Here is a 144,179-nt window from a genome sequence, read left to right as displayed (position 1 = left end):
TAATAGCTGGACTCGGATAAGATCTGGTCTGTAACTGCCGCCATTCGACAGATTGATTTTTGCTTAATTTTGGACAAGTGCCGACATTGCGACACTAGAGCCACCCTGGAGCATATCCTATGGGAATGTCCGGCTGTAAAACAGGATAACGGTGATGCAGCCTCAAACAGCGACAGCCTCCGCGCACGCTGGCAGTCTGCGTTGCTCAGCTCGGACCTGCAGCACCAACTCTGGGCCGTCCAGCGAGCCGAGGAAGCCGCCAAGGGTCAATAATCGTTGGCCGAAACCTAGGCGGGGTCCAGGCCCACCCCACCAAATCGCAGGGCACTGAATAAAGTTATTTGGATGAATGAAATGTTCGTGTTGGAATCAGGGTGATGCCGACTACTTCTCGCTTAGACATGCAATAAATATCGAAGATAGGCCGGCTCAAACAAGCAAGCAAACAAGAGTAACAAAGTGAAAATAAATGTTGGAAGGTGCTAGCGCTTAGCTCGCAGACATGTGACATATTGGTCCCACTCATCAGGGCAACGTGACTGCGCTGTAGTGGTGAATTATAAAAACTGCGATTAAACTTTTTCGTGACTATATTTTATGGAGCTCTTCGGGCCATTTTTACAGTGAAGCTGTATATGGCTAGCCTCCGGCGGTGGTCGATGTCCGTCCGTCTACGCGTCACAACGAGACGAAAAAATGTTCATCTCCAGTTTCTCGCGAATGCTCTCTAGCTAATACAGGTATCTTGGTATAATACATCTATATATCTTGGCATCAGGTATAATACTGGCATCTTGGAAAAATTATACTGAAATTGGCCCCTAATACGACTCTATCAATACGCCGAGTTTCGTTTACTTGTAATAATTCATTGGTTCACTGTGAAGTTGTAAACGTTAGAGAATTCCCGTCTGCTGTCAATACATGGCCGTCAACGGAGAGAATATGGCTACAGAAAACAGCTATAACTCTTGTTTTATCGTAACCATCTGGGAACAAATTATATGACAATTAGCCGCTCAGACGACTCTATCATTACATTGAGTTTCTTCTACTTTGTTAATTACGTAGTTCACATTGAAGTTGTAAATAGTGAGGAATTGCCGTCTGTCATGCGGCGGTGTACTTGCACACGTCACTACTTCATAAAAGAATAAGAATAAATCAGTCTACAGTCAAAAGATGTATTCCTTATCTGTATCCTTCAATAATAATAATAATAATAATAATAATAATAATAATAATAATAATAATAATAATAATAATAATAATAATAATAATAATAATAATAATAATAATACCTTTAGGAACATAGATGCGTCGATTGAGGTAAAACACACCACAGCTTCGCTGTGCGTCCTTCTTCACAGAATTGAAGGGCTGATGAATTTTTTCTTTGTATAGCTGTCAACCCACAAGACGGAAGAGTTGCACTGATAGTATTCATCGTCTGCCTTTTATGCTAAGTTTAGTTATTCCTTTCCCCTTCCATCAAGCCGCCACAACGATAAATGGAGACTGGACTAAGGCACATGAAAAGGCCAATACATTTTTTTGCTTATATTTGTCCATCGAACGTACTTACTTTGACAGATATTTTTATGACGACGGCCTGCCTTTACGGTTTTGGTGAGTTTAGGCATCACACTTTGCCATGCCCACGCCTACCAATGTCAATACCTATTTATTAGTCAAATGCACACATCACAGCCTTAAACCGCGTTACCCAGATAACGTTAGCCAAGAGATTCAACTAAAAGGAAATAAAAAAAACACGGTGCAAGATATAATTATAAGACCTACGGCGTTCGATTGTGAGAGGTTTGGTGACCGAACACCGTAAGTTTTAATATCGCATCTTGCACCATATTTTTAAATATTTTTTTCTAATAAACAGCTCGGCTAAAGTTAGATGAGGCACCCTGTATATGAGAAATACATAGAATTTGAGGCTTTGTACCGAGACTCTGTGACATCAGCTTTCTACCGTGCTTTTTAGTGCAGTGCACCTCCTGAGCTCACCATAGCAATGTTAGCGCAGCGACTAAAGCTAACGATTGGTAAGAGCCAGATAAAGCGCTACATTGCTCTGGCAGCGCGTATAGGGATATACATAGTAAATAGTGAGGTACATTTATATACAAGCAAAATAAATGTTTACAAGGAAACTCCTAAGCCCCAAGCATTGTGCGCTATCCAGCTATCCAGAAGAGGCTGGCGAATGGCGGACGGCGCTAATGTTAATTCAAGAGGGAAAAATTTAGTTCCAGTTCATGGTACTAGCGATAATGAATAAGGTGATTGTAAAATTAATTGCACTAGGGTAACGATTGGAATGCACATAGAAAATACCCTTTTGTTCTGTTCGCAGCCATAGCTCTCTAGTGGTGGTTGTTTAGTCGCTTCTAGTAAAATAACATGCTGCGAAGAAAGAGACAAGGAAGTTAACGCACTCACTTGACCAGGACTTTAGCGATTATGTGCAGAGTGACGAGGGCGCCAGCCTGTCCTGGCAACTCGATGCAGAAATTAAATGTGAGACGAGAGTACTGGGGCTACATGGGTACCACTGCTAGTAACAGTAGTGCTGCTGACTAGGCTAGACGTAGGCATTTAAAGAAAGGAACTCTCAGAAAATTTTTATGTGTGAACACGCGCCACCGAGCCAGAGTGAAACGCTGACGAGAGAGAGAGAGAGAGAGAGAAAAGGAAGGCAGGGGTGTTAGCCAGCCAAGATTCCGGCTGGCTACCCTGCGCTGGCCGAAGGGAGTAGGAGAATAGACAGAAGGGAGAGAAAGAGAGAGATTGAGGTAGAGAGACGTCCACGAACAGCACTGCAGAGTCAAAGGCGCAAGCACAAGCCATACGTTCTCACAAAGCACAGAAGTGCCTTTAGTGCCTTCTGAGACGAGAGAAAAAAAAATGTATTCGATTTCAACGTTTGCTAACGTGAGTGCGACTATAGCATCATTCGATGAGTACGAAATGTTTAGCGCCCAGCCGCGCAATGCCACCGGGCGTCACAATTTCGAGTAGTCACGCATGGCAGGTGTTTTCGTGCGTGCGTGTATGTTTTATCGCTCGCGTTGCCGCCAGTTGCCTACTACTGCCCATGAAGCCCAAGGGATATCGTAGATATTTTGACTGCATAACAAGGCGAAATGTCCTTCAAAACTGTGTAAACAAATATTTTACGCTGATATGTGGGTGATCACTGATAGCAAAAAAAAAAAATGAAATCTGAGGTGCACTTTTGCATATGCAAGAATAACAAAATCGTGCAAGTTCGGAAGTCTACCTTAAGACTGAACGCGAAAGCTTATATAACCTGCTTTTCATGCCACGGACGTGAGCAAGACTTTTCACACGCCCCCATGCAGCAATGGTTTTTCAAAAGTATTCCACAGATCTGGCTTCAAATCTTAAGCAAACTTCAGGCAGCTTTTGCATAGTCCACCGGACTAAACAAACAAGCCTGCAAAAAAGCACACCCCTTATATCTCGCCTCACAATTAGCCCATGATTGACCAAGCGCCTTGACAGGGTCTGATTTTGTTTTCTATTGATTAACACATGCATACAAGATCGAGAGACTAAGAAGTTCCCGTACGAAAATAAGACAAAAAAAAAAACAAGAAGCTTGTGAGACTATTGAGTCCGACGAACGTCTGACTCCACAAACCATCCCGCAGCCTCTGTCGAAGTTCGAGGATGGCCACACATACACGGACAAAAATAACCCGAGGCCCCCGTTACAATCCCAAATTTCACGCCAACGATGTTGCGTAGGATACAAGGAGCATGCTTTCCGTCAAAAAAAGGGGCCGGAGCGACAGCGGTTCACGCGCTTGCACCCCGAGCTACTTCATCAACAGTGCCTTCGTTGGTAGATCCCTTTGATATACCCTCCGAGCACTTGCGCACCAGCTTCTTCAAGCTAGATAGGAACCTTTGCTTTTCTGCAGTCGCTATAGTAAATATGTTGGAACAAAGTGTACGGGAAGCTGAAAAACCAAAAAAAAAAATTGTCGGAAACATTGCTGTGAAGTCTCCTCTGCGGTCTCCATCGCCTTTTACACCGCAGTGCGGCTGCTCTACCGCATCGACGAACCGCATCAACCAAGGCGCTGCGGAGCGTCGGAAGAGAGGCTGAAGGCGCACGATCGTCCGTGAGGTTCCCCCTCAAGGAAGGATACCGAGTCGAACCCATTCGCTCTGAAACGCCAGGCGGAAAAAAAAAATACTTAAAAACGATAGACGCTGAGGCTAACGTGCGACTTGAAATCACCACACGAAACTTTGACTTGTTCTCGACAAGGTCACAGCTGTGCGATGCTTCGTGCCCCGCCCGCCGCCACTGTTGTGTGCCCGGCGTGGTGTCCTCCTTAAGGCGTCGGTGACGCTTTCATTATGGCCGACGCATGAGACGCTCCTTCCTTCGCGATTGCAGCTTCATTCTCTTTCTTTTCGGGCGCTGCCATTCGCTCTTTTTCTCATGCTCGTTAGTTTTTTCCTTCATCTTGTCGTCGTTTTCACTCGGCAAACGGAATTTCGAGACAAATCGACGGAAGACGCAGAAAGAAGACCGGCCGAGCACATCTTCGTCGAGCGGCACCTGAAATCCAGTGGAGCCTTCTTTCTTTATTTATTTATTTATTTATTTATTTATTTATTTATTTATTTATTTTATCTTTGAGCTCTTTCGCCGGGAGCAGTTCGCCAAGCAAAGCGAGGTCTCCAAGGTTCACAGGTGAAAACATTTATTACCTCCATCCTTCCCGCCATGGTACCGTCGGACTAATATATATTTCTTTCCCTTCTTTTCAGTCCTTGCGTCGTGTTCGCCGCGTACATTGGCGTTGAACCGCTATAGCCGCTGGCATCCGCATCGTCCTGGGAAAGACAAAGAGCTCGTTTGATGCCAATGGCGACTCACCGGACGCCACGGTTTGGCCTTTGTATGTTTTCAGCGCCACATACTTTCCCGACACGTGGCTAGCCACTCTGAAGGGAGCACTCGGTGGCTTGTGCTTACGTCAAAGTGAAAAATTGGACTCTATCGCAGTATAACATCAGCGACAGTCAGAATAACCTTCCCTAGATGCTTTCTCGATGGAACATTTAGCTGCTACACGCAGTGATGAACGCGTTTATACGGGGTGGTCATTTTTAACTTTTCCGGAATTTTTATGAATCGCCTGTTGCAGGTAACAGAATTGTAATCCTTGAGCTGGATTATTCAGAGAGGCGCACGTTACTTGCATAAGAAATCGAAACACATAATCACCTGATAAAAAAATGTGCCAAATGACTTCTTAATTAATTACTTTACGGTGCATATTTCAGGTTACAATTTGTAGCCGGAAAGATTCCAAGGCGTGTCCATTTGGAATGTATTTCCAGAATGGCACCAGTTTGGAGATATGCGCCATCAAACTTGCCGGGAAATGTCACTGTTCTTCCACTTACTTTTTTAACCAAATGCTTTGTTGACAAACGCTTTTAATAAAACATTCGAACACTTCGAGTGCTTTTGGCACCGGCAAAATCGAGTAAAATTGCTAAGTTTCATTTTTGGCACAAATTAAATATAAAAGGGAAGCCTGGCTGATCTGATAGGCGAAAAATATTTGAAACTTTGAAGGTTCAGCCGATCGCCTTCATGACGTACTCTTCATGACGCCACTTGAGGCGAGGTGTAATGCGACACCATTTGGGGGATTATGACAGTCGATTATCTCCAACCTCACATTCTAGCTCCCTGAACTTCATATTAAAGGGCAACTTTCTTTGCGATAGTTCCTGGAGCTTTTCTGACCATCTCTGCGGGATTACTTCTGCTTTCCTGCCGAAAAGCTCACACTTCAGGGGAAAAAATGAGTCTACGTGCTCGACGATGGGATCGAACCTCGTTCTCGCAGCAGAGAAGCCCGATGCTTCAGCTATCAGGCCACAATCTCACGTACAGTTCGGTAGTTCCAACGCCAACTATTGCTCTGTGAGACTATTGCCGCGTCTGTCACAGTGTGTAGACCGGGTGCACGAGAGCACACGCGCATGCTGCAATTACCTTTACGTAAGGCGCAGGAATGAAATGGGCAAATTGATAGCATTTGATTAACCGCTTCACGAAAGCTTCGCTTCGCATAGATTCCAAGATGTGCGTTGGATTCGCTGTAGAAAGTGACACAGTTTTGTTCCCTCGCGCGTGAGTGCACGACGTGGGACCAAGCAGACGAAACGGAAGTCGATCCCTCTTGCTGCGGTACGAAGTAAAACAAAAACACGCAGACATTCCCTTTGTTTATTTATTTATTTATTTATTTATTTATTTATTTATTTATTGTACCCTCAAGGCATACAAGCATTATAGAGGGGAGGGGTCAATCATTCAACATAAATACAGTTATTTGCACATACACAATTAAAAAATTTCAAAAATGGAAACGAATGTAATTTCTAATAACAACGAAAATTCACACTATCATGCAAGGCTTGTACAATAATTATGGCAAGAAAATACTATTGCTGCCGATTAAGACACTAAAAGATGAAGTTTCCAACCGACATAGAGAATGTTTAAAGAAAAGAATGTTGGAATGCGTTAAATTGCGCTGGAAAGAGCTTCACGAAAATGGTCACAGTTGGTAATGCTAATTAATGAGGCGGGAAGGTGGTTCCAGTCGAGGCTGGCTTTGGGCAGGAAAGAGTGCGAGTATGTTGCAGTGTTTTGGTGAGGTACATGGACTTTGTGGTGGTGATCAAGTCTAGATAAAAGATAATTAGGCGGTTTAATCAGTCGGGTCCTAAGAACATGATTATGATGATAGATCTGATGAAACAATGCAAGTCGAGATAGTTTCCGTCTATTTACAAGCGGGGGCAGGTTAAGTATCGATTTCATGTTAGTTACGCTGAAAGTTCGATGGTACTTACTTAGGATAAAACGTGCTGAGTGATTCTGCATTGCCTCTAAGATATTGGTAAGAGTTGCAAGGCCAGGGTCCCAGATTGACGAGGCATATTCGAGATTAGATCGGACATAAGTGATATATCACTGTCGCTTGAGTGATGAAGGTGCGAGAGAGGTTTCTTTTCAGGTAACCAAGCATGTGATTGGCCTTTGATGTTACGTGCTCAATGTGGTACTTACATGAAAGGTCATTAGTAATATGTACACCGAGGTATTTATAGGTAGTTACGGATTCTAGCGCCTTGTGAAGAAGGTAGTTCAGGCAAGGCATGTTATTACGCGATACTCTCATTGATTTACATTTAAGAATGTTAAGCTTCATTTTCCACATTTCACACCAAGCAGAAATATTATTTAGGTCACTTTGAAGGATTATTGTGTCAGTATAATTAGAAATGGTGCGGTAGATAACACAATCATCAGCAAAAAGACAGACAGAAGAAGCAATGCTAGTAGGTAAATCATTAATATAAATCAAAAATAGTAATGGGCCTAAAACTGAGCCCTGCGGCACTCCGGAGGAAACAGGTGCCTCTAGAGAATCGGTTCCATTCACCGTGACGAATTGAGTGCGGTTAGAAAGAAAGTCGCGTATCCAGTGTTGTACTAAAGGGTCAACGTTTAGGCTGGTTAGTTTCAGCATAAGGAGCTCATGGTTTACACTATCAAAGGCTTTCGCAAAATCCAAGTATATGCAATCAGTGATGAGGCCGGCGTCAAGGAATGCGTGAAGATCATTAGTAAATGTAAGTAGCTGTGTTTCACAAGAAAAATGCTCACGAAAACCATGCTTGGATGGATGAAAAAGGTTATTAGACTCCAAGAAGTCAACTAAGCGAGTAAAGATGACATGTTCTAATATTTTGCAGGGAACAGATGTTAGTGATATCGCACGATAATTACTTGGGTTGTGTGCGTCACCAGACTTATAGAAAGGCACGACCTTGGCTACTTTCCGATCCTTGGGCAAGCATCCATCGCTGAGCGATTTGGTGAAATTGTAATTCAGAATGATACAGCTGTACTCATTAGTGTTTTGCAAGAATTTAGCGTTGATGCCATCCCGGCCACATGAAGATGATCGTTTTAGTCTGTTAATAATAGCACGAATGCCGGCTCGGTCAAGCATGATGGGATCCATTGCTGTAAGATTTGTTCTCGGATACGAAGGAAGAGTGAATATTGGGTCCCAGAACAAGTTTGTAAAGGTGGCGTTAATGATTGAAGCGCAAAGATGCTTCGGAACTGGTTCACCATTGTTATTGAGTGATACGTCGTTGTTGTTGCTGCTTTTTGTTGTATTCCAAAAGCGTTTAGGGTTAGTTTTGAGTAAGGACGGAAGCGTTGAATGAAAAATTGTTAATTTCACCGTTTTCAATGCCTCTGAATATGCCGTAGAAGCGGCGTTGTATACAGCCCATCTCTCCGGGTTAGGCGATTTTTTCGCACTACGAAACAGCCTACTTTTTTTGTTCGATAACCAGTTGAGATATCTGTTATACCAGGGAGCGTTATTGTTGTCGTAAACAGCTCGTAAAGGAATAAATTTGTTAGTTAGATCAACTACTTTTGTTCTAAAAGAATTCCAATGTTCTTCGACGGACTGCTGATTGTAGGTTGAAAAAAATTGTCAAGGAAGGAGGAAAGTTCAATGTTAATAGCATTGTAATTGCCACCGTTGTAGTCCCTTATTTGTTTGAGCCGTTTTTGTGCACGTGTAGATGGAATAGACAATGTAAAATGAAGCACGTCATGGTCACTTAATCCAGGCACATGAGTAACGAGTGACGTCATATCAGGAGCAGATGTAAGTACGAGGTCGAGTAAGGACAAAGTAGTGGGTGTTACAGGCTTCGGTAGGTGAACAATCTGTGATAGGTGAAAAACAGTACATGTGTTAAGAAATGTGACCGCATCCACGCATGTTGGTTCTGAAAAGGGACACAACTGGGACCATCTGATCGTGGGAAAGTTAAATTCACCTAGAATAAAAAGTGGTACACCAGGGAAGCGCACAACAATCTGGTTCAAACAATCATGAAAATCTGCACAAAAAGTGTGACCCGAGGTAGGGGGACGGTAGCAAGCACCGAAGATCAGTTTTTTTTAATTAATAGTAATGCAACACCACACTATTTCTAGATTGCTACTAATAAAGACAGGATAAGATTAAATAATTTCACTAATGGCAATGAGAACGCCTCCACCCATTCTATCAGTGCGGTCACGACGATACACATTAAACTTTTTGTTACACTGAAATAACTTCGAACAGATATACGGCTAGAAAGCCAGGTTTCCGTTAGTACGACAAGATCAGCATTACAGTCATTAATTAACGCATTTAAGTTATCTTTTTGGGGGTAGAAACTACGTATATTAGCAAATAGTACGGACGCACCAACTGTCGAGTCACCTCCCCTGGGTACGTTAGGAGTAGAACTCTGTTCTTGAACCTTGTCTTCGACAGAGTTAGAGATGTAATATTTATTATCAATGAGAAGTTTGTTGTGGCGCAGTTTGTACTTCTGGTTAAGTGCCTTGCCGAATTCCAGTAGTTTTTTATGAGCCAATCGCGTCGCAGGTGAAAAGTCTTCACTTATACTAACATCGTCATCTTTGAGCAAGGTTGGTTTCGAAAGAACAATCTCCTTGGTTTTGGAAGCACAGAACTTGACAATTATTGGCCTAATTTTTTCCCGTGTAAAACGACCGATTCGGTGGACACGCGCTATTTGGTCTGCTGATCAGCACATCTCCAGTTTGTCAGAAGCAAACGCGACAATTTTTTCTTCTGACTGACTCAATGTCTCTGAAGCGTCATCGGCTATTCCAAAGAATAATAAATTATCACGTCGCGACCGATCTTCTGCGTCATCTAATCGCCAATGGGCCGCGAAGGAGTCATCTTGCACGCGCCTAAGTTCCCGGCACGTGGCAGTCATTTCTTGCTCCCAGTTTTCAAACACAGAAGTTTGCTCTTAGATTGCATCTAGGCGCTCCTTTATTTCCACAATTGCACCAGCAAACGGCTCCTGCGCTGTCTTAAGCTCAGCGATTGCCTGCGCCATGCTAGTTTGATTGGCTTCTAAGCGTATACATCGTTCATTAGTTTCTTTCACCATATGAAGTACCTCATCCATAGGAGGGCCTGGATTTTGTTCAACGTCACCACACATAGCTAAGAATCATGCACAAAAAGGTTCAAGCAAGGCTTCTGGGCATGGAAGCACAATTGCAAAAGGGTGATCTGACTTGTAACATTTTCTGGGCAGTACGGAAAAAGTGACCAACCTGCACAACAAACACGAAGAAACGCGAGTTCCGCATCTTCATTGTGCTTCCATGCCCACTGAAGGGGAAGGCCAGGACGCTGGCTTTTAATTGCTCCGCTGTGCAGTCTGACGATGTCACTGCAGCTGCCCTGTGAAGCCCAAGGAAGCAGTACGGAGCGCCACTGCCGGCTACAGTGGATCCGTTGATAGCCACAGGTGTCAGCTGCGCTCCACCGCTGCAATCTTGTGCCGCATGCGCAGATGTGATGCTGGCGCTGAAGAAGGGCGTAGCATTGAGAAAGAAATTCAACAAGAGGGGACACTCTTCAAAAACTGGCAACAGGAAACACGTCATGCTTAGTTTCAACTCCATCCGTTAGTTGACGCGAGCATCAGAAAGAAAGGATGTGAAATAAACTTCCAGACAACGTGAAAAAGTTTTGCGTGTAAATGAACTTATACTTCGCAACTTATTTTTGTTGCGTTGCCTAGCAACAAGCTAGCGGCACGCCAGACGCGCGTGCATACGTCATGCGCCAAACAAGCCGCAGGAGTGAGCGAGGCCGGTTGCGCATGTGAAGCTCGCGTGCTCGGCGACCCGTCCCTTTTGGATGTAGCCCGTTTTTTGGGCTTCAGGCGTTCTCTTGTGTTCCGTGTGCATTTCGACATGGCACCGCTGCACTACTGGATTACAGCAAGGTGAGGAATTTTGTTTGACAGTCTGCGACGCATTTCAAGCACATTTAGGCTTACTGCACAAAACTGAACCTATATAGTGACGCAGTTATCGAAAAACAGCTCCGCAGTCCAAGCCTAGTTAATATGAGTTAATTACTCGTACTGGGAGATGTTTGCGACGCTTTCTATGAGCCGAAGCATAATTATAACTCATTTCGGTAGTTTTTGGGGCACGCTCGCCGCACCTGGCTTTCTGACGAAAAGCACCTTGACCGTGTGACGCAGTTTCGCGTGTACTGAATCTTACCGGGACAAGTTTTGGCGCTTTCTCTGACCCCAGCCATTATGGTAACTAAGTTCACTACTTTTTGGGGTACTTTTCAAGCACAGTGGCCGCGCTCGGCGCGGTGGCGCAGTTAGCGAAAAGCAGCACGGCTGTGTGCTGCAGTTAGTTTCGCATGTACTGAATCTTACTGGTAGAAGTTCGTGACGAATTCTCTGACCGGAAAAAGTATTGTAATTTATTTGGTAGCATTTTGGGATATCTTGAGGCATGCTCGCCGCGCCTGAGGCTGTGAAGCTGTTAGCAAAAAAGCAAGCCGGGCATAGTTAGTTTTGCGTGTACTGAATTATAGTGGGAAAAGTTTGTGACGCATTTTATAGCCCTGCAACAACATATACCTTATTTCGGTACTCGCGCTTGTCGAAAACGCGACGAGTGATTGCCGAGAGTGATAACAAGGGGGAGTTGCATGCGCCGGCTGGACGCGTAAAAGATAACACGGAGGAGCTCAAGAACATGACGTTTATGTATTCTGAGCGACTGAAAACAGGCTTTGCACCCACGAATCTGTCTTGAGGGCGACTAGAAAGCATTCTGCGAGCCTGTAACATGGTCTGGCTGAGCCTGTGTTGTAGCCACCTCTGTGTACTTGGCGTACCATCGCGTCGACTGAGGCCAAGTTGTTTTGGAAACGCGCAGTCACCCGTGTATTTGTGCACTTAAAGTGCAGGAAATAATGCCCGGGAAGGGAGGGGTCATTATGCATATAGAAGTGAGGCGTGCAGACAGGACACAAGAGTAGAGAAGTGGACAACACGAACGCCGACTATCAACTGAAGGGAGCACTGAGGCGAAAAAAAAGAAAGCAGACACAAAATTTATCTGCGCATGCTCAGGAATGGTCTTCTTTTCCTTGATCTTCGAACAGAATCATGTTTGTTGGCAGTACTCCCCAAGATCTTCGAAGCCATTGCTAAACTTTCAATCCAAGCATTCTAAATTATTAAAAAACGGAATTGCCATGTCATGCCTTAAGTCTTCCCTCACCAGATCCTGCATGCACAAAATGAGCGCCAGTTCTAATGCGCAGGTCCGGCGCCTATTAGAAGCAGGTTATCCTAGTGTAGCGGTGGCCACTGTGGCTGAGCGCCTAAAGAAGTCGGTTTCGAGAGGGACGGACGTGATTACAGAAAGCTGTAATAGCAAAAAAAAAAGAGTAGTGGCTATTCCGTATATTCATTCAGTGTCGCACAGGCTTAAAAAAGTTGCTAGTAGATATGATGTTAATGTTACTTTCACTGCTCCCAATAAGCTGGGTAAGATATGCGCTGCCGTACAGAATAAAGAGGAGCGGGTAAAAGGCAAAAACGAGCAGATATTTGTCCAGTAAAGCACAATAAGAACAACAGTTTTACTGACTGTCGTATGGGTGTGGTTTATAAAATTTCCCTTAGCTGTGGCCAGTTCTACGTAGGGCAAATCATCGTAGGGTATCAATCAGAGGCTAATGGAACATAAAAGGTCGTTAACCGGTGGATCGCCTTCTAATCTTTCGCTACATTGCCGAGGTTGTAACTGCACGCCAGAGTTAGACGAATGCGCGATATTGAACAGGCATAAGAATGAAGATACGCGTCTTATGGTGGAGGCATGGTACATATATAATGGTGGAAGTGCGTGCGTGAGCCAGCCTTCGATTAGTTTACATAAGGAAGAGATTAAGTGCCTTAACAGTTATCTCTCACGTAGACCGGCACGTGTACCCGATTGACACGTGGTGTTACAAAAAACATTCCTGAGCATGCGCAGATGAGTTTTGTGTCGTCTCTTTTTTTTTTTTTTTCGCCTCAGTGCTCCCTTTAGTTGATAGTCGGCGTTCGTGTTGTCCACCTCTCTACTCTTGTGTCCTGTCTGCACGCCTCACTTCTATTTGCATAATGAATCCTTACCAACTAGCTCAGCTTTCTATCGTTCTAAGGGAGGGGTGCTTGAAAATCAGATGTTCTGTACAGATTTTATTGCATTGTTTGGGAGGAGTCATTGCTGCGAAATCTACGTAAAAGTGAATTTATCTGTAATGCCACTCATTCACCACTTACGCACGTTTCGCCTCTACACGCAATATTCCTGTTAGGTCGATATACCAAAATGATACATACTTGTAATTTACTTTTTCAGCTGATGGCATCCGGTGGAGCTTTGTACGGCAACGACTGCTGCTTACCTGGTGCCCCAACTTTGGATGAATGTAGAAGCCCTGAACGAGTATTTAAATAGAGCAAAATAAACATTTCATCATTTCAGAAGACGTCTTGCGTTTTCTTTATGAAATAGCACCTGACGGATTCCGCGGAGTCTTGTAAAGGTCGTTCGCAATCATTTTTACAAAATTATGAAACGATTCCACGCCAAGGCCACGCGGGGTTCAGCGGAAGCGAAAAAAAATAAATGCCGCGCCGAACAGCGGAGCCGGCGCGGCATGAACCAACTGGTGTTCAAAACGCGCGAGCCCAAAACAGAAACCGGAAGGAGTTAATACCATCTTCTTGGTGTGCTACAGTCAATTCGGCCGCTGGGCTCTATGGGAGTGTCCGCTCTTGTTGAAATTTCTTTCTCTATGGGCGTAGTATGCATCCCACTGCAGTCCAGGGACACGCCGATACACTGCACAACGAACAAGAAGAAACGGGAGTTCCGCATCTTCATTGTGCTTCCGTGCCCACTCATGTTGTTGGGACTCGGGGTATGGTCTAGGCCAGGGCTGTTCCAGGCACAGGCATGAGTACGCCTGGAATTAGCAGGGAAAGTAAGGGGATTATTCAAGGCAACGTCTATTATTTGTGCGATATGTTGCTTGAATAGACGAATTAAAGCTTAGAGAAATAATAAAACACACAAAACAAATGTCTGCATGGTTTTGTTCTAGCACCGCAGCAAGAAAGATGTACTTCCGTTTCATCTGCTTGTTCCCACATTGTGCAGTCGCGCGCAGTGACACAGGAACTATGTCATTTTGTACGTGCTCCAGCGCGGGATCATGCTCTGTGATCCACTTGCCTGCCTCAGTATTCGTGTAGCACTGACTTATACCGCTAGTCAGGTGTCCTCGTACACATCGCGCAAAATTGTGCGCTGCGCGAAACGAGACAAACAGAACAGCTCGCGCGCGACGCCGTCAGCGGAAGTGCGCCGCGCCGCAAAGAACCCAGGAGAAAAAAAAGAATTAAGGCGGGGCGCATGACGTATGCGTCAGGTGTCCTCGAGGTCCGGTACCGGAGAACGCAGGGAAGGAATTTCGCTTGCGGAGGCTAGACGGGGCCAGTGGAGAGAGCGTCTATGTTTGCGGCGAAGCTCGCCTCCTGAAATCATGGGTTCGCGGCACTGAAATATTTCTATCTCTGCTATTAATGAGCCGATTTCAAAAAAGTTTTGCAGCAGAACGCTCCCTAGAGGACACGTAACAACTTTCAGCGTGTAACCAAAATTTGGTATGGGGCTTGGTGAGAGCGCCTTTAAGTCTAGATTCGACTCTCGATCGACACGCCATTAGGGAATTAAATCAATACATCTACGTTATAATCGTCTACATGATAACCGTATTCACACGGTACAGACATACGAAGGTTTGTTCCTAGTAGCGTGCATACATTACGTGACGCACACGTGGCGCTATAGTGAGGCGTCCGTGCTGTCTTGGACACCTGCGTAGCGGTCCGCAAATTTTGCTCGGCCGCTGCAAGCCATCCAAGCCGAGGACATTGGCGGAGCCGGATTTAGCGGCGGTTCGTTTGCGTGCCTGACAGCTTGATGTGCCTTGCCACATTTCTTTGCATTCTCGTTTCCATCTACTTACGCGCGCTGCGTGTCGGCTGCGCGATAAACACCGCAGATCGACGCGCTGCATGCATCAGCTGATAAGCCGGCTGCCGGTACAAGATCGTCGCGTCAAACCTCCGTGTTGACAGAGTAAATGCTTGATTTTTGTGTTTTGTTGTCTTGATCGAATAGCGGGCTTAGTGATATCGCCCGTGCGGAAACGCTCGGACACTCCCGCTCTCAGGCGTGCGCCAGCTGAATTCGTCTGGCAACACTGACGCCGCTCCGACGTCCGTGCTATGCGAATGAAGGGGTCACTGAGCGACATCCGTCGCTGCGTGACGTTAGGCGGAGCTCAGAGTGGTTTTCTCCGTCGTGTGAATACCGCAATATATGCGGCCTCTCCGGAGAATTAATGCGATGCTCTGGCGCTGACATGCGCGAGATATTTGGCGCTCCTCTCTAACCTTTCTAATGTGGCACGGTGCTAGTGACGTGCCAGCAGTGCTGGGAAGTAACGAAGATACATGTATCTTAGTGTCCTAGATACTCTTTGAGTATTGTGTATCTGTATCATGATACGTCTGGCAAGACGCGTATCAGTATCTGTATTTCTGATACATGAAAGTCTGTATCGTGCATCTTAAGATACAAGATTACTACTATCGCAATATCACCGTGCGAAATTATAAACATTGGCTGAACTCCGCTTCTGAAGCTGGTACTTCTGCCACTAACCCACCTGAGCAAAACTAAAGGCAGCGACGTTATTTTATCTTTCCGCCAGAGCCCCCCTAGTGCGAGCAGGCGATAAGGTCTGCGCATCCCTATTGGTGGAGCAGAGTCACGTGGCAGCGGTCGCGCCGTCTCGACAAAAACAGGCGCGCGAACGCCTATGTGCAGATTTCTTGTTTTTAGTTCTGTCGGTGCCGTGACACTTGCTCGTAGCCATGGTACTGTGCTGCGTACGCCAATGCGTCTGGCGTATTTCGCCTAAATTTTGCGCTACACTGTAGTGCCGTAATCAAAATTTCTCTTTCGTGGTGCTTTGTTACAAAGTCTGAAGAATGCAAGAATGGGGTTGCCTTGTGTCTAGCGTACACGGTGTTTTGGAATCATAATAATCTACCTTGAGCAAGGAACAGAAAAATGATGAGATGCTAACAGACATTTCATTCAAATGAAACAAGGTTGATCGGGGTTAAGAAATTTTCAAGCAAACATTTTTGTGCATACCAGATTGCTGCTACATTATATAGGTCTATAATATAAAAAATTCGAATGTATCGGTGTATCTTAGGATACAAATGGAAAGTATCGTTTCGGATACAATAATTGCGGTAGTATCGTGTATCTGTGTCGCAAATACCTGTTGCCCGAGTATCTTGTATCGTATCGTGATATATTCAATGTAGATTTGCCCAACTCTGCCTGGCAGAGCCTTCGAACGTAGCATGAAGCTCACTTACGACACTTCTATAGAGGCAACTGCTTTGCCCTGAATCGGGCTATGTATGTGGGATATGTCCTGTGCTCTGGTCAGAAAAAAAAGATAGTTCGCAAGGAACTCCCAAGCCATCTCGGGGGTGGTTCCCCTCTATATCCTGCAACTTTCCTCTGCCAGCGCTTCCAAAGCCACCTCGCACACTGGCTTCCGTTACCTCCATTATCGCTCAGGCCCCGCAGCTAGCCTTGTCTTTTCTCTGCTACCTTAACACAGGGCTGGGAAAGATACCTTAGAATTGTATGTTAGATATATGCACAAGATACCCGCGAAATTTTTATTTCGAATACAGATACACCATAGACTTATAGAGGTATTGGCTATTGTATATTAGCGTGCCTCAATACATTCCTCCAAGTCTTATCACAACTGTATATTCGGGGCGACTAGGAGCTAGCACTGCCATTTGCTTGTAAGCTTATTGAATGATAATTATCAGACAGCGTTGTAGACAGCGCTTGCTCGAACGGCCGGGCTTCTCCGGCGGTAACTGACGCACCAGGAGACCGTAAATTAAGTTACACTTTCTTAGCAATGAAAACAATGTAACAGCAAGCTATGGGTGTGCGGAACCAAGGGCACCCAGTTGATGACATACAAATAACCGCCTTCTTAGATTAATGTGCGTGTTATAGAAGACCTGGAGGAAAAAAAAAACGCTCTACCACGGCTTTCGTCATAACGTGGGAGTTGTTCACAGACATTACACCCCGTCAAATGGACATCTCATAATATAATACGTTGCGGCACTGTTCCGTTCCCCTTACGGCAAAATAACCATCGTTGAACTTACAGAGAGAACCTCTAATTAGGGGGTCGAAAAACAAGGTGAAGCAAAAGACGCAGGATATATATATATATATATATGCATTTAGTTCGAAAATGACCAACAGATACTACGCGGCAATGCTCTTTAGGTGGAAATTTGACATTTCGTTCAGTTTTCCCGATCCACCAGCGCATGACACGTCACGATCTTCGTCACTACTAATCCAAGAGTCCAAAATTCGAAATTTGCGCGATGATGCAGCAATTTCCCCCCATCGAATTCCATACGTTACATTTCGGTACCATGAAAATATGGCCCGTCAGAAACTCAAGGAAGGACCAAGCAGCACATGCAAGACCAGCAATGAGGTAACATCGGGCAGAGAAAAAGCGTCGCCGCCCAACAGCAAAGAGATCCCACAGCAGATAGAATACATTCAGACAGCGCTTCCCTACATTTGCTACCTCACTGATTCATAAGAAGTGTATCAAGTTCGACAGGAGATCCCACACGGGAAATTAAAGGCCAGATATGTGTATCGAGGAGATGGGAGGAAAACAGGAAGAGCTGTAATACGAAGACCATACCGATGAGCTGAATAAAAGATTTCTTCAAGCAACTTTCACGTTTAGCGACGCGCTGTTGCTTCGTGGCGAGAGGCTGTTGGACGTATAAACGCTGAGTGATGTTCCGTTAATGTGGTCTCAAACTACTGCCCGAACTTTCCTACCGTACACGATAGGCTGGGGAAAGAGGCATAAAAAAATAGAATAAGAAATCACAGAAAGTGAACGCGCATGCATACAGACGACGGCGTTCGCCGCGCATTGATGAAGCGGTCGCACAGAATAGTTGTATCAGTGTAGCCAATCAAGTTCTTCAAAATACCCTACAAGGAGACCGAAAAAATCCCACATGGCTCTACCTTTGACCCTGTTAACCCTATGTGCTGACCTTCTGCTGAATTACTTTATTAATTTTAAATAAAGAGAAGGTTAATCATAAATAACCGGTTGTCAAAATAAATGGCTAATATCGTAAAATAATTGAAAGAAGCAACGTCTGCTAATTGATTAATTTCCTGCAACTTACGTCACATCTACGCTTACAAAACTCTCTTTTAAAAACTAAAAGTCATGCCCTTCAGGAATTTCGTTATATTTTTGTTCCACCAGCAAAAACACTAGAATCTGAAAAACCCGTCGTCTTCATGTTTCCCTTTTGTTCTGTTTGGCTATCCGTGGTACATGCCCATTCAGGGGAATATGCCTAAAATGGGCCCATACCCAGAGGCACATACCCGGTGTAGCAAATGGTTGTCTACTTGGCGAGAGAGAGAGAGAGAGAGAGAGATAACTTTATTTTTATGTTGGGTGGTGTGGCGGAAAGGCTCTCAGTCCAGAGCCTCGCTTGCGGCATTCTTCAGTGAAGCACTCATAAACGCCGCAAGGTACCGTTGGTCATCGGCGCTGGCTGCTTCTGTCAGCCACCCAGCATGGGGTTTAGGGGAAAGATTTGTAGGGGCAGGCAGGGTAGGTGGGGGTGGTCCACAGCACCAGAAGATATGGGACGTGTTTGGGTGTTCGCCACATTATCGGCAGGGTGGGGATATTCAGGTAAGAGGCCACGGAGGAGGTGCATTCGCGCTGGTGTAGAAAGTGTTTCAGTCTGGGCCTGACGAATCAGTACACCCTGTTCACGGGTGAGTACTTTGCTGAGCTTGGGGAACTTGCGCCTTGCCTCGTGATATGGCCGCAGAAGCAGGGCAGCCAACCTTTTCGTCTGAACTGGTCGCGGAATGCAGGGTGCCTGATTCAAAGTTTGGTTCAAAGCGGGTGTATGGTTCAAAGCGGCTTGTATTATCTAATTGGCTCACAAGAGGCGAGGAGCATGCTAAAGTGGAGAGGGATTCGATGGGGCCGAGCCATTGCACTGAATATCGGTAAGCGGATGAAGAGGGTGGTGCCGGCGTCTGCGATTGGTTCGCTTCCTCTTACTTAGCTTGCGGTGGCTAGTCGACAATCGCGGCGGCATGCAACGGAAGCTTAAGAATGACGCTAAAACGGATCCTCAGCAAAGAAGAGTTGGCAGAACGAGGTCGTAATCGTGCCGAAAGTTCTCGAAAACGTTACACGGCCACGCAGAAAGATTTATTACACGCAAATAAACCCATGCTCTCCGGCAGGGGCGAGTAGCCAGTGCCTGAGCGATCGGCGGCAGCCATCATTTATTCCTTTCGAAACGGGGCAGCCTGCGGCTATTTAGAGAAAAAATCACTTTTGTTCGGCATATTAATGCATCGTTAATTTGTACACGTCACGTTGACGTGGTGAGTTTTCGCGGTTTTCTGACGTTGCGTGACAGACTGGTGAAGGGGGGGAAGCCCTAAAACTTTTGACCAATAGTCGAGGTCTAACGGCGAAAAGGCGTCGAATCAGAAATAACTATTTTTCGTTTGTTGGGTGCAATCATGCATAATCAGTGTGTACACGTCATATCAGATGGAGAGATGGTTTTCGTGGCGTAGCGTGAGAGACAGGCGATGTGGGGGTGGCCCAAGGAAGTTTGTGATCAATCGCGGAGAGCTGATTGTAGAATTGTAATAGAAAAGTTTGGAATAGTTTTACGTTATAGCACCCCTGCCATTCGAGCGCGCCAAATACTGTGGAGGCCCATTAACATTATTTAATCAAATGAAATTTGATCCTCGTTATTAATGGGTAGGTACCTTATCCCATTAGGGTCAAGTGGAAATTCTTTCTTTATCGGTCTTTGCAGTACGCCCCCCCCCCCCCAAAAAAAAGTACCCTTCCCGAACAATGAAGAAAAAACATGATATATCGTTTATGGTTGTTTACAGATAAAGCAGCGAAATCCCCATGGAACAAATAAGCCCTTTTCCTGCAAGAACATTTTAACTGGCAACGTTACACTGTGTAAATTGAAAAAAAAGGTTTTAGCCCTTGGCGCAACTTGCATTTTCTTTACTCTCTTTAACACATTCATTCCAGGGCCTCCATTGTACAAGGCCCTGTACATGGGCTGCGGTGGAACAACGTCACACCAATCCTTGTACAAATTTTTCTTTTTGACTGTACATAAATATTCATCTGAAAAGCTCGTTAAGAGGAATTGTACATTTGCGTCAACTTCTCTAAAATAACCAAAAAATACCTCTTGAGAGTGTTTCGGCGGAAACAACAAAGTATGGCAGTGCGCGCCCGAGCCTTACTTGGCACACGGTGCCCAAAAAAGATCGCTGATGCCACCAAGGAACTAAAATCCGTTGACAATCGACCGCAAAAAAAAAAAAGAAAGAAGAGGTGTCCTAGGCCCAATCCCCCATTGCGAACTCCTCTAACAAATTCGTTCGGCTACACCTTTCCGATTGCGCAGCCTAGACGAAAACGGCGAAAATTCGATGTAGCTTCTGTACGTTAAGTCTTGCCCAATGTAACACTTGCATCACATACCAGAGCTTACCAATAAAGAACAGGTTGCACACGGTGGCTTTAGCGAAAATCTATGAGCCTGTTCCTTTTTATCTTTCCGCCTTCCCAAGCGTATCATGCGTCTGCGCGGTCCAATATGTCTCGTGGTCACGATAGCGTTCTAGAGGTGCTCCCAAGTGCTTCGCTGGGGTAGTCACCCAGGATACGTTTGCAAAATGGTCAGGCGTCGATTGCGATGCTCCATGCCAGAGCCTCAGTGACTTGGCTAAGTTCACTCTGCTGCCTGACACTTTGCAGAAATCCGCTACACATTCAAGAGCCTCAGATACACCTAGATACACCTTCCTGAGTAGTTAAAAAAACCGACACATCACCCGCATATGCCAGCCCCTTGACTTCCGCCACTTGCAACTGAAAGCCAGGAATTGTCTATTTTTTTCACGATGCTTAAGTACATTGTCTTTATGTAAATGCAAAACAAAAGAAGGCTGAGGGGACAGCCCTGGCATACCGAACGCTGCACGCTAATTGGGGCCCCCAGACTCTACAGGTTTTCCCGCTCAGTTTAATCCAAACGCTATTGAAAAAAATCCAGGTGCCAGCCAATTTAATCTGAGCGCCAGAATTTTTAATCCCAGTGCCAATAATTTAATTCAGGCGCCACCACATTTAATCCCAGCGCCATTCGAATTAATCCGCGTGCCAACTCATTTAATCCTTGCGCCAGCCCTTTTAATCCAAGTGCCACAGATTTTAATCCCAGTGCCAGTCAATTTAATCTCGTTGGAAATTGATTGAGAAACAAATAATTCTTGCAGAAGAGCTCGTAACAGGCGTCATGAATGCCGTCTATTCATTGATGTGATCACTATATTGGCGTCAGCACTATAGGAGCACAGTTTCGACGCTACCGGAGTTGTCATGGTTGCTTCAGAAACACTTCCGTGTGTTGTACCGCTCGCTCATTTCCTCCTTTTCGAGTCGCATTTCCGAATGACAAGAGACTCACATAAGTGAGGCAGAATCGTGACGGATATTACGCGACTTGGGTTGCGATCATGACATGCGATTTCCTTCCCTATCGTCTTGCATATCGATCGACATTGTTCGCAAGGGTGAAAACTTGCTCACCATTACTCAGGCACTTGGCATAATCACTAAGCGATTCAATATAGCTCACTAATCTTGTATTTTGCATGCACTCTTATGCTTCGGACATGCATATCAAAGGAAATGGTTCTGAGAATGTAACAGCTTATTCTTGAGTGACATGATTAGGTCACTATAGTGACCTACTCGACTTCACTGCCGTCGCACCTCTCTTAACCTTCCTACTAACATATCAAAGGAAATCGCTTTGAAAGCTTAAAAACCTGCTCCCTATCACTTACTCAAGTGACGTGATCACTAGTGACTCGCGTGACGTCACCACTCTTCTCGCGCATGCACTATCTTAAACTGTCGGCATGCATATCAAACGAAGTGGCTTACGAAGGGTAATAACCGGCTCACTATCACCCAGCCAATGAGGTGATCACTAGTGATTCCCATGACGTCATCATGGTTCTCACCCAACCATGCACTCTCCTAACCTGATGACACGCATATCAAACGAAATGGCTTTTGAAGAGCAACAACCTCCTCATTATCACAAAGTCAAATGAGGTGATGACTAGTGACTCACGTGACGACACCATGGTTCTCGCCCAACCGTGCACTCTCCTAACATTCCAACATGCATATCGAACGAAATGGCTTTTAAAGACTTACAAACTGCTCACTATCACAAAGTCGAATGAGGTGATCACTAGGGACTCATGTGACGTCACTACATTCGCACGCGAGCGTCAACTCCCCTTACCTGCCGGCACGTATATCAAAAGAAATGCTTTTCAATTGACAGGTAGCTGCTTACTATCATTCATTAACATGACGTGATCACTAGTGACTTACGATGTGCTGTTCCGATGAACTCGCTCAAGATATGTTGTTAGAGAAGAGGGGCACTGACACGCGCAAACCATGTTATGATGGTGACTCACATGACGTCACCATGAAGACTATTTAGCACGCACTCTTCATTAAAGGCTGCATTAATATAAAAATATTTTTAAAAGGCGAAATATGCAAATTGAGTCACACCTGAGCGAGTTCCTCAGATCAGCACATCGTAAGTCACTAGTGATCACGTCATGTTAATGAATGATAGTAAGCAGGTACCTGCCAATTGAAAAGCATTTCTTTTGATATACGTGCCGGCAGGTAAGGGGAGTTGACGCTCGCGTGCGAATGTAGTGACGTCACATGAGTCCCTAGTGATCACCTCATTCGACTTTGTGATAGTGAGCAGTTTATAAGTCATTAAAAGCCATTTCGTTCGATGTGCATGTCGGCATGTTAGGAGAGTGCCCGGTTGGGCGAGAACCATGGTGTCGTCACGTGAGTCACTAGTGATCACCTCATTCTACGTTGTGATAATGAGCGGGTTGTTTTTCTTTGAAAGCCGTTTCGTTTGATATGCATGTCGGTAGATTAGTAGAGTGCATGGTTGGGTGAGAGCCGTAATGACGTCATGAGAGTCACTAGTGATCACCTCATTGGCTGGGTGATAGTGAGCCGGTTATTACCCTTCGTAAGCCACTCCGTTTGATATGCATGCCAACAGTTTAAGATAGTGCATGCGCGAGAAGAGTGGTGACGTCACGCGAGTCACTAGTGATCACGTCACTTGAGTCAGTGATAGGGAGCAGGTTTTTAAGCTTTCAAAGCGATTTCCTTTGATATGTTAGTAGGAAGGTTAAGAGAGGTGCGACGGCAGTGAAGTCGAGTAGGTCACTATAGTGACCTAATCATGTCACTCAAGAATAAGCTGTTACATTCTCAGAACCATTTCCTTTGATATGCATGTCCGAAGCATAAGAGTGCATGCAAAATACAAGATTAGTCAGCTATATTGAATCGCTTAGTGATTATGCCAAGTGCCTGAGTATTGGTGAGCAAGTTCTTACCTTTGCGAACAATGTCGATCGATATGCAAGACGATAGGGAAGAAAATCGCCTGTCATGATCGCAACCCACGTCGCGTAATATCCGTCACGATTCTGCCTCACTTATGTGAGTCTCTTGTCATTCGGAAATGCGACTCGAAAAGGAGGAAATGAGCGAGTGGTACAACACACGGAAGTGTTTCTGAAGCAACCATGACAACTCCGGTAGCGTGGAAACCACGGAGGAAGGAAACTAAGGAGAGGCCCTGAAGACTCTTTGTGAAGCTAAAGTGAAGCCAGAAGTTGGCGTTGCTCATGGCGTTGCTCCGCCTATCGGGGCAGCTCTCCTCTCTTGTTTACATTTCTCGCAAAACCACACCGCGCTGTGCGCAAACGTGCTGCTCGGACCCGCGCGCTCCGCAGCAATACTAAGCAATCGTTAGCACGTTAGCATGATTCCGCGAAAAAGGGGCAAAGTTTCCCGCGGATATTCCTTCGTCCGTAGCCATTGCCGTGGCGCGGTACATTGCGTACAGCGTTGCATGCGCGTTCATTTCACGAATTTTAGTTCCTTTTGTCCCACTTGGCCACAGCAACATCCGGGAGAGCACGGTTCAGATAACGCAGCGAAACAAAACACGAAGACCAACGCAAACCTGCTTGCACGGCGCCTTTGCCACGGTACGAAACCTACCAAGCAACACGTGTGAGCGCACAGAACCAAAACAAAGCCGCCATTGTGGCCCGAAAGGCGTGGCCGCTATGGCAAAGAAATAAAAAATCCGGAAAAAAGAGGAGAACGTACTACGTCACTTCCACACTTTCCTCCTAGCGCGCGGAGGGGGTAGGGCCTCTCCTCAGTTTCCTTCCTCCATGGTGGAAAATGCGCTCCTATAGTGCTGACGCCAACATAGTGATCACATCAATGAATAGACGGCATTCATGACGCCTGTTACGAGCTCTTCTGCAAGAATTATTTGTTTCTCAATCAATTTCCAACAAGAATAAATTGACTGGCACTGGGATTAAAATGTGTGGCACTTGGATCAAAATGGCTGGCGCAAGGATTAAATGAGTTGGCACGCGGATTAATTCCAATGGCGCTGGGATTAAATGTGGGGGCGCCTGGATTAAATTATTGACACTGGGATTAAAAATGCTGGCGCTCAGATTAAATTGACTGGCACCTGGATTATTTTCAATGGCGTTTGGATTAAACTGAGCGGGAAAGCCTGTAGTTAACGATCAATCCCGTCGTGCAGTTCCAATGCGCCAGGGCCATGCCCTCCTGCATAACAAAACAAATATTAACATGGTCAAGTATGCAAAGCGAAATTTCATGCGTCAAACACTTTTTCAAGGTCTAGTTGCAAGATGTCAACGCGGATATTTCCAACAGCAATCCAACACGCATTTTGCTGTGTGAATATTAGCCTTAATAAAACGTCCGTCTATCCCACTCGTTTGATGCGGTCCAACGATTTCCTGGATTACCGACTGTAATCTTTATGCTAAAACTTTCATATAAATTTTAAAATCCACATTTGTGACTGCAATTGGCCGGTACGCTGTTACTTGTCGTAACTTCTCCGCTTCGTCAGTTTTCGGAATTAGGACAGTTTGTGATTTAGCGTAATACGAAGGGAATTCATTGTAAACCAACAGTGGTGTATGCTCTGACTTGTCCTATCTGCCGGGCACTCGTCCCCAAGCCATCTGTTGGCTTGGGAGGCCCTTTTTGTAACCTGTAAATCCACAAATAAAGAATTTATTATTATTATTATTATTATTATTATTATTATTATTATTATTATTATTATTATTATTATTATTATTATTATTATTATTATTATTATTATTATTATTATTATTGTTTGATAAGCTTCAATAAACACAACCGTCAACTCTGGCGCGATTCCGCGCTTAAAAGCTTTGCAAAGCGATGGCTATACGGTTCTGGGTGACTAAACGTGTGCCTAGTGCGTGCGTCATTCCACACGTCGCGTCGCAGCCATCTGGCTGAATAAGCTGTGCCCTAGTGCGTGCGTCATTGGGCACGTGACGGCGCGATTCCGCGCTTGAAAGCTTTGTAAAGCGATGGCTCTACGGTTCTGGGTGACTAAACGCGTACCTAGTGCGTGCGTCATTCCACACGTCACGCCGCAGCCATCTGGCTGACTAAGCTGTGCCCTAGTGCGTACGTCATTGGGCATGTGACGGCGCCATTCCGTGCTTAAAAGCTTTGTAAAGCGATGGCTTTTAGGTTCTGGGTGACTAAACATCTGCCTAGTGCGTGCGTCATTCCACATGTCACGTCGCAGCCATCTGGTTGACTAAGGTGTGCCCTAGTGCGTGCATCATTCCACACGGCACGTCGCAGCCGTCTGGTTGACTAAGCTGTGCCCTAGTGCGTACGTCATTCCACACGTCACGTCGCAGCCATTTAGCTGACTAAGCCGTGCCCTAGTGCGTGCGTCATTCCACACGTTACGTCGTAGCCATCTGGCTGACTAAGGTGTGCCCTAGTGCGTGCGTCCTTCCACACGTCACGTCGCAGCCATCTGGCTGACTAAGCTGTGCCCTAGTGCGTACGTCATTGGGCACGTGACGGCGCGATTCCGCGCTTAAAAGCTTTGTAAAGCAATGGCTCTACGGTTCTGGGTGACTAAACCTGTGCCTAGTGCGTGCGTCATTCCACACGTCACGTCGCAGCCATCTGGCTGACTAAGGTGTGCCCTAGTGCGTACGCCCTTCCGCACGTAACGTCGCAGCCATCTGGCTGACTAAGATGTGCCCTAGTGCATGCGTCATTGGGCACGTGACGGCGCCGCCTGTGGGGAGGACGTGGCGCCACAACATGAGTGTATAATAACACGAGTACGTTAATGGCGTTCCGAGGCCTACAAACGTCATAATGATATCGCATTTCCGCACGTGAGCAGTCGTGTCTCTGTCGAATTGTTTTGCTTTGTTTTGCTTTGATTTCTGTAGTCGGCGCATATACTATAGTGCTACTGTTCCACTCAGGGAAAGGCGCCCGGCGCCTTTCGCCTCTCTGGGGAATAATTCTTAGCCATTTCACCCCCCTCTCGCTTTCACTGCCCAGCAGCGCCCTCCTGAACGCTGCACCAGGGTTGGTACAGCGCTCAATTACTTTAGTGAATATTTTGCAGAATGCCAAAAGAAATCTTATAAAATACAAGAAGCAAGAACTTGACATACCTACCAAGGCGTTATAACTTTATCCTTATAGTAGCAGAGGGGACTTGCGTTTTTTCTTGACAACTAGTATACTTGTAATCATCGCTGCGTAGATTTTCTAGGTTCTGTGCAATTCCGTATAGAATTCTTCTCGTCCTTTTATTGCATCATCTGAATTGCCCCTTTCGTAGAATATTTTATCCTTTAGTGCACACATCTTGACGCGGCCGTTGCCAGTGGCCTAACCAGAAATTTCCTTTCCTTCGGGTGGGGTTCACGTTGCAGCTCGGCATCCTCCTTAAGAGGAAGCTTTAGCTCGGGTGCTCCTATCTAAATACATGTAGAAGGGGAATTAGTTTTTCTCGGCGAACACTGCACCGAGTTTGACGAGGTTTGTTGCATTTAAGAAACACTTGAATTCTTGTGCCTGCTGGTTTCGAATTTTTCATTTAGGTTGTAAATTTTTTATTTAAATTGGCCAAAATCCCAGATTTTCAGAAAACGACACTATCAAGTTTAAAACTCTGTAACTCAACAATGAAAAATGATATCACAATTCTGTGAATTTCAACTAATCGCACATATACAGCGGAAAAAATTGATATGGTACACATGAATCTAAAAAAAAATAATAGTATTACGGAAATACGGCTTTTGCAGAACCCTTGTACATAACGTAACCGATTCACGTAAGATACAAATTGACATACCAAATTTGTCCGCTTTGACTGTTATAATAGATGCCGTTGACAGAACCGCGATATCTGTTCGTGATGCAGAGCTATTAGATTGGAAACGTCTTGCGTCTATTTTTTTAGAACTTTGGAATGTTTCGAAATATTTAAAACAAAATTCAGGTCCTAAATCGAAATTCCGCTTCCAACAGACACTACAATTTAACTTTCTCTCTCAAATGCAACAAAATTCATTAAAAGCGATCCAGATGTTATCTCGGAAAAGCGTTTCAATGTTTTAAATGTATTTGAATAGGCCGCGTCGGAATAGGGCCCGAGCTAAACATTCCTCTTAAATAATTTGTCGAGGGATCAAATACATTAATAATAATTGCATTGCCACTGGCAAAGATGATGCAAACGAATTCTAGAACACTACGCACTGTCAAAACAAGTAGAATGTCATTTTTCATAAAAGAATATACTAGTTTGCGCCAAAATTGTGCCAAAAATAACTGATATCAATGCTTCCATTTTATTTGTCTATTTATTAAGTAAAGAAAATATCACACGAACTTTAGAACTATATCAATTCGAAACTAGCGAAGCAGTGCATGCCGCTGATATGAAAAATGTAAAGGCCATGAAATGAACAAGTTGAGGACAAATATGTCAGTGAAACTTTGTCATTCAAGGACCGTGTTTACATCCATGTAAGTATGCAACAGTGAAAAATCTCAATGATGGTGGCATTTATTCCAATGCATTACGTAACAGCAGCTGTCACCGCCGTGTATCGTGAGTAATTGCACCAAAATTATAGTCACAACAGAGAGCACGTGCGTATAAAAAGCAGGAGTTCTGCAAAATATACAAGGGCGAGCCAAATGAATGTGAGCCAATGCGAATATATGACAAACGGGGTACCTTATTTAGGAGTAGCCTACGTGAGCATTTAGACATTTGTCCCATTTACTTAGGGGGCGCTTGATTCCGGTCTCATCAAATTCCTTGGGTTGCTGCTTCAAAAAGTCTGCAACTGACTCTTTGACGTCATCGACCGACACGAATCTGGTTCCCTTGAGCTCTTTTTTTTTTTTTGGTTGCTCCAAAATGTGGAAGTCGCAAGGCGACAGGTCTGAGCTGTATGGTGATTGTTGCAGCGTTTCCCATTTGAACTTTGCCAGGTTCGTATTAAATAAATCAGCGATGTGGGGACGGGCACTGGCGTGGAACAAGATGAGTCCATTCGTCGATTTCCCACATCGTTTGTCCTTGATTGCAACACGCAGTCGTTCCGGTGTTCCACAGTATCGATGACCGGATTGGTTCACTTTCTCTTACTTAGCTTGCGGTGGCTCGTCGAAAATCGCAGGCGGCATGCAACGGAAGCTTAAGAATGACGCTAGAACTGATCCTCAGCAAAGAAGAGTTGGCAGAACGAGGTCGTAAACGTGGCGAAAGTTCTCGAAAACGTAACACTGCCACGCAGAAAGTTTTATTACACGCAAATAAACCCATGCTCTCCGGCAGGAGCGAGTAGCCAGTGCCTGAGCGATCGGCGGCAGCCATCTTTTATTCCTTTCGGAACGGCGCAGCCTGCGGCTATTTAGAGAAAAATTCACTTTTGTTCGGCATATTAATGCATCTTTAATGCGTACACGTCACGTTGACGTGGTGAGTTTTCGCGATTTTCTGACGTTGCGCGACATGCAGGTGAAGGCAGGTGAACATGAGGGCGATGGTGACTGCAGGATTGCGCCTGGAGTATCCGTATAATTGCTATCGCAATAATGTAATAAAAGTATCTGGCAACTGAAACGTCCCGTGGCCCATTACTTCCCGCAAAGGAAGAAGTAACAAAATCGAACTTTTACCATGCGACAATTCGTTGCGCCACGACAATGTATTTTTTTCCTTTTGTGGGGCGGGGGCACCGAAATGAAAAAACCGCAAAGGAAAATATGTTGGCCACAGTTGAATGCCTATATTGCGCACCTAATGTGGCTACCGAAACAATATCGAAAACAACGTGAGGTGCTTATTCCACCAAGAACCATACGCATACTGTTCGGTATCCTACACTGGCGAGGCAAGACTTTTCGGAGAGGTTGCGCTCAAGCGAACGCGGTGCAATCCGCGTTGAGTCCCCACAGTGATGGCGGCGAGCGACCATTATTTCTTTTTCTCGTCTGCTAGCCAGAAAGCGTCCAAAACTCTGCCAGGGAAAAATCCACTCAGCCAGAGCAAACCGAACACGCACCGAAGTGCGCCGCGCGGTGGTCGGGGCAACACGAGAAAAACGTGTGTGCTCTGGCTGGCTGTGGCTGCCCGCGGGGCGTATTTCCAATTGCTAGTAGGTACAACGGGGCGTGGTACTTGTTCGCGCGCATGCGCGAGTAAGAGCGCATGCGAGAGAGGAAATGGGGGCTTTTGCTTCTTGAATATACGATTCTGCCTAGGCACTACGGAGGAGTTTCTTAGCGCGTGTTGTATGCGCTTGTCCCTAGGCGTGCCGGGACAAGTCGCGGGGCACGGTAGTGCTGAACTTAGCATCGCAAGCTGGCGGCTCGAAGGAGTTATATGTATTCAATCATATTGTTTACTTATTAAAACAACGTGTCATTATTTCGCATTATTGGTGGCGCCTCCAGGACACCAAAGCGGTAGCCGGGACATCAAAGCTAGAACCCGGACTAGTCCATGGGTTGGGGCTTGCAGAGGCATGCGCGTGCCAGTGGCGTATAAGATCGGCTGTCCGTTATAGCGGGCAGCCAATTTTTTATGCGAACACCCCCTGGCACGCTTCGGCCTCCGCGGCCCCAACCCACGCGCCGCCCTGCTTCCAGCCTTGATCCCCCCGCTACCGCTTGGGTTCCCTGGAGATTCAGCGCCGCCTGCTTTAATATAACCTGAGGTGCTCTCCTGAGGCCTCCGTTTGCCGGTTACATGTGCCCTCCTGGAGCAGTGCTTGTAAAAAAATGCAATCTATAGTCACGACGAAAAAAGCGACCCGCGACTTATAAAACACCACTCAGAACCTTCCCCCTTCAGACACAACGATCAGCAAATGGGGCGTCCGTGCCCAGTGCCTCACCACGCGGGCAGCCAGCGGCGCAGCCTAACACAAACCGGACCGTACTCCGCAATGCCGGCATGCCTAGGGGACAAACGCATACAACACGTGTTAAGAAACCTCCTCCGTTGTGCCTAGGCAGACTCACATATTCAAGGAGCGAAAGCCCCCAGATTTTCTCTCTCGCACCTGCCCTTACTCGCGCCCGCGCAGAAACGTCGAGTGCCGTGAAAAGCGCCACGCCCCGCTGTACCTACTAGCAACTGTAAAAATGCGCCCGCGGGTAGGGTAGTGAGAACGAAAAAATTGAAGACGCTCAATGTGTCGTCGTGAATAAAAGTCCCAAAGTAGCAAAAATTAATAAGAACGTAGTTACTTTGGCTAGCTTTAGTGTCTTGACATGAATGCTTTGACGTAAGTGAAAAAAAATGTTTGATATTGTCACGTGGTAGTGACGTATAAAGAACACAGTAGCAATACTGTGAAAGAAACTAACTTTTATTGGGCGGACCTGTGCCCATAAAAACAGGCTACACTCAATGAACGGCGACAACGGCGAACACAGTGGGCGATCGTCAAATCAGCGGGTCAAGCGCGTCGGCTTTTATACACCAGTCGTCGAATGTTCCAGACTAATCGTTGGGACCCGCGTGCCTTCCACAATGTTCTACACCATTCGCGTCAAGCGATGAAATCAGATAACACAAGGTTCGGCGACAACAGACAGCGTATACAAGGATCGATAACTTTCCAGAAACTTCGGATATATGCAGGTGCGTCCCGCGCTGTGCGATAACATTTGTTAGGCGGCGAAACGTGGTCGCCGACGGAAACAACAATGCTGGAGCGAGGTGGGATGCTGACTTGACTTTCGAGCACGCTTAAGGCATGGTGTCTACGAGAGCTCTCCGGCGGTATCACTCGATCTCCCGACAGCGATATAGAATTCGATTTCAGGTCGATGATTGCACCGTATTGGTTCAGGAAGTCCATGCCGAGAATGACGTCTCGTGAACAATGTTGTAGGATAACGAAAGTGGCAGGGTAAGTCCGGTCATGCACGGAAATTCTTGCCGTGCAGATTCCAGTCGGCGTGATGAGGTGTCCTCCAGCGGTCCGAATTTGAGGGCCTTCCCATGCAGTTTTTACTTTCTTCAACTGGGCGGCGATATGTCCACTCATGACGGAGTAATCAGCCCCTGTGTCGACTAAGACGGTGACTGCGTGGCCGTCGAGAAGCACGTCGAGGTCGGTGGTTCTTTGTCTTGCATTACAGTTCGGTCTTGGCGTGCGATCACGGCTGCGTCGCGTTGACCTGTGGCTGGTATGTGACGTCGTCAGGTCGTCTTTCATCGTCGTATTCTTTGCTTCCACACTTCGTCGGGACGGCGGCGTGTCGTTATGCCGTCGAGGTAGTTTCTTCGGCGTCTTCGTTGGCGGCGGAGGATCTTCGTCAGTTCGACGAACATCAACCGCACCTCCATCGATTGCTGCTTTTAGTTTTCCGGATACGGGCTCGCTGACCCGCCCCGGGCTGGGCCAGTGTATGGTCGGCGCTGCGGCGACAGGTAGCGGCCTGGTCACGGCGAACGGGACGGTCGTCGAGCGCTCCACAGAGTGGCGGCGAGGTAGCCGGCGATATCGCGAGGTCGTTCGCCAAGCCGCGGTCGCGGCGCGTTAACGGCGAACCCTCGCAGTCCCATTTCCCGGTATGGGCATGGGCGGTACACATGGCCGGCTTCTCCGCAGTGGTAGCCGAGCGGGCGGTGGTCAGGAGCGCGCCAAATGTCCGTCTTCCTCACGTAGCGGCGCTGGGCGACGGGCGGTCGTGCTGGCGGCGGCGGCGGTGGACGGCGGAATTGTGGCGTTAAAGGGCCCTGGCGCGATCGTGCATGGGGGCCTTGACGGCGGGCGACGGCGGCGTAGGTCATCGCTTCCGGCTGAGGCGGCGCTGATTCTGGTTGCACCTCAGGAACTCCAAGGGATCGCTCAAGCTCATCTTTGACGATTTCGGCGATTGAGGCTACTTGAGGCTGCGACATGGAGTACAACTTCTGCAGCTCTTCCCGTACGACCGCTCTGATAGTCTCACGCAGATCGTCGGTGGACAGTAATTGAACTCCTGTGTAGTTGGTAGAGTTTGTGCGGCGGTTGAATTGCCGGTTCTGCATTTCGAGTGTCTTCTCGATGCTGGTGGCCTCGCGAAGGAACTTTTCTACGTTCTTCGGTGGGCTTCGCACCATTGCGCCGAAAAGTTCTTCCTTCACACCACGCATGAGAAGGCGGACTTTCTTCTCCTCGGGCATATCCGGGTCGGCGTGGCGGAAAGGACAGTTCATTTCTTCCGTGAAGATCGCAACGTTCTCGTTAGGTAGCTGCACTCGGGCGTCCAGCACGGCTTCGGCCCTTTCCTTGCGCACGAAGCTCGTAATGTTGCGCAGGAAGCCGCTACGGAACAGGTCCCATGTTGTGAAGGTCGACTCCCGGTTCTCAAACGACGTTCTGGCGGCGTCCTCTAAGGCAAAGTATACATGCCGCAGCTTTTCGTTGGAGTCCCAGTTGTTGAAAGTCGCGATTTGTTCGTAGGTCTCCAGAAAGGATTCCGGGTCTTCAGTCGCTGCTCCATGAAAAGTTGGTGGGTCCCGAGGTTGTCGCAGGATAATGGGAGACGCTGAGGCAGCCATTGTTATTGTCTTGGCCACGATCTTCTTAGTCGTCTCGGGTAGAAATCCGTGTTCCAGAGGTAGCTGTTGCAGTCTGCGACTTGCTCGATGATCGGGGACGACGTAGGTTTTGTCTTTGCGGTCCGGGCTTGGATCACGGCTTGTCGGGGGCGTGCGGTACATGAACGAATCAGCACCTCCACCAGATGTCACGTGGTAGTGAAGTATAAAGAACACAGTAGCAATACTGAGAAAGAAACTAACTTTTATTGGGCGAACCTGTGCCCACAAAAACAGGCTACACTCAAAGAACGGCGACAACGGCGAACACAGTCGGCGATCGTCAAAATCTGATCAGCGAGTCAAGCGCGTCGGCTTTTATACAGCAGTCGTCGAGTGTTCCAGTTTAATCGTTGGGACCCGCATGCCTTCCACAAAGTTCTACACCATTCGCGTCATGCGATGAAATCAAATAACACAAGGTTCGGCGACAACAGACAGCGTATAGAAGCATCGATAACTTACCAGAAACTTCGGATACATGCAGGTGCGTCCCGCGCTGTGCGATAACATTTGTTAGGCGGCGAAACGTGGTCGCCCGATAAAGATAAGTACACGTGTCAATATTGTTTTACGTGACATGACAGCACAAATGAACCACCAGAACGCTTCGTCTCATCGAACCTCGCTGCGTGCTTTATAAACTTGTCTAATAGTGTGTTGATTTGGCTTGCCTCGTTGTGTGTTCCGATGTAAGACTTTAGAATAGTCAATGCACGTTTGGCGTGAAGTGTTTATAACAACATTAAACCCACAATGTTCCGAAATTGAAAATCTAAAGCGCAATTTTGGAAATGTCAACGCACCTTTCACATCAATAGTTTATGAGATTTATATCCATAAAGTTTCGGAATTGATATCCATGTGCTCTGTAGATTCCGCGGCCTCCGCGAGATGCCGCGGTGAGCGCGTTTGTCATCAAAATGCCCTTGAATCTTTGTGCTCGTATGGTGCTAATTGGCATTATGTGACTCCCGGTACATGGGTGTTGCCGTAAAATCCAGCCCGATTTCGCAATGTTCGCGGTGAAATGTCTTTTAGAGCATGAAAAAGGCATTCTAGACAAAATCCAGAATGATTTCCGGCGCCGGGGGTTGCTTTGGTCGGCGGTGCATGGACAGCACGAAAAAATTTCCGGGGGGGGGGGGGGGGGGGGGGGGTCTGAAGCCCCATAAGCCCCCTCCCCCTGGCTACGCCCCTGGCCGTTGCCATATATCGTTGGTGCTGATTTCATGCTTCTCCCGTTCTTTAAAGATGTCTAAATAAATGCAGTGTTATAATTTCAAATGACACTTATTACTCGCTTGCTTAATCTGTGGTGTTCGGGACTCTAATGCTTTGCCGTTTCTCTTTAGGCCTTCCGTTGCTTGGGTGAGCTTGCATGTTTTTTGCCATGGTGCCTCACCTTCTCTTTTTTTTTTCAAATTTCTATTCCCCTGTTCCACTCTCCCCCGACCTCCTTTGGCTTCAGCGACATTCCTTAGTCAACCAGAGTTTGAAACGAATGCCAGTGTCAGAGCCTTCGCAAACTGATCCTAACGCAAGCAAACATGTTCACACTGAGTATGTCAAGTACGACGTGAACGCTCTCAACATTTAACAATGCAACTGGAATTCTTACATTTTTATTTGTTTTCTGGGCTATGGTTTTTGAACATAACGTCCGCGAACATTCAGTGAACAGCACAAGCCAAATATAGATCCCATCACCGTTACATAACTGTCCAAGCCAGCGCGTGACCTCGCCAAACTGCACTAAAACAGGAAGAATCAAACAAGAAAAAAATCAGAAAAAGAAAGAAAGACAGACAGAAAGAAAGAAAGACAGAAAGAAAAAAAACAAAGAAAGAAAGAAAGAAACAAAGAAACAAACAAAGAAAGAAAACTGACTCCGCACAGACTTCGCAGCCCGTAGTCAATGACTACTCTAGCAGCTCCAATGTAATTCCCCCCTTCGCATTCAATCACTAAAGAAGTCGAAATGCGATGGCAGCTGCTGTTGAAGTTAAGAACACACTGTGTTCGGTTTGCATGGCGCATCCATCCTTCGTTGGTAGCATGTGGGAGGGCACTAAAGGCACTTCGTAAGACGGTACCTTTTAAAATTCTCACGTCCTTTGTTTGAAGCGCGGGTATATTTAAACTATAGCAGCTACTTTAACAGAAAAAAATTATTGCGATATTTCTCAATAATCTCTACAGCTTCGGCATTGAATATTTTGCGTTTTAAGCAATGCTTTCAAGGTCGGTTAAATAATCATTGCTAATGAATTGTCGAACCTTCGAGCAAGAAATACCTTGAGTCGTTCAAGAGGACAGTGAACAATACCGAGTTGTCGTAGCACACACGTGCATTTCCTAAGGCTTGGCCCAAGTTAGCTGAAACACCCTGTATAGTACTTCAGCCTACTGTCAAATGCGCCGTCAGCGTCTTCTACACTCTGTGTATTTTTCACAATATAAGCATCCTGTCCCCGTGTCTCACGCTCTGTTTCGAAAACAGATGCCAATTGGACAGTCAACAACTGAAATATCGGCCAAGAAACTTTCAGTTCCTCGTATTGACAGACCGAAAGGAAATTGAGCGCTGAGATTGCTGCACGGCAAGTCGAACAAACATATTGCTTGATTACTTTGAAAAAAGACACAGCGCAAAAAATACAGGGACACGAGAGAGCGACACGCACACAGCGCTGTGTGCGGGTCGCTCTCTCGTGTACCTGTCTTTATTGCGCTGCGTCCTTTTTCCAATGAATCACCAACAAGCCCAAACTTCCACACTAAGTACTCGATTAGACCGTCTTTGATTAGCATACTGCTTTGGATGTCAGGACGAAGCTCAGGAAATGAAAAGGCCGAAAGGCTATTGTGCCTACGTGACAAGACGGCAGGAAGGCGCGACTTTTTAATCTGTGCTTTCCTTGAAACGCTTGGTGGGTTCACCCACTGTCTTCCTTCGGGCGCCATCTTGCCGCCGTAGGGATCTCCAACAATTGGCGCTTGATCAGTCTTCTTGAACCACTTTTGTCTGAGGAAGTCAAGAACTGGGAATTCAGTACGAGGATGAGCAGGAAAGAGAGAAAGCAAAGGCAGAGAGAGTCGTCAATCAGACGCGTGTCCAGTTTGCTTCTCTACGCGAGGGGACGTGGTCAACCGACGAGCAGAAAGAGAGGAGAGGCAGGGAGGCACTACCCGTGGGAATTGACATGGCACGCTGTCCATCACCTACATGTTAACTCGCTGACCCCAACAAATTTTATAAAGTGTAGTAATACCTGCGTCTTTATTTTTTTTTTTTGTAAGCCTGTGACGCTAGGGGGCCATGGTCAAAGAACCTAACTCGGAAAACCTTCTGCGATCTAGGCGGTTTAACAAAGACCGACGAATGTCGCATTCGAGGCTATCACGATGACAAAAACACATTATGTGTTTGATTGTCTCTGCACAGTTGCACGGCCCACAAATAAGTGCGTTTGCCATTCCGCTATGGAAGGAGCAGTCTTTCGTAAAAGCCACCCTTAACCAGAGGTGGCCCAGTAAAGTGGCACCACAGTGGGAAAAGTGCGAGAACAGGCGCTGCTAAGGGTTTTAGTTTGCTTGCTCGTGCCTAGATTCAAACTTCTGGAAGCAGCCCGATTGTCTCCATCGTTCGCCCGCACAGACTTGACCCTTTGTTAAAGCTGAAAATGTGAATTAATGCATACAGTGAAAGAAGGCCAGTGTTAGAGAACTACATAAAAGCCACGAACACGTTGTTTCAGGTAACTTTGCTTTCGAACATTTTTCAAGCTACCGGCTGCAGGTTGCGTAGACTGATGGTTGGAGATGTTCTTCGCGTAGTTTAAAACACCCATATCAAGCTATTTGATATTTTAAGCACGCAAATAAATCACTATATCGCTGTTGCCCGCATCACCATCCAGTGGCGTTCACCAGAAGTGCTATCAACTCGCTGCTCCATGAGGGATAAAACAATGTTGCAGATAACCATTGGACTGCAGCAAAAACGTGCTATATTAAGACGTTAATTTGTTTTTGCTTGCTGTAATTTCTATATTAACACAAACAGACAGTCTTAAAGAAACCACTACAACCACAATTAATGGTAGGGGCGCTGGCTGTTCTTTCGTCTCTGGTACACTAGCGTACCTGTCGCCTCTGAGTACAAAAACGTCTGTTCTCTCTTGTGTACGCTCGTGAGCAGCCTTGTCGCCTCGCTGCCTTATTTTTCACCGTGTTCACGTGCTGCATGTTTGTCACCTCGGTGCATCGTTGTAGCCGCATCGTTTTTGTTGTTCGCAGTGAAAGAGGCGTTGCGAAGTGTTCTACTAGTAGTGGCGAGCATCAAATGTGCTAGAATGCGCAAAAGTACTTTTTTATCGTGAACATAGAATATGTAGGCAACCATGGACTCTGAACTTCTGCTACGTAGGCGCTTCGTACTGCATGTCCGAGCCACTGGAAGCGAAGGGTTACGTCAGTGGGTGAGAGAAATTGGGAGAAGGAGACCGCACAAAATTTGAGTTGAAGGCATACATTTTTTCTTGTTTTATTTTGAAATTTCTCGGCTGAATAACTTCGGACTGCGTACCCCTAACGCTGCCATTCTTGTTGCATTTATCTGTCAAACCGTCAATCTACGCAACCCGCTAACGAAAAACGGTGGTTTGAAAAGCATTTGAGGCCCCCTTTAACAAATCGGGTAAGCACTGTGCGAATGCAACTAACTCAGTATTTGTTCTCTGGTCGAACAGCTCGAAGTATGTTTACCATGAACTTAAAGGAGCACCAAAATGGCATTTTTTTATTTTTAATTTGAGTGCGTTAACTGAATGTCCAGGACCTCGAATACCCTAGAAAAATAACGGCAAGCCTCAGAGAGCCCAAAATAATCTAATATATTTGCGGACAGGCCGCCAGCGGAAACTGACCCTTGCAACGTTTAACACCCGAACCCTCTCGAGTGAGTAAAGCTCAGCAGGACTCTTCGAAGAACTATCACACATTGTTTGGGATATTATCGGCCTTAGTGAGATTAGAAGAATGGGTGAGGCTTACACATTGCTGAATTACAGCCATGTCCTCTGCTGTAGAGGTCTCCCGGATAAGAAGCAATACGGGGTAGGATTCCTAATCCATAAAACATAGCGGGCAACATTGACGAATTCTACAGCATCAACGAGAGGGTAGGAGTAGTCGTAATCAAACTCAATAAAAGGTATAGATTAAAGGCAGTACAAACATACGCTCTAACGTCCATTCACGACTACGAGGAAGTAGATCAGCTTTATGAAGATGTTGAATTAGCGATGAGAAAAGTTCAAACGTGGTATACAGTAGTGATGGGGGACTTCAATGTAAAAGCGGGGGAAAAGCAGGCGCACGAACAGGCAATTGGCAACTACGGTGGCGATTCTAGAAACGCTAGAGGTGAGATGCTGGTAGAATTCGCAGAAAGGAATAAGCTGAGAATAATGAACACTTTTTTCAGGAAACGTAGCAACAGAAAATGGACCTGGAAAATCCCTAATGGTGAAACAAGAAATTAAATTGATTTCATATTTTCGGCCGATCCTAGCATAGTGCAGGATGTAGAAGTAATAGGTAGGGTAAAATGGTAGTGATCATAGGTTAGTGAGGGCCAGGATGCACCTCAGTTTGAACAGAGAAAGTGTAAAATTGGTCAAGAAAAAACAGGTCAACATATAGGCAGTAAGGGTAAAAGCAGACAAATTTAGGCAGGTACTTGCAAACAAATATGCAGCCTTAGAACAGATCTAGAGAGATGACGATGATGATAGCATAGAGCTAATGAATGAAGCCGTAACGAGGCTGGCTTCAGAGGCAGCATTTGGAGGGGGAGGCAAGGGACCAAGGCAACCAGTAGTCAAGCTCTCCCAAGTAACAAAGGACCTAATAAAGAAACTACAAAGAATGAAAGTGTCCAACTCAAGACATAAGATAGAATTCGCGGAACTGTTAAAACTGATCAACAAAGCGAAAATAAGTTATATTAGAAATTCTAACGTAAGAAAGACTCAAGAAGCCGTAAAAAAACGGACGCAGCCTGAAAAAACTGATAAAAAAACTTGGCATAGGACAAACCAAGATGTATGCACTAAAAGATAAGCAGGGTAATATCATCAGCAATCTCAAAGATATAGTAAAAGCAGTGGAAGAATTCTATACTGACCTTTACAATACCCAGACGACTCAGGAGCACTCTATTCAAAACAAGGATGAACAGGATACAGAAACTCCTCCTATAACTAGAGATGAGGTCAGAAAGGCCTTGCAAGGCATGAAACGGGGAAAAGCGGCAGGAGAGGATGGAATAACAGTCGATTTAATCAAAGATGGAGGAGACAATGCTAGGAAAACTGGCGGCTCTCTATACGAAGTGTCTATCGACTGCAAGGGTCCCAGAAAATTGGAAGAATGCAAACTTTATACTAATCCACAAGAAGGGCGACGTTAAACAAAAAAAAAATTATAAGCTCGTTAGCTTACTCCCGTATTATGTAAAATATTTACCAAAATAATCTCCAGTAGAATAAGGACAACACTGGACTTTAGTCAACCAAGGGAGCAGGCTGGCTTCAGGAAAGGTTACTATACAATGGATCACATCCATGTCATTAAACAGGTTATCGAGAAATCCGCAGCGCACAATAAGCCTCTCTATATGGCTTTCATAGATTACGAAAAAAACATTTGATTCAGTAGAGATACCAGCAGACATAGAGGCATCGCGTAATCAAGGGGTACAGACCGCTGACGTAAATACCGTGGAAAATATCTCCAGAGATTCCACAGCCACCTTAATTCTTCACAAGTAGGAAGATACCTATAAAAAAAGGGGGTCAGACAAGGAGACACAATCTCTCCAATGTTATTCACTGCGCGCTTGGAAGAAGTATGCAAGCTACTAAAATGAGAAGGCTTAGGAGTGAGGATCAACAGCGAATATCTCAGCAACCTTCGATTTGCCGATGACATTGTTCTATTCATCAACAATGCAGAGGAGTTACAACAAATCATTGAGGACCTTAACAGGGAGAGTATAAGAGTGGGGCTGAAGATTACTATGCAGAAGACAAAGATAATGATAAATAACCTGGGACAAGGCAACAAGAGTTCACGATCACAAGTCAGCCTCTATAATCTGTGGAGGAGTACGTTTACCTATGTCAGCTAATCGCAAGGAACCCGGACCATGAGAAGGAAATTCACAGAAGAATAAAAATGGGTTGGATCGCATACGGCAGACATCGTGAGCTCCTGAATGGGAGCTTACCGTTATCATTGAAAAGGAAAGTATACAATCAGTGCATTTTACCGGTGCTGACATATGGCGCAGAGACCTGGAGGCTGACAAAGACGCTTGAGAACAAGTTAAGGACCGCGCAAAGAGCGATGGAACGAAGAAAGCTAGGCATAACTTTAAGAGACAGAAAGAGAGCGGTTTGGATCAGAGAGCAAACCGGTATAAACGATATTTTAATAGACATAGACATAGACAGAGACATAGACAGAGAAAGAAATGGCGCTGGGCAGGTCATGTAATGCGCAGACTAGATAACCGTTGGACAATTAGGCTAACAGAATGGGTACCAAGAGAAGGGAAGCGCAGTAGAGGACGGCAGAAGGCTAGATGGTGCGACAAAATTAGGAAATTTGCGGGTGCTTGTTGGAATCGGTTGGCGCAGGACAGGGGTAATTGGAGATCGCAGGGAGAGGCCTTCGTCCTGCAGTGGACATGAATATGACGATGATGATGATGATGATGATGATGATGATGATGATGATGATGATGATGATGAATTGCTTTCTACAAACCAGTTTCGAATTTGTTTCCGAGGACGTGTATCTGTCGTGACGTCATGACACAAAAGGCGGCCTCGTGGGACCAGGATGTCGTGACGTTTTTACACTAGTACCGGCTCGCTCTGTTACTCAATGCTGCTACTCGTTGATTGGCCCAACGTAGCAGCTAGCAGACTACCGAGTGAGATTTCAGACAGCGAGCTAATCGGATGAGGGCAGTGTCTCTTCTGGACTGACCATGACAGTGTGGTAATGTATGAAATTTTTCGTCAGGCTATTGAAGCGGAACTGAACTGAAAACATAACAAAACATCTGTTTTTCGCGAACCAGAACTGAACCGTTCCAATTTTTTTGTTCACTGCGGAACAAGAGAAAAAGAACCTGTTTTCGGTTGAGGTTGCGCACCTTCTCTGCAGCCTTTAATTAACGCATTGCCTGCCCTTGGGGACTAAACATGCTACCTAATATGTAAATGCACACTAGCTTGCTGCCATTTCTCACGTGGCAGCAGCGTATCTTAAGTTTTTCAACATGTCTCATCAGGAGGCAGGCATGTTTGAAATAATCTCTTGAGCGTTTAAAATGATGACGGGCCATTCGTGGGAGGCGTACATATAATCGTTTAAATGAAGAAGTATATCTCTAGGTGGGCGGGCGCTTTTCATCACACCGATATGTAAATTGAAGCAGGTGCGATAGCAATTGCGTATTGCTTTTGGCAATTTGCTCAGAGATGTGCTTTCACAATTTTTTTTTTCTTTAAGTACTTGCGACCTGCAGGCACGCCTTTTCTTGAGCCTCGACGCCTACTTTTCCTTCAGGCTGCTCACGAGTGCCGTTCAGTTTTTGTACAAAATAAATTTTAAAGAAGGAAGTCTGAAAGACAGAAAAAAAATAGAGATACGAGGAAAATCTTGCAGAGACGAACGCGCTTCGTCTTCTTTTATGTTATTTTTTCTTCTAGTTCACAGTCCTATCGATCAATTCCGAAAGGCAGGACACCACTATTTCTAATGGCGCTTACGGGCCACCTAGTCAGACAGCGTGAAGTGTTTTATGCAATTTCCAGGGGCCGCAGCAGCACCACTACGTAGAGGATTCGATGAAGCGACGTAGGAGAGAGGGTGGGCCGGGAGAAGGAGGCCGTGAGGACCGTTAAGAGGAAAATGAATATCAATGTCATCTCATTAGTGTAAGCGACTCTCCCGGCGTCGCTCGCTCAGAGTCATTTCGCGCTCACTTTCTCGCTCTGGAAAGAGAGTGCTAGCCACTCTGGCCGAAGCAGCGCTGGCCGTCACTGATTCAATAAGAGGCTCAACTTAGCACTCAGCTACTCGGCGAATTATGTTCGAAGTAAATCTCACAGAGCTAAAAGCTGCGAGCGGGGCAGGGTACGATTATAAGTTAGGATTTAATGTTTAATGTTCTACTCAACTGTTATGAAAGAGAGAGAGAGAGAAAGGAATGTGGTGGTGGTGGTTCTGGCATAAACGACTTTATTCAAAAAGTGGCCTAGGGGCCTCAACAGACGGGCATAATTTGTATTTTTGCCGTTACTAAATATCCAAGCGATAATCATGTGACACAGGCGGGCAAAATGAGGCCATTCAGTTTAGAACTTTCCGCCCTTAGGTCACGTCATGCGACATTATCTTGGTAAAACTGTCGACATGGCGGAAAACATATCCGTCGACAATGGTATTTTACCGAAGGCCAAAATATTTCTTCTCCAGCGCTCTGAACCAGCACTTGTTTTGCAGCAAGTGTGCACTTAAAAGGCGTCACCAGTAGAATAGCGCATGGTAGTAAGGAGAACGATATAAAATATTGTCGCAGTCTGTAATGTGCGAAGAAGAGGACACATGGTGGCCCTGGAGACGAGGAAGAAGAGTTTAGGTTTTTCGCTCCTCTACGCTTGTTGGCTCCACCTTTAAGAGCCATCTGTGGATAGACGTACGCTTCTTCCTTCCCGTAACATCACTGGTGGAGGGACGGGATCGATGCAGAAGGCGCAGAATGAGCACTGGTCGAAGACGGCGTAATAGATAGAGCGGAAATGTGGCACTCGTGGGACGGTGACAACGTGGCAAGGGACGAGGAAGTACTTGTGGGCTCTGTCCGAAAGTTAGTATGGAAAGACATGTCTGATTGTCCGCTACAGAAACGATAGTGTGTGGGAAGGAGACTGTGAAAAAGCAGGACTGAAGTCGCGGGAATAAGGACAATATCTCCGTCAGGTACAGGTGGGCAGGATAAAACAGTGATGCAGGTTGCTGCTAGAGACGGGAGGCGAATAAAATAGGCAGAACAAAGCTGAGTTGGAGCTTGAGCAGGAAGGTCAACGAGAAAGGGTAGGTCAAGTTGTACAACACCGGCTGAACAGTCAATCAGAACAGAATGGGTGGTCAAAAAGTCGAGTCCGAGAATTACATCGTGAGGGCAACGTTCGAGCATACTAAACAAAACGGACGTGTGGCGGCCGGCGGCACTCACACGTGCAGTACGCATTCCAAGCACAGCGGGAGTTCCACCGTCTGCGACCTGGAGCAGTGGCATCGGAGCAGCAGTAAGTACTTTCTTCAAGCGCGTTCGAAGATGCGAACTCATGATGGAAATTTGCGCTCCAGTGTTGATGAGTGCTGTAACAGGCAAACCATCCACGTCCAGAAGCTTCCGATCAGTAGGCAGGGTCAGCAGAGTAATTTCAGGCCGGGCTGCTAGAGCAGCATCACCTCAAGGAGCTCCCCAGTTAGTTTCCTGTCGGAGAGTGACGACGGTGCTACTAAACACAAGATTACTACCGCTTACCATCCTCAAACTAACGGTCTTACCAAACGCCAGAGCCGCACATTAACTTACATGCTAGCAATGTATGTTTCCTCCAATCATCGCGACTCGGAGACTGCTCTACCACTTGTCACGTTCGCTTAAATTTCCTCGCGCCACGACACAGCTGGCTACCCACCCTTCCATCTCCTCGTCGGCTGTGAGCCCACGTTGCCTTTCGAGACTCCCCTTTCGACCACACTCGACTTGCCGACAGAGTACACTCGGGATGCCATAGTCACAGCCGCCCAAGCACGCCTTATTTCCCTAATTCGTCTTTCTGCTTCGCATACACGCCAGAAGTGCCGTTACGACCAGCGCCATCACGACGTGGAATACGAACCTGGTGCTCGTGTGCTAGTTTGGTCTCCAATTCAGCGTGTTGGTCTTTCGGAGAAACTGCTGTCGCGATACTATGGCCCTTACCGCATCCTCCGCCAGGTGACCCCTGTCACATATATGAAGTGTCTCCACTGGATGCCCCCGTGCCTTCACCTATCTCTGAGATAATACACGTCAGCCGTCTCAAATCGTACCTTTCTCGGACCAATGAGCCGTACCAATAAGGTGCTTTTTCCGCCGGGGGTTATGTCACAGTCTGTAATGTGGGAAGAAGAGGACTCTGGTGGTAGCCTTGGAGACGACGAGAAAGAGTTTAGGTTTTTCGCTGCTCTACGCTTCTTGGCTCCGCCATTAAAAGCCATCGGTGAATAGACGTACGCTTCTTCCTTCCTGTAACAATATAAAGTAACGACACCTAAGAGCCTTAGTCAACTTCTTATTTCTCTTTTTTTTCAAAGTCAGATGGATCCTTCTTATCATGGCCTAATGAAATTCACTTTCACCCGTAGGAGGAGGAGGAGGAGAAAATAAAGAGAGACGGCAGGGATGTCAACGAGAAATGCGTCTGGTTGGCTACCCTACTCTGGGGGACGGGAAATAGGCACTGTAAAGGTGAGATAGAGAAAGGGACGGCGGAAGGAAAGCCACGGTGAGCTCGCGCACGCAAGCGGAGGCCTGACCGAGTCAAAGGCGTTCACATAGGCCAGTCGCCCTCACGAAAGACAAAAGTGCCTTCACAGCTTTGTATGCCCACGAGCGATGGGGACGGTCTTCAAGCAGCACCTGCACTTTCACCTTTAACATCCGCAAGTTTCATTGTCTATCATTTCTAGCATGAGTTGTGACAGCTTCCACAGACCCCTTAATTCTATTTTGTTTCATTTTCTTAGCCATGGCGAGCAACTTTGCGGACAATATTTGTTTTAGTATATTGCCTCCCACCAAGCTGCATGCGTCACTATATTTTGAGGTTTTATCTCTCGCTCCCATAATGGCCTCATGTTCAACAATACAGAAACATTTGCCATTCAGACAGTGCAAGGCTTACCGCGTCCACCACTTTATTCAATTCCAGCCGCAATTTGTACACCGTGCGGAGAACCGCGATAGAGATAATACAACGTGAAAGGTTGCACCAGTTGGCTGAAAAGATTAGCTGGGAGAGCTTGCGCTCCTGCCTTATACCTATACGCGCGCGCTATTTTCTCTCATTGTGCTTCTGTTTCGCTTCATCCAGTTCACATCCCCATGGGGGCCGCGAGACGAGAGAGCAGACGGCGCTCCACTTGGCGGTGTCCGCGCTCAGCTCTCGTGACGCTAATTGGGGCATTAGTTCTGCCGCTCGGCGCGCCGAGCGTTCTCGTGCCCGCTGCACTAAAACCGACGCTGTAGCAACTGCATGCGCCAGGAGCCGCTCAGGGGGTCGTTAGCGAGTTTCTGATGGTGTTCTGCGTGCCGATCATCGCACCATCTTGCGATGTATTGTGCTTCCCGTAGTCCTGGCAGTGGGATTACATTTCTAGCCCTCTATCGCAGGCAGAAGGTGAGTATTAGGGTGTACAACACGCGTGTTACCATTACGGCAATATTTAGCTTAGCTGATGGGAAGTACGCATTTGCAGCGTACACCGAAGGTGCTGCTTCTCCTGCCTGCAAATTTTAATGTGCGAGCTTGTTAGTATATAACACCCACCTCGGAGCACATTTACGGCGCTTTTTATGTTTTCTTTAACATTAAGTGCCACATTGAGAGAACTTACTTAGAGAAAGGCGGAGAGGCCAGCCTGAGCTAGGGCTTTTTAACTTGGTACTTTGCACTGGAGAGGGAGGAAATGGGGAGGAAAGAGGGATGGACGATGATGGTGACAACAGTAGTGCAGTCAACATAACTCCTCGAGCTTCTTAAGTAAACACATTCCTCGGTTAATTCACGGAGTGTTGAATGTCTTAGTCAAACGTTTCAGTGAGACGGGTCAAGTAGAGCTCACAAAAATAACATAAAGATAGTTCCCACTCTATTCGAACAAAGGGCTTCTCCTTGCCACTTTGGGAACTGCCGTCCGACTGCCAGCTGACGTAAGGCGACAGCAGCACATAGACGTTAGCCATTGGCTGATTGTATTTGAATATGAGCTACTTGTTCGCACAAGCTACCGCACGGATGAACGTTCTGTTTCAATCTTCCAAGGATTACTCTATACGCGGAATAGGTTTTTGACACGTTCCACTCATGAAGTCGACCTTTCCTTTCATTGTCCCTTCTTCTTGCGTTTTGTCTCTGGATCGCGCATGGCCACGCTCCCTCTGTTATCAGAATCGGCTATTCGATAAGACGGACGATATGAAATAATAGAATCAGAGCAAAACAATCCTTACAATATATATAGCCCATATACTGTGTTGCACTGAAGCTGTTGTAAAATGTTGCAGCATGGCCTGCACTTCCCAAGGAGCAAACATTCTTCTTGAGTGGTACCTCGAAAGTAGTCATGGTGCCTGCCGATTGTTGCCAGGTGAGAAGATGAGTTAGCCGCCTCTTTGTGCACTCTGGGAAGACGCAAGATATGTGTGCTGGCGTCTCCAATACATGGCAGTGGTTGCAATCTGGCCTGTCTCGCCACACCACGGTGCTTTTTTGTGCAGCAAGCTTGTGAGACCACGTTTCAGTTTTTTTTTTTTTGTCATACGAACCTTCATTTCGTTGGAGAGCTTAAGAACTTATGAAGGAGCTTGTGGCGACGCTTGCGGCAACAGTATGGTTGAGCCAAATGATCAGATGTGAGGCCTCGGATCCCATAGACAAGCAGGGAGATTGTATCTGATGAAGCCAGATTAATTCTCACTGCGGTGTCATCGTGCAAGGCTCTTGCCTCGGTGTCCATAATTTCATTTCCTACCAGGCCGCACTGCCTAGTAATCACTGAAATTTAATTTTGTAGGCCCTTTGCGGCATGAGGCCCACAAACTCTGCACTGACATGAGTTAAATACGGGCCTTATCTCAGTGTGCGTGCGACAATTTGTATCGCAGGCTTTGATTCACAAAGCACCATAAAAATACGGCAGTTGGTCAAAAACAGATCTAACTGCTGAGCACGAGGTCGCAGGATTGAATCCCGGCCACAGCGCCCGCATTTCGATGGGGGCGAAATGCGAAAACCCCCGTGTACTTAGATTTAGGTGCATGTTAAAGAACCCCAGGTGGTCGAAATTTCCGGAGTCCTCCACTACGGCGTGCCTCATAATCACAAAGTGGTTTTGGCACGTAAAACCTGATAATTTATTTTAATTTTTTAGATCTAACTGCATCCGGGATAATAAGTAGTAGGCACTAGTTGATGTAGGTCTATGGGGCAGCTTGTACCGCCATTCAGCAGCTTGATGCGGGACGACGAAAAGAGCCGTTGCGGCAAACGACGTCACCATGTCATCATGTAGATATGCCCAATACGGTCGTTTGCTGCATAAGTGGCACAAAAGGCGAATTTTGTGCCAGTTAGTCCGACATGTTTAAAGAGAAAAAGAACCGCGACTTCAGACGAGACGTAACAGGTGTTACGTCTGGTCTGAAGTCGCGGTTCCTTTCCTCTTTAAACATGTGACACAAAGTGAGTTGTTTTAGGCCCAGGAGGTGGAACGCACAATTTTTTAGTTATCCCAGCTATTTGAAGCGTGTGCGTGCAGCCTACGCCTGGACTTTTTAAAGATTTTTATGTATATAAAAATGGGCGAATGCCAAAGGCGTCAGTCCTGCATTCTTTGGAGAAACTGCAGTCAGAGTTGTAGTAAGCAAACATAAAGAGGCTCTCATAGCACTAATACTGTAACCTTCAGCTATTCTGCCCTTACTTGGTGTACTGGATGACCACAGCTGTGAACCGACATAGGACGCAGAAGTCTACGGCCTGTCACAAACAGAGGTACGTGACGGAGCTGACCTAATGTACAAACGCACTAACGACCCTTTAATGTTTTACTTTATTACACCGATTTACGAAATAACAACAGCGACTACAAACAAACAAACGAACAAACAAACAAACAAACAGACTAGAAGCGTTGAACGTTATTGTGCAAAAGATTACGTCTTCGTCAGTACTGGAATTAATGTCGCTGAAAGTTCGCCCACTTTCATCGTCAAACCAAGCTGCAATATTGCACTTTGTCAAAATACTTCATGTAATTAAAATTATGCTCTGATAAAAAAAGAAATAAAAAACAACCATTCTATACCAAATGCAGTATACGACGAAAAACAGACTGCGTCACTCATTGTTTATCCACTGTTGCTCCGTAAGAGGATCTTTCTGCAAAATTTTGGTAAGGCAGCGAAGGCATAATAAAACGTTTCACGGCAATGAAAATGTATCACAACAATGAACTATCCTTTGCGTGCACATTGAGTTTCCTACTAAAATTACTAGAGGGAGCTCTGGTGCGCCAATCGTTGAACTTCCATGGGAATGATAGTACGCGAATTTGTCTAATCTTTATGCTTGTGGCTTAAGACGTTCTTGTAACTATATTTACAACGTTGAATCTGCATATCGTCGAAATTTTTTAGCAATCTTACTTTTCTAAACCCAGAAGACAATAAGACTCTGCGCACATGCATAATACTACTAATTGTAGAATTTATGACGCAATATTTTATTGAAAATGATCAATTTGCAATGTCGCCAAGCCGTTCGAAGCCAGAAGGACGAAGTTTAGGCAAATACACCTAACTACACATCAATCCCGTGCTGCCTGAACCCCCATGCTTGCGCCTTCCGTAGACACTAGCGCTAAAGTTCCCTCTAGTAATGTCTGTAGGAAACTTTATGCGAGAACCTGTCTATGGTTTCGGATATTGCGAACTTTAAGTTTTGTTGCTTAAAGAAACTAAGTCTGAGGGGAATTTCGAAATTAATTTTAACATGCTGTTACGCAACACTAGCGTACCTGCACTTCGCCAGTGTTTATTTGGTCTTTGCCGTATATGTGACTGGAGCGATGGCGTAACGCTCTGCAGCCCTACTAACACCTCTCTTCGTCATTTAGGCTCCACGCTCAGGGCAAGCCTTTCCATGCATTCCTTCTTTTCGAAAAGTCTGCACCTTAGAGTGGGACAACAGTAACCCAAGTCATATTGTATGACTCATATTACATACTGCATTCTCCTTCACTAAGGACTTCAGTGTACACTGAAAAAACCTACAAGCATAAAATGGGTTCGAATGGTGCGTGACCGGCTAAGTGGAATGCCTCTGTTTATATGGAATGTCTCTGATTGCCTTTGTCTTTGCCTGCAGTATACTGAAACGTGGGACGATGATAACGGTAACATAGTATAGTACACATCGCGTTTGTTGTGTACACAAAACCTTGCAACGAATTATATGATGTTCAGACGACCAAGAACTATTGCTGACACAACCGGGAAGTTTACGAATGTCATAAAATTATGGTACATATGTCTCATAGTATTTTTAACCAGACGTTGTGCGCAAAAAAAGAAGAAAGAAAATCATCACTTATAAAATTGGTTCCCTAGCACACTTATTTAATTCTACCCAAGACAAGTACTCTGCTCATAATACGGAAAATGCTATTTGTGATATCAGCTTACAAGTTCACTCTGACATTATATATATTCGGGGTGCCCATACAACACAAAAGCTTCCCGGGAAAATTGACACATCATGTGACCAACAGCGGGCGACCAAGGGTTGTCACTCTGGAAGTAGAAAAGATGACTTCTTGTATTCGTCAGGGCAGCAACTGTTTTCCTTGGCAGCGTTTATATACCTCAGTCTGTACTCAGGGATGGGAACAGCTGGTACGAAAGAGTAAGGTGAAGAAAGGGAACTGCATGTTTTCAACAGGAGTTATTCGTTATGAAAGTGACAAAGATTGGGTTCTTCTGAGTAGTTGGGCTGATAAAAAAAGAAAAAAGGAAAAGAAGAATAGAATAGAAAACCAGGCGCTGTCAATCCGGTAGGCTAAGTATGTCTAGAAAGCAATAAATAAGCAGCTGTAGGCTTTGAATAGTTGAAAAGCAACTTACAAAAGAGACAAAGAGGACAGAAAGCTGAGTGATCTTTGAGTGCTGGTAAAGGCGGCTCCGCCGCCATATAACTCACTGTGTGGAGAAGAGCTCTTTGTTTAGTAAAGCAATGAACGGGTCTAGTTAGTGGACGTTCATGATTGTATTGAGCTTAGTGTTACACTGACGGAACTAATGGACGACCATAAGGAACAAAACGCGGACGTACGTGGCGCAAACTATCATGGCGTAAACTCCGTCTTTCGTGCTCATCGAAGCTGAGGTCGAGTTTGCCAGGGGGGAACGGGTGCGTGTGAACGATGTTTTTTCCGGCCCACCGCAGCATCACATGTCGTCACCTTGTCATATCTTTTTATATCTTCCCGCCCGTCTACCCCGCCACATCACCTTGTATATAGGCGTGTTCTTGAACAGTATTAAACAAGTTCGTAGTTTGCGTCACGTACGTCCGCGTTTTGTTATTTATGTTCTTCAATTAGTTCCGCCAGTGTAACGCTAAGTGCAATACAATCAGGAGCTCTTTATTATCAATGAGCGACGACTGAAACTGGATACACCGAGGCAGGCAAAATGAAATGATCAATTTATTGCAGTAACTGCCACCGCAGCCAACGGCCACTAATTCTGAGAAAAATAATATGCAAAACCAACTGCTACTTAACTGTCTGCAAGCAATAACTATGTATTATTTTTTAATTCATCATAAAAGGAATGAGAAGGAAAGTGGAAAACAAAACACCAGTAGCCATGAAGCTCAGTGGCCATGAAATTCTGCTTTGGAGCACGAAGCAGTGGTTCGATATTCCCGACTCCGCCAGACACATTCCTATGGGCGCGGAGTGCCAAAACGCTTGTGTATTGTGCTTTAGGGGTGCACGTTCAAGAATCCAAGGTGATCACGTTGAACCAGGAGCCCTCCCCAAACCCCCTTACCCCCCCCCCCCTAAGGCGGCACATATACTTCTTGAGCTGATTTTATACGTCAATCCATGCAAAAGATCTTGATTTAATTTTGAAACCAAGTCACAATCCGCGCGCGACCCAGCCCGAAAGTCGCATATCATCGCGTCCTTCGTTTTGAAATTTGTAACTACGAAAACATCCAGAACTATGCAGACGCATTGGAAAGAAGTGGAACGCACACCTGGCACCCCATTCTTGAAATTTCCTCACAGGTACCGAAAACACACCATACAACAAGTACAATGCACTTAAAGGGGGAAAGAAAAAGAAAAGATTTCCACAATGCTCTTGTCTTAACGGCCAATGGCTGTCTCGCACATCGATCAGCTATCTTTCACATGCAATATGCTTTCATAGACCCACTCCCCCCCCTCCCCGCCCCACGTAGATATTCAAAGAGAACTTTTCTTTGCAACGGCGCAGGCACGTGTGGAAATGCATAACTGATTGAGCTGACCTCGATATTCCTAAAATAGGGAGCATGTTCAGCCTAACGTTTACTAAAACAGTGATGTTTTCTCATTAATAAAGTGATTCGCATAGGACGAAATAATTTGATGGAGTACGTATGCTCTAAACATTTGTCGAAAAGGTATGCATATTTCACACCACGCTGCCGACTGAGGTCCACGTCAAAATCGCTATCCACTTTTTACTTGACTGCAATAGCTCAGATATGTTGAACAGATTTCAAATAAAAGTGCGCATAGTGTACAAATTGCCATAACGAGAGTGTTTGACAAATATCACAGCGTTGCGAGCCTCTGGGAAGACATAAATTAAAAAACGATTATAATCGTTCCCTTCTGTTAGAGTCTTTCTCAATCGTTTTTTTCGGGCACACTGATTCCACAGGGGACAAGCGTTACATCACGAGGGAGGCAGCTATCTATTTTTCGATTCCACGAGTGAAATCAGTTCCGCCGTGCGTGCCTCATTGAGCATCTGCGATGAAGTTGCTTGCTAGCGGCCCTGATGCAATGGCGTGCGTGGTGTTTCGTCGTTGCCGCCGTGTCACGCATGCCACGAATGTACTGTGAGAACTAGGAGAAAAGGAGGCAGAGGAGTAAGAACAAGCAGACATTACTCAGCAGTGGTCTTGAAGTCACCGGCAAGACACCTCTCAAGCTCGGCAGAAACTATCGAGGTAGAGTCCAACGCTAACTTCGCAGGAACACGGAGTCAATAGGAAAAAATGCAAAAAAACTAAAGTCCTCTTCAGTGTCAAATGTGCATGCATGGACAGGGCAGCTCACACTACCTTTATTCCAAGCTGCGACACTAAATAAAGTTTTAAGACCACAATATATAGTGTTATTTAGGACAAGAGTATAGTACCAAGCGATGAAATTGTGTAAAGCATTTAATATTCAGCAGCGCTCGTCCTTGCGTACTGGAAGCAGCGCGGCACAAACACAACCAGCGCAGTTTCCAGTGCGAACCAGCGAACTGCAGCGAGGACCAGCGCCTGTACAGCACAAACCAGTGTGCACCAGCGTCATGGCAGTGGAACCAGCGTCTCGTCCAGTGTCACCCAGCTCCTATCCAGCATTCTCATTGGCGTCCCAGTGAGTCCCAGCGAGCGCCAGCGTCCCCAGTGCGATCCAGTGTCAAAAAAAAACGCACTGGTTTCACATGGAAGGCACTGGAAGACGCTGGTTTTTTGCAATAGGGTTCTGCTTTTTCTCGGGCACTTAAAGTGTATCCCAGCTACTCTACGATCTTTTATTTATTTATTTATTTATTTATTTATTTATTTATTTATTTATTTATTTATTCTGTTACGAGATTTATTGTCGGTTAGCGGATCCAGCGCACAGAGCAGCCGATCAGTCCTGGCCAAACGAGAGCGCGAGCCAAAGCAGCGATACCGACCCTATGGTCTTAGTCTTCCTCACTTCAGGAGCCATGCGGCCGCAGTAACGTTTGTGCTATCTTCGTCATTACAATGGCCCCACGAGAGAGGAGTAGCCATCCTGGCGACTCACGGTGACGACACGATAAGGGGATCATAATAGGGTTTAAGCCCGCTGACGTGCACTGTCTTACGACCACGACGCGGCAGGTCGTCAGACAGAGTCAGAGGTTCGACCACAAAGTTTACAGCAGATGTACAGGCGACGATACGATAGGGGTCCGTGGTATTGAGCCAGCAGCTTAGACCAAAGACCGGGAATGTGACGTAGAATCCATAACCAAAGGTGGGAGCGGACGCGGAAAGTGGTAGGACTCAGGCCGCAGTCATGCCGATTCCGCTGGTGAGCTTGACCCTCCGTGGTGAAGGTGCGGGCAAGTTGGCGACATTCTTCAGCGTACTTGGCTATTTCTGATATGAGTCTAAATTCAGAGGCGTCGGGTTGGCATGACAATACTGTATCGAGCGTGCACAGGGGTTCTCGTCCATACAACATAAATAACGCCGAAAAACCTGTTGTCGCTTGAGTCACGGTATTGTAAGCGTAGGTTACAAAGGGGAGAACCATGTCCCAGTTGGAGTGGTCCGACGCGGCGTATGTAGTGAGCATGTCGCCAAGATTGCGATTGAAGCGCTCAGTTTGTCCATTGGTCTGAGGATGGTAAGCAGTAGATGTGCGGCGGATGACGGGACACTCGGCAAGCAGAGCTTCAACCACTTGGGAAAGAAAGACACGCCCTTTGTGACTGAGGACTTCACGAGGAACGCCATGTCGAAGCAGGAAATTGCGCAGTATGAACAAAGCAACATTGCGTGCTGTAGCGGCAGGAAGGGTGGCTGTCTCAGCATATTGGGTGAGATGGTCAACACCAACGATTATCCATCGGTTTCCAGGCGTAGTGCACGGGAGTGGGCCATAAAGGTTGATGCCGACGCGATGGAAAGGCCGCGCAGGGCAATATAAGGGCTGAATAGTGCCGGTCGAGCATTGCGGAGTAACCTTGCGTTGTTGACAGGCTTCGCAAGCACGGATATATTTCAGGACAAAACTGTACGTACCGCGACAGTAGAAGCATTGGCGCAACTTTCGTAAGTTTTCAGCGCGCCTACGTGAGCACTCTGTGGGTCAGCATGATAAGCAGCGCAGATGTCGGAGCGCATGTGAGGTGGTATAACGAGAAGCCACTTGCGACCATCCGGTATATAGTTGCGGCGATAGAGCAGGTTGTCTCGCACGATAGAGCAGGTTGTCTCGCAAATGAAAGACTTGACCGTGCAGCGCGCGGGAGGGCGTGATGGTGGTAGAATCCGACAAAAGGTCGAGCAGGGTAACAATACCCGGGTCCTTTGGTTGCTCCGAATGCATGAACTTGACGTTGAGCGCTGAAAGAGTGATGTGCTGTGCCGAGAGAGACGATGTATCATGGGGTAGTGGAGAGAGAGAAAGGGTTTCCGCGTCAGAGTGCTTGTGGCCAGACCTGTACACCACTTGGATATCTTACTCTTGTAGCCGCAGGGCCCAGTGACCGAGGCGGCCCCAGGGGTCTTTCAAAGTCGACAACCAGCAAAGAGCGTGGTGGTCCGCGACGGCGTAAAAGGGTGGTCCATGAACGTAGGGTCTGAACTTCCCAAGAGCCCAGACTATAGCCAGGCGCTCTGTGATGTGTGGTGCGCGACATGGTGCGGTGATTGGGTTTATTTTAAGCCTTTTTTAGTTCCATTAAAAGTTTGTGTGTGTGTTCGAAACCAACGGCTTTGTCCCCAATTGGGTTCACGGAGGCTCCGCCTAAGAGAACCGTTAAAACCTTTGAGTACACGAACCGTTGTCCCCATATTTGGGCATCACACACTCTTTCTCAGTGGGGGAATAGGTCGTATCGGCCTTTGCGAGGGATCGGCTCGCGCAGGGGCGACAGCATACTCGTTATAGCCAGACTCTCCTTGCGCGAGCACCGCACCAAGGCCGACGCCGCTTGCATCCGTGTGTACCTTCGTAGGCGCCCGTGGATCATAGTGCCGGAGTATCGGATGAGATGTGTGAGCAACTGGCGTAGTGTCTGGAATGCGTCATCACATTCAGGAGACCAGTTATACATGTCGGTGCCAACGGTGAGAAGGCGCGTCAAAGGAGCGATAATGGTAGCGCGATTCCGCACAAATCGACGAAAATAACAACAAAGGCCAATGAAGCTGCGAAGGTTCAGACGGAGGTCTGGAGGACACCGTCTTTGGAAACAGCGTGGCTGAAGATTGTCAAGTTGCGAGCTCCAAAGCAGCACTTTTTGATATTCAACTGAAGACCAGCGTTCTTAAGAGATATCAAAACCTGGTGGAGACGAGAGAGGTGCGTCGAGAAATCTGAAGAAAACAGGACGATGTCATCAAGTTAGCCCAGACAGATGTTCCATTTGAGACCGCGAAGTATGTTATCCATCATGCGCTCGAAAGTTGCAGGTGCATTGCAGAGTCCGAATGACATGACGTTAAATTCATATAGCCCATCAGGGGTGACAAACGCTGTCTTAGGACGATCGCATGCGGCCATGGGAACTTGCAAGTAACCAGACCGCAGGTCCAATGACGAGAAGTACTCGGCGCCTTGTAAACAATCATGTGCATTGTCAATTCGGGCTAAGGGGTAGACGTCCTTCCGTGTTATTTTATTGAGACGACACAGAATCGAATAGAACCATCCTTCTTACGCACTATCACAACTGGTGAAGACTACGGACTCTGGAATGGTTGAATGACACGACGTTCGATGATGCCATTCACTAAGTCGTTGATTCCACGCCGCTCCACCGCCGAGACGCGATAAGGGCGTTGTCTGAGGGGAGGCTGGGACCCGGTGTCGATGTGCTGGGAAACACTGTCCGTACGACCCAAGGCGTGTTTCGCACAGTCGAAGGAAAAGCGGAAACTATCCATGAGAGACAAAAATTGCTCGCGGTTTTCAAGGGAAAGGTTGGTGTCAACGCACGAATCAAAGACCGCGATAGCCAGTTGGGAGCTCTTCGGAAATAGCGTCATGACATCGAGCGAAAGTCCAGAAGCGGCGCCCGGCACGTCAAAAAACTCAGATGTGTCAATGGACTCGACAGAGCCGAGGGACTAGTCACGAAGGAGAGTGAGGGGGTATGCGAACAGGTTGTGTACTAGCATAACTGTTGTACCAGCGGCTACGTCAAGAACGGCGAATGTAAGCGGTAGAGGTTTGCGGTGAATAAAAGTAGATGAGGGCGTGAACAGTACCTGGGCGTCGGGCGCAGATGGACAAAACAAATTTGGCACTGATGCTGAGGTGCTTGGCGGCAGATCAGTATCGGTGGCGACAATAATCTTTAGAGGGGCGAGAGAGGCCGCCGGCAGAGAGTTGTTAAGAACAGACAGAGCAATTTGGGTGCGGGTGCTGCCAATGACGGCTCTGTGGCGCGAGAGAAAGTCCAATCCCAGGATGACATCATGAGAGCCGGAAGACAGCACAAGGAACTCAATCGTGTAAAGTATGTCCAGAATAACGATTCTAGCGGCGTATGCGGCTGAAGGTTAGACAGGCTCCGTGGTGGCAGTACGGAGTGCAAGGCCAGAAAGTGATGTGACCTTCCTGATCTTACGGCAAAGAGCCTCACGTGTGACGGAAATGGCAGCGCCCGGGTCGACAAGTGCGAATGTAGCGACTCTTCAACTTGTATTTCTATAATGTTTTCCGGTGATAGCGGAAGTCTTGGGCATTTCGACAATCGTGCAGCTCTTGCCTCCGAAGCTGTAGCACTTAGTTTCCCTCGTTAGAAAGCAGGCGACGACGCATCGGCGATATCAAACGGCGACGCGCTGATGGTGAACGACGGATGCTAAAGTTCTGGTGAGCGGTACAGAAGTACGACGACGGGTTTGAATCAGCACCCTGGTGGGCTCAAGGTGCGTTTTGATCAACGACGACAACCGGACGCGGCAGGCGGCAGCGAGAAAAGCGCGCCACATGTCCCGCGAGACCGCAGGAGAAGAATGTCGGCCGATTGTCCCGCGTGTGTCATGGATCTTGCGGCCGGAAGTACTGAGGGGGCATTTGAGGCACAGGGAGAAGTACTGGGCGCGGTGGCGGCGTCGGGTAGGGAAGGGTCGTTGCTCTACGACGCGACACGACTTCAGCGTACGTCAGCGGTGCGGCAACTGGAGCCTGCTGGTAGGCTGGCGGAAAATCCTCTGCAACCTACTCGCGGATGACCTGCTGCACGGCCGAGGACAAATGTTGAACAGGCTCCTAGGTGAGAGGGAGCAGCGAGAGCCGACGGGCCACCTCTTCACGAATGAAGGCTTTGATTTGAGGTAGCAGAGATTCGTCATCAGTCTGTCCTGGAGGAGTCGCTATACTGGAAAGGGAGGTCACGTGAGAAACAGTTTCGCGGGCGAGCGCTCATTGCCGGCGTTATTCGTCGAAGCTTTGACAGCAGGTGACTACGGCTGCAACTGCAGTAGGATTCTTAGCCAGGAGTGCTTGAAAAGCGACGTCTTCAATACCCTTGAGGATTTGTTTAATCTTATCTTCCTCAGTCATCGTGCGGCTTACTCGGTTGCAGAGATCGATGACGTCCTCGATATAACAAGTGAAATTTTCGCACAGCTGTTGCGCTCATTGGCGGAGGCGTTGTTCGGCGTGAAGCTTTCGCAAGGCCGCACGGCCAAATACCTCCACGAAAGCAGTTTTCAAGTCATTCCATGTCGCTATAGTGGCCTCATGGTTTCGGAACAGGAGGTTGGCGACATCCGCAAGATAAAGAATAACGTTGGTGAGCTTTGTCGGATCGTCCCATTTGTTGTGGTTGCTCACCCATTCGTACGACGAAAGCCAGTCGTCGACGTCAGCATCAGCGGTGCCGCTGAACACAGCTGGGTCTCGTTGACGAACGATACCGCAGGTGACCGGTCCAGTTGAAGCGGGTTGCTCACCGGCGTCGTCTGGCATGGTCTTGGCGGTAGCAGTGGGCAGAGTGCGGCTCCGGAGTTCCAGGGCGAGACGTTAAGGTACCCAGCACCTCCACCAAACGCTACCATGTTTATTGACGGTCAGCGCGTGAGCGGATCCAGCGCAGAGAGCAGCCGAGCAGCCCCGGCCAAACAACAGCGCGAGCCAAAGCAGCGACACCGACCCTTTGGTCTTTATCTTCCTCACTTCAGGAGTCATGCGGCCGCAGTAACGTTTGCGCGACCTTCGTCATTACAATTCATTTATAATCCAAGAATGCTCGTAAAAGTCCTTACATGAGAGTATTAAAAAGAGGGAGGAGGACAGTGATACAATTTATCGAATAAAATATTCCTAATTATACAATTATGGGTAACAGGACCCATATAATTGTTTAAAGTGAACACATACGATTTAATATGGTTATCACTAGGTGTCCGTAGTAAGCTAAACCTACTGGTAATAAGCTTAAGCTTTGGAATACATTTGCGCACTGGAAATACGTGAGTAAAATAAAAAAGGACTGCTTATCGAATACCTTGGCAGAGAAACATCAAAAATAAACATGGCCTTGAACAGGAAAACTGGAAAGCATAAAAGTTATTACAATAAAGTAATAAGTAAGAAATGGGGAATTTGATCACCTCTGAAGATATCAGTATCTACTGTTCTGTCGGCTCAGGTAGATTTTATGAAGAGACGGACATCATGAATAGAAATGGCAATGTAGTTAATTAAAAGATGCACTAATATACTTCTTTAATTGTTGATTAGTTGAAATCACTTGTTGAGGTGATTCGAGGTGGCTTACTCCGCTTTCCTCCTCGCGCTCTCTTCGCTATCGCCGTCTTTCCACCGCTGCGCTCCGCGTTCGCTCGGTTACGCCGAGGTAGGCCGAGGGACGCCGAGAGGCGCCAAGGCACGCCGACACTCAACGCAGAAACGGGCGCCTAAGAGCGGCGCTCTAATACTATGGCGCCATCGTGTAGTCTCATGTGGCACTCTGGTTTCCTCCTCACTCTTTCGCTATACTGCCCTCCTCTATTTTCCTCCTCGCGCTCTCTTCGCTATCACCGCTTTTCATCCCCCGCTGCCCTCCACGTTCGTTCTTTCATCTTTCGCTCTGCTCGTTCGCTCGGTTACGAAGGATGCCGAGACACGCCGACGCTCAACGCAGGAACGGGGTGCCTAAAGCCTGTTTCACATGCATTCGACGGCGCGGCGGCTTAGCAGCAGCGCGGCGCGCAGACGCAGTTTCGTTTCACATGCTTCGTTTTGGCGCGACGCGTGCCGCTGTGATTCACAGTGTTGCTTGCGGGAAGCGCCCCTGAGCCGCGGGCTTGAGCGGTCTTCAAGAGCGGCGCCAAAGCGCGCGAAAACATTTCCATGTTTTCGCGCGCTTAGCTGTGGGTTTGATCGGTGCATTAAATTGGTGCTCCCCTTTCGTGCTTGTAAACCTTGCAAAAAATAAAAACACTGTGTGTCTCTTGAAGCTCTTTACAGGCGACTGCTTAAAAGTCTTAAGAAAACCAATACTGAAGAAATGAACCAACTAGCCCAAACCAAAGTTTTTATGCGATGGGTCTTCACAACGATTCAATCTTCTTTAACGCAATAGCGTTAAGGGCTTCGTGTCGTAGAAGATTCGGTGTCGGCGTCGGCGCCGGCGTAGTTGTCCGTGAGCGAAAATTGCTGTATATATTTGCGTATATGTATATGCCAAGCCGTCCCATATAACGCGCAATATATGGGGGTTATATTGCCACACCAGTCTATTACTAAAGTTGCTCATGCCTTGCCTTACATTGATGCAAAGTTATCCCTCGTGATTCTGACAATGGCAGCCCACAAACAAATGTCACGAAACAAAACACCGACAGCGCATGGTTTTTATGTTAAATATTCTCAGACTTAAATATTAAAAGGGCGGAACAGTAACAGGAGCCTGAAAAAGATGCAATTTTTTCTCGTGGCTGTGCACAACCTCCGAGATCGGCCCACGCAAGAGGGCGCGTTTTTACCAGAAAGCTCGCCTTCGTGCATAGCGTTCACCGCCAGCGTTTCCGGGTGAACATTACCGTTACATACGCTCCAGTTGCCGGGAAGCGTGAGAAGTAGTTGGGGATCTTTGGATGATATCACGTTCTGCTCTTAAAAGCAAAGCTTAAGCGTCCTCAATATGTTTTTGTTATTTTTTTGTGGTATGGTTATCATAGCTCACCGGCAAACAACAGCACGTTTAAGGCTTTTCAGTCCTTGCTAAAACGTTCTTTCTGCGCCCGCTCACCTATATCTACGCGCCGATGCGATCGACGCGGCAATTGTGACCACGTGATGCCTCATGTCCCGTCCCGCCAGCTGCAGCGCCAGCTTGTTCAGTACTGGCGCTCGCCCCCAATACCAAAGCTTGCCCAGGTTTCGTTTCTTTTGCTTCAGCTTGTTGGCAACCCGCGGCGCGGGGCCCCAGTGTTTGACTCTAGATGACAATGACGTTAGATGGTCTGCATACTGCATTTGTTTGCTCAGAACGCGAAAATCTGCTTAGAAGGGTCAAAAATCGGCATTATGGGCTCAAGAGTAGTGGCCACTTTACGATAGAAGGATGCTGCACTGCAGCATTTTCAAAGAAATTACAAGGATTTACCATCTTATAAAAGAAGAGTTCCTCGTAAGAGCCTTCTTTTACGAGGACAAATTTTATGAGGACCGACGCAGAGCCACAGAATTTTGCGAGCAGAACACGGAATGCCTGCTTTCGAGCTATGCTGCGGCCTTAGTGGAACACTTTGTCCTCTGTGGATGTGCACGCTTTAATACATTTTACTCAGATAGTTGGGAGCCATGTCTCGCAGTGAAGTGTGACTCATGAACACATATAGTTTAATGCATTTCAAATCGTTTGAACAAGGCTTGAAGAGAAGCTCTGCAAATAATGTTTGCTAAGGTATCGCCTAGGAGTTCCACGGGTATGGTGGGAACCTCCGAACGCAGGAACTTGAGGGCTGTCCTACCTCATTGCTGGCAGTACTGGAAACAGAAGACTGCAGAAACGCAGTCGGCTGGGAAAAGAGCGAACTTGCTCGAACATTGTGCAAAAACTGATCGGTGTGAACGACTCAAATAAACATGCACTAAAACTTGGCGCGAAACGCTTCACCCACAACTATTTGTACAAATATATACAACTTAAATCTGGAAAAGGAAAATATATATGACAGCAAAATCTAGATCTACAAGACATAATACGTCACGGTCTAGTACAGGATCACAATTGCACCGTGTTGGTTATTTTCACAAGTGCTTATTGATTTCCTAATAATAGCAATAGCATTAAGTGGCTTGAAAAACAAATAAGGGGCCTCAAAAAATACCCTATTCTCTTAGCAGGTGGCTTTAACAGACCAAGTAAAGCTTGGCAATATGACTGGGCAGTATCAAACGTCAGAAAGCTAGAAAGCGTTATAAAATTTGTGCATATTACTTTAATAAACGGCACCACCATTGCTACTAGAACAGGCAATAGTGTCGAAAAGATGCGAATTCGGACATAACATGGTTCAGAGCACCTATGAATTATATATATATATATATATATATATATATATATATATATATATATATATATATATATATATATATATATATATATATATATATATGGGAAAATGACCAGGAAAATTTGATTAGCGGTCATTACATCATTACAGAGCAGCTTTTAGTGTAAAGACGACGAAGCACGGTGAAAACTTATGTTAAAGCAAATATTACGAAGTGGGATGAGCTGCGAGCTGAACTGATACAGAGAGGTTCAGGTCCTGACATACGGTATGTAGATGGGTAGAACGGGAAGAAAGGGCGTTAACCGACGGGCCAGATTTTTATTAGTCATATCATAAGAAGCCAACAAACACTGACACGAAGAAAAACATAGGGGAAATTACTTGTGCTTAATAAATGAAATAAAGAAACTATCAATTAGTGGAAATGAAAGTGCATGAAAAACAACTTGCCGTAGGTGGGGAACGATTCCACAACCTTCGCATTTCGCGTACGATGCCCAACCAATTGATCTACCGCGGCGCCGTTTCGCCATCCACTTTCTTGGGTATTTATGTTTCCTAGTAGAACCCTGGGAGTGTTAGCGAGAGCCACCACTCACAAACCTTGGCGGCGGTTAGGAGAACATCCTTTCTGCCGTAGGCGTCACGAGAACATGATCTTTTTGGGTGACGGCAACCGGTCAATAAACCCACACATGCTACCGAAAGGCATCACTGTTGCCGGATACGAGGCCCCAGTTATGTAATGAACGGGAAGAAAGGGGGTTAACCGAGGGGCCCGATTTTTATTAGTCATATCATAAGAAGCCAAGAAGCACTGACACCAAGGACAACATAGGGGAAATTACTTGTGCTTAATAAATGAAATAAAGAAACGATCAATTAGTGGAAATGAAAGTGGATGAAAAACAACTTACCGCAGGTGGGTGACGATCCCACAATCTTCGCGCTGGCTAACACTTCCAGGGTTCTATTATTAAACATAAATACCCAAGAAAGTGGATGGGGAAACGGCGCCGTAGTAGCTCAATTGGTAGAGCATCGCACGCGAAATGCGAAGGTTGTGGGATCGTTCCCCACCTGCGGCAAGTTGTTATTCATCAACATTCATTTCCACTAATTGATCATTTTTATTTAATTTATTAAGCACAAGTAATTTCCCCTATATTGTCCTTGGCGTCTGTGTTTGTTGGCTTCTTATGATAGATGGGTAGGAGAAGATAGCAAGCCAGTGTAGAAAAAGAGAACTAAGGAAAAATTATACAGATCCCACGCACTGTGGGAATCGATGTAAGCGAAGCTTTCTGTGCTGTTTTCTTTTATTGACGATAATTAGCGGTGTTGTTGATGATGAATGTTTAATTTCTTCAACGTTTTGTCCAACACAAGAGTGTCGAGTTCACGTTAAACGTTACCTTGCGTGCACCACTGCTGTTTGTCTGCGTAGTACACAAAACACGAAGGCAGAGGTGTTTGCTTGAGGCATTGTTGTGTGCCATATTTTGAAGGTTGAAGGTTTGAAGGTTGAGCATTGTCATTGCCTCACATGGCACATCGCATCGTGGCATAAGCATTTAAACTTGATTTGGATTATGGGGCTGTACGTGCTAAAACCACAATCAGATTATGAGGCAGGCCGTAGTGGCGCACTCCGGATTAATTTTGGCACGGTGGTGTTCTTTAACGTGTCCCTAAATCAAAGCGCACGACTGCGCTGCCGTCGAAATCCGGCTGTCTCGGTTAAATCCACGACCTCGAGCAATGCCATAGCTGCAAAGCTATCGCGACGGGCACAGAAGTATTGATTTGACATGCGACCGCTTCCAATGTGTCGCCTAGACCCTGCGGTGCGCTTTAATTAAAGCGGCTCTGCTTCTTCAAGCCCTGCGTAAGTTGTGCGCTAGGCAAATTGGCATGGTTTTATTTTTTCAGAACTAGCAGAAACGAAACCGTACCGTACCTTGAACTTAAGTTTCTCCTGCGTTTCCTTGCCTTCTCACGTCACCATTTCCCTATCAACCCCCCTCCCCTTGTATATCTAAGGGAACTCTGCGAGCGAAGGGTGGCAAGGCTGTATTCGCTCGTACCGCGACTGCCTCGGTTCTACCCTTTCTCTGCCTCCTCTCCCCCTCCTCTCTCGCATTCTATCTAGCTTCGCTCTCGACTTGCACGTTGGTAGAAGGGCAAGCGTTTGCGGCAGGTCAGGGATAATTACAGCTGTCAAGGGTCTAATGTGGCGACGGCACGGGAGCACCAGAGGGCATTGTGCACATTCGACGCGGTGGGCGCTTGTCCAGTTGCTCTAGGATGGCTGAGAAGGCTGCTCCTTGCGGGTTGAAACGAGAGCACTCGCAAAGAAAGTGTGCGGTTGTTTCGTTGCACAACATCCTTGGAAATTGGTCTACGCGAACATCAGCGCGATCCGCTATGAAGGCGCTGCTGCGTCACTTGAAAGACACGGCACTTTGTGACGAATTGTGACCGCACACTGTGTGACGTAGCATTGGACGGCGACACTGCGTAAGACTAGGAACGCCTTCGCAGACTGCGTGACAGTGCCCGCAGAAATAGTTCTGCATCATGTGTAGGTGTGTGCGAGTGTATTGTCCTTCTTTTTATTCTTTTTCTCTCTCTCACCTATCGCATCCCTTTGACCCTCCCACGCTACAGGGCAACCAACCGGAGATAATAACTGGTTAACCTCCCTGTCTTTGCCGTTTTCTCCTTCTCTCTCTCGACGCGGTGAGGTCCAAAAGAGTTCTTCGCGTCTGTTTTCTCTGTCACGCTCCTTTCATGTGTATACACACTCTGAACCCCACCGAGGCGGTGTGCCGGACAGCAGCAGCAGCAGTGGGAAAGTCGAAGGCACAGGCAAAGAAAGCTTCGCATTAATATGCTATGAGATAAAGACCACCTCTATTAAATATCTCGGACAAACGATAAGCGTAATCAATAAATACAAAAAGAATAAAAAAAATAAAGTATTACACAAAAGAATTCATATAATCCCAATAAAAGCACGAAACTACGCCCATAAATTAGGTGACGAGAACTCGCCTGAAATCTGTGATCAGCTTAACGCACAGCTACATATCCCTAAGGTTTGGCATATATCGAGAATCCTTTTAGGCCAATGAAAACTGAGACATGCACTAACTAAACTTCAAATGCAGAAGAGTAAAATGTGGAGTATCTGGTCAGATAATTTGTGCACACCTTTTTTTTCAGTCAGAAAGGACGGTCGTCCCTTACCTGATTATGTCGAGTACGGTAGCGAGTACATTAGCGAGAACTGCCAAAGGATCGATTCGCCTTTTTGCCTTCATGAATTAATGCTTTCATGCACGCTTTAAAAAGAAACACTACCCCAGGAGTGGATGGACTCTGGCAAACATTGTTAAGAAACCTGCAAGATAATCATCAGGAAACTAAGCTGGAACGTATAAACGTATCATGGGAAAAAAAGAGTTCTTTGGAAAGAATGAAAGCAGGCCGTAATACCAATTCGTAAGCTGTTGATCCAACTATGAACGCTTGATTGTGTGTCATCATCATCATCAGCAGCAGCAGCAGCCTATTTTAACGCGAAAGCGTTAAGGGCCCCGTGTCGAAGAAAATCCGGCGTCGCGCGTCCAGCGTCGACCACCTTTGACGAAACTATATTCCGAGTGACGCATATTCTATACTGCACTAAAGTTGTTCTTCTATTACTAAAGTTGCCTATACCTTATCTTAAGTTATTCCTCATAATATGGAGAATGGCAGCCCTCAAACAAATGTCATGAAACAAAACACCGATAGAGCATGCTTCTTATGTTAAATCTTCTCAGGCTGTAATATATAAAGTGTGAAATAGTAACAGAAGATCGGCCCACGCAAGAGGCCACGTTCCCATGAGAAAGCTCGCCCTCATGCATAGATTTCTCCTCCAGCGTTTCCCGGTAGGCATTAAGGTTACATAACCTGTAGTTGCCCAGAAGCGGGAGAAGCAGTCGGAGATCTATGAATGCTATCGCGTTCCACTCTTAAAGGCGAAGCTTAAGCGTCCTCCAAATTGTTTTATCTGCAGGAAGAAAGCCTCTCTCTGCGGTCTCCAATCACCCCTGTTTAGCGCTAGCTGATTCCAACTTGCACCTGCAAATTTTCTAATGTCATCACCCCACCTAGTTTTCTGTCATCCTCGACTACGCTTCCCTTCTCTTGGCACCCATTCTGTAACTCTGATGGTCCACCGGTCATTTATCCTACGCTTTACATGGTCTACTCAGCTCCATTTTTTTTCTATTAATGTCATGTAGAATACCGGCTCTCCCCGTTAGCTGTCTGATCCACACCGCTCTCTTCCTGTCTCTTCATGTTAGGCCTAACAGTTTTAGCTCTATCGCTCTTCTTGCGGTCCTTAGCTAGTTCTTGAGCTTCCTTGCTAACTTCCAAGTTTCTGCTGCGTATGCTAGCACCAGCAGAATGCAATGATTGCGCATTTTTCTTTTGAACGAGAGTGGTAAGCTCCCAGTCAGGATTTGGTACCTGCCCTATGCACTCCCAACCCATTTTTATTCTTCTGTAAATTTCCTTATCATGATCAGGGTCTCCTGTGAGTGATTGACCTAGATACACGTACTCCTGTACAGACTCTAGAGGCTGAATAGCAATCCTGAATTCTTGGTCTCTTGCCAGGCCATTGAAAATTATCTTTGTCTTCCACATATTCATCTTCAACCCCACCCTTACACTTTCTTGGTTAAGGTCCTCAATCATTTGTTGTAATTCGTCCCCAGTGTTGCTGAACAGCACAATATCATCTGCAAACCGAAGGTTGCTGAGATATTCGTCGTTGATCCTCACTCCAAAGCCTTTTCAGTCTGATAGCTTGAATAATTCTTCTAAGTATGCAGTGAATAACATTTGATAGGTTGCGTCTCCTTGCTTAACCCTTTTCTTGACAGGCAACTTTCTACTTTTCTTGTGAAGAACCAAGGTAGCTGTGGGCTCTTTGTAGATATTTCCCAAGGTATTCACGTTTACCTACTGTGCTCCTTGATTACACAATGCCTCTATGACTGCTGGCATCTCTACTGAATCAAATGTCTTTTCATGAACTATGAAAGCCATGTAGAGAGGTTGATTGCACTCGGCAGATTTCTCGATCACCTGATTGATGACATGGATGTGATCCATTCTAGAATATCCCTTCCTGAAGCCAGCCTGTTCTCTTGGAATCGATCGAAGTGTGGCCCTGATTCTATTAGAAGTTATCTTGGGGAACATCTTATTCAACACTGAAAGCAGGCTACTCGGCATTAATTATTCAATTCTTTAACGTCTCCCTTCTTATGGATTGTTATAATGTTGGCATTCTTCTAGCTCTCTGGTACACTTTAAATCGTGAGGCATTGCGTATAAACAGCCTCAAAATTTACAGGCCAATTAGAGGCGTCCCTGCCCTCCGGAGGAGGGAAAGTGTACGATCGCGTGTTCGCTCACCTCGCGCCCGCCGTTTCCCGCCAGTTCAGGCCCGGCAGTCAGATAGGGAGGTCGCGTATGGTTCATTCTGCCGAAGAGCAGGCTGCGTTGAAGGAACGGGAGCGGGAGCGGGCCGCGCGCTGTGCGTTCGGCCGCAGAACAGGCGGCGTTTCATGAACGCCGCCGGGAACTCGCTCGAGAAAGGGGTCCTCGTCGAAGTGCCGACCTCGCCGTGAGGGAGCGCGAAGCATTGGCGTTACGACAACGAAGAGCCGCGGATACCGAGTTTCACTTGCATCTCTCTTCACAGCAGTGAAGGGCAGTCAAATTTTTTTCTTCTATGCATATAACCTAACAGCAGATTGCTTTCACCACGTCAGTACGATGTATTCCTTCATGACAGTCGTTATGTACGAACAATCTGTCCATAACATTGTTTTCATTGCCGTCAAAATGTGTCTGTTGTTTTTGTGGCTCTCAAAACCATCGGTTCCTCTGACCATGCAAGAGACCGATAGTCTCCACAGATGCACAAGCAGCGACTACAGCCAGAGCTATATATATATGAAGTTCTGGCAACTTAATTATGCTATTGCTATAGTATTAGCTTACCAGTCAGCGAGTTAGCCTTTCAGATAAAAAGGGATAGAAGTAATTTAAAAATTTTCGCCCAATATACCTCGGTGTTTGTGCATCAGTGAAAGTGCAGTCCGTGAATGGCATTTCGTTATGCCGCACGCTCTGAGAACAAAATTTGCAGTGAAACAACCAGTTTTAATCCCTGTATTTGACACCACACAGGAACATGCGTTTACAAATGGGTATGGGGTGTTCTCGGTTTATCATCATGACTGCATGCGCTATTCACTGAGATTACGCGTACGTACCATTCCTGACTTTCCATTTCTTGGTGTTAACAAAATGCGCATTACTGGGCCTGAAATTTTTGTTAAAAACTAAGACAGTGCGGAAACATTGTACGAAAAGACATTCAAATATTCGTGGCTCACTCACGCTCGTAGCTGTCTATATCGCATTCATATCGAAGCTACACATATTCTTTTTTCAAGGCTCGTCAGCCTAATATATAAATTTACTCAGACATCTATGATTGACAATAATTTATTTGCTAAAAGGCACGGTCTGCGCCATACGCGAAGTCGCGTTTACCCTCATTCGTAGTGCAGGATACGCTGATATCACATAGGGTCGGAGAATGCTTTTTTCAAGTGTACCAAGCCACACTTTGCTTCATGTTGACTCCCTTGCTAATTTTCTACAAAAATAGATATGGCGTCTGGAGCACTGATTACGCTTATTCGATCCCTGAGGCTTGTTGAGTCCGAACAACAACAACAACAACAACAACAACAACAATAATAATAATAATAATAATAATAATAATAATAATAATAACCTGAAGATACATTCCTTTCACTACCCTCCATTACTGAACTAGCAATGCCAGCCATAATTTTTCATCCAAACGGCACTTCGTGTGCAATCGACAAATTGAAAATTTCATCATCAGCCGGAACCGACGAAATTAACACAAAGTTTCTCAAAAACACTAAGGACATTTCATCCACGTTTCTATACTTGTTTTCTCAGTCACTCACCACAGGTATCATCCCAGAAGACTGGAAGATGGGGAAGGTCGTTCCTGTTTTCAAATCAGGTAACAGAGACTCTCCACTCAACTATCGCCCCATTTCCCTGACTAGCATCCCTTGTAAACTAATGGAACACGTCATCTACTCCCAGATAATGCAGCATCTAGACTCTATAAATTTTTTCACTACATCCCAACATGGATTTAGAAAAAGCTTATCATGTGAGACACAGCTTGCCATCTTTCTTCACAATCTTCATTCCAACCTTGATGCTAACTTACAAACTGACGCCATCTTTTTAGACTTTGACAAAGCATTCGATAAGGTACCTCATTAACGTCTACTTTTAAAACGTTCCAGACTAAACTTGCATCGAGAAATTATTGCATAGTTAAAAGAATTCCTCACACATCGTTCACAGTCCGTTACTATTAACAACTACTCCTCTAACCGTCTACCAGTAACATCGGGCGTTCCTCAAGGAACTGTCCTTGGCCTCTCCTATTCTTAATTTATATTAATGATCTACCACAAAATTTATGATTCATGTCCGTCTGTTCGCCGATGATTGCGTTATTTATGCCCCAATTACTAATACCGCTGATGAAGAATTCCTTCTGGACAATCTTAACCGCATTCAATCATGGTGCAATCACTGGTTGATGACACTTAATCCCAATAAGTGCAAGCTCATGTCTTTTCATCGTCGTCAAAACCCGCATTTATTTACTTATAAGATTTCCGATTCTCCTGTCGAACTTCTCCCGTCCTATACTTACCTCGGCATCACTATCAGCAATGACTTATCATGGCGCGAGCACGTAAAAAAACTAATATCATCTGCGAATAAAAAACTAGGCTTTCTTAAACGTCATCTTCACGATGCCCCTCAAAATGTAAAGCTACTTGCTTATAAATGATTAATCAGGCCAAAACTTGAGTATGCATCCGCCATCTGGAATCCACAGCAAGCTTACCTCATTGACTCATTAGAAGCTGTGCAAAACAGAGCCGCCCGTTTCATTCACCGCTCATACTCATCCTATATTAGTGTTTCGTCTCTCAAGCTACAGTCCCAATTACGCAGTCTTTCCCTCCGTCGCCATATTTCTAGCCTGTGCCTATTCACAAATTTTATTATTCCCAGCTCAAACAGCAGCCATATATCTGCGCACCGCCATCACGCACGTCTCGCCGTATTGGTCATCCGCTGAAAATTTCACGCCAACGTGCCCGTACGACTGCATTTTCCACGTCATTTTTCCTCTGAACAGCAAGCGACTGGAACGACCTTCCCCATAAAATTCCAGCCATCACCTGTCCATGAACGTTCTTAGAAAACGTTACATCCCACCTGTCATCATGAAAAAAAATGTTTTACTTTCTCATGTTAACCCCACCCCTTATGTAAAACACCCTACAGGAGGTCTTTAAGGAAATAAAAATGAAATAATAATAATAATAATAATAATAATAATAATAATAATAATAATAATAATAATAATAATAATAATAATAATAGCAGCAAAAGAAGTCAATCTTACGTAAGAAATGCAGGACAAAAGCCTCTCTAAATAATCTCTAATCCCTCCTGCCTTGATTCCGCTGTCCTAAACATATGCTTGCAATTATCCTAATCTTACCTTTCCAGTTAATCTCCTGCTGCCCTGGCTGCATTCTCTTTTCTTTGGTACCCACTGTAGTGCTCTAATTAACCATGACTCATCTGCTCAACGGATTACCTAACATGCCACAATCCACTTCTTTCTCTTAATCTCCAAGTTCTGTAATGTCAGCTGCCTGCGTTTGGTTCTCTAATCCATACAGCCTTCTTCTTGTCCATTAACGTTGTGCCTATAATTTACCGTTCATTCGACGGCGCATCATCGAACACCGCGCCGCTGCTACTGAAGCAGCTAACCGACATTACTCACTAAATGTGCGCTTGTAAAGCGTCCTCTCCACCTGTTTCTGCAACTGTTGGTGTACGCACGCGCATTCAAAGCGGCATATTTTTGGGCTCCAATAGAAACGGCAAGGAGCTACGCAGAGAGGAACTTCGACGTATGATCCCACCGGTGCGCCTGAATAGCAGAGTACGATGTTCCGATCACATCCTAAGTTGTGCGTGGCAAAGGTTTTCATCGGTGGCTTTTCCATGCTCCTCGACAGCGCTGTGCTGCGTGGAATGAAAGAGACGACTCCTGGCGTCCACGCAGCCTATAGAACCAGAGGCAGCTGCGAGGCGAAGCTCTGGTACAGCGAAGCCCGTTGAATGACGTGAATGCACCATCAGGTTCGTGTAACGTTGCCTTGACACGAGCATGAAGCGAGTGAGATCGCGACTTGATAAGCACGCGTGATTCATGCTCGCCTGACGGTGAGGCGCAGTGTTACGCATTTGGCTGCGGTACGGCCGCCGGCAGTCGAGTAGCGGATGACCAGCACCGAAGCCCGGAAGGGAATTCTATTTATTTTTGTGAAACACGTTTCTTTGTGCGTGTCCGGACCATTCACATTGGTGCAAACATAAAAAGAAAAGCGAGTGTCGGCTAGCGTGGCAATCATATCTTAAGATGGACGCGTGAACGAAAGGGAAGCACTACAGACATAATATCAGTCACGTCACCTCTGAGCGTCTGCTTAGGGTGAGACAGTTGCGCTCTTCAGCACTTTAGCTTCGGTTACCCGTGTGGAATTGGGCCAGAATTCATTACACTGCAAAAATTAGCAGCGTCACTTTTTGTTTGTCTGTAACAAGTTATGAACGCCTCACCTGACAAACATCAAGTTCTGCATTCAAATCCCTTATCTGAAGCTCTTAGTTAAAAATTAATTAGATTTCTTAATTACTTGTCTACTTATTACCACGAGGTATTTTACAATGTATTCTTCTCTGTTAAAAGCAGTCCCGAGGAAAATCGTTTAGTTATCGCGCCTTCCCTATTTTTAAACGTCCTGTATATTGAAGCAAGTTTCTCCGCACAAAGACCCTTATTGTGGCGAAGCCAAAGTTACCATCCATGTTTTTTTTTTTTTTTTTTTTTTGATGGAGCACGGCACAATGTAGATGCGCGCAAGTACGTTAGATACCATAGATCTTAAAATAATTCTTAAATATATACTGTGGTAGATAGCACAGCTCTGCGTCTGTGTCGGCATTACTCGAAGAGGTGGCCACTACTAGCACGAGAAATCTAAATACCATATGACTAATCTACAGAATTCCGCCACGTAAATCTTCAACAAAAATGACTTTAAGCCACATATTGTCAACTTACGGATTGGAACTGCCATGTTTGGAATGCAGATCTACTTTGAAAGAATTTGGTGCTGCCACAAGTTTCGAGATACACGCTTGCAAATTATGTGACGCAATGCATTCGTGTTCTGGTTACATGAACTGATCACAATGATAGTTTTCTTTTCATGTTAACGATAGTTATTTCCCCTTTCCACTGCTGTTTCTGGGTGCCATTAAAGTAACAACTGTGAACTAGCTTGCCAAATGTAAGTCTTCTGGCATTCGTCTCCCTTTAAATGATTCTCTTATCTATCAAAACACTGATAGATGATTCGAACCATTATAAAGCCTGAAGATGACGGTTGATCGTCACATAACTTGTAGAGAGTCGATGAATGATTTTAGAACTGCTTAATGAACTTTATTCGAGTAGAACATCTGCTATCTAGCTTCACAGGTGAATGCTATCCATGCTCTAGAAGCATTTGCTCAATGGTGCCGATTATTTTCTCTGTCAAATCCATTACATTCTTAGAAACCGACGGTAATCTCGGTATTTTAAGGCTATCTTACACACTAGCGTAACTAACAAAACAAAGCGCACGTTGAGCTTACTTCAGCAACCCATCACACGTTAATATTACTTGTCTACCTGATGCTCATTGCGATTTCAACTACAACATCATAACGAAAAATGAAACACTTATCAATACAACCTCATTAAATCGCTCACGGTTGGATAACGAAAGATATTACTCATGCAATGAGCAACAGTACTTTTTATATTTATTACTGCCACCGCTAGTATCATTTTTCAGCTATTGCGGATACTTTTATTCGTTATGAGAGCAAATGTTGCAATGTTCCACCACCATACCAAAAGAACCTGTCATAATTTGTTTACATTCTTTTCTCTCGTTCTCTCTCTCTCTCTTTGATCATAGTTCACCATGGGGAAAGCTGGTACTAGATGGATGCTCTGGATAGCTCTGTTATATTCTCTGTTTCAGTATTCCTGGTGCTTAGTGCATTCATACCTGCTCTCGGGAGAAGTTTTCATTTCTGACCATGGGCTCCGTTCTGGACGCGCACGGGGGCGTTAGGGCCGCCGTTAGCCGTGGCTGCAAGGAGGTCAAGTTTCTGCACAATTCGTGCCAGGGAACCGAAGTTTCGCACAAAGTGTTTCTGCGCTTTCACAAACGGTGGAAGGTGACGTGGAGTGCTAACACTTTTTCGAAGGAAAGGTTTTGCAGGTTATTGGTACTTATATTGCGATGTTTGCACTTTAACGAATTGCACGGTCACATGGAGGAGCCGCTGCAGTAATTTTCAAGACCACCAGTTAATTATGTCGGTATGAGAGTGTCGCCATGATAGCCTATTCGTTGGCTGAATATATATCACGTGAGTAGCGTCAGAGCGGCAAGTGGAATGACAAAATAAATCACCTCTACTATACGAAACGGTACTATATGCATATTCATTACTGGTACCACCAGCACCGTTTCGTCAACCTCGTTTTCACGTTGCCTGACATGGCGCTGAGCTGTTATTAGTAGAGATTTGCTCCCGTGATTCGGGGTGCGACGACCCGCGACAAATATGCCAATGGGCAGCCACAAGCAATGGTGGCGAGAGGCAAGTGTATCACCGCATTTTTGTCGTCGTCTCGGGCCATTAAAATCCTATATTTATATTTCATGCTCATAACTTTTGCGTCCTTCTATCAAGGGAGTCTTAGACATTTGTGTTTTAACTTTTAAATAATCTCTTCTTTTTAAGGAAGTGTTTATATAAAATAAAAATGGCTGAATATTGAAAACTTGGGTCTTCTCACACTTTTGATCTCTACCTTCGCATTATAAGGAAAATTATTGACTTCTCAAAGCAATAAGCTAAGTAAACAGGAACCTTGTAATTTGCTAAAAAAAAAAAAAAAGAACGTGGGCATAGCGACGCCGTGAAGTTTCGTTACGTGTGCGACTGAGGAGTGAAGGGGGGGGGGGGGGGGGGGGCTAGGTGAACGCTATGTGGCTGGTGCGGGCAGTTGCGCGCGCTTCGCTGCTGGTGACATTTGCCTGCACGTCTGCGAGATGAGTCACTTACGTTGCGCGAGAAAGCGTAGGTGTATATTGGACGGACGTGCGCTTTTTCCCTCTGGTCGGTCGCCTATGCTCTTTCGAGACAGCAGACGAGCGCATTCCAGCTCTTGTGGCAGACGACGCCTTGATCAAGGGCCTCAGGTTCTTCGCTTCCATTACAGTTCATTAGGAAAAGTGTCGACTGCGTCATGTTACGAAAGCTGTTATGAAAGTTAAGTGTCGCGCCTACGTCACGCCCCGAGGAAACTGTCGGAATATCCGGAATAGAGTGCCAGCACTGTGTGTCCCCTTCCTGGGTCTGGGTCATGATCGCTACCCGAATTATTGCTCACTCCTCTTCTGATTATTTTTTTTATTTCTTCTGTATTTTCTTTTTTCTTTTCTATTCTTTTATATTTTATTTTTGCGCTGTGAACATCGTCTAAAGGAACACACGACGTGAGAGCACGGATATCTGGTGTGCCATGTCTTTGAATGTTTGAATGTGAACGACATCTTCCGCTGAAAGCCCGCCCACTCGCCGAACGAGCGGAGGAATAACGCACACTGGTGTTCAGCCCCACCGACGCATGCTCTCATGCGTCCACGCATCAGCCATGCGTTGAAAACCGAAACAAGAATGCCGCAGCTTCTATCAGCAAACACGTTTTAGCTCTTTTTACGGCTACTTCATGCGTGTTTCCGACGTGCGCAGCACTGCCCACCGGGCCTGGAAATTCAGTCTCTGTCCCCACGAACCATTACATGGCATCGGCGGTAGATCACGCGCAACTTGTGCTGCCATCGCATAAGGTTGATAGAAGCAGCGGTCCAAGGAGCCCGTTGCCTTGTTGACGGCTAAACAAACAGAGCAGTCAGCAGGCGCGTGCCCGACATGCTTCGATTTACTGCGGCGACAGCACAATTAGGCCACGCAGGCCGAGGAAACCCGCGCTTCCAGGAAGCTGCGAGGCGCCTGCGGGCGGAAGCCGGCGGCGCGATCGTGCTCGCGCCACATCCGGACGCTTCCGACGCCGCCCGCCTCCACCGCCGTGGCGAGACCGACTGCGCTACGCAGTCATCTCGACGCGGCGCTCAGGCGACGCGAACCGACAGGAGCGACGACGATGGCGGGGCTCAGGCCTCGGGCGTGCACAGCGTGGCCCATTCCGGGGGAACCGCGGTCTCCGTATAACGAGCCGGCGCAGCGCTGCGGCCGTGTTGTTGACGACGTACGGCGGGGGGAAGCCGAGGTATACGTGTTGTTGGGGCTGTCCGTGCGCCTCAGATAAAGGCGTAATCAGCCGGCGAGGAGCAGTTCTTTCGGAGAAAAAAATAATCCCCATCTCTCCAATTTTCCTTCTCCTTCGTCCGCTTTACCGTTGCCGCTGACAAGAAAATCGCAGGGCGCGGGAAACAAAGATAGAGAAAGAGGGAAAAAAATAGGGGAAAAAATCAGTGCTGAAAACGCACAATGGTATAGGTGCTTCAGCAGAAGCAATTCTGCTTGTGTATGTTTTCGCGTTGGAAGAACATGACGAAACTATAGTTTCCCGTTTTAGATTTTCTATTTAGCTGTTTTATGAAAAACGCCTCGTCACTTTCTATGACGCGAAAAAAGCTTGCTGAGAGTTCGTAAGCATGACGGTCACGGTTCGCGCACGCAGTGTGTTGTCGCGCTGCCCCAAAGACTCATGCGGAGGCTGAATTCTGCGGGTTAATTGTGCGCCTCTCATATGCACCCCGGGAATAAAAAAAAAAACAAGAAGGAAAAAGAATTGATTGACCTAAAAAAATAAACAAAAGAAACAAAAGGAAGAAAAAGGGAAAATGATTGTATATGTACACAAGAATAATGCGCAAGCGAGAATTTTTCGTTTTATTTAATGCTACTTCAGAAAACTGCAGTGAGTTAATTGTTTCTTTTATATTAAAGCGCAATTTAGCCTATTCAGGTGAATTGCTTGCGGAGGTGGAGAACACTTGCTTGACTGATCACAATGTGCAATTGCCTAATAATTAAGAAGATGCAGTCAGTGGCTCCATGTCTATGTATATTTCCGATGCTGAGCCAGAAACGGCGGGTTCAATTTCCGGCAGCAGCGGCCGCATTTCGATCGGGCCCAAATAAAAAACGCTCGTGCACATAGATTTAAATGCACGCTAAACAACCCCAGCTGGCCAAAAATTAACCCGGAGTCCCTCACAACGGCGTCTCTAGTAACCCTGTAGCAGTGCAATCTCGGGACGGTAAACCCCACAATATACGTTTTTCCATCAGTCAATTCGTTTCATCAGGCGTTCGCTCCCCAGTTCACTCACTCAGTCAACACTGACTGACGTGGACATTTGGACGCACATTTCTAAGTTTATTAAAGGGAAGCTGAAAGCTTTTCCAGAAAAAATGAGTGAAGAGCAGTACGCCGTGGTTTTCAACCCTCTGAATTCGAATATCGCATCGAAATTGAGCGAAAGAAAGCGCAAACATATTTTATTTCGACGAAAAGTGCAGCAGCAGACACGCCCAGCTCACGCGCCTCGTTTCCGCCTGTGATTGGTCGGGCGCCTCGTGACGCCAACAATGGTGTTCGTCCGGACCGACTGCTGCCGCTACACACGAAGCGCGGTGCAAAGTAGTTTGGTAGTGTTTTGCTGAGACAGTCATGGAAATTTTCGAGAGCTTGCGTTTCTCTGAGTAGTTCGGCGTTAAGTCCAAACTCTACTAGAGCGATTTTGCGCGCGACGGTGACAGGCGGCGGCTTCGAGCGACAAAACGGGCCGTCGCTTGAACAAATCGTTCGGTGTTGTCGCTCGATCGCTCGTTTCTAGAAATCTATAACTCGTCGCTCGTCGCCCGGAAATGCTATGAGCGACTAGCCAATTGTGCGAAACCGAAACTGGATGTACATAACTCAAATACTACTGTTTGTCGCACGGAACGAGTAAACTATTGAATTTTACACGTGCAAGAATAAGAACCTAGTGCAAGACCTTCAGAAATATTTTATGCTCCTTCTTCAGTAAAATACATCAACTTAAATTGATAAAGCATGCGTCACGCTAGTTTCGGCGCGTATATTGCTGCCCTCAAACCGGGAAGTCGTCGTTCAAAGCCGTCGCTCGCGTGGAGTTCGGCTTGCAGACGATGAGTGAACGCAACAGCCATCGCCTCGCTTGTAGCGCTGTCGCTGTCGCGTGCAAGATCACTTGTAAGGGGTTTATACTTGTACATACTACACGTACGTACATACTTGTACATACTACATGTACGAGCCGATTGCGAAGAGCCGGCCTCTCCAAGAAGCAAAAAATGCTGGTGCAAGCACTGCTTTCCACTCGAACGAAGGCGAAGTGCACTTTAGCAGGGAAGAAGTTTGGGCGTGTTGGTGGGATGCATTCAGACCGGGATACATAGCGCAAAAATTTCGTCCTGTGTTCTGCTTGTCCCTGTGTAATTTTTGCGCTATGTATCCCGGTCTGAAGGCGAAGTGTTAGCATCTCCTTGTGTTGGAAATGTTCTTTGGCGAGTATGTTTTTTGCTAAGCTGCATTCAGCGCTCCAGTGAGCACGTTTCCGGGCAAACAACTGTAGTGTCATGTTTCTGCATGCCTCCTCGTAGAACGTAAGCGGTGATGCGATCTTCAGCATTTGTGCCCTGCCCCAAAGCTGTCGGCAATCTACAAAGACGGTTTCAACGCGGGAAAAGTTTGCAGGATGTTGTAGCACGTGTAGTATAGAACCTTCATCAGCGCGCCATCCGCACGCTACTCGTAACCGGCGAATTCCGTCGGCTACGTGAGATGGTCGGTTTCTTATGTGTGCGAGAGAAGGGGGAGCGCAGCGTCTTGGCGTGAGCAGGCTTTCCAACACAAGCAAACTTTACGCTTGCACTGCGTTATGGTAGCTGCATGCAGGCTGTTTCACAACACACGTGCGAATAGAAAATTCGCGGCGCTTGGCGATGAAACCTGCGTCAAGGGTGGGCGATAAACATGCACCTTCCGTTCAGCGTGCTAACTATTCCTTTAGGAGAACCCAAAGCACGCATTATTGATAAACTCCGGTTGTAATCGTTACGGAAGTGGTTAGAGCGCAACACTGTTGTTCTTGAGCGCTTGAAGTTGTTTCGCTTCACAACAGCCTCCCACTTAGCTGAAAGCTTCTTGTCTTGCAGGAACTAATGGAACATCGGAACATCGTCGCGGCCGCTGGTGTTTGTGCAAGCGTAGGCTGCACATAACGCCGGCATGATCGGCCTACAAGTTCAATTGATGCTGAGCACGTCAACTACCACTCCTATATACACACAAATAAAGGAATGTAGGGTCGAGCGAAGCAGATTAGGACGGCACGCACGCAGATATAAGCCCGGTCAGGCACGGTCGCGGAGACTCCGAAGGAGCGGAACACCAGTGTTGACGTCACTAAGCCGCGGTCTCCGGTCTCCGCTGGCATCGTCAGCGTCAGCAGCAGCGCGCGGCGCTCCACGGGGGGCGGAGCTACAGCGCAATTTTAACTGACGATTGCGTCGCTCCTAAGTGAAAAATCCCCCCCAAAATTTTACCTTCATGGTTTATAAGGTTCCCGCATCCGTATATGAGCGTCTTATTGAATTCGACAGACTCTTCAGCTTCCCTTTAAAGCTGGAACTTTGTTTGCCTCTTTCACTTACTTTTAGCGTGCTGGCCGGTGATGTCTTGCCGAGTAGACAACAGAAACCGGCTGGGTATGTGCCCCTGGGTATGTGCCAGAAGATATGTGCCCACACTTGGCCACTGTGTATGTTCCCCAATGTGTCACTGTGTATATTCCCCAATAAACAAGCACAACAACAGGAACGAAGTGAAGAAGTTGGCCACAGAAGCAGCCGAGTCTGAAGAAAGAAGTGAACTGAACAACGAAGCCCGCATTGAGTGTGAAAGAGGCGGAGGCCCGAAATATGCATCGAGCGGAACAAGATGTCTTCGTTACGCTGCGAAGCGTGGTACAGAACGTGACCGTTATTGCTGGCTTGTAAACGCGAAGCAGAACAGCGGCGCGCGGCAGCCATCGGCAGTGAGGAACGTGGCGATCATAGACGTCAGGGACGCGAAGAATCGACACGGTGAACGCTTCGAGTTGCGTCTCATACTTCTCGACCTATGCACAACTTCTCACTGCTGTGCCAAGTAAACAAAGCCATCAAAGAGAACAGACCCGAGAAGATGCGAGGCAGGAGTTTATTTCGTTTATTGGGGACCTGCAGCTATCACATGACTCCCGCGAAAGCGTGGTAAATGGCCGCATAGTTGCTTTCCCATCGCCGATTACGGACACTAGGGGCTCATTCACGCCGGCGATTGGCAGAGCTAGCTCGATCGGCGGCAACTGGCGACCAATGAGTGACGGACATCGAGCGATGTTCGCACCGGAAAGCACGACCTGCCCGTCTCCAAAGCGAAATAGATCGCGATGGATCCCATTCGCGTCTGCTCGTTCTGCTATCGGCACGTTAAGTAAGCGTCAGTGTATACAGACGTCCTGTTTCTGCGCATCTCGTTGTTTCAGAAGCGTTGCCACTGCAGTTGCGCGACTGAAAATCGAGCAGTGAGCGACTGACCCAAAACAGTCGCTTTTCATCCAAAGCTACCACTTGCAACTATTTGTGACCGGTCGTCTTGTGGTCAAGGTAGTCGAGCGACCTCGGCGAATCGACGGTGTGAATGACCCCTGACATTGCTGACGGTGCGTAATGTAAATAACCTGTGTATTAAGAATAGTGGAAGTGGTGTGCAGTGCAAGCGAACAGCAAACACGTGTGTTACACCTAATAAATTTAATGTGCATTCGTGTCGCGTTGATATGGACGCGCACCTACATCAAAATATGGGTATGATTGTGTCATATTTGCGTCATTGCTTTACAGTTCCACAAACATTGCACTGCATTTGCGTCATTTTCAGTACATTTATGTACAATTGTATTGCATGTGCCTCATTTTACGCAAACATTTGCGTCATTAGCGGTAAGTTTGCCTAATGTTTGCTTGAACATTTCCGCAAACATCAAATAAAGATTATCTTACTGCCGTTTCCCATATATATGCGTGGGATCTGCTCATCTTTAAAAACTAAACCTAATGGTTCGCTAAGTAATTGTCCGAATCTAGTTGCTGTACTCACCGGCCTTTTGAGAAGCATTGAAAGCACTCGCTAAGAACTGGAAAGGGCTCCACAGAAACACAACGTGATTGCAAATGGCTGAGGCCATGTATTTTCATTACTTCATCGCTGACGGCTCCGTGTTGTGGATACGTGGACTTTCCTATACTAAATTCAACTGATCCAGGATACAGCTAGCGCGAGTTGGTGCTTGGCTGTTTTAGGCTTGTAGCGTAGCTCAGAAAGAGCAAAAAAAAGGAAGGAGTTAGGGGTAATCAAAAGGAACGGAAAACAGAGTGAGCGCTAACTTCCAACTGATGGATTATTTCGTGACACAAAAGCTACTTATACACTCGGCAAACCATGTGACATCAAGAGATTACAAAGAAACCAACCAACAAAACCGATAGTAACCAAATGACAACATATTAAGACAGCCTGTGGCAGCAGTCGGAGATAAGCCAATTCATTGCTTGATAATGATAATGAAGGTGAGCTTACACATGCATGGCCCAGACCAATGATAGCCTTTGCTTCGATGATTTCCCTTGTTTGCTGATTACGACTACGACCTAGAATGACGCATTCCTCTAAGACAGGTTCGCAACCATACGTTTTGCAGTGCTGCGCAAGAAACCCCCCAGCTGTAATACAATTCTTAGCATTGTAACCATGTTCGCGCAGCCTATCATTTACACATCGGCCAGTTTGACCAACGTAACGTTTTCCACACTTGAGGGGAAAACAATAAGCAATAAAATGTGCGCAATTACTCGCCGTGGTTGCTTAGTGGCTATGGTGTTAGGCTGCTGAGCACGAGGTCGCGGGATCGAATCCCGGCCCCGGTGGCCGCATTTCGATGGGGGCGAAATGCGGAAACACCCGTGTGCTTAGATTTAGGTGCACGTTAAAGAACCCCAGGTGGTAGAAATTTTTGGAGTCCCTCACTACGGCGTGCCTCATAATCAGAAAGTGGTTTCGGCACGTAAAACCCCACAATTTAAAAAAAAATGTGTGCAATTAATGAACTTATTTTTGTGATTCTTATCACAGCTAAGAGGAGCTTCCTTATTCTTGGCGTAACCCCTATGCCTCTAACGTGTCCCCGGTACGCTCAGAAGCGAAGTTCGAAAACACCGGTGTACTTACGTCTAGGCGCTTTTTAAGGAATCCCAGGCGATCCAAATTATTCCGGTGTCCCTCACTACTGCGTGCCTCATAATCACATTGTGGTTTTTGCACGTAAATCCCTATACCTTAATATTTTTTGTATGCTGAATAACTCCGTGTTTTATTCCATTACCCTCTGACCATGTACTAGTCCGCAATAACTCGTTACACATGCGCAATTTGTTCATGTAGAACCAATTTGCGCATCCACCCGGTGTTCTTCTTTTTTTTTAGACTACACGGGATTTTGAAAATCGCGTGTGACAGATATCGTAATTCTGGTCGTTGAGCTGGATTACTCAATGCATTTACTGGCACGATAAATCATAATACACATTCGATTAATTAACACGAATTCGCTCATTAACTTTTGAATTGAAAACTTTACAGGACACAATTAGATTTACGAACTGTAGCTGGTGAGTTCGCAACACTTATTCACTTGGAACAAATGATGAGGATGATACTCGTTTCGGCATATTCACTTCCAAAGTGTGTCACGAAATACATGGGTGTTCCGATTACTTTTGTGCTTCAATGCATAAAGCGGCGTTTTGTTAAAGAAAGTAAGTAGAATAACAATGGATTTCTACCGTAAGTTTGATGGCGCACATCTCGGCACCCGTGCCATCTTAAGAATTCGTTCCAAGTGGATATGCATATGCCTTGCAAATTCACAGGCTACAATTCGTAAGTTGCGATATGTTCCGTAAAGTAGTTAGTTAAACTTAATTACTGGTTCTTGTTAATTAATCGATTTATCGTGCAATAATGTCCGCTACTTAGAGTAATTCAGCTAGGTCTACAATTCTGCTACCTGTGACATGCGCTTTTTTAAAAAATGCTCTATAATCTTCAAAGAAAAACACTGCATATGTGTGTACGTGCTGTTTGCGCTATTCGACATTGTGTAGAGCTCTGTGTCGAAAATCTATGAATATGACGCCCACATAAGCATGCCGACGTTCATGTTTACACATGCACGTCGGCAGGCCTACAAGTAGGCGAAATAATACTCATACGAGAGGAATTACATTACCAGCAACACGGTCTAGACAGAGGGTGTGGGCAGAATATGCAGCCTGATGTCTCCTTGTGCTTAGGGGTGAGCTCGAACCTATATATCGAATTTCAGAATATGCGGCTATATGCAGACGTTGTGTGTGCAATAGCGGAGAAGTATGCGAAGCAGTGCAAGGGTAATAGCGTGTGGCAGACTGGCAACGAAGGGCACCTACACAGCGTTTTTCTTTATAGTTTGAAAATATTTTTTTTAAGAGTTACCCATGGCAGAAAACAAAATTTGGCCTTATAATAATAATATTTGGGGTTTTACGTGCCAAAACCACTTTCTGATTATGAGGCACGCCGTAGTGGAGGACTCCGGAAATTTTGACCACCCGGGGTTCTTTAACGTGCACCTAAATCTAAGCACACGGGTGTTTTCGCATTTCGCCCCCATCGAAATGCGGCCGCCGTGGCCGGGATTCGATCCCGCGACCTCGTGCTCAGCAGCCCAACACCATAGCCACTGAGCAACCACGGCGGGTAAAATTTGGCCTTAGCGAACGGGTTATGTAGATGGCAGACCTGGACGACCCATGGCATTGGTCACTCGGATAATTAGAAAAAGAAAGAATCGGCAATTACATTTTAGTTACTCAGTTTAATGAATGAATATCGCAGATTTGAAGGCCTTCTCCGCATGTTCAGACAACGAACCTCTTAAAGTTTGATGCGTATCGAACACGAAGCCTCTGCACTCTAGCTTCCTATATGTTTCTTAAAGAAGAATCTACGTTATGTCAACTCGTTTAACTCCTAGGCCCGCGGTCCTGTGTAATTTCTATTTATCTCTCTTGGCTTTTTCTATGTTATCTTATTTCATATTAGAATAAAGACATTTCGTCACTCGCTCAAGCCTTCACTTCTCTGCGGCCATTTCAATATTCTAAACTTTTAGTGTCCGTTTCCAGTCAAGATATCTCTACTTTAAAATTTGATTACGTGTTTTGATATAGCCAAGCGCGCCTTAATTCCCCTGCTTCGTTTGAGTTGGCGCGCTCGAGCAGACGTTCATTCCTACAGAGCCGTCCGGTTGGTAAACCAAGGCATGGTCTGCCGCCTGCCTTAATTAATATAATGCCTCTGACGTGGCACGTGGCGAGCATTTTTGTCTACAAATGCCGGCATCAAATCCAATCTTTATAGCGGGGCATATCTCGATCCGAAATCGTGCTGCAAAAATGACAAAATGCGGAATCGCCATACGGAATGAGAGACTGCATAAGCCTGCAGAATATAAAATATGTGCCCTAAAAGCAGTAATTAAAGCGCTAGTTACAGAAAATTTGAGCTAATGTTTATTATGGTTTGACAAATTTGTTGTGTCCCTTGTTCCGTGCAAACCAGATGCGCGTGCTGACTCGTGCTATAGGCCACAGACGAGTCGTCAGAAAAACCCTTTCGAATTGAACGTTTCGGTGTCCTTACCGGAACTCATTTTGTTTATTATGCTGAATTATTTTTTTCTGTTCTTTAAATTACGGTCGTAAAGGAAAACTAAACAGCAACGTTAAATAACTCCATACTGACGCAGTATTGTTTTACCACTGCATTTGCATGTTTTGGCAGGAAAAGTACCACTACACGGGAAAAAATGTTGCCTCACGATTCGCGCGAAGACGTCGACTTGAATCGTCAGCAATGACATCAGATCCCAGACCATCAAATTTTCAAAGAACGATTGGGCCGATCGCAAAGAGCCATGCAAAAATGCGCTTTGAGAGCAATGAAATAAAATCATTGAGGAAAGGGGCATTGTTGGGCGCTACTAATGAAGGTAAAAAGCGTTTTTTTTTTCATAAGAGTGTTCTTTATTTGTGTGCTGTCGCCTCGTGTGTTACGTGACATTGACGGTGTTGCTCGCATTGTTGATTTGAGAGTGTCTTCGTAATGGGGATCACTGTGTTCTTTTTACTGTTACGTCGTTATTTCGTTGTGTCTCCGTTAACTATTATTCCACTAATTCTTCCACACAATCTATGCGCATAACTGCACAATACTGTACCACGTGTTCCTCAGACAAGGAGTTGTTGGCGCTCATATCTGTGCGCCAACAGCGCCCCTTCTACAACAAAAAAGAAACAGCCTCTCCCCTTCTTCTAACAACGTAAAAAGCAGTCTGTCATTTTTGCTGCATACAGCAGGTATACGCATATTCGATCGTTCGCTCTTTACGCTTTCGATCAAACACGCCACAGCGTGATGTAAACGAAAAGACATGGGACCTACAATCAAACCAGCGACGGCAAGTTTGCAAGTTGAGCATTCTAAACATTGTGTTTGGTATTATGAAGCTATTTGAGAAAAATGTGCGGCTGTAGTCCTTCAACCACGATGGAAATCGGGGGCGCGCAATAATTTTTCTGCCATTTGGCATGACTTGGTTGAGAGAGGATACTGGTGGTTCTTGTATCGTACTTCGTGGTTCCGTCGCGTTGTTTTCTGGCGTCACAACGTTTCATTAAAGTAGTTCTGTTTCGCATTCCGAAATAATTCATTTCATTGCGTAATTTTCAGCGCATCAACGAAATCAATAAGCTACTCTTACATGTATGCACGCCACTAAAGCTGCGTGATGTTGCTAACACTTACTATCGGCAATTATTCTAGGCATTCTTTGGGCACTAATTTTCATTTGTAATGTTCCGAAAACTACCGAATAGTAGAAACTAGACAATAGATGAAACTAATTACTGTCTTGCTACAAATTTGCGCTGAAAATTTAGCTTCACTAAGGTTTATATAAGAATCTGAGTGATCGTTCGATGCCATACGAAGTTTCTTTCAAATCCATGTGTGGCCCGTCAATCGCATACTGGACGAAGCGCAGTATTGGGGCGGCACGCAGATCCTAGCGTCACCTTTTCATCTATAAACCTTTGTTATTCTCATCACTCCATCAGGGCAGCTTTCAAAAACGGGCAGATAATGGGGTTGATCAGGTGTTTTAGCTTTGCGTGATAGGTTACCGGGACACGTGATACCTTCGACTCAATGCGCTTGCACCGGCTCTCCGGGGAACCATGGTGTACGCACGTTGCCGAGCCATCAACTTTTGAGCACACCGTCATCGCATAGCGTGCTTGAACGAGAAAGTAAATTAATGATTGTCACAACACGGCGGTAGAGCCGGAACAGTAAACCGGAACAGGCAACTTCGGTGGTAATTTAGCGGTAAATGCGAGCAATGCGTCAGCATTAATTACGTCGTACCTCTTTGAGGTCTATATATATCTTGCATTTCATTTCATTTTCATTTCATTTATTGAAGCCTTAAAGGCCCAGAGGCATTACATAAGGCAGGGGCAAAAAAGTATGAGGAACTCTTCATCACGCAAAGGAGGGAAAAGAGGAAGAAAAGATAGACGAAGAATAGAAAAGGAAACAACGCTCAGGAAGGAATCGAGCAAGCGGCACTATCATCAAAATCACTACAAAAAGCTACTAAATACAACTAGATACATACTACATAAATACCACTAAATACATACTATACATGAGAATGAATCACTAACAATTAATTACTTAGCAGGAATCAAGTAGCAAATGCATTTTGAACGAAACATTCTATATACTGATATATATATATAAAGTGGGCGCTTTTTAAGTGTTCTGCGTCGTCAACGCACCACAAACCCTAACGCTGTGGCGACATCTGATAGGTAGCAATCAAAATATTTGCGCTTCTCGGTGGCCTCTCAGGCCTAATGCAGCCAAAAGAAACCTCTGATCACAATACTAGCCATTTTGTGCACAGAGTGGAATGAGGCTAAGCGATGGCTGATTTTACCAGTTACTGCTTGTTTTCACGACGGAGAGCAAGTAGCAAGGGCGCATCGAAGCGTGTGGCGTGGACGCTCTCCTGTTGGCACGCAACCGCAGTATAACCCGCGGTACAGGCGCCCCTATTGCCGCGGTAGTAGACAGTATACGACGCGCATGTGCGCAGGGCGCCTTGGAGTAGCTTACCATGGTAACTTATTGCGTATCATGCAGAGCTACAGCTGTATTTGGTTCTGAAAAACACTGACACTTTTCTGTCGGGTTGACGTACCCTACAGCACCAAGCCATCCCGATAGCGTTAATGGGGACGCGGATGCCTTGGCGCACGCGTGCACTGCGGCGCACATTTCCTTCGCTCTACAGGCGTTCGCTATGCGCTGCATGAGCTTTCTGCGAGGTTCGCGGGTTTATTAAATGAATGTACAAAAAAAGTATCATGGGCCACAAAGTAAAGGCGAACAAATAAAGAGCCATGTCCCGAAGGGCTAGCTAACAGTGGCGTGTCTTGCATATCCTGCTTGTAAGAAGATGGCGCTGCTGCCAGAGTGCCTCTGCTGCTGCACGCAAACTGCACCCTCCTTTTTCCGGAAGAACTACGTGCGTTGTCTAGAATTTTTTCCAGCGTTCTTCCGAGTTTTCGAGGGGTATACCGGGCGGTTCTTCTCCAGATCTCGTGGTCTCCCCTAAACGTACTAACGACTCGGTTATTCCTAATTCTTGTTTGCAATAATTGCGGTAAGGGCAAATGATTATTGGAGTATGGCGATCTTTTTTATATTTTTAGCGAAAATAACGCAGCTCGTTACAGTTACCCTACCTGAGGACTCCGTGATCGTTGCTATTGGAAATTCGCATTGTGACAGCGGCGCAATGTAGAAACGTGCGCTGTTGAACGTTGTGGTGGTGGTGGTGGTGGTGGTGGTTGTGGTAGTGGTGGTGCAACAGGCGGGGTTAGCTTGGCATACATAGCCTGCAATTGTTCCTCCTGAGCCTCCTATGAGTGCCACTATGTGTGTCATCAGGTGTCGAAGAGCTTTGTGTCTCGCATGAAGGCAATCAGCAGTCGTTGCATTCTCTTCCTGATTGTCGCGGGCCTTCCGGGGAAGACGACGTCTTCAAAAGTCCTACTCGTGCGTAAGAGCACTCCTTTGCAAGCTGTCAACCAACGCTTTTCTTTCTTTGTCGAACTGCGCGCACAGCCAAATGAAATGTTCTATGTCACCGATATTACCACAGAAGGCACAGCACGGGGAAGCGCATCGTCCAGTGTTTTAATAACCAAGCCAGGGCGCACGCGGAGTCGGTTTTGATGCGGCACAACAGCATTGCTTCTTCGCGAGTAAGTCCATGGGTCACTCAGGCTTGGTGGGGAGTCAGGTGGATGGCCTTAAAATGAATGCGGATTGCATCCTGAGGGTTGCCCAGGAGTTCTGCAGGGGCTTCTGGAATTCTGTCGAAAGTTTCCTGGTGTAATGGAACGTGGTTGTCGCTAAACATATCGATGAGTTGGCAGCTTACAACTGCATGCTGTCAGCAGTATGTTGAGTTAAGACAAGACAAATCACTCGCGTCTGTGGATATGCGGTGAATATGTTTCCTTTTCCTGACGTACTGTACACGCATATCTCCGTCTAGTTTACCTGAAAATTAGTTTTGTATGGCTTGCTATTAAGCGCGTTAGCATATACATACGACACGACCTCGACAGCGCGTTGTCGTGTGTTCGTGCCGCCTTATGAGCAGCTCTCTTCAGCGTCTGATTAACAGATTCTTGCGAGCCATGTTGTTATACTTTTGAGCATGAACCTTGATTGTAGTAGACATAATGAGATAAAAGACACGCTCTATAAAAATAACACACACACGCACACACACACACACACACACAGAACTAGCGGCGTTACCCGATCAAACGCGCTCGAGAGATTGACCCATTAGAAAGCGCTGGACAACCCGCCGTGGTTGTTCAGTGGCTATGGTATTGGGCTGCTGAGCACGAGGTCGCGGGATCGAATCCCGGCCACGGTGGCCGCATTTAGATGGGGGAGAAATGTGAAAACACCCGTCTACTTAGATTTAGGTGCACGTTAAGGAACCCCAGGTGGTCGAAATTTCCAGAGTCATCCACTACGGCGTGCCTCATAATCAGAAAGTGGTTTTGCCACGTAAAACCCCATAATTTAATTAGAAAGCGCTGGAGAGGACGGCCCGCTATAGCTTCCCTCTTCTTCGCTACAATTACCCCCGGGAACGAGAAGGAAGCCGTCCGGCGACCTAACAGCTCCTCACTATATGAGCGGATCACCGTACGGTTTGAGGCGCTCGACGTTGACAATGTCTCGTCCACGACGGCGCATGTCCGAAGACGGTTCAACGGGTTCGATGACGTAGTTGACGACGGATGCGCGTTCGACGACACGGTAGGATCCTTCATACTTGGTAAGTAATTTTGAAGAGACACGAGGTGCAGCGGAAGGAACCGAAAGCCACACAAGCGCTCCAGGAAGGAAAGTGGGCGCAGAAGTGGTGTCACCTCGAGTGCTCTTCTGGCGCTCTTGGTCATTGGAGGAAAATGCCCGTGCCAGATCGCGGCACTCTTCTGCATGTCTTGCCGTGGCAGAAATGGGCGTACATTCAGGTGTATAGGGGCGGTGTGGTAGAATTGTGTCGTTGGTGTGCGACGGGTGCCGACCGTACAGTCAGAAAAAGGGTGAGAAACCCGGTGGGGCTCTGAGTAGCTATGTTGTACACGTAGGTCACGAAGGGCAGAATGACGTCCTAATTTGTGTGGTTGGAGGTGACGTACATCGCAAGCATGTCGCCGAGAGTACGGTCGAAGCGTTCCGTAAGGCCATTGGTTTGAGCACGGTGCGCCATAGTTGTACGATGAACAACGTAGCACTCTTTAACAATGGCTTCAACTAAGACACGTCCGCGATCACTGAGCAGTTCCTGAGATGGCCCATGACGCAGGATGAATCGACGAAGCAGGAAGGAGGCAACATCGCCCGCTGTAGCTGCCGGGAGGGCGGCAGTTTAGGCGTATCGCGTGAGGTGGTCGACTGCCACAATAGCCCAACGGTTTTCTGCCGATGTCAGGGGAAGGGGCCTATACAAATCGATGCCGACGCGCCCGAACGGCCGGGTACGGCAAAGTAAAGGTTGCAAAATGGCTGGTGAGAGGCGGGGTGAAGAATTCCGGCGCTGACAATAGGGGCAAGAGTGAACTAACTTCTGAACGTAGCTGTACATCCCTCGCCAGTAGTACCGCTGTGTAAGGCGCTGATACGTTTGGAAACTCCCGAGTGTGCACGCTGTTGATCGGCGTGGAAAGCTGCGCATATTTCGGAAGGCAAACTGCGAGGTACTACTAACAACTACTGACGGCGTCGGGGTTATAATAGCGTCGATGAAGTAGGTTGTCGCGAAGGGCGAAATGGTGAGTTTAACGACGCAACGTGCGAGTGGTTGGTTGTGCTGATGAACCAGACAGCAAGTCTATAAGGGAGGCAATCTAATGGTCCTTGCGCTGCTCAGAAGCGATGGTGGTAAGGTCGAGCGAAGAAACCGTAAACTGGAATAGTGAGCAGCAGGCATTGTTGTCAGGTAAGGGAGAGCCCTACATCCAGTCATGATGATCAGGAAGTCGAAAGCTTCTATGAAGACGTCGAATCGGCGATGGGTAAAGTCAAAAGAAAATGCACTATACTGATGGGCGACTTCAACGCCAGGGTACGCAAGAAGCAGGCTGGAGACAAGTCAGTGGGGTAATATGGCTTAGGCTCTAGGAATAGCAGGGGAGAGCTATTAGTAGAGTTTGCAGAACAGAATAATAAGCGGATAATGAATACCTTCTTCCGCAAGCGGGATAGCCGAACGTGGACGTGGGGGAGCCCGAATGGCGAGACTAGAAATGAAATAGACCTTATACTCTGCGCAAACCCTGGAATCATACAAGATGTGGACGTGCTCGGCAAAGGGAGCTGCAGTGACCATAGGTTGGTAAGAAGTCGAGTTAGCCTAGACTTGAGGAGGGAACGGAAGAAACTGGTACATAAGAAGCCGATCAATCAGTTAGCGGTAAGAGGGAAAATAGAGGAATTCCGGATCAAGCTACAGAACATGTATTCGACTTTAACTCAGGAAGAGGACTTTAGTGTTGAAGATATGAACAACAATCTTATGGGCATCATTAAGGAGTGTGCAATAGAAATCGGCGGTAACTCCGTTAGACAGGATACCAGTAAGCTATCGCAGGAGACGAAAGATCTGATTAAGAAACGCCAATGTATGAAAGCCTCTAACTCTACAGCTAGAATAAAACTTGCAGAACTTTCGAAGTTAATCAACAAGCGTAAGACAGCTGACATAAGGAAGTATAATATGGATAGAATTGAACATGCTCTCAGGAACGGAGGAAGCCTAAAAGCAGTGAAGAAGAAACTAGAAATTGCAAAGAACCAGATGTATGCGTTAACAGACAAAGCCGGCAATATCATTACTAATATGGATGAGATAGTTCAAGTGGCTGCGGAGTTCTATAGAGATTTGTACACTACCAGTGGCACCCACGACGATAACGGAAGAGAGAATACTCTAGAGGAAATTGAAATCCCACAAGTAACGCCGGAAGAAGTAAAGAACACCTTGGGAGCTATGCAAAGGGGGAAGGCAGCTGGGGAGCCTCAGATAACTGCAGATTTGTTGAAGGATACTGGGCAGATTGTTCTAGAAAAACTGGCCACCCTCTATACGCAATGCCTCACGACTTCAAGCGTACCGGAATCGTGGAAGAACGCTAACATAATCCTAATCCATAAGAAATGGGAGGCCAAAGACTTGAAAAATTATAGACCGATCAGCTTACTGTCCGTTGCCTACAAATTATTTACTAAGGTAATCGCAAATAGAATAAGAAACACCTTAGACTTATGTCAACCAAAGGACCAGGCAGGATTCCGTAAAGGCTACTCAACAATAGACCATATTCACACTATCAATCAGGTGACAGAGAAATGTGCGGAATATAACCAATCCTTATATATAGATTTCATTGATTACGAGAAAGCGTTTGATTCAGTCGAAACCTTAGCAGTCATGGAAGCGTTACGCAATCAGGGTGTAGACGAGCCGTATATAAAAATACTGAAAGATATCAATAGCGGCTCCACAGCCACTGTAGTCCTCCATAAAGAAAGCCACAAAATCTCAATAAAGAAAGGTGTCAGGCAGGGAGATACGATCTCTCCAATGCTATTCACAGCGTGTTTACAGGAGGTATTCAGAGACCTGGATTGGGAAAAATTGGGGATAAAAGTTAATGGAGAATACCTTAGTAACCTGCGATTCGCTGATGATATTGCGTTGCTTAGTAACTCAGGGGGCCAATTGCAATGCATGCTCACTGACCTGGAGAGCCAAAGCAGAAGGATGGGCCTAAAATTAATCTGCAGAAAACTAAAGTAATGTTTAACAGTCTCGGGGAAGAGAACAGCAGTTTACGATAGGTAGCGAGGCGCTGGAAGTGGTAAGGGAGTACATCTATCTACTTTGGACAGGTAATGACCGCAGATCCGGATCATGAGACTGAAATAATCAGAAGAATAAGAATGGGCTGGGGCGCGTTTGGCAGGCATTCTCAGATCATGAACAGCAGGTTGCCATTATCCCTCAAGAGAAAAGTGTATAACAGCTGTGTCTTACCAGTACTCACGTACGGGGCATAAACCTGGAGGCTTACGAAAAGGGTTCTACTGAAACTGAGGACGACGCAACGAGCTATGGAAAGAAGAATGATAGGTGTAACGTTAAGGGATAAGAAAAGAGCCGATTGGGTGAGGGAACAAACGCGAGTTAATGACATCTTAGTTGAAATCAAGAAAACGAAATGGGCATGGGCAGGACACGCAATGAGGAGGGAAGATAACCGATGGTCATTAATTGTTACGGACTGGATTCCAAAGGAAGGGAAGCGTAGCAGGGGACAGCAGAAAGTTAGGTGGGCGGATGAGATTAAGAAGTTTGCAGGGACAACATGGCTACAATTGGTACATGACCGGGGTAGTTGGAGAAGTATGGGAGATGCCTTTGGCCTGCAGTGGGCGTAACCAGGCTGTTGATGATGATGATGAGGAGGAGGAGGAGGAGGAGGAGGATGAAGGGAGAGCGCGAGAGGACGTCGGCGTCAGAATGCTGGCGTCCGCTGCGGTACAGCACGCGGATATCGTAGTCCTGTAGGCGAAGCGCCTATCGGCCAAGACGGCCTGAGGGATTTTTCAAGGACGACAGCCAACATAGTGCATGATGGTCCGTGACTACATCAAATGGATGCCTATACAAATAAGGCCGGAACTTAGTAAGAGCCTAGATGATGGCCAGGCATTCTTTTTCTGTCACAGTGTGATTGGTCGCAGCTTTCGTAAGCGTGCGACTTGCATAAGCCACGACATACTCAGGAAACCCTTATTGGCGCCGGGCAAGCAAAGCGCCAAGGCCAACACCGCTGGTATTTCTGTGCACCTCGGTTGGGGCTTTCGGGTCGTAATGGAGCAAAATTAGCGGAGACGTTAGCAAACTATGTAGCTTTTTGAAGGCGTCGTCGCACTCGGACGACCAGGAAGTGGGGGGTCTGTTCCTTCTAAGTAGCTTCGTCAGGGTGACATGATCGCGGCGAAATTGCGAATGAAGCGTCTGAAGTAAGAGCAGAGACCTATGAAACCGGCGCAATTCTTCGACGGACGTTGGCTTAGGAAATTCGGTGACGGCCCGAAGCTCGGGGAGTATCCCATCCTTGGATACGACGTAACCTAGAATTGTCAGCTGCCGAGCTGCGAATCGGCACTTAGGTTTAGTTGTCAGCATTTGTTAAACGTGCCAGAACACACCGGAGCCGTTGCCGTCGAAGGTGTGGTGAAGTCGGTAGCGAAAACTACGACGTCATCAAAATAGCAGATGCACGTGTGTCACTTCAAGCCATGTAGAAGCGTGTCAGTCATGCGCTCCAAAGTTGCCGCCACATTACAAAGTCCAAAAGGCATTACGTAAAATTCACATACGCTGTCCGATGCGAAAAAAAAAAAGCTGTCATCTGCTGATCGGCGTCTGCCATGTGTACTTGCCTATACCCTGAGCTCAAATCCAGAGATGAAAATAATTCTGTGCCTTGTAGACTGTCAATCGCGTCGTCTATGCTCATGAGAGGGTATACGTCCTTGCGGGTGATCTTGTTGAGGCGCCGGTAGTCCACATAGAACCTCACAGAACCAGCTTTTTTCGCAACAAGGACGACAAGTGATGCCGATGGACTGCTCGAAGGTCGAATCACTTCTCGTGAAAGCATGTCGTCGACTTGCTCGTTAATTACATGACGTTCAGCGGGAGACACGCGATACGGACGTTGCCGCAGTAACGGTTGGGAGCCAGTGTCGATGCGATGCGTAAGTGGATGTCCGGCCCAGGGAAGCTTGCCTGACGTCGAAGGGAGAACTAAATTCTCCTAAAAGGCACGGAAGCTCAGACTGCTGGACCGATGTAATGTTATCGGCAATAGAAGAACCGAACACATCACTGGGTGATAGGTCGCACGTAGAAACAGCCCTGAGCGCACTGAGTCTAGCACAGTAATGGTCATTGGGCACGTCCATAACTTGCATAACCTCGATCGCTTCTACATTGCCAAGACACTCCCCTCGGAGCAGCATCACAGGGTATGGGAAGTGGTTGCAAATGAAAATGGTGCTGGAGCCCTGTGTGATGTTCACTGTCGCAAAAGGTAGCAGCACACCATTCCGAGTGAGAAAGTGGTCAGATGAAGACAGAACAACAGCGTCTGAGATCCCGCTGCAGTACATGGACACGAACGTGGACGCGTTCGCAGAAACGTTGGAGTCCGCTTGGAAAAGTAGCTTCCCCGAAAGCGAAGAAATGTCGGTGAGCGGCAAATCTAACAGCGGCGAGAGTTCTATTTTGGCCATTTCGTAATAGATAACGGCATTGTGGCGCGAAACAACATTTACTGGGCCCGAAATAAATCGGTGGTGCACGCAGGCACCCGACGGGGTGGTTCCCTAGTTACGGGACCCATATGTTCCCAGCAACTCTTGGCCCCTGTCCGTCAGTGCGAGCTGAATCAGTAGGGCGGGACTGGATAACAAGGTCTCCCATCGCTCAAGGAGTTGGGGATTGGGGGTGTTGGTGGTAAGGGGATGAGGGGGGGAGTCTTGAGTTCTGTGCACTCTGCCAAGACGTGCAGCAGGGTGCCCTTTTCTCTTTTGCAAAAAAGACAAAGCATATCTTATTCCGCGGGGTACATGCGGTTCATCAGTACGGGATGCGCAAGCCATCCCGCCTGCGCTCGACGCAGGATCGTTTGTTGTTGCCCGGTGAGCTTGGGGTGCGGTTCTGGCAGTCTGTACCTTTCCTCTCGGTACATCCGGGTAATGTCCCGAAAGCTGGTAACCGGGTGCGGTAGCTCTTCCTGCTCGTGCTCTGCCCGGATTGACATTTCTCGGGCATGGTCGTTGGCGATGGTGTTGCCTGCTACCTGCGAGTGAGCCGGGACCCACACGAGCTCTATGGCTCTTCCCGGAGGCTTGTGCTTGGCTAGAATGGCTCTGGCCGCGGAGGAAATTACTCCCCCCCCCCTGCGGAAGCTTCTGTAGGCTGTCTTTGAGTCTGTGACTACGGTGTCCACGCTCGGCTGTGTGAGTGCGAGGGCCACGGCCGCTTCTTCGGCAACTGCGGGGTTTGTTGTCTTCAGGGACGCGCTGACGTTCAGCCTGTCTTTTGATGTAACCACCACCACTGCACGGTCACTGTGTTTTCGGAGCGAGGCGTCCGCGTAGAGGACCCTGGAGTTCTCTTCCAGCTTCCGGGCTAGGGCTTTGGCTCGCGCTGTGCGCCTCTCATCGTCCTTGCCCGGCGTCATGTTCTGGCGAAGGGGTTTGGTCTGAATGATCGTTTTCCAGTCTTCCGGAAGGGCCGTCTTGATGGGTACTGGCTCGTTCTGCCATCTTATCTTGCGTAGGATGGCTCGTCCGTGTTCCGTGTGACTGAGCCGGATTCTCTGATTAGAGAGGTGGGCTTCGATGAGCTCCTCCACCGTGTTGTGGGCGCCCATGCCAAGCAGTTTTTGCGTGGACGAGTATAGGGGCATGCCCAGTGCTAGTTTCGTTGCCTTACGAAGCATCGTGTTTAGGGTGTCCCTATTCGCCTTCTTCAGCTGGAGATACGGGGTGGAGTAGGTAACCCGCGACACGATGAACGCGCGTCCCAGGCGCATGGCATCGTCCTCTTTAACGCCACGGTTTCTGTTAGATACCCTCCGAATCATACCAAGTATCTGTTCGGCTGTAGTCTTGATCTTTGTGGTGGCGGCCTGTGCTTTCCCGTCGCTCTGAAGTAGTAGGCCGAGAATCCTAATCTGCTGTGTTGGCTTGATGGTCGATCCGGCGATGGTGACAATCACGTTCGGCGGCAGCTCCTTCTTGGATTTTCCCGGTTGGATCATGAGCGAGAGAAAATCCCAGCCGAAGATAACAACATGAGAGCACGAGGAAAAGATTATGAATTCTATGGCGCATAGAACGTTGACAATGACAACACGATCGAGTAGTACAAGCGGCTATGGGGTGAATATTCTGAGCACTGAGTGTGCGGGGGGACAGCCCAGAAAGGGGCGTCGGGACTTTCTAAAGTATACGGCAAACCTTAGCGTTCATAACACATACGGTGGCTCCTGTGTCCACGAGTGCAGATGCGCGAACACGGTCAACAAACACTTCGATTTTGTTCGAGGGACTGCGTTGAGCACTTTCACATTTCGACAGCGTCGCGCCCGTTGCCTCTTAGACGGCCACAATTAGTTTCCCTCGTCCCGAGTGACGGGTCGAAGTCGCATCGTCGACAGAGAGCGATGGCGAGGAGGTGGTGAACTCTGGGTAGTTGGCGTCGGGCGCAAAGTCGGCAACATAGCCGACGATTGGTCGTTATAGGGACGGTTGGGCTGGATGGCCACGGGTGGTGCGGCGATATAGGCGGCTGCACACGATTAGGAAAACGTGCCACGTTACCGGCGTAGCCACATGCAAAGCATATGGGCCGGTTGCCAGGAGTACGCCACCGGTTCGCTGGGCTATAGGTCCCATCCCATTCACAGGGCGCGTAGGACGGGGCGGCTCCTAATATGACTGCATGGCGGGATGCAGTTGGGGCCTAACCATGACGTCGGCATAATGGACAGGCATACTTGGTTAACCTCCCTGCGTTTCCTTCCTCCCTTTCTCTCTCTCTCATACTTGAAGAGAGTGGTTAGGTCCGCGCGACGGCTTCAGCGTAGCTGAGTGGTGCAGCCACAGGGACCTCTTGGGGCTGCGCAACGATTTCAGCGTAGCTGAGTGGAAGCGGCCGTAGGAAAATGATGGCGCTGGGTCCCTGTAACGTAAAACTATTCCAGTATGTTTTTATTCCAATCTCCGGACGTCCAATTTGCGTAACCGCCGACGCAAGCATCGGGCGGTCACCCACAGAGTTGTCTGAAGAAACAAATCAAACGCTCTCCTCGTTCATAGGAGGTCACTTTTGTTTCCTTGAAAAACGAATAAGATTGCCTACACTGAGCGGCTTGTCTTATCTAATTGGCTGACAAGAGGCGAGGGGCACGCTCAAGTGCAAAGTGATTCGATGGGGCTGAGCCGCTGCACTGAAAATCGATAACCGGATCAAGAGGGCGGTCCGGTATCTGCGATTGGTCCGCTTTTTCTTAGCTTGCGGTGACTGGTCGAAAATCGCGGCGGCATGCAACGGAAGCTTAAGAATGACGCTGAAACGGATCCCTAAGCAAAGAAGAGTGAGCAGAATGAGTTCGTAAACGTGCCGAAAGTGCTCAAGAACGTTACACGGCCACGCAAGAAGTTTTATTATACGCAAATAAACCCATGCTCCCCGGCAGGTGCGAGTCCCCATCGCCTGAGCGATCGGCGGTAGCCATCTTTTATTCCTTTTGGAACTGGGCAGCCTGCGGCTATTCAGAAGAAAATTCAGTTTTGTTCGGCATATTAATGCATTTTTAACGCGTACATGTCACTTTGACGCGGTGATTTTTTGCGGTTTTGTGACGTCGCGTGATAGGCAGGTGAAGTGGGTGCAGCCCGAAAACTTTTGACCAATAGTCGCGGGCTAATGGCGAAAAGGGATCAAATCAGAAATAAATGTTTTTTTTGTTCGGTCAAATCATGCATGATCAGTGTACACATCATACGAGATGGGGAGCTATCACGGTTTTCGTGACGTTGGGTGACAGACAGGGGAAGTGGGTGTGGTCGCAAGAAGGTTTTGACCAATCGCGGAGGGCTCATTGCAGAATTGGAATAGAAAAGTTTGGAATAGTTTGATTTCATATAAATATATGCCTGGTCATATATGCCTGGTCTGATAAGACTTCGGCGATTTCCTACGCGATCGCACGATGGAGTGGAGGCATGAAATTCGAGGCAGGCTGTTGTATACGCGACGGCTGAGGAAAGGTCATCAAGGAGAGTTGGTGTGCAACGGCAGCAAGGTGGTATGTTCGTATGGAAAAGTTAGAGGCAGCCGTGTTTTTACACAGTATCAGTTGGAAGAATTCGTCCAGCATGTCTGTGCTCCGAGATATCCGACTCCAAATTTTAATTGTCATTCGTATGATTACGCATGCAAGAGAGTTAGGATCGGCGCAAAGCTCTTCCCTGATGTAACGGGGCTGTTGCATGCGGCGTTTAGTCTGAGAAAGGGGCGGAGGCACTGGCAAAGATGATAACTGTTCCCCTCCTCCTCTCGGCTGGCGAAATGAAGATATGACAGCGCGGTTTGCCATGCACTTGTTGATCTTGATTTCAATAAGACTTACAATACTTGGAAATCAGCAGTAACCTTATTTGCGTAGCCCAGCCAAAGACCATGTCCGCTCGACTAGTCACCATCACGCACGCGCACTGCCCTCCGGCTTCTCCGCTCGCGCCATTACCTCGGCATGGCAGCTGCCGCCATCGTTACAGGCTGCGCGGTTGCGTATTACGAGAGTGGTTCCGGGTTCATCGATTTTTTATTTAGCCAGCCGAGAGGGGAAAGGGCACAGTTATCAGCTTTGTCAATGCCTCCGCCCCGTTGTCAGACTAAACGCCGCACGCAACAGCCGCGTCACATCGGGGTGGCGCTTTGCGCCGATGCTCACTCTCTTGTATGCGTAATCATGGGAACGACAATTAAAATTTGGAGTAGGATATCTCGGAGCACACACACGCTAGAAACATCCTTCCAACTGATACTGTATAGAAACACGACTGCGTCTAAATTTGCAATACAAACATACCCACTTACTGCAGTAAACCAAAAAGTTAATTATTCAATTCCAGTTAATTGGGCTGCTGACAGCGATAATTTCTCACTTGGTGTCCCCCTGGCCACATAACTTATTTGCATAGTTGGTCCTGGCGTGCCTCCCAGTGCCTAAATTTAAGAAAACCATAAATCTTAATTCGGAACCCCCTGTATATAGTTAACTGTATTTTTCAGTGTGTAAGGAAGAAGAAGTGCGCCGGTGCACAGCTCCGCAGCCAGTGCTACTGAAGTGGAGCTCAGGCTAGACGCTGTTCCTGGTGTGACTGGCTAAGCCTACGCTTTTGCGTCTTCCTGTCGACGTCCTTCGTGTCGTCCACAGCCGTGTCGGACTTCTTTGCCATAATTGGTGGAGGTTTGCTGGGTCTCCCGTAATCCTGAAATTGCGCACCCGGACTCTCCCTGCCATCATGACCACCGAAAGCGCCACGAGCTTACTACCACCGGCTCCCCAGTGCTCCGTATTCCCCGGCACAAACCGTCAGCGGGATCTTCCCATCTTCAGCGGCACTGACGACCACGACGTTGATGACTGGGTCTCACCAGACGAACGCGTCAGTCTGAACTACAAATGGGATGAGATCACGAAATTGACCACCGTCCCTTTTTACCTCACCGGAATTGCCCACTTGTGGTTTGGGAACCACGAAAGCGAAGTCCCAAGCTGGAAGGTGTCCAAGACAAAGTTCAGCGAGGTCTTTGGCCGTCTTGCTGTTCAAAAGCTTCGTGCCGAACAGCGTCTGCTGTCACGCTCTCAGCAGCCTGGTGATACCTTTACCAGCTACATCGAAGATGTCATCGATCTCTGTAAACGCGTCGATGCATCCGTGACTCAGGGCAATAAAATCAAGCATATAGTGAACGGTATCTACGAGGACGCGTTTCAGATGATCATTTCAAGAAGCCCCTCTACTGTTGCCCAAGTTATTGAACTGTGCCAAAGCTATGACGAGCTCCGCCGTCAACGCCTCTTCACCAGTCGTCCTGTACCCCATCAGGAATCGTTGTCTGGCTTGACCTCTCTTTTTCAAGATTCCACCCTCCTCTCGCAGATCAAGGCTTTCGTCCGGGAAGAAGTTGCTCGCCAGCTCTCCCTCATCTCCAACCCGCCGGAGTCAAGTTCGTCCCTTAGTCCGACCTTACGACACGTTATAGAAGAACAAGTGTCCGAAGTCCTTCCTCTGGAACGGGCACCTCAACTCACCGCCCCATTGACTTACGCCGACGCCATCGCACGACGACTACCGCCGATCTTCCGGGCTCCGCCTCCGATGCCTAGCCTTGCTTTTACCCCCATGCCGCCACGACCTCCAGTCCATCGAGTAATTAATCCCTGGCGCACAGCGGACAATCGGCCCATCTGCTATTCGTGCGGTATTCCTGGACACGTTGCATGCCTGTGCCGCCGCCGTCTACTTCATCCACGTGACGACCCACGCACAGCCGCGTACGACCATCCGTTGTCTTACGCTCCAGACCACGATTTACCTTTTCCCCGCCCAAGCCTTCGCCCAGTTTGTGACCGCCGTTCTTCTTCTCCTCGTCGTCGCTCGCTCTCCCCGATGCGTCGACGTCCCTCTACCACTGAGACGGAAAACTAAGTGGCGCAGTTCCCGAGGGAAGAACTGTGTCATCGGCGCAACGCTCAAGCCCTCTTCTTTCGCCGCCCAACGTCACTGATGTCGCTATTGAAGGTGTCTCTGTGCTTGCCCTCATTGACACAGGTGCCGCCATATCTGTGATTGCCGAAAAACTATGCCGCTCAATACGAAAAGTCCCAACGCCTTTCTTCGGTACTTTACTGCGCACGGCCACAGCACAGCACGTCCAGCCGGTGCGTGCGTGCACCGCCAGACTTGAAATTCAAGGAGTGCTCTACACAGTCGAGTTCGTCATTCTTCCCCACTGTTTCCACGATAATATTTTAGGTTGGGAATTTCTCTCCATTCACCAAGCTGTCATTGATTGCTCCCGCGCAGAAGTCGCCTTCTCTTCACTTGGCGATGCCATTTCTGATGACGTTTCGCTTTCCTGCACCAAGTTGTCCCTCCATGACGACATCCAGATACCTCCGCACGCATCCGTTCTTGCTCTTGTATCCTGCATGTTCCGTTGCCTCCGACTCTACCGTACTCTTCACAGCTTCCACTGCTTTCGTTCATCGTCACCTCTCACCACTCCCAACTGCGCTGCTTGGCCTTCAGGCTGGTGCGACTCACCTTCCTTTATACAACCACTTCCCATTCCCGATTACGTTGCTTCGCGGCGAATCTCTCGTCACTGTGGCGCCTTACGACACCATTACCGCGTTGGAACTTCCCACTGCTTCGTCAGAGGTCAACACCCTCTACTGTAGTCCCGTAACTGCCACATCGCCTGAAGACGTTTTCAGCCACGTCATCGACAACGCCTTAAACTCCACGCAACGCCATGACCTTCTCCGTCTCTTCGAGAAATTTCGCCCTGCTTTTGACAGCCATAATACCTCTCTGGGCCGAACGACGACTGTATGTCACCAGATTGACACCGGTTCTCACTCACCGCGACGGCAGCGACCATACCGCGTATCGTCGACAGAACGACGCGTCATTGATGAGCAAAGAAGTCCGACACGGCTGTGGACGACACGAAGGACGCCGACAGGAAGACGCAACAGCGTAGGCTTAGCCAGTCACACCAGGAACAGCGTCTAGCCCGAGCCCCACTTCAGTAGCGCTGCGGAGCTCTGCACGGTGCACTTCTTCCTTACAAATGGGCGAAATGTAGTTAGAAAGATGAGAAGCACAACTTCGCGGTTATGTTTGGCTTACTTACACAACAGTGTCAGTCGGTGGACTGACCTTTTTCAAGGGATGCAGTAAATTTTCGCAGCAGTCTCTCATTATATTTAGGCAGGGAAAGACAAACGAGCAAAAAAGAACGAAAAAACCGAAAAAGAAAGAGAGGGGCAAGCCAAAAAGAAAGAAAAAGAAAGTAAGAAGCCTCAGGAAGAGAGCCTAGAGTCAGAGAGATGACTCGTTGGTAACAGTGTTATTCACGGCGCATTCGTCACTCCCTTCATCATTGGCAGTGTAGAGGTCGTTTACACGGTCCCTGTTACGCGTGCTTTTACATGATCGATGAACACGCGGGCCATTTTGTGGTGTCCTGATCAAATTGAGTAAATGCGTTAAAAGAAAGGGGGGGGGGGGTGGAGGAAGGAAACCCGAGGGCTAAAGAACTTACTCGTTGGTAACGGAGCTTTTCATGATGAATTCGCGGAGTAATTCCTCTCATATTTGGTAGTCTTCAGGTATTTGACACATTCTCCAGGACGGGTGCCAAGGCCGGGGGCTTGGGGTGAGAATCGTAAGAAAATAAAAAGTTAAATTATGGGGTTTAATTATGTGCCAAAGCCCCGATCTGATTATGGGGCATGCACGCTGTTTTCGCATTTCGTCCCCATCTAAATGCGGTCGCCATGACCGGGATTTGATTCCGCGTCCTCGTACTTAGGAGCGCAACATCAAAGCCACTGAGCAACCACGGTGGGTGGTACGAAAATGAATTCGTGACGCGTGCTTTTTCGTGGTAAACAAACATGCAAGCGACTTTGTGGTCTCCTGTTCAAACAAAGGCGTTGCAAAATTAGTAGAATGAGTAAAAAATAAGAAGAAATGCAATTTTCATTTTTTCCAGTAAGAATAATAAAACAATATAATAAAATAATAGAAAAACAGAAAAAAAGGCAGGGGGCAGAGTCAGTGCGGGGGAGTACCAAGAACTAAAGGGCTAATGTTTAAGGGCTAAAGAACTAAAGCGCTTAAGGCCCTGACAGTTTCCTAACTATGGGACCACCGGATGTAATAAGGTCACTAATACTATTATCATGTACACAAGAAAATGTAAATAAGCTTGAACTTGAACTGATTGTGCCATAAAAGAAAAAGGGAAAAACAAGAAATACGCTAGGAAAACCAATGCAGAAAAAACAGAAAAGAAAAGCTGTACATATAATAATAATAATAATAATAATAATAATAATAATAATAATAATAATAATAATAATAATAATAATAATAATAATAATAATAATAATAATAATAATAATAATAATAATAATAATAATTAGTGCACGGGGAGCAATATATTCCTGTTTGAAATCAGGGTTCCAAAAATGTCTTACCACAACCCTTTGAGTGAACAAAGTTTTAAATGACGGAAGAACCAGATGTACAAACAAGTTCACATTGTCGGCCGAGGAAGAGTTATATTATTATTATTATTATTATTATTATTATTATTATTATTATTATTATTATTATTATTATTATTATTATTATTATTATTATTGTTGCCATCTTACAATAATCGTACATCACAAGGCAGGCCCGTCAAGGCCAAGGAAGTGGCTTGCGTGACTTGGCCCGGCATGTCGGCAAACAAAGTCAAAATGGTAACATGTACAGAAGTGAAAAGCTCGTGAAGTTTATCATACAAATATGAAACAGAAACTCAGCTGAAATCAGTGACAAAAGAAATACAAGAAACAAGAAAAGAGAAATGTATTATTATACATATCTTACAGTGCCTTCAACATTTTTTTCAAGTTTAGTTCCGAAGTTGCAGTAAATATATGATCAGGTACAGGTCATTGAATATTCTTGGGACATAAGCATACCTACTAGCTTTACCAAATCTTGTGTTGCAGTGCGGTACTATAAAACGCGATGTTTTCCGCAGTGCACGGGGAGCAATATATTCCTGTTTGAAATCAGGGTTCCAAAAATGTCTTACCACAACCCTTTGAGTGAACAAAGTTTTAAATGACGGAAGAACCAGATGTACAAACAAGTTCACATTGTCGGCCGAGGAAGAGTTATAAGCAATGGACTTCAACATATTTTTTAGAATTCTGTCAATTTCACAGAGCCATCGAGATGAGCAAAACGCGAACAATGTAATGCCATAACGTAACACACTGTATGCTAAGGCGTGCATGATAGGGATTTTTACAGGCATTGGAACAATGGATTTAATGTTAAAAAACAGCGAGGAAACACTTCTGAGCCTGCCGCAAAGATATGTCATGTGATCATTCCATGAGAGGTCACTTTCAAAGAAAACACCAAGGCATTTAATGGAGTTTACATATTCTACAGGGTCACACTGACACGATTGGCAAGTACGACAGTGTAGAAACAAGGGTAAATTTGTAACCGTTGCTTTAAGTGGATTTCTAAAACATAATATTTTTGTTTTTTCTTTGTTTATTGACAAACAGTTGTTAGCAAACCGGGCCACTGCATCGTACACACTCTCTTGAAGTAACGCAATTGCTTTTGAGTAACAGATATGTTTAGTTAAAAGGACAGTGTCATCTGCATACTGAAATATCATACGCTTCGATACAGCTGAAGAAAAATCATTTATAAATATGTTAAAAAGAAGAGGAGGCAATATAGAGCCCTGATGCACTCCAGTTTTCAAAGGTAGCTTGTTATTGATGAATAACTCGTTGTCTAAAGATATCACCTGCGAGCGGCCGGACAAATAGTTTTTTAGGAACTGGTAAAATGGCCCCCTGAAACCGAGCAGGTATAGTTTTTCAAGCAGGAGTTCATGGTTCACAGTATCGAACGCTTTAGAAGTATCGAGAAACAATGCGCATGCAAACATGTTTTGTTCTAAGGCTGTGTTTAATTCGCCTGAAAATTCCTCGAGCAGAGCAATGGTGCCCCGTCTCGCGACAAAGCCGAACTGACGATTCGATATAACTGAAAACTTATCTACAAATGACGTCATAGTTTCTAAGAGAAATGTGTCTAATATTTGTGGTATGATAGGCAAGATCGAAATAGGTCGGTAACTGTCCACAATACCTTTCTTTCCTCCTTTAAATAATGGAGATACAATAGCCGTTTTTAATTTCGCCGGCATTGTAGATGTCTCTAGGAATCCATTAGGTATGACAAGAAGAATACGCGATAGTGCGTTGAAGTTTCGTTTGAGCAAAGATACCGATATACCGTCTATACCAGCTGGCTTATGTCGCCTAAACCCAGCAACTATTCTTGCGAGTGTGTCGAATGTTATCGTCGGTAAAAACGCGGAAGCCGATATGATTTTTTCTTTTCCAGAGCGGCCAGCTGGCACCGTTGAAGTTGCTCCCGAAACGCCCGCGAAATGTTGATTGAAGATTGTGGCTGTCTGTGCAAGATCACATGGGAAAACGTCAGCTAGCTTTGAATTGGTAGTGTCTTTCCCGCGTAGGTGGTTTATCAGTGACCACGTCTTCGCCGGGTTTCGAACAGATAATTGAAATTGGCGTTAAAAGTAGCGCCGTTTTGCGCATCGTATAAGGGCGACGACTTAATTCCTTGCGATTCTGTAGCTATAGGGCTAAGCTCAGCATTGCTTGGAGTTTGTTTAAACCGTTTCCACAGCAAGTCTCGGTCGGCGATTGCATTCATTATATCCACGGTAAGCCAGTTATGATCTCTTCTCTGTTTAGTTAGAACAATTCGAGTGTAGGCTTCTTGAAAGCTGCGTATGTTCGAACAGAATTGTTCATAAATAAACTCTGGCACTCCGGAAACAATCAGCGAAGACAAGTCGAACCTGCCAATCATCTCATCCAATTTGTGTTGATCAACAAAGGCAATGCGCGTCCGCCTATGTGAGCTATTTACTTTCCAACGTTGAGGTGTGTTAAAAAGGCGCCTCAAGCTAAAACGACAAACAGTGAAATAGCGGTCTGCTAAACGTTGCGTAATCACGCATGAATGCAGATCATGATTAGTCGCCCGTACGGCGATGTGGTCTAAGCAAGAATGCGTTATTCGGCCAATCACAATTTCTTCACGTGTGAAGGTGGTGACCATGCTTTCGAGGCCCAAAAGCAGAAAGGGCAGATAAATAGTCTGACACTTGAGCTTTGCCTAGGCATCATACGTCAATATTTAAATCACCGGTGAGGCAAAACACCGCCTTATAACTGAATCACTTCAAAAGAGTCTCTAATTCTATTATAAAGCGACTAACGCTGTTTGCAGGAGGCCGGTAGATCGCTAACAAAGTAAGAGTGGTCTGAAAAAAGCTTACACTTAAACACAGGCATTCCGCATGAGCAAGATCTACACCAATGCATGATACTGTGTACTTTTCATTCACAAAAACTGCAATCCCACCCCCTCGACGGTGTGAACGAGTGATAAATTCTGCACTGTAACCTTTTATGGCAAAGAACTGTGTGCTTGATTCGGGAATATTCATTTCGGTTAGCACAAATACATCTACAAAATTTGTTGCATCTTCTGCAATATGTTTAAACTCATCCCAGTATTTACGTAGACTGCGAATATTTATATTGACCAAAGTAAAGTCTGATTCGGAATTCGGACCGAAGCTATATCCTTAAAAGCTCGAAAGCTCGGAAAATCAAGCAAAACAGACGGACACATATTCATTGGATTTTTTCAACATCCATTTCATTGGTAATGCGAATGAGTGGAGTGACTTCGTCCTTTTTAGCGAAGGTTTTGCCTGCTCTCACCCAAACGAACTTGTACTTGTGTTGCTTGCCTGCGGCCCGGGCAAGCCAGAACAGATGCCGATTTGCCTTGGTTAGATTGTCATTAAAGTAGAGCTTCGGAAGCACTTTGGATTCACAGAGCTGTCGAAGCTTTCCACGAGCCTTGATCAAGGTTTCCTTCATGTTTACCGTTGAGAAACGAACCAAGGCTATAGGGACAGTGTCTCTTTTGCCAGAAAGTCGGTGGACAGCAACGACGTCAGCATCAACAGAAAATTCGGGTAAATCAATTTTGTCAGCCAGATCATGCAGTATTTTCTTCAAATCTTCCTTATCGGCAACCGGCAAACCACGAATTTCCAAATTTGCCTTTCTGCTGTGCTGTTCAGATTCATTTTGATCATGCTGCAATCGTTGCAAAATATCAGCCTGAACACGGACAGTCTCATTTAACTTCTGAATTTCTCTATTTCTGGTCCTTGCAGCATCTTCAGACAACTTGAGCTGTTCACGTGTAGTCTCGTACTGCTTTGACAAGAAAGTGACGGCGTCTTCAAGTTCAGAGACGGTCTTCGACAGCTTTAAGAATTCTGCTTTCAGAACCAACAGGGAGTCAACCTTAGAATGCAGTGCCGGTAGTACTTCTAAGCTTTTTTTTTTTTTACGTCCTTAATTTCCGCAACAAGAGCTAAAATAGCGTTGTTATTGCCTGCCGCCTGCGCTGAATCCGACTGGGATGAAGAATGTTGCTTTTTGTTCGCTCTGCAGGTCTTGCATACCCAGCCCTCACGTTTCGCCTGTCCCATAGTGTTAAAGGTATTAGGGGCAATACCCGAGCAAATCTGTCCGAGAAGATATGAATATTTGCATTCACAACACGCCATAATACGTCCATCATTAGGCAGACTTTTTTGACAGGCAATACAAAGGCTGTCTTCAGACATCGCGACAGGTTATAAAAGCAACGCTTGGCAGTCGGCAGCACTTCACATACAATGAGAAGCAAAAGATTACAAAGGAAAATATACCTGTGGAAGCACAGGTGATCAGTTTAACAAGCCAATGTGTCGCTGCCGACTGCGAAGCGGTCTGCGTTGAGTGGGCGTTTTATGCTGAAACGCCGGGTCAGCGTTGCCAGAAGAGCAGGATCCAGGCGATGAAATCAGCCGAGCAGTGTCGGTAGGCGTCGATGAGCGCACCTCTGCCAATCCAGCGGGAAAAACCTTCAGCAGGCCAGGGGATCTGTGGAAGTACAGGCGATCAGTTCAACAGGCCAGTGTATCGCTGCCAGCTAATAATAATAATAATAATAATAATAATAATAATAATAATAATAATAATAATAATAATAATTATTATTATTATTATTATTATTATTATTATTATTATTATTATTATTATTATTATTATTATTATTATTATTATTATTATTATTATTATTATTATTATTATAGGGCGAGATAAGAATGAAACGAAAAACAAGAAAGGTACAGTAACATGGACGGGTGGGTCCGCTCCCCCAGTAGAGTAATGAACATTCTTTTCAGCCATTGTCACCGATTTCAGTAGGAAAGACAAACATTATCTATCGCATTACGGCGACTGGACGATCGGCCGTTGTCTGTGCAGGAGCTACTTGAAGACCGTCCCCATCGCTCGTCGGCCCGCAAAGCTATGAAGGCACTTTTGTCTTTGTTGAGGGCGACTGGCCTACGTGAACGTCTTTTGACTCGCTCAGGCCCTCCGCGGGCGTGTGCGAGCTGACCGCGGCTTCCCTCCCTCTCCCCTCCCTCTCTCTATCTTATCCATCTATTCCCTCTTTCCCGTCTCCCAGAGTAGGGTCCCCCAGGGCCAACCAGACTCATTTCTGGTTAACATCCCTGCCTTCTCTCTTTATTTCCCCCTCTTCCTCCTCCCCCTCCATATATGCAAACCGACGTATTCGGTTTGCATATATGGTGTTTAAGTTATTATTTAGTTCCTCTAACTTATGGAGCCAAGAAACGAACAATTCTTCTTTAACGCTTCGTGCTTATATTTCTGGCACAAATTTCTGATTACTTGCGAGTGCAAAAGAGTTTTAGTTTGTTTCTTTTACATTACCCTCAACTCCGATGCCTTCACTTAGGTAGTTCGAGTAAAAGAGTAACATCTCAGCAACCTTTATACGTGACTCAAGCAACAAAGCATTAAGAGATTGGGTTCAAAGACGCCGTTTCCTGCGGCGGCCTTCTCAAATTTCGGGGCGACGCAAGTTTTACTACCGCACAGGCTCGTCGCTATCGTTCATATAGAGCAGAACAGTCAACTGCGGTCAATGGAAAGTATTTTATGGCCGCCCCTCGCAGCGTTAGCGCCTTTCAGGAGCAAGCCAAAGGAGCAGCGGAGAAGGGAACGGCGTTCATAAAAATGCGGCTCTCAAAAGGGTTTTCAATCTTGAGCGATTCCTCCCAACAGCAGGCAGACTCCTTCCTCCCACCCGGCGGTAACGGGAGCGAAAACGCACGTCCGGAGAGACACCTAGAGCGCGATATAATGCGCCACAGAGTGTGCTTAACATGCCGCACGCCGTCTGTCCAAGCACATAAAGAGGGTGAAACGCCCGCGACGCAGCGTGTGGTGACGAAGACAGACTGGCCGAGAAGAAACTGCTTGAGATAGTTTCCGAGCTCTGATAGCAAAGTTTCCTCGCAGTTGTGTTCCTTTCCTGCCTTTTTTTTTTAAGCACTGGCATGCACGGCTCGTCAGCCGCAGGCGAACAAGAAAAGAAGAGCTCGGAAGGAAGAAGTCTAGGCGCACTGCAGCAATACATTATTCATAGCAGCGAGAGAAGCGAGAGAAGGAAGGTTGCTTCCGATAAAAGGAACCTGTCAGTGTGTCGTAAATTATACACAGCCGCGCGTTCTGGCGCACACTTCGGCCGATTACGCACACTGAATGGGAGCAGGCTCGGACAACATGCCACCGACCCGACCGTCAGCACGCTGCTGAGGAACGGCGTCATTTGTTACACTAAGCGCGAAATCCCTGCACGCAGCCGCCTCGGACCGATGCGGCAGCCAGGCGAGGGAGAGGACGGTCGCATGCGCGTACAATGTAGCCGAGCGACAGGCGGGCGCGTATCGCACGCCAGAGAAGCCGTTCACAGAGCGGCTTGCCGACAAGCTCGACCAGTGAACCTTTAACGAGGCCCTAAGTAGGAAGGCTTCTTTGCTACGCGGCCTAGCTCTCTCGCACCCGGAGAGGGAAGGAATCTGCCGGGGAATTGCTCGCTGCCGCCCCCTTGTTGCTTGCCTGCGGCTGTTTTTTCGTGATGGGATGGCTGGTTGCGCAGTCGTGTCGTCTTGCTCATTGCGCCAAAGGGTCATGACGCCGCTGTAGCCTGTTACTGTTATTTTACTTCCGTTCCCCGGCTCTCCCGACCGCTCCTGCCTAACCTACTACAGCGCAGCGGAGCCATCGGCAGTCCCCCTTTTCGCGTGCTGCTGCAGTTAGGTGCAGTCGCCAAAGTGGTGATGCTGCATCATCTGTTGTCTACGGTTACCATCTTCTTGTGTACGAGCGCGTCTCTATTTCCACGCTTCTGGCATGCCGAATCATGCAAGAAGCATGCCACTCCATCCGCAGTTTAACACACAGCGCTTCACGAGTCCGTGTATCCACTTGTTAGGAGGAACCAAGCAAATACGTCGTCATTCGCCTTCCCTCCCATTGCGTCTGTTCACCGTCACCCTGCCTGCAGCGAATTCTGCGCAGAAAAGGAAGCGTCGGCGTGCGTAAACTGCAATGGCTTAGACGCACTTTCTGTTTCATGCGTTTATAAACGACCACAGCAAGTGCACAGCTTCCCCCAAGTATCCTGGCTATGCCTTCGTGAGAGACTTTTCCACGACTCAACCTTCGACATCAAGCGACAAAAGGCAACCAGATAAGCGCGAGGAAGGGGAGAGAGGAAAGGCTGAAGTAAAGGGAAATTAAGAGGGGTACCACAGCAGTTATGTCCGCGAACTACCGGCAGTGCGCAAAGTGCGTGACGGAGCGATGCGCTGTCGCCGGACGTGTCCATCTCAGCTGACCTGCTTTAGCCTATGCCTCCTCTCGCGTTACCCGACTACGGCGGTATACAGCGTGCATTTTATACGGCAGGAAGCAGCCATCTAGCGCGAAATAATAATAGGATAAAAAAATAAGTGCCACAAACTAGGGGCGGGGACTAAAATCATCGTCGTCGGCTGCGGTTTCATCCCCACCGGCTTGTTTGTCTCGTTTGAGCGCCTTGCCTGAGGCGTTGGGCAGCGGCGTTTCGAGAGAGTGCGGAACATATACAGGCGAGCGGCCACACAGAGATAGTGCACGCGCACATCACATCGCCCCGCACTTGTTCTCACCCTCCCTGCGCGGCATCCTCCGGATCAAACGAAATAAATCAGGTGCGCTCTCCTCTTCCCTTTCATTCGCAAAGCTGCACTGCGCAGTGCGGGTTTACTGCCTCCCCTATGAAAAAAAAGAGAGCACTGTCCTTCTTTGCATGTACGACGGTCGTAGCTGGTGAGTGCAGTTGGGTGCTCTTCGAGGTTTCCTGTTTGTACCGCTGATGCCCGGCTTTCTGGGCCGTATCAACTGGCGCCGCAACTGCCCTTGTCGTTTTACTGCGACAGCATTTAAACATTCGAGAACGCGTTTGCTTCAACCACCCGTCCTTCCTTTCGGTTACAAGGGCACACGCGCACGTGCAAACGCCCAACGCCGAGCAAAAGTGACGACACCGATGGCCTGTTTTTCTGAACAAGTGCGTTCTTTTTTTTTTTTTTTTGTCTGCGGTTGGTCAAGGGGTAAGGCGCTATTGAAATCTATACGTTAGAGTAACCTATTAGAGTTTAATACTCCCGCGTGTGCCCCGCTTTCTCCTTTCCTTTTATGTTTTTTTACGCGTTTGTTATTTTTTTCGCGATTCATTTTGCCTTTTTTCCCCATTTACTCCTCTCCTAGTGTATAGGGCAGCAAACCAGAGTGGTAGCCTTCACTTTTGCTGCTGCACCTGCCAATGGAATTTTTATTCGAAAGCGTGCTAGACTAGGGGCTTCTCTGCAGGTCAATCCTACTGCATTTCTCTTCTGTTTTCACGCTTTCTCTCTTCTTGACTCTGGCAGCACCGCGTCTTCCCCGATGGCCAGCGCTAATGTCCGTGTCGCATCAACGACGAAGGCTGCAGGACACGAGAGGTTAGAGGGGCATTTGTGGTGATGCAAACAACCTCGTCCTGGAAACTCCCCGGGCCTCTGTTTACGACGGCCGTCGCTTGAACAAATTGAAGTACGCTGACAACCACGTGCGCCGTCACCTAGAGGGGCAAGCGTGATATCAGGCAGCGGAGGATGCTCTTTCTTGTCCACAAAAAAGAGCATGCAATCAAAAGAACTACTCATTTGTAGCCACATTTCAGGAAGCAGGGGTGCAGTGAACGAGAAAGTGGTGGAACATCCATCCTGGGGAACCCCCTTTCTGTGGCGCTGGCCGGTGTGTAGAACGGCGGCCTCCAAATGAAGCTCAGCTGCGACGCCCCGGGCCTCGAGTCGAAACCAATTCGCCATCTGAGCTCAGCAGAAGCCTGCCGGAAGCATCAGGCCAACCTCTGGTTCTTCTACTTTCATTCATTCTTCTTGTACGCTTAACCTCGTCATCCCACCCAGCATCGTGAGCCGGCCCGGCGCGGCCTGGGCTCGCTGCTTTACGTGCCAGTGCGGGATTCAGACCCTGCGGCCATCTGAGCCATTCGTCTTCATTTGAGCGCACAAGAGCGTCTGGGTCCCTTAAATTCTGTTATAAATAAGCAATAATACTACCGATAAAAAACTAACTTTTTTTTCTGAAACCTTTGCTCTCAGTTTCTCACAATATCAAAGACATTATACAGATACACACGTGTGGAGAAATCTCCGTTTGTAACACGCATAACAATAGCAAGATAGAAGAAATTAAAGTAGAATAAAGGAGTGGTGAAGGTTTGTAATGCGATCGGGGCGGATTATTGGGACACAAGTGGTTGTGAACAGCTGCGCGTACTTCTATAAGCAAAAAAAAAAGAAGAAAAGAAACGTAAAAGGAAGCTTGCGTAATTGCAGGCAAAAGGCTTACAGTACGAAACCTCCAGGGAATATGATGAAGTATTTGCAGCCCTAGGAAGAAATTGTATGGGTAACTACAGTCTCCATACGCAATGATGGTTGCGATTCCTAATGAAATCTGTGTACATAGATTCTGCAGCCAAAGGTACAAAAAAAAAGTATAAGAAAGGAGGGTGGTAGTTCCTGTACACTGTTTACACCAAACGTTACGCCACGAGGAAGCCGCGTAAACAGGAGAAAACTCTCCATCGTGCCCCACGGTGAGCACGGTATGGAGTCTTCGGCCTTGCAACTCACGTTCTAAAGAACTTCGCTGGCAACAGCGCCGAACAAGAGGCCAAAAAAGGGAGGTGGAACAAAGCTCTCGTAGCACGTGATGCTCAAACAGCACTCTTTCTAGCACACGTAAAAGCAAAAGAGGCACGTTGCTCTTCTCTTACAGAAAATGAGCCTCGTGTGCAACGCAGGCGGCGAGTGTTTTGCGCTGACAACGCAGCCAATGCAGAGTTTCTTTGTGTACTCATGGGTGAAAATTTCCGGCGATTTCTCAGCCACGCAACTTTGTCACTAAACTTTATCACTAAAGTTTCGAACATGCTCTCGTGTTAATATTTTTCTGCCTGTCAGCATTTTTGAAAAATAATGTCAAGAGAAAAAAACGGGGAACATTAAGCAAGAAAGCTATTGCCTTAAAATATAGCTTAAGTAAGGCGTACTTTCAGGATATCTACGGTGGAAATGATGGCTCTCAAAGAAGTAACAGTGCTGAACTGGGAGATCATGACGACATTGAAAGAAATATTAAGTCCAAGACAGTTGTCGAGACAGCTTGAGCGTGACGAATACGAAGCAGTTATCCATCAGCAGTTACCCTACAACGCAGATAGCCTTAATACAAAGCAATACCCTTCTACCAAGCAGTTGCAAATATACCACGGCTCACTAACACACTTTGACCTCTCTGTTTCTTTTTCTTCATTAAGTCTTGAACTAGCAAATAAAACTTTCGTTTTGGTGTTTAGATTTTCTGTAATTCAGTTACTGGAATAACAATCAAGGTACACTGCAGCAGCACGTACGGCGATATGTCACAGGGAAGCAACGAGTCTGCCCTTGGAGCGTGCGAGCACCCATTCCTGCGCGAGAAACAATTAACATGAAGTACAGGGAGAAACTATGTGAAATTATCTCTTATAAAACATGTCTCTACAAAGGCTAACAAAACCGTGCATAAAAACCAGCCGCCTCAAGCTGTTTACGTACCCTTGTACAGGGAAAAGAAAAACAGGCGCATGCACTGCCGCCTCATTTTCCTGTAATTAAAAACCAATGACGCGGCGAACGATAGGAGTAATTATTAACAGTCCCGCAAGGGATGCTAAGCTGCCGAACTGCTCGGGGTTGTTAAATGTGTTTGATAGAAGCATTAAAATACAGAGATGAAGAGAAGGCATCTTACGCTCACAATTCATCCCACATCTGCTTCGTTCACTCAAGAGATTTTTCTAGCCATAAGAAAGAAAAATTATATTACTTAACGTTTCTTGAATATGGGATAAATGGCAGACTGCTTAATATATTAGAACGACGACATGCGCTTGGTGGTGCAGTTGCTTTAGTGCAGTGAAACTCCTGCTACGTTAAAGAAAAGGGAAAGAAAAGAAGAACGAGAGAAATAGTTACTTCAAATATTTATCTTGCCCAGCTATTCAATATTTTGAAGTTCACAGAACACGAGGGCCAATTTACACTCAATTGCTTTAAAGGTCCGGTCATAGTCGTTTCCAATTTAACTAAGAGGACGCATATGAGAATACCTACAGTAAACTTTCAGCGCAATAGAAGACAATGGTTTCTGCACTAGTTCTCTGTCACACTTGCTCAACAGTACTTCTGAACTGGTGGTTATAAAAATCCTGTATGTGGGAGCCTAAATTGATGGGAAAGCTTTACAATTCCTCAGAAGCCTACCTGCTCGCTTGGCACAATGAGCGCGCTTGCGGTGAGGGTCTGAAAATCACCATTAGTTAACGGTGCTTCATCTTTTGAATAGAGAGCCGTCAATGTTTCTGTCGCCCTGGACGTGGATGGTTTCAAACTGCAGCGATAATGTCGCTCGGCTTCCTCTTCATATTGCGACTGTTTTGAATCATTCACCACCATAAGAAAGAACAAAGTATCTTAAAGGGGAGAACGATGTTCCCGGCTGGAGACGAATTTAATCGTTTGAGACTTGCCGGCAATTGCTCCGTGCCGCCTTTGATCATATTTTAATACTGTTATCTATAGGCACGTCCTTCTGTGTATGGTCAGCAGGAGGCGCAGAGCGATCGAGACAAGCGAACGAGACAAGGCTCAGAGTATTCGACAGACGCGGAACAGAAAAACCCCCAAAATAAGTAAACATTTACATTCAGTGGTGTGCTTTGTCTTTTACACAGCTGCGCTGGTTGCCCACATTCACAGAGTGCAATGGCTGCGAATTTTTTCGTTAGGTAGCGATAAAGTAGCTCGTATTATTCGTCGCCATGGTCTCCGCTTCTGACACCTTCTCTCCGAAAGAACGATTATTTTATTTCAAGATGGTTATTATTAATTATTACTTAGCCTTCGCAGAAATACTCGCTATGTCATCTGCGTACATATATACGTTGATTGTAGTTGACATTTGCTCAACGAGACCAGTGAGTGTGAGGTTCAACAAGTTGAGCTTAGCACTCTGCCTTGAGAAACACCCCGTCAAGTCTAGTGTCGTGTGGTTGGGCCATTTACGGTACACACAAAGAGCGATCTTCCTAAGCAAGTAACTAAACATTCATCGAAAGTCTAGACCTTCAAGGTTAACTATCTCAAGAACATGGAGAATAGCCTCACGAAACACCTTATCATACGCCCCCTTGACATCAGGAAACAAAGTGCCAGATTGATGTTTAGGTGATTCTTTATGTTGGGTGCATGTAACGAGATCAGCAACAGTATCAATCGACGAGCACTGCCGTCTGAAGCCAGCCATGAAGTTTGGGTAAGTGGTTTAGTATTTTACATACCACTTCAAGGACGTGAGGATCCGTCTTTTCCATTACTTTTCCCACACAGCTGGCAAAGAGCTGTTTGGCTGGATGAGGAGAGTACACCTGCAAACTTGCCCTGCTTCAGGAGCGGGACGCAGCGGCTACTTCGAAGGGTGATGCCTTCTTTCACGCGCAAACCAATGAGACCATAGGTCGTCAGAATTAATGGATAGGTAATCACCTACGAGAAGATGCACCACTTCCTAGGAGTGATAACAGATCGCGACTTCTCCTGGAATGCTCACGTCTGGCTCCTATCGGAAAAAGTAAACTTACCACGATCACCTACGTCCTAAGATTTCTCGCGAGAAAGTCATGGGGTAAGTCTGTTCGAGTGATGCTCCAACTCTAAAACGCACCGTTCCTGAGTCTCCTACGCTGCCGCTTGCACGTACTGGGTGGGACCTGCAGAACAAACCTCTGCGCCCTTCAGTCTGCGCAAGCCTGAGTTCTACGAACGTATTTTGGGGTTGCCAGGTGTGCATCTATATGGAAGCAACAATAGCCGTCAGACGTGATCCCTACATCAGAGCGTATGTTCAAGTCGACGCTTAAGAATACAGATCAGACACTTCGCCCGGGTTCCATCGCCCTACCTCTCCTCCCTTCCTGTGGCTATACGCATTTAGCATACAGTGGTATTATGACTGCCGAAGGTGCAACTTTATTAGCAAATTCATGCCTGTTTACTAAGACCCTCCCTACTGGCGCGGTGCCTGCACCAACTCGAAGCCTTTCTCGGCATTCCGGGTATCAGAAAAAAAGAAAGCAGAAAAGTCATCTCTTCTCCTCAGAGCTTTCACATTTAGGCAATTAAATCCGTTTCCCCTAAAAGCGCAGTTGGCGCAATGGTCCCGCGAAGTCCATCATCACCCTATTCACGACATATCATTTTACGTAATCGATTGATGCAGAACTTGCAGCAATCCATACTGCTCTGGAGTTCATTTTTCACGAATAACCAAAGTCATTGCCCATCTTCTGTGATTCGAGGGCTGCTCTACCGTGTATTCATACACCATCCCATCCCAGACATAATGAACAGCTAGTTGCAGACAACAAACTACGTCACCACCACGCAAACCGCAATGAATACATCCTCATCTATCAGTGGATATCGGGTCACTGTGATATTTCTTGTAATGACAGTGCGGGTGAGGGCGCCCGATTGGCCCACTATAGTGTCCACTGTATACAGATAGAACTGTTGAGAACTGATGCTGTCATAAGGGCTCGCTCGCTCGCGTGTGAACTCTCACAAGTACAGCAGAGCTCAAACGAATATATCAACATGCGCCTGCGAAGCTTGGACCCACGTCCGCAACTCCGTCTTCCATCGAGCATACCATGAGATGAAAAAAGCACTGTGGCTCAGCGTGGCAATCACTAATGCCCTGTAGTGGCTGACAGCCCTCCTTGCCACATAACGCGCAGGCGTTGTGCCCCTCTCAGTAGTAGTTGCCAGCCTGCTCCATGCCCCCCCCCGGTTTGCTCATCTGTCCATTGTATATGTGTGTTTTCATATCAAATAGTAATAATAAATTCCTCTGTGAGCGCCCTCGTTACAGTGTAGCTAGTAAAGCGATGTCGACTGCTTCTGACAAACTGGAGGATCACCTCTTGGCGGAGTAGAGAATTCTCGGACACTGATCCAGACTGAGTTCAAAGCAGCAAACTCGAGACCTTTACACTTTTCTCCTTTTTCTATTCCCCTTTCCCTCACCCCCAGTGTAGGGTAGCAAACCGAGTTCTCGTCTGGTTGACCTCCCTGCCTTTCTTGTCCTTGTTCTCTCTCTCTCTCTCTCTCACTCTCTCTCTCCCTCTGTCTTAGACGCACTGCACCGCTACTTGAGAAAATGCGGAATGTGGCCGACTCTAAAGTCTACATTCTAGAACGTTCCTCCAGTCAACAGTACACCTCGACTCGAGAATGGGGATGGCAGCGTCACCCTTTCACAGAAGCGGTCTCGGCACTTCATTGACACAGCGGGTCGATTCTCGAGAAGCGTAGCGTCTTATTCAGTCAAGGGGCGGCGCTGCGCTTAACTCAGTGGTAGGGTGCCTCGAAGCCCACCTTCCCGGCCTGGCATCGAAGCACCCTACTCCGTGGAGAGGAGGCAGAGCCTCTAGTTGAGGATCGTTTGAGAATACGGGGGTTAGAGTTGCGGCGCGCTACATTGCATTGGTGTAAGCACTTTTTTTGTGTGTGAATTAGTGTGTCGACCCGTTCGCTCTTCTATAACGTTTTATTCCTTTTATCCCTTTCTACAGCACTGGGTAGTCAGTCGGCATTTACACTGGCTAACCTTCCGGTTACTTCCCTCTCTTTTTCCTACTACTCCAAGAAATATTATAGCTGATCAGGCCGCAGGACAAGTTCAATATGAAAACTTCCTAAATCACGGGGTAAATTATGTAATATTAAAGCAAAACTTTCTTTGCCTACTATTTCGGGTTTCGTTTCTTTCGGGACTGTTTAGCCGATTAAACCGGCTTAGATAGCACTAAATGCTGATCGACAGAATTGTTACAGTGAGCGCACATGTGTTCTGCGTAACAAAATATTAACTTATGACATAAATCATGTACATGTAATGTCGGCTCATGGCAATATCTCAAGTATAATGATCCCTTTATGGAAGAGCGCACCATGCTCAAATGCATTTTGCTAAACTTTAATTATTTCGCTTAAGCCATCCTATCGCAGCTGCGTGTGTGTCCACCAACAAAGTATTCCCAGTGAGCAGACTTCTGTTCTGTCTAATGAAGCAATGAATCATGACATAAAACCTGCACATGCGTTATAGGCTGTTAGGTGTCTGTAAAGCACAGAGACCTCTAATGGAATAGTTCATAGTAGGCGGGAACTTCTTTGATTTTCTTAAACTTTTTACACTTGCGGTATACCCCCTCTTGGCCCATTGGATCTGTGCCACTGTGGCCAAAAGATCTTTTTAAATGCTGTTTCACCGTTTCCGGCTTTGTACTGCATCTACAAATAATTTCTGCATAACATTTTCCGCGCTGATAGTTCGAAACGTACGTGTGGAACAACATCATCTGCGATAATGACCCTGACATGATCCTGAAAGACGCCATTTATAACGGTATCTAATGGTATTGTCCTGCAGGCCCTTCAACTCCAAACAAAATCATTAATTTTTCAAAAATTTTCAAATTCAAAAAGAATCATTACAAAGGCGAGCCCTGGTGGCCCTCCAGAGATCTCTGGACGTGAACGATATTTTTGGCCAATATTACAGTACCGTTTCTACAATATATTCTAAGCTGGATGTATATGTTTGATTTAGCTTGATGTTATGCTCCTTTCTGTGACTGTACTTCATGTTATCGGTGTTTAATGAACTAGTTATGGGACTTTGTGTTTCTTGTTACATCTCTTGTCAGCTGTTTTTAGTGCGTTTATGTCAAATGATTAAACATCAATGTTAAAATAATATGAATCCAACACACAATAAAACCAACGAAACCATAGGAATATAAATACTTGCTTTAATTAAAATCTGAGAATGATAAATTAAAGGCAAATGAAAAAGGACGAAAAAAAAAACAACTTGGGAAAAATGAAATCGGAGCCAAATGAGTTCGAAGCGCGTGTCCTGTCGATTAGTGACTAATTGAACTTTGTGTTCCTCGAAGACTTCCCGCCCGACGGCTGTGGGGGGCCCACTTTAGTAGGGAGAGGAGGGTCTTTCACTGTGGTTCACGACCTTGTCCCAAGGGCCTTGGAGAACGCCAACTTCGAGAGCTGACTCGGTTTGCGGGTCATATATTTGTTAGACCGTGAAGTGATCCGGTACCTTTAGGATGTAATGCGGCTATTTTCCGGGATGGCCCCCTGGCATGCTTAAGGAGAGAGCCGGTATGCATAGATACAGAAAGCCTGAAAAAAAGGCAGCTGAAACACGCAAGTAGCAGTTACCGCCATCCGCTTCGCACAACTTGGGCGTGTGGTGTAGGGTCTGAAAGGACCCTGCGCGCATATAACCAGCTCGTTAGACCGGGGACAGGTACGGGAGGGAAAGGGAAGTGGTCGTTGAGGAGGCTAAGATGTAAGTGTTTCCCAGGCGGCATAAACAGCGGCGCAAATCGCTTTGGTGCGCGCGCGCGCGCATGCACGCATGGCCCGAGATAGGGGCAGCAAACACAGCCATAAACGAGCGTTGCTGGACCACCGGTGACGCAACCGCAATGCATGCGTAATACACAGGAGAAGTAGCTGGCACTCGATGCTCACGGTGCGTAGCAGCCGCCTCCTCGTGTGTGGTACGTATTTAGGGAAGGAGAGGCCACGGCCAGCCTGCATCAACATGCGGAGACGTCCCAGATGCGAACGGAGCCAGCGGCGACCCAGATATGGTCCGACATCTCGGCGAGAGCGTGTGCGGCAGCCAGTCAATATTCTTCGCCTTGGAGACATGCGAGGCCGAACCCCAGTCGCTGCGCATCGCCCCAGACATATAAACATGGCGACATTCGCCGCAATAACGCTTGTGGCCTATAGAAGGCGTTGCGCAGATGCCGCCGCGCTGCAAGTGCAGTGCTTAATGTCGACACCGAGGACCGGATGATGTGGAGAGCACGAGGAGATACGAAGAGGCCTGCCGCAGTGCCTTCTCGACCTCTAAATGTGGGAAAGCGAAAAGCCGCGAATTTATATGTTGCGCCGGGTATAGACGAGCAGCCTGGTCATGCCATTGAAGAGAAGCGGCTATTCGGCATCCAATATTGTCCCATAATCAAGGACAGGCGCTTTAGCACCCACATTATTGCACATTCTGCAACTGGTGATCAGATTATTGCAAAAGTTGCAAATTCAGCATAAGCATGTTCAGCACAGCGATAGACTTGCACGAAGAAATAAAGGTTCTAGAAATGGGTATTCCTCAGGCGGAAAGCTCGCGCTCGATTTCGCTGAAGTTTCCACGAAAAAAGGTTTGTACTGGCACGGCCGCTAGATAATAATAAACAAAAAAGGTGGGGCATGCTGTGTCAGGCGGGCTGCAATGGGAGCGAATGCCTCAGCCGTAGTTGCCTTCTCGGCTGGGCCGAACGGCGCCAGCGGTCGGGGACGGGACGCGTCGGTTTCCACGGGCGACGGCGTTCCAAGCGCGTTTCTCGCGCATCTCGCTATGCCGATCCCAGACAACAGTCCCCGACTGGTGGCGCCGCGGCGGCGGCGGATGACAGCGCTTCCGATGCACGCGGCAGGCAGGACTTTTTTTTTTTTTTTAATCCAGCGGTGGTGGTACTGGTAACTGCCACAACCGCCGGGGTGGCTTAATGGCTATGATGTTCTGTGGACGAGCGCCAATGAGATCGCGCTTTCGATTCCCTACGGCAGCGTCCGCCTTTCGGTCGGAGCGTCCGTGTGCTTAGATTTAGGTGCATGTTAAACAAAGGCAGGTGGTGTGGAATTAATCCAGCGTCCCAAACAACGGCATGTCTCTTATAGCCTGTGTAAGTGACTTTGGGACTTTGTCCCCATGAATTTATCTGGTGACAGTCACCCCGAAACATAGCCCCGAAGTATAACCGCTCAACATAATTACTTGGTGACTCTTGCGACTGCAAATAATATTTCAAGGTTATGTTCACGTCGTGAACTGACAACGAGATCTTTTCTTTCGCAAGGAGAAGGATAAAAGGATTCCAGGTGAGAAAGGGAAGAAAGTGCCTGTGACACCATTACATTAAAGGGACGCTAAACACAAACACTACATCGGTTTACACTGGTAACGTATTCTTTAAAAACTTTATCGTCGTAATGTTGAGGTAGGTGGTTGATAGCTAGATTATGAATTGAAGAGCAATCCCGTTTTATTATTATTATTATTATTATTATTATTATTAGTAGTAGTAGTAGTAGTAGTAGTAGTAGTAGTAGTAGTAGTAGTAGTAGTAGTAGTAGTAGTAGTAGTAGTAGTAGTGCACACCATAACTTCAGCGCCGTTCTGTTTGACATCATGGATTTCAAGGTATATTCTCGTACGTTGGCCGCCTATGGTGCAATAACTATTCTGGAAACTTCCCAAGTTCAGTCTAGGGCTCTTTTAGAATAGACTGTAGTCCATCCATCTGTAGACCAATAAAATCTCAACTACACTTGAGCATGCGCCGTTTTAGTCACGGCAAGCTCATGCGGGAAGTTAAGACAACATCGCAATTCGTCTTTAGTTTCTGCGTCTTTTCTGGCGTACCATGCGAGCCACCTCAAACAATAAGAGTGAGCTTTTCTTTTTTTTTCGTATCGGGGAAGCGTAATTTGCTAATAACAGTTCAGTGTATCCTTAAGAATAATTGTTAATAGAAGGCGCATTTTAATTCTGCGTGCATTTACTTCCTTCTTTTCTTAACGTTACTTCTTTCTACATGTTTATGAGAAGAAATACTGGTGGTGGTGGTGGTGGCGGCGGGTTGTAGCAAGAGGCGGGTTTAGCCTGGCGATCAAGGCTGACAAATGCTCCGCTCAAGCGTCGCTTACAATATCGCTGCGGTGTTTCCCCACATGGCCATCAAACCAATTTTTTCTTAAGAATACAATAAGAAGACGTGAAGCTTCTTTGCGGGATGTTTTGCATCCCAGCGCTCCTGTAGAGAGCGGCGTTGCAGATTCGAATTTCTCGCTGGAAGCCTTTGCTCCTTAGATTGACTCAACGCGAAGGAAATGCCTGTATGCCCAACTTTCGTTCATCATGCTTTCTTGTCGGTGCGACAGCTTCAGAAGTATGGCTATATGCCTTATAACGAGTGCGCAGGGCGTCGCTCACGATCTTATTGAATAATAATATATCGCTGACTGCTCTCTACGAACAGCTTCATGCGAATCAGTCGGGCCCTCGCAGCTAAGAAACAGGCGGGTTCCATATAGCAACATATAGATAATGAGTGCCCATTTGCCACCCGCGGGTAGACCTTCAAAGCTGGCTGATGCAGTGAAATACACTGACGCCGCAGTATGTAGCCTGCTGCAGGCGAATCAATTTCTTTGATCTTAAGAAGCGTTTCTTTCTTAAACTGTAACACGGCGACAAGTTCATTTGTTAAGAAAGCGAGGGGGGACAGAAAAGGAGAAGGCAGAAATTGTTAACCAGAAATGCGTCTCGTTGAGTACCCTGCGTTGGGGTAATGAAAAAGGGGGAATAAAAAGAAAAGAGAGAGAAGATATCAACTATATATGCTTTAAGGCAGCCCTCCTCGGGCAAGCAGCACTGTCGATAACTCTTCTAAGGAAAGCTTTCTTTCACTTTTTTTAAAAACTTACATAATAGATTCGCATCGACTCCAAATGTGCTGCCTAGATATATTAAAATTTAGGCAGCACATTTGGAGTCATATATATATATATATATATATATATATATATATATATATATATATATATATATATATATATATGCATGCGTCCGTGTGTGTGTGTGTGTGTGTGTGTGTGTGTGTGTGTGTGTGTGTGTGTGTGTGTGTGTGTGTGTGTGTGTGTGTGTGTGTGTGTGTGTGTGTGTGTGTGTGTGTGTGTGTGTGTGTGTGTGTGTGTGACTTCCTTTCCAAGTAAACAGAGTTGCTAGTCAGCGCTTGTGTGTTACCTTTCCCTTGTGTACTGTTTTTGAGAGCTGCAGTATCATAATGAATTTATGTATCTTCTTTTTTCTTGCACGCCTATGCTCATTCACTCTCTTTTTACCCGAGAATGTTGTTTTAAAGAACGATAAATTAATTGATGGTGTTTACAGAGAAAGAGAGAGAGAGATAAACGATGCATAGAAAGGCAGGGAGGTTAACCAGAGGTAGTTCCCGTTGGCTACCCTGCATGGGGGGAAGAGATAAGGGGGATAAAAGAGAACGAAAGCGGAAGGGCGACATAGAGAGAAATAGAGAAGAGCACTAAAAAAACCGCGTACACTACAGAGTGGTAGCGGGCGGCGTTCTTAAAGTCTATCCTGAAGCCCGCCAGACCACAGGAACCTTAATAATGCGAGTAAGGTCTTCAGCGTGGATGTTCTTTGGGAGCACTGACCTAAAGCTTTTAGTTCTGTTAGTGGACGATTGGCTAATTGGTCCAGCACTCTGCACATCACTTCTCTCTGATCACTATATCGCGGGCAGATACGGATAATGTCTGCGAGCGTCTCATCGTTGCTGCATGAGTCACACGTGGGGCTGTTTGCCATTGCAATAAGGAGGGCATATGAGTTTGTAAATGCAACGCCTAGCTACAGACGGTACAACATGGTCTGTTCGCGTCGCGTTAAACTAGGCGGTAGATGCATCTGTAGATTCGGAGACCACGAACGCAAACGGGAAATAGTGAAAACGTGCGAGTCCCACAGGGGCAACATACATTCATGGGACATCAATCGCAGCCCAGCCGCAGCGCCTGTGCGCGAGAGTAGAACCAAGACAACTCGAGCATTTTCATGTGCAGATCGGGCGGCTTCATCTGCGTGGTCATTCCCGTTGATGTTGCAATGTCCTGGAAGCCATTGAAAGATTATGTTGTGTCCCTTGTCATGGCTGCGATTATATATCTGTCGAATTTCTGAGGCCAGTTGTTCATTGGGTACGTGGCGCATCAGGCTTTGTATGCACTGAAGGGCTGCCTTGGAAACACTGAAGACTTCCATTGTCGTGGTAATTTCTGATTAATGAAATCAAGTGCAGTATGGAGTGCCGCAAGTTCTGCACCCGTCGAGGTAGTAACACATGAAATCTCCAACCTGATTTCTTCAGATTTTGCTGGGATGATGACTGCAGCAGCAGAGCTTTTGAGTTTTACCGAAGCATCCGTGTATACATGGCGCCGCAATCTGTAGACGTTGTAAACGTGTTCAAAAGTTGCTTCCTTCAAAGCTTGCAACGACGCTCCAGCTTTCGTTTTGATTCCCGGAATTTTCAATTGTACTTGCGGTTGGTGCAGACACCACAATAGCAGGCGTGAATTGTGTTGGCCAGTAGGACTGATGTCTTACGATATTTTTGGGAAATGTTGAATGTAGCCTCTCTGCTGGCAAGCAAGAAAGATGGTGTGAGAGAATCCGAGTCAGGTGTCGGATGTGTGCTCTCAGGACATCTGTAGCAATGTATACTGTTAAAGGAGCGTCTCTGGCGATGGGCACTGTCGCAGTCAATGAAGTAGCTTTTGGGAGTCCAAGACAAGTTCTGAATGCTTGGGCTTGCGCACTCTTGAGTCTGCGGATATTTGTAGCGCAAGTATTTCCTAGTTGAGGTAAGCTGGTACCGTAGGAAGCCCAAAAATAATGCTTTATATAGTTGCGACATTGATGGTGCACTTGCGCCCGAGGACTTCCCACCAAGAAACGCGAGAAAGTCCACAATGGCGGCCAAACGCTTCGTCGTGTACGAGACGTGAGGGCTCCAAGACAAGTCTCTATCAATGATGGTATGGTATGGTATGGTAAAACTTTAATGAAGTCATGCCGATCGTGAGTCTTCACGAAGCGGGCCGCTCCCACGTGATGACACCAAGAAATTGGTGCGTTTGTCTGTACGGTACATTTTGGTCATTGATCCGCAAAGCATACAGGGTCATCGTTTTGCGAGTAAAAAACGAATGCACACTTCTCCGGTAAAAGCTCCAGGCCTTGCCTTCTTAGGTATGTTGACACGGCCGTTGAAGCTTTCTGAAGTCATGCGCAGACTTGGACACGTGTCCCTCCTGAAGCCCACATGCAAACGTCGTCTGCATATACGAAGGGCTGTACGGTTTCAGGTAACGAATCGGCCAGACCAAAGAGCAGCAGGTTGAAAAGGGTAGGGCTGAGTACTCCACCTTGCGGTACACCGCAACTAGTATAGCTAGACGGTGTTGGTCCGTCTTCAATCAAAATAAAGAAAGATCTTCCATTCATATAGCTGCATATACAGCGAGAGCAGTGTCCACCAATCACTCCGATTGCATGATGATCTACATTGTCGTAGGCACCTTTAACATGAAGGAATAACGCCGTGTTTAAAGTTCCGCAGCTGTCCTTGAGCTAAATATAAAACACGCTATAGAGGACACAATGCGGCCGAGTTTCGCAGCCCATGACACACTGAGAACCGGGACCAAATAAGCGGCTCCTGACAATTTGATCGAACATCAGTTCTTAAAACGCACGAAAAGTTTGTCTGCTAAGCCCAGCGGCACGAGAAAACGTCACTTTTATTTCATGAAAAACTGTTAGTGATTTCCTGGGAACCTCAGGAAACCAATAGTGCAAAAAGATGTCAACTGGTGAAGTCTTGTGACGTCTCCCGGTTTGCGTTATACGCACGCCGAATCATCTCTCTCAATTTGTAGTGGGGAGTCAGGCTCGCGCAGTGCGCGCGTGCCTTCGCCAATGATGCTTCAAGATGACATCGCAATTATAGCTGCCTGGCCAACCTTCTCAGCCATTTTGCTTGGCGGCTCGTTGCATAGCAGCATGCTTCCTAAACTAAAAAAAAACGACAACAAAGTTTTTTTTTTCTCCAGCGTGTACAGATATCCAGCGTCGCCGAGAGCAAGCGTGTCCTCCGTTACATCTGGACTGAATTTCTGCTTTCACCGAGTCGACATGCAAAATATCGCAGCTTTTGAGTAAGAAATTTCATTTTCCTTTTTCGAAAGACCCTCTAGCAATAGTCGTAAGAAGAGAGAGAGAGAAGGGAAGAAGGAAAGGCAGGGAGGTTAACCAGACTGAGTCCAGTTTGCTACCCTACACGTGGGGAGGGGAATGGGGAGTGAAAGAGAGAGAGAACTTAGGTGTAGGATGTCTATAGTCGGGCACTCAAGTCTGTTGCCCTCAGGTAGTGAAAAAGCGCTCGAACTGCTTTCTGCGCTAATGAATTGTGGGGCCAGGCTCCCAAGATCTTTGCTTCCGTAAATGGCCTGTCATCCAGTCTATTCAAGGCACACTGGAGAGTCTCACGTTGATTATCGAAACGAGAACAGTGGCACAGAAGGTGACTGATGGTCTCTTCACACTTGCACTTAGCGCACATTGGTGAATCCGCCATTCGAATACGATAGCTGTAGGAGTTGGTGAATGCTACTCCTACCCACAGCCGACACAGCAGTGTTGCGTCACGTCGTGGAAGATTCGCTGGTAGTTTAAGAAGAGTTGTTCTGCAAGACAAGATCCTTCCCATCTGTCTTCAAAAGAAATGATACCTGCTATTTACTAGGTACCACCTTGTCATGATATCTGGGGCCGAATTTTCGAAGCTTTAAGTTCGTACGGGCTTGTTTGCCATCGGCCTGCTTCCTTCGCTAATACAATGCCTAGCATCAGGGCTGCCAGGCATTTGCCCTTACGAACCATTCTAGCGGAATTCCACTGCACACGACATAACACTGCACTGTATTGTGTGCTTCCTTCCTTGTCCCCGTTTTTCTTCGGGCAGTGGTCACATGAATTCGTACCAACTCACCTGACTTTCAATCCTTCTAGCGTAAGAGCATTTTTGGAAATGTGGGCCCATGACTGTGGCAGAGTTAATTTCGGAATGTCATTTGTGCATTTTTTTCTTAATTTTACAGAGCAAATGCAATGAGAATTGAGGCACTAACCAATCTTGGTCACATGAAGTGTTCAACATGTTTTCACTCCATCGCAATACAATGAAGAAAGCAATTTTTCATTCCAGCCCCATAACACACACGAATACCGCGCCGTCACATGAAAACCTTTGCATGGACACTTGTAACAGCTGGACACATGGATACTTAGAAATCTTGGCACGAACGATTGGTACGAAGGATGTGAGTGGAAAGCCAGCCGCCTAGTTCAATTAGCAAGCCATCCGCTTGCAAATGTTCATTATACCTAGCATCGCATACAGTCCCATCGTACTTGCAAGTTGCGTTGCGAAACTGATAGAAAGGATGATGTTCACGAGCTTTAAATGGTACTTAGAACTTGATGAGCTATACCCTTGTGCAGTGGCAAGTTTCCCATGCAGCCGAATATGGGAACAGAAATTATTACGCAATATCAGTCATTAACTCTCACGGGCAGGTCGCTGCGGCCGCCTCCATTCCTGGCTCTTCCTCGGAGGAGGCGGAGGAAGCGGCCATAGCCCTGGCCCTCACAATTCCAAATTCATCAGTTATCGTTAGCGACTCCAAAGCAGCTATACATAACTTCGGAGCGGGTAGGGTCTCTAAGCCAGCTTTTTCTCTCCTCTTGGCTCATCCTTTCAATCAAACTGTGGCATTAATCTGGACTCCCGCGCATGCGGGCCTTGCCGGAAACGAGGCGGCTCATGCCAGTGCCCGAGGATTTACAGTCCGGGCTCAGGCATCAGATGCGTCGGACCTCGACCCGGAGGAGGCGCCGTTTACAGCGCGGGATCGACTTATTACTTACCACGAAATCTGCACACACTACCGATTAGACCGCTTAACCTTTCCGCCACTCATGGGCAAATCCCTGCGTAGGTGTGAAGTTCTGTGGCGACAGCTGCAGACTCGCACCTTTCCGTCCCCTTACCTCCTCCACCGCATTCATCCCGCCATTTACCTTTCTCCCTCTTGTAAATTCTGTGTATCTCCCAGAGCAGACTTAAACCATATCATGTGGGGGTGCCCTAAGCACCCCCTTCCCCATTTCCTCAAGCAATTAATATCTAGTGAGGAGCAGTGGGAGGCTGCCTTGCGCAGCTCCAGGCCCGATCTTCAGGAGGCCATCCTGGAGTGGGTTGAGAGGATAAAGGAGGCCTACTTCAAGTAGTTCCTCCCCCCACCCTCTATTCCATTGCCCCCTTCCCTTTAAAGAGGGATAAATAAAGTTTTTCATCATCATCATCATCATCATCCCGCGCGGTCGGTCAGCCATCGATAAAATGCTTGATTTAGACACATCTGCTTAGCATCAAAAGAGCATGAAAGTATTAACGGTGGCGAGCTTTCTCGACATCAATTGCCCATATAACTTAGCAGACCAAGCAGTCCTTGATGTTTTCCGTCCATCCTGAAATGTGTGCTGCAAAACGGTATGTTAAGCCCCATGCATGGGGAGGCTGCAGATGGATAAAACGTGTGGAAACTCGCCGAGGACTGAAGCAAGGATGCACTCTGTATCCATTGCTGTTTATGCTTTCATTAAGCGCATATAAAGATTACTGGGATACAGTCAATTAGGATTTATCTTGCATGTTGGACCTCTTTTGAAGTTAGAGAAGCGCCGACCAAAACTAGTTTTGCGAGAAAGGCTCTTGGACGCGAATAAAAGAAATATGGTCGGCTAGAGTGCACGAATATTTGTACTTCAATAGCGTGGACGCGAACTCGAGGAACAGATCAAGAAACTGGCAACCAAGTACGAGGTAATTAAGAGTGAAAAGTGGCAACACGGAGTCATCAAAAAGAAAGTGAGAGAAGCACAAACGAGAAATTGGACGCAAAGGATGGAAACAAAAACGCTTATAGAGCTTTACAACTACAGCAAGAAAAACTCAAGAGAGAAAATCTGTACGATAACACAAAATGCAGTGCCTTGCGATTCGACGCCCGAGCTGACTGCCTGAGCACACAAATATGTGCAACAGAATGAGGCATGCGTGTGCTGCAGCAAAAGTCCGGAGACGACTCAGCACATCGTAATGGCAATGCCAAAATTTTGGCATTGCCCAGCAGTTCAGCAACCCAGCAAGAATTGTAGGGAACGTCCACCTTCCAGAAGCGTTGTGATCCAAAGCGAATGGAAATAACTGGTCAGCAGTAGAGATAAGCGAGAGACGTCGTACTATTCGTGGAAAAAAGGCAAGGAAGAGATCGACAGAGCCGCAGTTGTTAGAGGCATAAGCAACTCTACCATATAGGCATATGTGTTTTAAGGAAGAGGGAGAAGATCAGGGAGAGATAGGCGAAATGCTAGGCTGCAATATAAATGCATAAGATTAGCTTAAGCAGGCTATCTGACTATTTGTCGCCGCCCCGTTTCGAAAAGGATGCCAATATAAATCATCATCATCATCATCATCAATATATATCATCATTTCAACCTAACGTTTTTAGGTCTTGTTGGGTCATATCCAAGGACAGTCTACATAATATTCCATGCAGCTGATATCAGCCTCTACGCGCCCCGTGTCACATGTCCAGAGACATCGTAGTAGTGGTCTTTACATTCACCTTGAGTGTGCTTTACCATTCCAAATGTCAAGAAGGCGCAAATGTCATCAGTCTCTTTAAAAACGTTGCTATTGCGCGGAGACCGCTTCCATGTTTGCACTGATGGATGGTTCTTGCTGAATTTATTGAGATGAAATTTAAAATTTACACATTTAAAAATCTCATTTGACACCGACGATGGCCGCTGAGCTTTCTGCGGACTGTTGGCGGCACTTCAAGTCATCAGTCAGGAAACGCCCCAGCCGTGGTCCGTCTTCTGCGATTCCAAGGCAACCCTTCAGAGCTCATCCTCCACATTTGCGCAGTGGATCGCATAAACAAGTTGTCACGGTCATAAAATAAATTTACCGTCGGACAGTTGAGAACGCACACAAAAGCGTCTTTCTGTGGCTACCGAGCCATAATCATACGAAATAACTAAGCATACGCCTGCAGCCGCTCGATCTGCCCACAATAGTGTCGACTGTGTTGCTGTCCCGTTATCAAGAGCGGGTGCAGCGCCAAAGTTCCGCGCGCTCGCACACGAGCGCTTCGTTCTGTCAGCGGGCCCGAAAACTTTTGATCCAGCAACAGCCGAGCTTGAGCGGGCGTAATGTATGTGGCCTTGCTCCATCATACTGAAACTTGATCCGCTTTACACTGCCCAAAGGCAGTTCCGATGCAAAATCTGATGCTGCTCCCTTTTTAAAACGAACTCGCTCTATTTGTTCCCTATTAAAGGCCCATAATTAAAATAGGGACCAGGAATGCAACCTTGCAAAATGCCGCACTATGCGTTGCACTTTTTTCTACGTATTCCAGGTTGCGGCTCTACTGGCAAAGTGCGAGCTTTTGTTGGGCTGCCGCACTGCAACTGCCTCGTGGAATCACGATATAGGACGGCTTCACATCCCGTTATCGGATCCTGGTGACATGTGCCACGTCAACACGATATGTTGACGTGGCACATGACGTGCCCACTCGTGTGGGCACGTCAGCGGCTCCCCAAAAAGCATGAACCCGTTTCTGTATTTTGTGCAGATTGCACTTCTCGGCTCGGCTGGACTGACCGGCGCACCTACAGTAACGGGAAAGGACACCACCCGATCGGCAGACACTACTGGAGGCGCCTGCGCAGATGGGCTTCCTTGTTACCTCGGCGGCAGCAGTGACCGGGAGCATCCACCCCCCAGTTCGACGTCATCGGAGCCGAGGACTATAAGAAGTGGGATGCACGACAGCTTCTTCAATGGGCACGTCAGCGGCTCCCCAACAAACATGAACCCGTTTCTGTATTTTGTGCAGATTGCACTTCTCGGCTCGGCTGGACTGACCGGCGCATCTACAGTAACGGGAAAGGACACCACCCGATCGGTAGACACTACTGGAGGCGCCTGCGCAGATGGGCTTCCTTGTTACCTCGGCGGCAGAAGTGACCGGAAGCATCCGCCCCCTAGTTCGACGTCATCGGAGCCGAGGACTATAAGACGTGGGATGCACGACAGCTTCTTCAGTGGGCACGTCAGCGGCTCCCCAACAAGCATGAACCCGTTTCTGTATTTTGTGCAGGTTAGTAAGAGCTATTCGACTATCAAAACTAGCAACCGTTGTTTCATCCAGCTGACGTGCCTTACTTGTTTAAACGGGTTATGTTCGCTTGTGCAAGACGTTGCATTTTCATCGCTCATGCTGTGCGGTGACATAGAATCGAACCCCGGGCCGAGCACAGAGGAGCTATTGCGTCAAATACTTGATGGTCAAAAAACCATGCAAGCAAGACTTGACACTATCGAATCCAAGGTCGAACATTCCATAGTAACATTTACAGAACTTACGACCAAGATTTCTAGTCTTGAGACAACCATAAATACCATGCCAAGTAAATTGATCGACCTCGAGGACAGGAGCAACCGCAATAATCTTATCGTGTTCGGTTTACCGGAACGTCCTGATGAAACGTTTCAATCGCTAACAAATTCTGTGGTTTCTGAAATATTTGAGAATATTCTCGGTGTAAAGGTGTCAACAGTCGAAAGAATTCACCGAATCGGACAAAAGAAGCGAAACAAAAATAGGCCAGTTCTGCTCAAACTCATTGACCACCGTGAAAAGATTAAAGTGCTCAGAAACTGCTCTAAGCTGAAAAGAAATCTCGATTGCAGAACACTTTTCTGCAGAAACTAGGCAAATAAGAAGGCATCTATGGGAAAGCACGGCAAATATCAGAAAGGGCGGCAAAAAAGTGAGGCTTGTGCATGACAAAATCGTTATAAACGGAGAAATGTATACCTGGGACGTTACTGAAATGAAAAGAATTCCCATTTTAGCACCCACCAAAAAACCTAGGCAGAAACAGTGAAATTCTTCGGGCACTCAAAAAAGCTTCTGTTGCCTTAATTTAAACGCTCGCAGCATTGTGAACAATCTTTCCGACTTGCATAGCATTGCAGTGGCGCATGAGCCACATGTAACGATAATAACTGAAACTTGGTTGCACTCTGGCATCCTGGACTTCGAGATAACACCACCAGGGTACAAAATATACAGGAAAGATCGCGATTCCCGCGGAGGCGGAGTCGCTTTGATGTTTCAAGACTGTTTGCAAGTACAAAGGTTACCTGATATTGCCGGCACTGAATGCGTCATCGCGAAAGTGTTTTTGGACGATTTCCATCTTATAGTTGGTGGTTTTTACCGCCCACCACATTGTGATGTATTCTTCGACGCTCTGAATGAAGTTTTGTATACAACTGGCATACATGGCAAGAATGTTTTGCTTGCTGGTGATTTCAACGTCCCGTCAGTGGACTGGTCAACTCATTTCCCTGATGCCCTTTGCGCGGCAGCTGAGCCTTTAACTGACATCGTTCTTTTTCATACTTTGACTCAACTGGTAAAACAACCGACTCGCGCGCAAAGCACATTAGATCTCTTTCTTGTAAACGACCAAGTCCTCAATCGTAATCCGAGTGTCGACATATTCCAGGGAATTTCAGATCATAGAATGATATGCCTTACACTAGAGCTAAATTTCAGGTTAAAACCCTTTAAAAACCAATACTCGATTCCTGACTTCTTACGTGCTAGTGATGTCGACATACTTCATGCCTTAGACAGTAAATTTTCTGAATTTGCATCTCTTTCAGAATCTCACGTTGTGTCCGTTAACAATTTATGGTGTTTCTTTAAAAATATTGTTCACAACTGTATCGACACTTTTGTGCCCATAAAGCGGAAGTTGTGTGTGAAAGAAATCTGTGGATGACAAGAGACCTCGTACAACTTGGGCGAAAACTAAAGCAAGTAAGAAAGCGACATAAAGCCCGACCCTCAAAGGCTAACGCCGAAAAGCTAACCAACCTGCGTCTACAGCTAAAAACTGGGATTTCGAAAGCGAAAGACTATTATCAAAATGTTGTTCTAAAAACTTTTCTTCTGTCATCCCCGGATAAGTTCTGGCGGTACTTATCGCCAAGGAAAACCCACGTGTCCGATATTTGTGTAGATGGTTTCATACTGAAAGATAAACTGAAAATTGCAAATGTACTTAACAAGTACTTTTGCTCTGTGTTCACGAGGGATGATGGAAAGACACAGCACATAGCTGCTTTAAGTGATATTCCACCCATCGGTGATCTCGACGTAAACGAAGCAGCTGTACTGTCCTTGCTTCTTGATCTTGATATAAAGAAGTCGCCAGGCGTCGACGAAATACCTAATGCTTTTTTGATGAGATACGCCGAATGGTGCGCCAAATAACTTCACGTTATTTATAATAAATCACTTTCATGTGCAGAAATCCCACGTGACTGGAAACATGCAGAAATAATTCCCATCCCTAAATCAGGCGACCGTTCATTGCTCCAATCTTACCGTCTTATCTCACTACTTTGCACTTCATCAAAAGTGATAGAGCACATAATATTTAGGCACATCTCAGTCTTCATAGAAAGTAATGGCCTCTGTGACCCTCGACAACACCACTTCCGTCGTGGGAAATCCACTGTAACACAACTATTAGAAACCGTGCATGAAATCGCGGCAGCACTAGACGGTCAAGGCCAAATTGACATGGTTTGAGAAAGCCTTCGACCGTGTGTCCCACCAAAAGTTGTTATCAAACTTAAAACCTATTCTCAAAAACGATCAACTACTTCACTGGATTGAGGCGTATCTTACGGGCAGGCGACAGACAGTCGTTGTTGACGATGCGAAATCAGACTTATCCGATGTGCAATCTGGAATCCCACAGGGATCAGTCCTGGGCCCTCTGTTCTTTCTAGTTTTTATCAATGATATAGTGAATAATATACCAGTTAAAATTCGGGTGTTTGCAGATGACTGCGTACTTTATCATAAAATTCAGAGCGAGGCAGATCAAACGATCCTAAATTCATCTTTATCAGCAATAGCGACTTGGTGCTTAGAGTGGCAAATGAGCATTAACCTAACAAAAACAGTATCAATGATCATTGCACGCAAAAAGAAGCCGTTACCCTTTGTATACAGCATTAATGGCCATAACTTATCCTCTGTTACAGAATATAAATACCTTGGTTTAGTAATTACGTCGGACCTTAGGTGGAATAGCCATGTAGCTCACATTAAAAAGAAAGCCATGAATAAGCTCGGATACCTGAGGAGTACCTTGGCTAAATCTACAGGTAATATAACATTATTAGCATACAAGACTTTCCTCAGACCATTGTTAGAGTACGCTACTCCTGTCTGGGATCCTTACACCCAAGCAAGCATAAATATGATTGAACTGATACAGCGGAAATCAGTCAGGTTTATTTTTAATTCCTAACGCCGTCATACATCAGTTAGCACTCTTTTACAGCAGGCGAACCTGGAAACCCTAGAGGGAAGACGGTATCGAGAGAGGCTCAAAATGTTATATTTAATTCATCGGGAGCATGTAAAGCTAGATAAAAAATTGTATATGACCCCTTGTAGCCGGCGCCCAACGTGTCATCACATTCATTCAGGTTAGACCAGTATCCGCACCATACCACATTATTTAAGCAGCCCGTTTTCCCCCGATATATGTGATATAGATCATATCATGTTAAGGGCACCGTTAGTGTGTGTGTGTGTGTGTGTGTGTGTGTGTGTGTGTGTGTGTGTGTGTGTGTGTGTGTGTGTGTGTGTGTGTGTGTGTGTGTGTGTGTGTGTGTGTGTGTGTGTGTGTGTGTGTGTGTGTGTGTGTGTGTGTGTGTGTGTGTGTGTGTGTGTGTGTGTGTGTGTGTGTGTGTGTGTGTGTGTGTGTGTGTGTGTGTGTGTGTGTGTGTGTGTGTGTGTGTGTGTGTGTGTGTGTGTGTGTGTGTGTGTGTGTGTGTGTGTGTGTGTGTGTGTGTGTGTGTGTGTGTGTGTGTGTGTGTGTGTGTGTGTGTGTGTGTGTGTGTGTGTGTGTGTGTGTGTGTGTGTGTGTGTGTGTGTGTGTGTGTGTGTGTGTGTGTGTGTGTGTGTGTGTGTGTGTGTGTGTGTGTGTGTGTGTGTGTGTGTGTGTGTGTGTGTGTGTGTGTGTGTGTGTGTGTGTGTGTGTGTGTGTGTGTGTGTGTGTGTGTGTGTGTGTGTGTGTGTGTGTGTGTGTGTGTGTGTGTGTGTGTGTGTGTGTGTGTGTGTGTGTGTGTGTGTGTGTGTGTGTGTGTGTGTGTGTGTGTGTGTGTGTGTGTGTGTGTGTGTGTGTGTGTGTGTGTGTGTGTGTGTGTTTTGCTGAATTCTTTGATATCTTCCTTTTTATTGTTGTTTCCACTTTTTTTTTTCTTTCTTGTGTTTCACATGTTATTAGGTTCCTAAAGCCTTTATGTCTATCCCAGTCCTGCCTAGGGCCTCAAAACATGCTGTCAGTACGGAATAAATAAATAAATAAAATAAATATCCATCACAGCGTACACACGGGATCAGCCATGGAAGCGGTGACTCACGTGACCCTGCAGGAGGACTTAAAAGTGAAGCCAGCACCCTGCTACTCCAGTGGGCAACGCAGCAGCGAAATGGGCAACATGCTCAGGAGCACTTTTTGTCTACGTATTCCAGGTCAGTAGATATTTGCCGATGGCCTGCTATCGTAGCGATAATAGGTTTTTACTGCTGCTGCCTTGCCCACTGTGTCTTGAATGCCTTCTTGCTCGACTTAACCCTGACCCATAACCCTGAAATAACTGTTCTCACGGAAACATGGTTAAATGATTCTATCAAAGATAACGAATGTGTTCCTCGTGGGTATAATGTGCACAGGAAAGATCGAGGTAGCAAAGGTGGGGGTGTTGCTTTGCTGTTCAAGGAGGGTTTAATATTTTGAGAATGCCAGATATGCCGAACATTTAGGGCATATTCTGTAAAGCTCATCATGGCGCAATTAGATATGTATTGGGAGCACTTTACCGACCACCTAATTCCTCTCCTGATTTCTTTGCTCAATTGCATAGTTACCTGATTGCTCATGTGAAGCCTGGTGATCGATTAATTCTGGGCGGAGACTTCAATATGCCAAACGTGGATTAGTCAAACTTCACACTAAACGTTTCTAATGAGAGGCTACAAGAAGGGCTGTTTGATGTGATTTTTTCTTTTAATCTATGGCAAGTAGTTGACAGTTTCACTAGAATACAAGGTAACTGCTGCTCCATCCTTGATCTGTTTTTCCTAAGTGGATCTCTTACGAGGCAAGCAAAGTGCGAAGTACTGCTTGGAATTTCCGATCACTCTGCTGTGCTGTTGACCCTTTCGGGCGTCTCTGTGAAGAAATCCGTTGATGTCACTTCCGTGCTCAACTTCTCGCGCGCAGATGATGGCGCCATATTGGTTATGCTTTCGTTTAGTTTCGACTCATTCCAAAGCAGCAGCGCAGACATTCATGCACTATGGAATCAACTTAAAGATCTTGTAAATGATTGCATCAAACGCTTTGTCCCTTGTAAAGAAAGGGAAAGGCCAATCTCCTTGGATATCACGGGACACATCGCAATTAAGAGGACGATTAAAGCGCCTGAAGAGAAAAAGAGGTACCGCAAGAGACTTGGACGCTTTGCTTACTAAAATATCCGAACTCTCCTTGGAGTTAAAAATGAAAGTTTCCTGAGATAAGCAACGCTACTTTGGGGAGAAACTTCCTAAATTTATTTCAACATCCCCTGAAAAGTTCTGGAGGCTAATTTCTGCCAGTAAGAAAATTAATGCTGCTTTCGTCGTAAATTGTGTTTTGAGTGATGATAGTGCAGTAATAGCACATGCATTTAGCTTACATTTTAGATCAGTGTTTACGCTAGACAATGGTTCATTGCGATACTTTCATGCTTCGTACCCCCCTATGTCTGACGTTACTATTAATGAGAATGGAATACTTAACTTGCTGCTTAACCTTGATACTAAAAAATCACCTGGTCCTGATGGTTTGCCAAATAAATTCTTAAAGCGTTATGCGCCATGGCTCTCTCAATATCTGAGTGTGCTCTTTCCTAAATCACTAAATGAAGGCGACATTCCAATCGACTAGAGAACGGCAGCAGTGAAACCTATATTCAAAAATGGAAATAAGCAGCACGTCTTGAACTATCGTCCTATTTATTTGATTTCAACATCATGCAAACTTGTGGAGCATGTAATACATAACCATATTACTGACTTCCTTTCAAAGAATAAAATATTATGCCATAAGCATGGCTTCAGAAAGGGTTTCTCTACATGCACACAATTAGTAACTACCGTACACGATTTCGCTAAGGCAACAAATTCAGGTAAGCAGGTTGATGCAATCTTCATGGACGTTGCGAAAGCCTTTGACAAGGTTTCCCAAAAAAAGCTACTCCACAAACTTGATGTTACTCTGGGTAATGCCAAAATTGCTACTTGGCTTTTTGCATATCTTTCAAACCGATACCAATATGTTTCATTCAAAAACCATGCCTCTCGGAGGCTTCCCGTTGAGTCTGGCGTTCCACAGGGTTCGGTGCTCGGACCACTGTTGTTTCTAGTTTTTATTAATGATATCATTAATGGGACATTCCCGTGAAAATTAGACTATATGCGGATGATTGTGTAATGTATTCAGAAATAGATAGCGTCAGTGACAAACTACGACTAAATGAAGCCTTTGAAAAAGTTGTGAAATGGTCTAGTGACTGGCAAATGGCTATCAATTTTGACTAAACTGTATTTATGAAAATTTCGCGCAAGCTTAGCAATCTGCACTTCCAGTACTCGGCGTGTAATCTCTTGCTATTTGAGGTTGAGCACATAAAATATCTTGGTATTTGGATTTCAAAAGATCTTAGATGTAACAAACATATCAACACTGTGTGCAATTCCGCCAATCAAAAGCTTTTCTTTCTCAGGAGGGCTTTGAGACTAACAACACCTAAAGTTCGCCTTCTTGCATCTAACGCAATTGTGCCGCCGCTTTTAGATCAGGCGTCTGTAATATGGTATCCATTCACTAAAAAAGATATTAATAAAGTAGAAGATATTCAAAAGCGGGCGGTTCGTTATATACATAACAGCTTTGAGCGCACGTCGATGACACTCTTGCTAAACAGAGCCAATCTGCCAACTCTAACCCAAAAGAATGGTGTTCTCAGATTAAAATTTTTGTTTCAGCTCATTAAGGGATACTACAGCGTAGATATTTCCGAGATTATTTTCTTTTCAGCGGGTTATGCTACAAGGCAACGGCATGCACTAACAATTACCCCCTTCACTAGCCGCAAAAATTGCTTTAAATACTCATTTTTTCCCAGGGTCGTGACTGAATGGAATATGCTGTCAAACGATGTGATGTTGCAGCCATCCCTGAGTTTGTTTATGTCCCATATTGTGTAATTTCCTTATTTTTCCCTCTGTTACATTTGCACTTTCAGTAGATGCATTGATTCAGTTGTACCTAGCATATCTTTTATTTCATGATATCTGTATTCTCTTTTTACTAGTACATGTAATTTTTCTTTTGTTTGCCCTGCTAATCATGTCATAATGTTGTATCCCCATCCTGCAAAAAACCTGTAACGGGATTGCAGTATTTGTAAATTTGTATTTGTAAAATGTATTTGTAAAGTATTTGTATTGTATTTGTATTTGTAGTGCCGATCTCACTTGGTGCTTGTGTTGGCGTCGTAGCCATATTGGATGGCATCGCGCCTGTAGCGAGCATTGCGCAATTTAGGATTGAAGTCCCTACAAACCTGTGTAATTTGCCCTACAAACCTGTGTAATTTGCCTAAAGAACATTCTCTAACAAATCTTGGTCCTCGGCACGCTGAATTAGTTGCCAATTGGCTGTTAGTTCTTGATGCAAGCATGCATGGTACTTATGATAAATGTGCCTGTGAGAGAGCCTCCCAAATAAAGGTTTCGCTTTTTACAGAAGCCCTTGTTCTTTCACTTACACTTGCCTATTTGTCAACACTCACGTACGCTATGATAGCAATGACAAGAGTGCTCACTTTCCTTGGCAGCCCGCTTTCGTTTCTGAAACTGGACAGACCCAGTGGAATGTGATTCAAGACAGTCTTAAAATGGCATGCGCAGGCACACGCTGATCAGGATATTTGGTTGAACACATCAACGAAGCGACATATGAGTTTCCTTGAGCTCTCCCGTATAGGCGACCACGATTTACACATTTTCGGCTACCGAAAACTGTCGTTGTGTAGGTGCGATCATTTCACTGATGAAAAGCTATCATTTTCAGCAGTACCCAAGTGAAGCAGAGAAAGCGGCACCTGTGCTAGTTGGAAGAATATATTGCTCGTGAGTCAGAAAGTGCGCCAGTATGCAGGTGTTAGTGGCGCTAAAGGTTAGGAAAGAAAAAAAAAACAAACGGGCACCAGTGGGCTCGCTAGACATTAGGGCTCACAAGCACTCGTACATGAAAAAAACAAGAAGAAATATTCATTCAGGCTATCAAGATGAGCGGGAAATGCCGTGGACAGGGCAACTGAAATGAAAAAAATATATACACACGTGACTATTAAAATATTATCAAAAGAAAACCCTGTGGCTTAAGTCCAATCAGCGGATTTTCTATGTGGGATTCGGAAGTTTTGAGCATGTCTCGTTTACTTTTGTTTACGCCAGATGGCTCCTGAGGCTTCTTTTCCGCTCTGTTTCATGTGCGCCCCAAGCCGTCAGTTTCAGCTTTCTGCGCAAAAAAAAAAAAGTAATTATAAATACAACACATTTTCTGTCATTACAGGGCGCATATTCTGTAATGTTCCACTTCATTTTCCGTTCTTCTTGTTTTATCACATGGCGCGCCGATTGACCGATCGCAGCGATAACGGTGACGTCGGTGGCGTGCGAGTCCTGTCCAAGCGCATGAGGAAGAGCAAATAGAATGAAAGTATGAAAAGGAAAGTTAGAAAATATGGCCTCTGGGACAACACGTGGATTTTTGATGCGTTTTAATCGCCACCATTCCTAGGCATTCACAAAATAATCATTGTTAATGAGTATTCGAAGAACTAGAAGTGGTAATTAAATACCTAATTAGTGCTATGAATAAATAATGTACAGATTAGTACGTCTTATCTTTCATGTGACAGCCCCCTGTCCTACGGTTTGATCCCGAAGAAATCCCATTCACAGTTGCTATACGTTACGCAGAATTATATTTTATCTACACAAAAAAAACTGGTTACTAAATGTCTGTGAAACGAACATCGTTTTCTATTTCTGGCATGTTTTCAGCTTGAAAGCAATGCAGCTGTGGCAAAAAATAATAAATTGGACACATTAGCGTTCGACGACGAAAACGTAGAAGAAAGGCCATTGTTACTGGCACTAATGAGACCAATTAACGAAAGATTTAAGCTTGTGGAGTGTGCGTTAGGGCTGAAATGCAATCTTGCCAGGATACACGTCCTTTGGAATAGCGAAGACATAATTATGCAGAACTATTGAATTCACATGAAAGCAGCAAACTTCAACTGCTCTCTACCAGTTGAAATTTCCTGCTTTCATGCGAGTTCAAGCAGTAAATACTTGATATCGATTTGTGTGTGCATATATGTGTATGCCTCACGACTTCAGCTGCACCCGAGAGCTGGAAAAATTTTAACATTATACTAATATACAAAAAGGGAGACGTTAAAGAATTGAAAAACTATAGGCCCATTAGCTTGCGTCCAGTATTGTATAAAATATTTACCGAGATAATCTGCAATAAGGTCAGGGCAACACTTGACTTCAATCAACCAAAAGAACAGGCTGGCCTCAGGTATGGATGTTCATAACATTAATCAGGTAATCGATAAGAGTACGATCAGCCTCTCTAGATGCCTTCATAGATTATGAAAAGGCATTCGATTCAGTAGAGATACCAGCAGTCAAAAAGGGGTCGGGCATTAAGACACGATATGTCCAATGCTATTCACTGCTCGATTAGAAAATGTATTCAAGTTATTAGACTGGGAATGCTTAGGAGTGAGGACCAACGGCGAATATCTCAATAACTTTCTTTTTACAGATGACATCGCCCTGTTCAGCAACGCTGGGGTGAATTGCAACAAATGATTGAGGGCCTGAACCGAGAAACTGTAAGAGTGCGGTTGGTGATTATTAAGTAGAAGACAAAGGTAATGCTCAATAGCCTAGCACGGGATCAAGAATTGGTGATCGCCAATCAGCCTCTAGAGACTGTGCAGGAGTACGTTTATTTACTCACAAGGGACCATGATCATCAGAAGGAATTTTACAAAAGAATAAAAATGGATCGGAGGTCATACAGTAGGTATTACCAAATCCTGACTGGGAGATTACCACTCTTGTTGAAAATAAAAGTGTACAATCAGTGCAGTCTAACGGTGCTAACATATGGGGCAGAAACCTGTAGGTTGACAAAGAAGCTCGAGATCAAGTTAAGGACCGCGTAAATAGTAATGGAACAAAAATAGTTAGGCGTAACATTAAAGGTACTGACAAGCAAAGAAAAGAAAAGAAAGAAAGCGAAGCAAAGAAAGCGCTCGAAGAACGAGAGTTACTGCTTTCAATTCCTTTTTCAAGAGCGGACGCCAACTGTCTCCTCTCCAGTGTCATCCGAAAATTGACAGCACAGCACTGGGACAATCCGGATAATCGCCACAGACGACTCCAGAGATTGGACCCTGCCATGACTTTTAGGCTACCACCGAAACTTCAACGAAGCTGTGCCAGTCTTCTGCACAGACTAAGGCTGGGGGTAGCGTTTACGCGCGGATACGTGCACCTCATGCGACGCACCGAGTCTCCACACTGTGAGGTGTGCAATGTGACTGAGACTATAGGTCATGTGCTTTGTGACTGCCCTAAGTACGTGGAAGAGCGTGAAAGGTTGGACAACGACCTTACGTGTCTCGACAGCGCACCGTTGTCGGAGGACGTTATTTTAGGCCCTTGGCCAGATCCTCAATCGAGTTTCAAGGCCATTCAGGCATTACTGAACTTTTTAAAAACAACGGGCTTGGATTGCAGACTGTGAGCATGCCAAATCGCTTGCGATATGTTCTACTCCTTCCTTCTATCGTCATCGTCACCCATCATGCACCTCTTCCCTCTTTCTTTCCCTCTTCCCCTTCCCCCAATGCCGAGTAGCTGGCTAGAGGAATATACCTCAGGCCGACCTCTCAGCATTTCATATCATTAAACTTCTCTCTCTCTCTCTCTCTCTCTGACAATCAATTTTCATGGTACCCACTTTTTTTAGTGCAATAGAAAGCTTACCGGCCAGAGCGTACAATCATGAAGTATTAAAGCGGAAAACGCCGTGGAACATTTTTTATCAGAATTTTTCGACCTGCAGTGAGGATGTAGTCGTTCACTGGAAGCATGATAAAAACTGTGGTAGGTGAGAGCCATAGCGATTATAGGCCGGCACTAGTGCGAGGTAGACGACAAGTGCGGCCGTAGGTGTGAGAAAGTATTTTGTTTATCGAGTCGATGTTCCTGCGATTCATGTTGTCCAACGCGTTAAAGTATTTCTGTTATAATAGCTACGTGTTTTTGCGGTTTCCTGTACAACTGCTTTGGTATTTGACTAGTCAAAACGAAACCGAGCGCATCGAAAACGAAACGACGCTTTTACACGTGATACGCGGTTCGTGTTGCTGTAGCCAAGCGTGCGCTTCTGATTTCCGATGTCGTCTCTCGAAGACCTGGGCGAGCTGGAACAAAGGATTTCAGCTCGCGTGCGTGCTCAGAATTTATATCTTTGCGAAGTAGCCCCCGAACGTCATACTTCTATGACGAAAGCGGCAGCGGAAGCGACGAATCCGACTTGCACGATATACCACCGTCCCCGCCACAAGCACCGCGCCTGGAGAATGCCGATTGGTAAATGCTCACTCACACTAGGCCGACCAGTCACCGATTTCGATCTGCCGACTGTCGGCGACAGCGTTTTTTTCCTTCGTGTCGGCGCCTCTGTCACATTGTACCGACGCCGACAATCTGCCGACGGTCGACGGAGAGCTCGGCATCGGTAGAGTGCGACAGAGGCGCCGACACGAAGGGAAAAAACGCACCAATTTACTGCACAGCTCGTCGATGCCATCTTGTATCGCAGGGAAATCATAAAACTTTGGGCACTTGCAAACTTGTGCTATACTCGCGCGCGTACAACAGCATGCGTGCCGCCATGCATGTGGGATGACCCGAGCGCCTATCGTTAGCCTGCAATTTCTTTACTTCGTAATAAGCATAGAATAAAGCGCAAAGGTCTAATAATAAACTAACTTCAATTTTAAGCAATAATTATGCTGTACTTAATGACAGTCGACTTACGTACAGTAATCTCTTGACTACATTTCGAAGTATCAAGATTTCACCGCCAGGTGTAACCACTTACTGGTTTTTCTGACTTTCTTTGCCCATTCAACATTGTATTTCCTACTTAAACGCCGAACAGCGTGCCGGATTCTATCACTATAAATGCCGGTCATTTAATTTCCGTCAACGTCTCACAAAACATCCTGGCCAGTTGTCAGTCCCTTTAAGAGACAGGAAGACATCGGTGTGGATCAGAGAGCAAACGGGGATAGCCGCGCATTCTAGTCAAGATTAAGAGAAAAAAGTAGAGCTGGACAGCCGATGTACTGCGTACGATCGATAACCGGCGGACCATTAGAGTTACAGAATGGGTGTCAACGGAAGGGAAGCACTGTCGAACTTAACGTTACAGCGAAAACACCTAACAGGATCCACAAAAAGAAAGACACGACACACACTGGCGCTGACGACACACACACTGGCGACACACACATCGCCAGTGTGTGTCGTGTCTTTCTTTTTGTGGATCGTCTTAGGTGTTTGCGCTGTAAGGTTAAGTTCAGAATTATGTACCAACTAGGCTCAAATGAAGTGTTACTGAAGCACTGTCGAGGACGGTTAAAAATTAGGTGAGGTGAAGAATTTAGGAAATTTGCAGGCGCAAGTTGAAATCCCGTAGCGCAAGACAAGGGTAATTGGAAATCACTAGGAGAGGCCTTCGTCCTGCAGTGGGCAGAAGAACAAGAAGAAAAAGAAGAGAACGATGATGATGGTGGTGCTGGTGGTGGTAGAAACGCATATACGAAAGAAAAAGATTCATCTT

Source organism: Dermacentor variabilis, chromosome 1 (genome assembly GCF_050947875.1).
Source record: "Dermacentor variabilis isolate Ectoservices chromosome 1, ASM5094787v1, whole genome shotgun sequence".
NCBI classification, from domain to species: Eukaryota; Metazoa; Arthropoda; class Arachnida; order Ixodida; family Ixodidae; genus Dermacentor; species Dermacentor variabilis.
Note: the sequence above shows the minus strand (reverse complement) of the source record.